General features: G+C 36.7%; 1 pseudogene; it reads right to left on the minus strand.

Moving 5' to 3' along the window:
- Positions 1 to 3,729: 3,729 nt before the first annotated feature.
- LOC138088719 (solute carrier family 25 member 36-like) lies at positions 3,730 to 101,617 on the minus strand (annotated as a pseudogene).
- Positions 101,618 to 144,179: the final 42,562 nt, after the last annotated feature.

Here is a 144,179-nt window from a genome sequence, read left to right on the forward strand (position 1 = left end):
AATTTTTTCTGTAAGATGGCTGTAATAGTGCTTAGTTGTCCTTAAAATAATTCCAAACACTTTTATTATATTGTATTATGACAGCAATCATATCAGCATGCATTGAAAAAATTATCAAAGTTGATGAATTTTTGTGTAGCTATTTTAATATTGAAGATGGAAGAAAAAAAGCAAAATTTCCAGGATATTATCTTTTATTATATAAGAGTAAAAACTCAACTGAGATACAAGAAAGATTTGTGCATGAGGAAGGTGCTGTGACTGATTGAACATGTTAAAAGTGGTTTGGGAAGTTTCCTGCCAGAGATTTTTCACAGGAAGTTGCCCCACAGTTGGGTACACCAGTTGAATTTGATAGTGATTCAACTGAGACATTATTTGAGAATAATCAGTGTTACACCATGGAGGAGAGAGCAGACATACTCAAAATATCCAAATCAAGTGCTGAAAATAATTCACCACCAGCTTAGTTATGCTAATTGCTTTGATGTTTGGGTTCCACATAAGTTAAACAAAAACAAATAAAAAATATTTTTGATCATATTTCTGCATGCAATTCTCTACTTAAATATAACAAAAATGTTCCAATAAAAAAATAACAGGCAATAAAAGGTGGATACTGTACAATTATGTGGAATGGAAGAGATCATGGAGAAAGGGAAATGAACCACCACCAGCCTCACCAAAGGCTGGTCTTCATCCAAAGGTGATATTGTGTATACAGTGGGATTGGAAGGGAATCCTCTATTATGAACTCCTTCTGGAGAACAAAACAATTAATTCCAAGTACTACTTCCAGTTAGACCAACTGAAGGCAGCGCTCAACAAAAATCATCTGAAGTTAGTCAACTTTATGCATAATCTTCCATAAGGATATCACAAGACCACATGTCTCTTTGATAATTGAGCAAAAACTATTACACTTTGGTTTGAAAGCTCTGATTCATTCCCTATATTCACCTCTTCAGATGTCTGTTCATTTTATTTTATTTTTATAGTATTTTTAAACTTATCTCTGTCGTACATAAACTGCAACAGACTGTACTTTTGGGAGGACAAAACAATTAAACATCATCACTCCTTTCCACTTGCACAAAGAAACAAATTCAGAGACTAAGATCCTTTTTCTTCCAACACAGAAATATACTCACTTTTAAAAGCTGAATACAATGCACTAAAAGGTCAGTACAAATACAAACAGGAACAGAATATGAGTTCAACCTTGAAGGACACTTGTTATGAATTTGCTGCAACTAATATGTTCCTTAGTTGCTGGTTTTCATATCATTCTTAGCCACTTGTGGGGTATTCAGATCACTAAAATTAGAGTCTCTTGCACATTCAAAACAGCTAATGTTTACAGATCTTCACAAGGTAAACGACACTGTATTAGGCAGTATAAGTGGCACCTGAAAATCAAAACACTATAGGTTGACACTTTCTCTACAGATTTAAGTTATAAACTCCATTACTGTTTTCTTTTTTTGGCATGTTCCTCACAATAAATGTCAAAGCTGAAATTCACCATAAAAGATATGAATAATGCCAAATGTAATGAAACTGAATTTGTCTTTGGTCTCCAAATAGATTGGAATAGTAATTCCAAGCACCTCAAAGACATCCAGTTACTGTTGATTACAAGGAAGTTAAGAAGGTGGAGGAATTCAACAGGGCACAGTGTTTCACTGGTGACAGCAGAGCAAGCTTGCAATGACATGCTATAAATATTATCTTGGGGCAGTACACATAAGAATACCTTGCAGTACACATACTACTTGAAACATTTGTATTAAAGATCCCTCAAAAAATACACCTAAATCCCAGAAAAGAATGTTATGAATACTGTTTCTGCCTAATACATTAACCAGTGTTTTTTAAAAATAATAATCTAACATGGGAATTCTCTCCTAGTCACAGCCCCCAAGCCCCCAAAAGGCCACAAAGTGTATTCACAAACAGTTCTTCAGATAAAGCCATTGCACACAATGTACAGTTCCTGTATACTGAAGTGAGTACCATACTGGAGTTTAATGATATAAGTTTAATGGTATAAGCTTAACATCCATAAGCAAAGGTCTTTAATATTATAGACTTACAGTGAATATCTTCATAAGGGCCATACATATAATACACTTACAGTATTAAAAGGTACAGTTGAACTCAACAGCAAAATGTAAAATCTATCTCCTGTTAACACACTTAATCTGAATTAACTTGCATCATGTTTTTATGATTTACCATTCAAGAAATTAGGATGGAATAAATTTCTCATCCAAAGTAGTTTGTTCACTTATAAAACTATAAGTCAATTAGGATCCCTACCCACTCAATCAGATAACAGAGGCCCTTCTTCTATGAATGTTTATGCTGCCTTGAATACTTAAAATGTTGCCTTAAAAAGAAAAGCAGCTTTTAAGGGCAAAGCTGAAAATTACCATTTTATCTACTTAATAAATGCAATGTTTGCGGACCTTCCAGAAATAATCCAAAGGTTCAATTTTTTTTTTTGGGGGGTGCGTCCTGATGAAGATATTTTTTTCTTCATTCTTTTTTTCAATAAATTTATTTATTTTAATTGAAGGTTAATTACTGTACAATATTGCATTGATTTTGCCATATATCAACATGAATTTGCCACAGGTATACACATGTTCCCTATCCTGAATCCCCCTCTCTCTTCCTTCCCCATACAATCCCTCTGGGTCATCCCAGTGCACCAGCCCCAAAATGGTAGATACCAGAGAAAGATTCAGAAGCAGAACATTTTTTTTCCACTTTAAGAAAAGAATACCTATGTATGATGGATGATCATTCAAGTTCATAATTAGTAAGTCACTGAAAAGACATTGCATTCATTCACATATCATTAGATTAGAAAATATAAGAGGATATGCTCAAGTTATCAAAATGGTCAAGAATCAACATTTTACAAGCTTATTCTGTCCCAAACTATTACCATTTGAGTTGATACATGAAACAATTTTAGTGTTCACATTGGGCCAAACATAAAGTACCCATGAGCAGTAGAAATAAAAACATTTTAAAGCTAAAAGTAGGCACAAGATTTGGGCACTGCTGCTGCTGCTGCCATTTCTTTCTCCAGTGCATGAAAATAAAAGTGAAAGTGAAGTCACTCAGTTGTGTCCCACTCTTAGCGACCTCATGGGCTGCAGCCTACCAGGCTCCTCCGTCCGTGGGATTTGCCAAGCAAGAGTACTGGAGTAGGTTGCCATTGCCCTCTCCAAATTTGGACACTATTCTTTTTTATCAAAAACAGTGGCTACTGGTACCAAACAATTAACTTTAAAATACAGTGCCAGATCCTCTCAAGGAAATGTAAATAGTTTGTAAATAGTATTGTTACTTTCCAATTTTATGGGAACTATACAGAAGCCAGAAATTAGAAATTTATGACTGTTAATACTTTTTGGATAGTTCTAGTATAGTATATAGTTACAGATGGCTTTGTCTAGAAGACTGGAAAAGTGTTCATGGAATAAACACTGTACTCTAGTTGCCATAAATCAACAAAATGCCAATAGTCTTCTGTGGACATGATAGAGAAAATGGCAATTTTGAGAAAAGAATGCTTCTAAAGGTTTTCTCTTGGAGGCAGCCATGTTTGTTTGTTTGTTTTTTCACATTACTAAAAAGGCTAAGTATTGTGGTTAGGATTACTATAATTCCTACAACTAAACTTCCAGTTAGGCATAGTTCTATGTTCCCACGCTATTTTCCTTCTGTCCACCATGCTGGCTTTGGAACTCCATGGTCAACTTTCTCTTTTGGTCTTCCTTTTTTATAGCACAGCAGTTTGGTGGTGCTGTCCATTAGCAGGTAGACCACCAACTCATAAGTGGCCATCATAATGGCTGTGTTTGGAATCTGTCTCACCAGATGAGTTGTCAGATCACGGTAAAGAGACCCAGAGCCTTCTTCTTGAGCAAGCAAAGATAATGTCTGAAAAAAGGATCTATATTTTGTTCCTTCTTCACACAGTCTTGTTCTCACAACTTCATGGGGATATGCTATACTTGTGGCACACGTTTCTGAGCTAGCATCATTCCCAGAAAATCTGACACTTCTTTATAGACTCTTCTTCATTTTCCATTGTAGAAGCAATCTTATATTCCAGTAGTTCTTGCTTAATATTTTCATAAATAGCAAAATGGATGACAGTCTCTGATATTCCAGCATATGAAGCAGACATTTTCCTATAAAATCCTCTAAGTCCATCTGTCTGATACACTTCAGGGACACACTGGAAAGCACCCATTCGCTTTTCCCCACGGTTCCTTGCATCAATCTATAATAGAGTTTTTATAAGCCAAATGGGGTTGGTCGCTGTAATTGCGGTAAAACGAGGTTTAAGTTAGTCCATCCAGGAAGTGACCTGCGGATGGGGAGCATGAGATGACATGATCTCACTCTTTTCTCAAAGATAAATGTACAGTAAATGCCTGGCATTGCAGCTAAAACCATGTGTACCTGGGAAGGATCAGGATCAAATAAACGATTCAACTTTTCCTTGTGGTTTGAACACTTTACTTTTTGATCAATTCAATACAATTGGCTCAATTTCTTAAGTTAAACACAGATAATCTTAAAATAACTTAGTTTCACTCTCTCATGTCCTATGCTCCCTAAATTTCTTCATATGTTAAAACATAATCATAGTATTGCAAATCCTGGCATAATGGAATAAATCTCTAAATGATATTTTGTTTTGTACTACTTTCTTTTCTTTTCAGTGGTATTTAGAAAAGATTTCAGACTTTAGAGAGAAGAGATTTGAGTTTAAATCCTACCTCTTCAAATAAACTTGTAATTTTAGTTAATAACCACACTGAGTTTCTTTAAACTTTAAAATTAAAATAATACCAAATGTGAACTAAAGACTGTCACTTGCTATCTGGCTCTGTAAGGATTAAGTCACCAGCCAGCGCAGTTACTGACCTTCAACACCCCCTGAAAGGAGTTCTGGGTGGAGGTCAAGAGTGAGATACTCTGTACTCTGGGGAAAATCGACAGAATAGACCTTCAGATACTTAGATATTTTCAGGAAGTTTTATGAGCCCAGTTTCTTGAATCTTCTCATGTCTAGAAAAGCACTAAAACTGTTAATGGACACATGTGTTCCCTGTAATTAGCAGCAACCTTCAACTAAAATGTGTGTTGACTGCATGTACCCTCCTTCACCAGTCATGTGTACCAATGACCTTCCCCTGCCTCATTGGAGCAGTCCCTCAAAGCTCTATAAGAGGTTGCCTCCCAGGTTATTGTCCTCAGTAAACTCCAAATACAACTTCACAACTCACACATTGCACATTTATTTTAGTCCATGCAATCTTCTACCAATGTTATGCCCTCTAGGAGTGGAAACATTTATGAAGCCTCTGATATATAGAAAGTCTTCAGGAAATGGTAGCCTACTGGATGCTTAGGGCTGGTGCACTGGGATGACCCAGAGGGATGGTACAGGGAGTGGGGAGGAAGGGGGATTCGGGATGGGGAACACGTGTATACCTGTGGTGGATTCATGTTGATGTATGGCAAAACCAGTACAATATTGTAAAGTAATCAACCTCCAATTAAAATGAATAGATTTATATTAAAAAAATAAAAAGAGATCTCTAATGTAGTAAATGCAATTGTTTATGTTTAGGAAATATAATAATGTAAATTCTTAGAACATTTTCTAATACAGGGTATTCTAAACTGTCTTTAAAAGTGGTTTTGTGGAATTGAGCTGCAGGAGTTGCTTGTGTCTAGGTTCGATGCAAGATACAGGATGCTTGGGGCTAGTGCACTGGGATGACCAAGAGAGATGGTATGGGGGTTCAGGATTGGGAATATGGCTACACCTGTGGTGGATTCATGTTGATGTATGGCAAAACCAATACAGTATTGTAAAGTAAAATAAAGTAAAAAAAAAAAAAAAAAAAAACTGGTTTTGTGAAGCAGGGTACTTGCCTAAATGCATCAATAATCCCTATATATATTTGGCTTAACTATAAATTATTTCAGGATATATACCTTCTAAATCATGAATTTTATATAGAATTTTGGCAACAGGATAGGCAAGAATAAAAACAAAGATGGAAATTTGAGGCCAAAACACCAGAAGCCCACATCTCTGAGACTGGAGGGTCCCCTGCCTTGTAGTAGTGAGGGGATGAAGAGTATGGAGAGTTCACCCCACACTTGACCCAGAAACGCTGGAAGAGGAGAGAAAGGCAGAGGCCAGAAAGAGCACATCATTCATCTCCACCCACATAGCCCTTGCTCCTCAAAGAGCTTGAGACAGAGGCAGACACAATATGGCAAAGACTTGAATACAACCACTCAAGTCTAGCTGTAGGATGGGCCTGAGATGCCAAGGAGATGCTCTAGTTCACAGGCAAATAGGACCTTTCATAAGAAAAGAAGTATTAATAGAAAAGTATTAAGAGATTAAGTATATTTGAAACACAATTTCTAAACAAAGCTATCAATGCCTAGGACAGGTAGAAGCCACTTGTGGTGTTAATTCATTTTTCATTTTTTGCTTCTAGATGTTAATTTGTTACTGCAATTCTGTATACTTGATCTTATAAATCTTTAAGTTTTAGTTTCCACTGACCAGATTGGAGAATCACACCTTTTATTCCCAGCATGACTCTGAATACTTCCTACTAAGTTCTAAACTTAGTAGACCATTACTATTGTTGTTCAGTCACAAAGTTGTGTCTGACTCTGCAGCCCCACAGACTGCAACATGCCAGGCTTCTCTGTCCTTCACCATCTCCTGGAATTTGCTCAACTTCATGTCCATTGAGTCAGTGATGCTATCTAAACATCTCATCCTCTGCTGCCCTCTTCTCCTTTGACCTTCAATATTTCCTAGTATCAGGATCTTTTCCTATGATTTGGCTGTTTGCACGAGGTTGCCACAGTATTATAACTTCATTATCAGTCTTTTCAATGACTATTTGAAGTTGAATTCCTGTAGGATGACTGATTTGAACTCTTTGCTATCAGGAGACTCTCAAGAGTCTTCTCCAGCACCACAATTTGAAAGCATCGATTCTTTGGTGCTCAACCTTCTTTATGGTCCAACTCTCACATCCATACATGACTACTGGAAAAACCATAGTTTTGAATATATGGACCATTATCAGCAAAGCAATGTCTTTTCTTTTTAATATATTTTCAATATTCGTCATAACTTTTCTTCCAAGGAGCAAGCATCTTTTAATTTCATGGCTGCAATCACCATCTGCAGTGATTTTGGAGCCCATGAAAATAAAATTTGTAACTGTTTCCATTTTTTCCATTTCTATTTGCCATGAAATGATAGGATCAGATGCAGTGATCTTAGTTTTTGAATTGTGAGCTTTAAGTCAGCTTTTTTGCTCTCCTCTTTCACCCTCATCAAGAGGCTCTTTAGTTCCTCTTCATTTTCTGACATTAAAGTGATGTCTTCTGAATATGTGAGGTTGTTGATATTTCTCCTGGCAAACGTGATTCCACCTTGTGAGTCACCCAGCCTTGCATTTTATGTGATGTACTCTGCATAGAAGTTAAATAAACAGGGTGACAATATACAGCCTTGCCATACTCTACCAATTTTGAACCAGTCATTTGTTTCATGTAAGGTTCTATCCATTGCTTCTTGACTTGCATAGAAGTTTCTCAAGAGACAGAAAATGTTGGATCATATTCCCATATCTTTAAGAATTTTCCAAAGTTTGTTGTGATCCACATAGTCAAAGGCTTTAGTGTTGTCAATGAAGCAGATGTAGTTTTTTTTTTTTTTTGGGGGGGGATTCCCTTGCTTTTTTATGATCCATTGATGGTTGGCAATTTGATCTCTGATTCTTCTCCCTTTTCTAAATCCAGCTTGTGCATTTAGAAGTTCTCATGTCACATACTGCTAAAGCCTAGCTTGAATGATTTTTTTTTAATTTTTATTTTTACTTTATTTTACTTTACAATACTGTATTGGGTTTGCCACGCATTGACATGAATCCGCCACGGGCGTACATGAGTTCCCAATCCTGAACCCCCCTCCCACCTCCCACCCCACACCATCTCCCTGGATCATCCCCGTGCACCAGCCCCAAGCATCCTGTATCCTGCATCGAACATAGACTGGTGATTCGTTTCTTACATGATAGTATACGTGTTTCAGTGCCATTCTCCCAAGTCATCCCACCCTCTCCCCAGAGTCCTTGATCATAACCTTATTATCATGGGAAATGAATATGATTGTAGGGTAGTTTGAACATTTTTTGGCACTGCCCTTTTTTGGAATTGGAATTAAAATTTATCTTTTCCAGTCCTGTGGTCACTTCTGACCACCACTGCATGCTGACAAATGCACGTGTTTTTGTCAATAAAATGTTCATTATTATAGTAATTTATCATTAACAACTTTACTGAATCACATTGTTTTTACTTTCAGAGCCCCACCCAGGGTACTTTTATGTTTCCAACATTCCTCTGTTTCAGGACTATGGATACTGGAAAAAATACAAGACAGATTTGTGATTCAAACTCTAGCTACCAGTCAGCCCATCTCTGATTTTCTGTTCACAACTGAGTTGTTTTTTGAGAACTCAAACATTAGGACTTGGCTTTGTTCTAATTTTGCACTTCTTTTTAGATATATCAAGAAAGAATTATTCTTTTTTTTTTTAACTGCTGTGTGTTTCATTTATCCTTGAATGTAAAATAAAAGTAAAATATTTTTTCAATGATTTCACCCTAGTTCTGGGTAATAGGTAAAGATTCTGTAGATACTTATTAATAGATTCCTTTTCTCTCACTGGTATTCATATTCGACAGTGGTGTGTCTATAAATATCTGGTGATACATTCTTGTCTCTTTTATTTCCTTCACTCTTTTCTTCTTTTAGAAAAAAAAAAAACTTACCTTTTTTTTTTTTCTATATAAGTTGTAAATAATCATATGGTGCAATAAGGTGAAATAAACATTGGAATTCAAAAAGAAAGCAATAATCAGTGGAAATTTATCTGTGCAACTTTCCTTTTGGGTACTAAATTCACGTAAAATTTGTTTTGCTGCTGTTGGTGAAGAAAAGAGAACATTACTATCTATTTACCATAGCGTCATGTATGGGAACCATGAATGATTCTAGAAGTCTGAAGTATTAGCAGTATATATGTATCATCTGTATTATAAGTATTATATAAATATAGACTATATATATATTGCCAACACAGGAGATATAAAAGACACAGATTTGATCCCTGGGTCAGAAGATCCTCTAGAGGAGAACATGACAAGCCACTCTAATATTTTTACTTGAAGAATACCATGGACAGAGTAGCCTGGCAGGCTCTGTAGGGTCTCATGAAGAGTCAGACACGACTAATGTGACTTAGCATGCATGAACTCTTTGCACACAGATAACTTTGAAGTTCTACAAGATGCATTCAATAGTATTTAAATGGGAAGATAGAGTCCAGTTAATATCTGGTTTTCAGCCACCTGAGACAAAACTGAATTTTACATGCAGAGAGGATTTTCAAGTTATATTCATTGCTGAAGATTTCAAATTTTACTTTTTACTATACACTAGTCATTTGTGCTCCATGAACTTCAAATAATAAAGAGAACTATTATATCTACATTTTCCCATTATGTTAATTATTAGTTGCACATATTACCAAATCAAATTTCTTGTCCTCAGACCCAGAGTTTTACTCTTTCTACAAAATCTGAACTAAAGATCATTTTTACAGAGCCTTTCCACAACTGGGTAGGGTAAAAAATATATATATATATATATTAACATTGTAGCAATGATGCTTACCCTTTCATTGCTCTTGTGGATTCTAAATTTTATTATATGAATTATCTGTTGCTGCAAAACAAAATAACACAAGATATGACCACTTAAAAAAAGCATTCATTATCTCTCAGTTTCTGTGGTGCAGGACTTAGTTTAAACCTCTATTTAAAGATTTTTCAGGATGTTGGATTCAAACTTTTAGCCAAGACTTTAGTCTCATCTGAAGAGTCAATTGGTAGAGAGGATGTTTTCCCAACATGCTAGCTGCCTTCTTTCAGAGTGAGCCAGTAAGAGGGTAAGAAAGTGCACCCAGGATAAAAGCTACATTAGTTTTATAACTTCATCTCTATCGTAAGTGACAATCCATCACTTTTATTTTTTTAGGAGTCACTATATTCAGGCTTTTTCATACTGTTCATGGGGTTCTCAAGGTAAGAATACTAAAGTGGTTTGCCATTCCCTTCTCCAGAAGCTGAGCACAAAAGAATTGATGTTTTTGAACTGTGGTGTTGGAGAAGACTTTTGAGAGTCCCTTGGACAGCAAGGAGACCCAATCAGTCCATCCTAAAGGAAATCAGTCCTGAATATTCATTGGAAGTACTGATGCTGAAGCTGAAACTCCAATACTTTGGCCACCTGATGTGAAGAACTGACTCATTGGAAAAGGTCCTGATGCTGGGAAAGATTGAAGGTTTGGGGGGGGGGTGCAAGGAGAAGGGGATGACAGAGAATGAGATGGTTGGATGGAATCACTGACTCAATGGACATGAGTTTGAGTATACTCTGGGAGTTGGTAATGAATGGGGAAACCTGGCGTGCTGCAGTCCATGGGGTTGCAAAGAGTCAGACATTACTGAGCAACTGAACTGAACTGAACTGATATTCAGGCCATATTGAATTAGAGAGAATTGTACAAAGTCATCAATACCAGGTAGGGACATGATTGAGAACCACATTAGAGGCTGTCAATGACATCCAGGAAAATGGGAAACATGCTTGTATTATATACAAGATGTTTCTAAAGCATAGAATTTAGTTTGAAATCTAAAATTATTAAAGTAAAATGTAACAGAATTGAATTTCATTAAGGATAATTCAAATATAATAAGATGAAACTAGGTAGTATCACATGGTTCAATAATTTGAAGTTATAAAATTTCTTAACTCATGCCTAAATTGCCGTTGTTATTCAGTCACTAAGTCATATCCAACTTGGGGATGCCATGGACTGCAGAACGCCAGGCTTCTCTGTACTTCATTATCTCCTGGAGTTTACTTAAACTCATGTACATTGAGTCAGTCATGCTTTATTACTAACCATCTTACCCTATCCCAACGTTTTCTCCATTTTGCCTTCAATTTTCACCAGTATCAGGTGAAATGATACTGGCTCTTCCAATAAACTGGCTCTCTGCATCAGATGGCCAAAATATTGGAGCTTAGCTTCAGTATCAGTCCTTACAATGAATATTCAGTGTTGATTTCCTTTAGGATGGACTGATTTGATCTCCTTGCTGTCCAAGGGACTCTCAAGAGTCTTCTCCAGAACCAGAATTCAAAAGCATCTTTTTTTTTTTTTTTTTTTTTTTTTTTTTTTTTTTTTTTTTTTAGCACTCACCCTTCTATATGATCCAAGTCTCACATCTGTACATGACTACTGGGAAAAAACTTAGCTTTGACTCAATGGACATTTGTCAGCAGGGTGATGTCTCTTCTTTTTAATATGTTTTCCTTTTAAGGAGCAAGCATCTTTTAATTTCATGGAAAGTATCAAATAGAACAGATATGACACGTCTTGGAGAAAGTATAGTAATACAACACAATCAAAACACTGCTAAAGGAAGTTAACACATTTTTAATATACCAGCTAAGTTACATATTGTTTTATACCTATTTTTTCTCCTTTACTTAATTTTCCCCCAAAGTTTAGTGATATTACCAAATGCATAAATGCTTGAAACAAATATTAAGCAAATTAATCAATCAACAGTTATTTAATAGGCAAATTTTATGGTTATCATAAAAATGATGATTTTCTCCCAAGTATTGGCTTTATATAACTGTGTGATTTGATAATTATATCTTCTTGCAGAATTGAATACTTTATCATTATGTGATATTCCTCCATCACATTTAATTTTCTTTGTTACAAAGCTAACTTTGTCTGAAGTTAATATACCAAATTTCATTTGGTTGGTAATTACATACGTTTCTCCATCTACTTTACTTATAAATTATCTGAGTCAATATTTACAGTGAGTTTCTTGTAGATCTTTCAGTATTACTTTTACTTTTAAAATCCAGCCTAAATTTCTCTACCTTCTAACTAGTGTGTTTAGATCATTTATATTTAAAGTAACTATTGATATAGTTGGGTAAAGATAGCTATATTTCTAACAGCTTTTTGTCATGCATTTGTACATTGTTTAATTTTTTCTATTTTTGTCACTTCTGATTTTAAGTGAGCATTTTTAATCATTCTATTTTATCTTTTATCATTATTTTTCATTTATGTTTTTTAAAGTTTTTCAGGTGACTTCCCTCAAATTTACAATATACATAATTTTTCTTTTTTAATTTATTTATTTTTAATTAAAGGCTGTATATTTTCACCCTGCTTATTTAAATTCTATGCACAGAACATCAGGTGAAATGCTGGGCTGGATGAAGCACAAGCTGGAATCAAGATTTCTGGAAGAAATATCAATAACCTCAGATATGAAGATGACACTACCCTTATGGTAGAAAGCAGAGAGGAACTAAAGAGCCCCTTGATACAGGTGAAAGAGGAGAGTGAAAAACCTGGCTTGAAATCACTTTCAAAAAATGAAGATCATGGCATCCTGTCCCATCACTTTATAGCAAATAGATGGGGAAACAATGGAAACAATGAGAGACTTTATTTTCTTGGGCTCCAAAATTACTGCAGATGGTGACTGCAGTCATGAAATTAAAAGATCCTTTCTCTTTGGAAGAAAAGCTTTGACCAACATAGACAGTGTATTAAAAGCAGAGATAGCACTTTGCTGACAAAGTCCATCTAGTTAAAGCTATGGCTTTTCCTGTAGTCATGTATGGATGTGAGAATTGGACCATAAAGAAGGCTGCGAGCTGAAGAACTGATGCTTTTGAACTGTGGTGTTGAAGAAGACTCTTGAGAGTCCTGTGGACTGCAAAGAGATCAAATCAGTCCATCCTAAAGGAAATCAGCCCATCCTAAAGGAAATCAGTCCTGAATGTTCATTGGAAGGACTGACGCTGAACCTTAAGCTCCAGTACTTTGGTCACCTGATACAAAGAACTGACTCACTGGAAAAGACCCTGATTCTGGGAAAGATTGAAGGCAGTAGGAGAAGGGGACAACAGAGGATGAGATGGTTGCATGGCATCTCCAACTATATGGAAGTGAGTATGAGCAAACTCCGGGAGTTGGTGATGGACAGGTAAGCCTGACATGCTGCAGTCCATGAAGTCCCAGAGTCTACTGAACCGAGTCAACTGAGTCCCGGCTGAGCAACTGAACTGAACGAAACTAAAAGACAGGGCCAATAATTAAAGATAGTGGAGGTCTATGAGCCTGTTACCAAAAATCTTGTTGCCAAGACATGCCTTAAATAAAATAGCTAGAATTTATTTCAAATGTTTATTTACAAGTAGACAGAATAATTGTTATGCAATCTCTTTTTGTGAATTCATTACATACAAAATGTGCTTCAGTCAGATATGATAAATTTAATATCAGTGTGAGCTAAAGGTCCATGTCCTATGATGAATCCCTAAATGAGAGACAGGACAAAGAAGCTGAGTCACAATCTAGAGAATCACTTTGGAAGGCATTTGTTCATGGGTTCATCTGATTATAATGGAACATTTAGGCAAACTTGGAAGTGTCTCTACCATCTAGCTAGATTACCCACACATATTGCCACATACTTCATCAATTTTCTTCTATCATTTTTAATTTAAAACTTTTAAAATTATTATGATATAACACATTTCAAGAGGATTGGAAAATACAGAACAAAGTTATATATAGTTCCACCATATATTACTATTATTATTTTTAAATTGATAAAGATTTTAGTTGGAGTTTCAATATTATACTCTTAAAAATTAATAGAATGAATAGACAGATACAATAGACCTGAAAAAGGCTACAAACCAATTCAGTGTAATTAAGATTTATACAATTTTCACACAACAGGAAAATATAAATTCAATTATATTTAAGTTCCCATAAACTGTAAAGCTATAGACACTGGAACATATCCAGGAACATAAAACAAGGTGCAAAGGAAAAAAAAAAAAAAAGGTGCAAAAAATTCAGTCCAAATATTTTGAAATTATATAAAATCTGCTCTCCTATCACCATGGAATTATGTTAGAAATCAATATCAAAATGTACTGAAAATAACTCACATATTTTAATTGCAATGTGACAATAACCAAGAGAGATCTTTGACTTAATCATTGAAAGCTTCAGTAAACTTAAAAGACTGAAAAAACTCAGAGAGTGATTACAGAGAAGAAAACATTTAAATGAGATTTTAGTATCAAAATGAGAAACTAATATCAAAATAAGAAATTAGTATCAAACATAATTTGGAGGACAAACAATACCTGGGCACTTATGTTTTTCAAAATATTCTAAGATAATTCTAATGTGCATCAAGATTTTAAAAAGTGATTACAAGTTTTTCTATTAAATGGTAATTTTCATGATACAAAATTCCATTATTTTCTGTTGGCCAATCATGATATAAGGTATTAAACAAATAGTTATATGATCACAATGGTAAAAGATGTTTATCAGTTTTCACAATCAATAGCGAGACATAAAATAAAAGATACGATTGAAAGTCATAACCTAAACATGATTGTCCTAACAAAAAAAGGAACTCACATAGAGTTTGAGGGATTAAGTAGAGTGATGTGGTAAGTGGGGGTGCCTATATATACAAGCTCTCATCTGTCCAGGCAATCTGTATTGGTGCACTTAACCCATTTACATTTAAGGTAATTATCAATATGCATGATCCTAATACCATTTTCTTAATTCTTTTTTATTTATTTTATGTGAGATTTTTCTTTCCTTTTCTTCTGTTTCCTGACTAGAAAAATCCCTTTAGCATTTCTTGTAAAGCTGATTTGATGGTGCTGACTTTTTGCTTGTCTGTATAGCATTTGATTTTTCCAACAAATCTGAATGAGAGTCTTGTTAGTTAGAACATTTTTGGTTGTAATTTCTTCCCTTTTATCATTTTAAACACATCATGCCATTACTTTCCAGTTTGTAGAGTACCTGTTGGGAAATCAGCTAATAACCTTATGGGAGTTCCCTTATATGTTATTTCCCACTTCTCCCCTGTTGCTTTGAATATTTTATCTTTGTCTTTAATTTTTGTCAGTTTGATTACTATGTGCCTTGGAGTGTTCCTCCTTGGGTTCATCCTGTCTGGGACTTTTAGAAGCTTCTCTGAGCTTCCTGGATGTTCTTGATTATTTCATCAACCTATTTCTTGTTAGGGAGGTTTTAAGCTACTATGTCTTCAAATATTTTCTCAGGTCCTTTCTCTCTCTCTTCTCCTTGTCAGTTCACTTCAGTTCAGTTCAGCTCAGTCGCGTCTGACTTCTCGCAACCTCATGGATAGCAGCATGACAGGCTTCCCTGTCAATCACCAATTCCGGAGTTTACTCAAACTCATGTCCATAGAGTTGGTGATGCCATCCAACCATCTCATCCTCTGTTGTCCCCTTTTCCTCCCACCTTCAATGTTTCCCAGCATCAGGGTCTTTTCCAATGAGTCAGTTCTTCACATCAGATGGCCAAAGTATTGCAGTTTCAGCTTCAGCATCAGTCCTTCCAATGAATATTCAAGACTGATTTCTTTACAATGGACTGGTTGGATCTCCTTGCAGTCCAAGGGATTCTCAAGAGTCTTCTCTAACACTGGAGTTCAAAACCATCAATTCTTCATCTCCCAGCTTTCTTTATAGTCCATCACTCACATCCATATATCACTACTGGAAAAACCATAGCTTTGACTACACAGACATTTGTTGCCAAAGTAATGTCTCTGCTTTTTAATATGCTGTCTAGGTTGGTCATAGATTTTCTTCCAAGGAGCAAGCATCTTTTATTTCATGACTGCAATCACCATCTGCAGTGATTTTGGAGCCCAAGAAAATAAAGTCTGTCACTGTTTCCATTGTTTCCCCATCTATTTGCGATGAAGTGATGGGACCGCTGGAGAAGGAAATGGTAACCCACTCCAGTATTCTTGCCTGGAGATTCCTGTGGACAGGGGAGCCTGGTGGGCTACAGCCCATGGGGTCGCACAGAGTCAGGTACCACTGAAACTACTTAGCAGCAGCAGCAGCAGACGGAACCGGAGGCCGTGATCTTAGTTTTCTGAATGTTGAATTTTAAGCCAACTTTTACACTCTCCTGTTTCAATTTCATCAAGAGGCTCTTTAGTTCTTCTTTGCTTTCTGCCATAAGGATGGTCTCATCTGCATATCTGAGGTTATTGATATTTCACCCAGCAATCTTGATTCCAGCTTGTGCTTCATCCAGCCCAGTGTTTCTCATGCTGTACTCTGCATATAAGTTAAATAAGCAGGGTGACCATATGCCACTTTGACGTACTCCTCTCCTGATTTGGAACCAGTCTGTTGTTCCAGGTCCAGTTCTAATTTTTCCTTCTTGACCTGCATACAGATTTCTTAGGAGGCAGGTCAGGTGGCCTGACATTCCCATCTCTTTAAGAATTTCCACAGTTTATTGTGATCCATGCCATCAAAGGCTTTGGTGTAGTCAATAAAGCAGAATTAAATATTTTTCTGGAACTCTCTTGCTTTTTCAATGATCCAACGGATTGTGGCAATTTGATCTCTGGTTCCTCTCCTTCTGGGACTCTCAAAATACAAGTGTTGGTGAATTTGATGTCCCAAAGATTTCTTTCTTTATTTTTTCCATTTATTTCTATATTTTGTTTCGCAGTAGTGATTTCCACAACCCTGTCTTCCAGATCACCTTTCCATTCTTTTTCTCAGTTATTTTGATATTGATTTCTTTTAGTATATCATTAATTTCTGTTTGTTTTTTCTTTATTTCTTCTAGGCTGTAAGTGAAGAAGTGAAGTGAAATTGCTCAGTCGTGTCCGATTCTTTGCAACACCATGGAGTGTAGCCTACAAGGCTGCTCTGTCCATGCAATTTTCCAGGCCAGAGTACCGGAGTGGGCTGTCATTTCCTTCTCCAGGGGATCTTCCTGACCCAGGGATCAAACCCGGGTCTTCCACATTGCAGGCAGACGATTTATCCTCTGAGCCACCAGGGAAGCAAACTTTTATTGCATCTTCTCCATTCTTTTTCAGAGATCTTGGATTATCTTCACTATCATTATTTTGAAATGTTTTCTGGAAGGTTGCCTATCTCCACTTCACTTGATTGTTTGTCTGAGATTTTTTATTGTCCCTTCACCTGGGACATAACCCTCTGCCTCTTAATTCTGGTTAACTTTCTGTGATGTGATTTTTCATTCTAGTGCTATGGGATTGTAGCTCTTGCTTCTTCTGTATGCCCTCAGTGGATGAAGTCAAGAGGTTTGTGTAAGCTTCTGGATAGGAGGAAGAAACTGGTGGTGGGAAAAACTGAGTCTTGCCCTAGTAGGCTGGACTGTGTTCAGTAAAATTTAATGCAATTGTCTGCAGATGGGTGGGGTTGTGCTCCCTCCCTCTTAGCTGATTGGCCTGAGGTCATCCAGCTCAATGGTAGGGCTAATGGCAATTCCAAGAGGGCCTATGCCTGAGTGCATCTACCAGTACTGATGCCACTAGTGTCCCTGTCCACAGAGCAAGCCACACTGCTAACCCATGCTTCTGGAGAGCCTCCAACATTAGCAGGTAAGTCTAGTTTAGTCTTCTGTGGGGTCACTGTCCCTTTCTCTGGGTCCTGGTACCAACAAGATTTTGTTTGTGCCCTCCACGAGTGGAGTCTGTGTTTCCCCCTGTCCTGATGAAGTCCTGTAATCAAATCTTTCTGGCCTTCAAAGTGAGGTTCCCTGAGGATTCTTAGTCCCTTTGCTGGGTCCCCAGGCTGGGAAGACTGATGGGCTCAGAACCTTCACAATAGTAGGGGAGCTTCTTTGGTATTATTCTCCAGCTAGTGGGTCACCCACACGGTGAGTATGGGATTTGATTTTATCATGATTGTGCCTCTCCTACCATCTCCATTGCAGTCTCTCTTTTGTCTTTGTCTTTTTTGGTGGGCTCAAGAATTCTCCTGTTAATGGTTGTTCAACAACTGGTTGTGATTTTGGTGTTCTCACAGGAGGGATGAATGCACTCCATCACTTTGAACCAGTCTCTGTGTGCATCTTTATATCTCTCTATCATTTTTAATTTTAACTAATAAAACTTTATGGAGAATCTCTGGATGTTAATATATGAAGGTCATGGAATTCTCCTTTCCATGGTAGTTGTTTTTATTAGGGTCACTAAAATGCTCCCTAATATTCCTGGAATGTGGATTTCTAATTGTGATAATTTAAGTATTAACAATTTGCTTCTTATATATAAATTCAAGTTAATTTATATACATCTGTTCATCTCAGCATTTATGTTGCAAGAGTTAAAAGTAAATTTATCAAAAAATCAGTCCTCATTGTAGATGGCAACTCTTGCAGAATCTTTCCAAGACTTCTCTAGTAAATTGTGGGACTGTTATGTTTGCATTAGGTGGAAACGGATAAGACCATGAGAATATAATCAATGATCCAGATGCTTTCACTGTAAGACATTTTTTTGTCCATAGAAATTCTGGAGATGATGATTTCTAATATGCCCATCCTGATGTCTATCTATCCTTAAATTCTTTCACAAATGGGATGGTGAGCTAAAAGATGGTTTTACCACTTATTCTGCTACATATAATGTTGGGATAAAATGTTATCAAAATGGTTGTTTGTATAGTGATCATATAATTCATTGTCTAATTCCCAACACTTAAGAATGAATGGAAAATGTTATAAGCATAATGCCAAGATAACAGATGTAAATGCAAATTCCAAGCAAAATTTTGATGTCACCTTCCCAAGAGTTTTAGGTATGTCACCTGCCAGTGCAGGAGATGCAGGAAACCTGGTTTGATCACTGGGTCAGTCTAATCCCCTGGAGAAGGGAATGGACCAATATTCTTGCCTGGAGAATTCCTTGGCAGACTACAGTCCATAGAATTGCAAAGAGTCAGACACAACTGAACAACTTTCACTTCACTTCACTTAATAGGGCCTATGTAAATTCTCTCCAAACTAAATAGATGTGCCATCATAAGAGACCTATTGTAAAGCGATAATCAATATTAAATCTATATAATAACATAAAAAAGGGCAGAGTTGTATGTGCAATAAAATGCTACACTGAATTCTGTTATAAATAGCCATTTTAATTTAAAATTGTTAGAATTAATTTCATATTTGAAAATATTTACCAATCTATGCTTCATAGTCTTGGAAAGACTTGTTCATGAAAGACAAAACTTGATGTAGGAAAACTTCATAAATCTTGGTGGCATTTTATAAGCTAATTCTTTTTTTCAGAGGATGAGTGTTTGTATATGAGAATGTACTAATGATAGTTGTTCTATCTATGCTGTTAATTTCCAAATATTTGTAATCTTAAGTATCCCTAAAATGTCTTTCAATTTTTTATTGAGTTATAATTAACTACTATTTTATATTAGCTTCAATATAACATAGTGATTTGACATCTTTATACATTACAACAGAATCACTGTGATAACATCAGTTACCATCCATCACAATATATAGTTGTTACAATATTACTAGCGATAGTCTCTATGTGTACAGTATATCCCCATGATTCTTTATTTTACAGTTGGAAAAATTTCTCACTTTTTCATCTATCCCCCCACACTCTTCTCTTCTGGCAGCCACCTGTTTGTTCTCTGTATCTGTGAGTCTGTTTCTGCTTTATTCATTTGTTTAGTTTTTAGTTTTTACATGTAAGTGAAATGTTGCATTATTTGTTTTATTTTATTTGATTTATCTCACTTATCATTATACACTATAGGTCCATTTATATTTCCATAAATGTATTTTATCATTTTTAATAGCTAAGTAATATCCCATACTGTTGTTAAAGTGCTGCACTCAATATGCCCACATATTTGGAAAACTCTGCAGTGGCCATAGGGATGGAAAAGTTTAGTTTTCCTTCCAATCCCAAAGAAAGGCGATGCCAAAGAATGTGCAAACTACCACAAATTTCACTCATTTCACACATTAGAAAAGTAATGCTCAAAATTCTCCAAGTGGCTTCAACACTAGTGAACTGAGAACTTCTAGATGTTCAAGAAAGATTGAGAAAAGGCAGAGGAACCAGAGAGCAAATTGCCAATATCTGTTGGATAATTGAAACAACAATATTCCAGAAAAACACCTACTTCTGCTTCATGGACTATGATAAAGTCTTTGACTATGTGGATCACAACAAACTATGGAAAATTCTTAAAGATATGGGAATATTAGACCACCTTACCTGCCTCCTGAGAAATCTGTAAGAAGATCGAAAAGCAACAGTTAGAAATGGGCATGGAATAACAGACTGGTTCCAAAATAAGGAAGGAGTACATCAAGATTATATACTGTCACTCTCCTTATTTAACAAATATGTGGAGTGCATCATGAGAAAAGCTGGGTTGGATGAAACACAAGCTCTGGAATCAAGATTGCCAGGAGAAGTATCAACAATATCAGATATGCATATGATACCATCCTTACGGCAGAAAGCGAAGAGGAAATAAACAGTCACTTGATGAAGACGAAAGAGGAGAGTGAAAAACCTGGCTTAAAATCAACTTTCAAAAAATGAAGATCATGGCATCCTGTTCCATCACTTCGTAGCAAATAGATAGAGAAACAATGGAAACAGTGATGGAATTTATTTTCTTGGGCTCCAAAATCACTACTGATGGTGACTGAAGCCATGAAATTAAAAGACACTTACTCCTTGGAAGAAAAACTATGTCAAACCTAGTCAGTGTATTAAAAAGCAGATACATTAATCTTTGCCAACAAAGGTTCATGTAGCCAAAGGTACATTTTTTCCAGTAACCATGTATGGTTGTGAGAGTTGGACCACATAGAAGCCTGAGCACTGATTCATGATCAATTTCAAAAGAACTGATGCTTTTGAACTGTGGAGTTGAAGAAGACTCTTGAAAGTCCTGTGGACTGCAAAATCAAATCAGTCAATCCTAAAGGAAATCAGTCCTAAATATTCATTGGTAGGACTGATGCTGAAGCTGAAGCTCCAATACTTTGGCCAACTGATGCAAACAGCTGACTCATTAGAAAAGACCCTGATGCTGGGAAAGATTGAGAGCAGGAAGAGAAGGGGATGATAGAGGATGAGATGGTTGGATAGCATCACTGACTCAATGGACATGAGTTTGAGAAAGCTCTGGGATATAGGGAAGCCTAGCATGCTGCAGTCCATGGGGTCGCAAAAAGTTGGATATGACTAAGCAGCTGAACAACAATAATATCCCATACATGTATATACAGATATACATATTCATATATATACATATTCATCTGTTTATGTCTCATTTGAGAAAAAAATCTATTCAGGCTCTTTGGCCACTTTTTAATCAGAATTTTTTTCATATTGAGATATATGATTTGTTTATATATTTTGGATATCACTTCCTTATCCAATATATAATTTGCTTATATCTTCCACTAGTAGGTTGTCCTTTCATTATACTAATATCTTTTTCATTGTGCAAAAGCTTTTTAGTTTGATGTAGTCCCATTTTTTAATCTTTGCTTTTGTTTTTCTTGTCTGAGAAGACATATCCAAAAATAATGATAAGACCAATATCAAAGAGTATATTCCATGTTTTCTTCTAAGTGTTTTCTTCTATTAAGTTTTAAGAACTTACAGGTCTTACATGTAAGTAAGATCTATGTTATTAATCTCTTTTGAATTTAGTTTTGTATCCGGTGAATCAAAGTGGTCCAGTTTGATTATTTTGCCTATAACTATCCAGTTTTCCCAGAACCATTTATTGAATAAACTCCCTTTCCCTATTGTATATTATTTTCTCTTGTAGATTGAATGACCACATGAGCATGGGTTTATTTCTGGACTCTTTATTCTGTTCCATTTATCTGTATGTCTGTGTTTGTTTGTTTGTCTTTTTCAGTGTCATACTGATTTGATTGCTTTCTATTTATAAAGTATACCTTTATATTCTGATAGCACGTTACCTCAGTGTTGTTCTTTTTCCTCAAGTTGCTTTGGCTACTTTAGGTCTTTGGTGTTCCCATACAAATTTTAGGATTATTGATACAAGTTCTATGAAAAATTTATATTTTGATGGAGATTGCATTGAATCTACAGATTGTTTGGGGACATATGTCCATTTTAATGATTTTGATTCTTCCAATCCATAAACACAATAACTTTCAAATTATTAGTGTCTTTTTCAATTTCTCTCTGATTAATTTTTTTTTTTTACAGTTTTCTGAGTTCAAGTCTCTTGTGGTCTTAAATTTATGTATTTTATTATATTTGATGTAATGGCAGATATTACTGTTTTATTTTATTTCTGATAGTTCTGTGTTACTGTCTAGAAATGCAACTAATTTCTGCATGTTAATTTTGAATCCTGACAATTTATTAAATTAACTTATTAGTTCTAATAGGTTTTTGGTGGAGACTTTAGTGTTTTATATCTATAGGGGGAGAAATATAATATTTTGGCATGTGAAATAGTGACAGTTTTATGTTTTCCCTTCCAATTGAGATGCATTTTATATACTTTTTTTTTTTTGTATAATTGCTCTAGTTAGAACTTTGAACAGTATGTTGAATAGAGTGGTGAGAGTGGGAGAATTTTTGTTGTGTTCCTACTCTTAGAGGAAAAGCTTTCAGCATTTCATCATTATTATCTTAATTGAGGGTTTGTCATATAAAGTCTTTAATATGTTGTAGTATTGGAGAAGGCAATGGCACCTCACTCCAGTACTCTTGCCTGGAAAATGCCATGGAGGGAGAAGCCTGGTAAGCTGCAGTCCATAGGGTCGCTAAAAGTCAGACATGACTGAGCGACTGCACTTTCACTTTTCACTTTCATACATTGGAGAAGGAAATGGAAACCCACTCCAGTGTTCTTGTCTGGAGAATCTCAGGGACGGGGGAGCCTGGTGGGCTGCCGTCTTTGGGGTTGCACAGAATCGGACACGACTGAAGTGACTTAGCAGCAGCAAGTATCTTTCCTCTATAGCCGCTTTGGTGACAGTTTTTTTATCATAAATGAATGTCTAATTTTGTCAAAAAAAAATTCCATGCCTCTATTGAGATGAGTATATGATGTTTATCCTTCAATTTCTTAATGTAGTGTATCACATCAATTGATTTATGGGGATTAACCTATTCTTGCATCCTTGGGGTGAAACCCAGTTGATAATATTGTATGATCCTTTTAATATATCAATGCAATCCCTATCAAGCTACCAGCAGTATTTTTCACAGAGCTAGAACAAATAATTTCACAATTTGTATGGAATACAAAAAAACCTCGAATAGCCAAAGCAATCTTGAGAAAGAAGAATGGAACTAGAGGAATCAACCTGCCTGACTGCAGGCTCTACTACAAAGCCACAGTCATGAAAACAGTATGGTACTGGCACAAAGACAGAAATATAGATCAGTGGAAAAAAATAGAAAGCCTAGAGATAAATCCACACATCTATGGACACCTTATTTTTGACAAAGGTGGCAAGAATATACAATGAATTAAAGACAATCTCTTTAACAAGGGGTGCTGGGAAAACTGGTTAACCACTTATAAAAGAATGCAACTAGAACACTCTAACACCATACACAAAAATAAACTCAAAATGGATTAAAGATCTAAATGTAAGACCAGAAACTGTAAAACTCCTAGAGGAGAACATAGGCAAAACACTCTCCGGCATACATCACAGCACTATCCTCTATGACCCACCTCCCAAAATACTGGAAATAAAAGCAAAAATAAAGAAATGAGATCTAGTTAAACTTAAAAGCTTCTGCACAACAAAGGAAACTATAAGCAAGGTGAAAAGACAGCCTTTGGAATGGAAGAAAATAATAACAAATGAATCAACTGACAAACAACTAATCTCAAAAATATACAAGCAACGCCTGCAGCTCAATTCCAGAAAAATAAACGACCCAATCAAAAAATGGGCCAAAGAACTAAATAGACATTTGTCCAAAGAAGACATACAGATGGCTAACAAACAGATGAAAAGATACTCAACATCACTCATTATCAGAGAAAAGCAAATCAAAACCACAATGAGGTACCACTTCACGCCTGTCAGAATTGCCACGATCAAGAAGTCTACAAGCAATAAATGCTGGAGAAGGTGTGGAGAAAAGGGAACCTTCTTAAACTGTTGGTGGGAATGCAAACTAGTATAGTCGGTAGGGAGAACAGTGTGGAGATTCCTTAAAAAACTGGAAATAGAACTGCCTTATGACTCAGCAATTCCACTGCTGGGCATACACACTGAGGAAACCAGAAATGAAGGAGACACGTGTACCCCAATGTTCATCACAGCACTGTTTATAATAGCCAGGACATGGAAGAAACCTAGATGTCCATCAGCAGATGAATGGATAAGAAAGCTCTGGTACATATACACAATGGAGTATTACTCAGCCATTAAAAATAATACATGTGAATCAGTTCTAATGAGATGGATGAAACTGGAGCCGATTATACAGAGTGAAGTAAGCCAGAAAGAAAAACACCAGTACAGTACACTAACACATATATATGGAATTTAGAAGGATGGTAACTATAACCCTGTATGCGAGACAGCAGAAGAGACACAGATGTATAGAACAGTCTTTTGGACTCTGTGGGAGAGGGCGAGGCTGGGATGATTTGGGAGAATGGCATTGAAACATGTATAATATCATATAAGAAATGAATTGGGCACTGGGATGGCCCAAAGAAATGGTATGGGGAGGGAGGTGGGAGGGGGATTCAGGATTGGGAACACGTGTACACCCATGGTGGATTCATGCTGATGTATGGCAAAACCAATACAGTATTGTAAAGTAAAATAAAGTAAAATTTAAAAAAAAGGAAAAAAATATGTCATTGAATTCAGTTCAGTAACATTTTCTCAAAGATTATTAGAACTATATTATTTAAGATATTGGCCTGTAACTTCCTTTTTTTTTTTTTTTTTATGATGTCCTTTCTTTTTCAATATCAAGGAAATGCTGACCTGATAAAATAAGTTCAGGAGTGTTTCTTTCTCTTCAAGTTTTTTGAAAACAATTGAGATAGAGAGATGCTGAAAGAATTTACCTTTGAAGCTATATGAACCTTTGCTTTTGTTTTGGAGAGATTTTAGATTACTGATTCAATTTAGTTACAAGTAACAGGTCTATTCAAGTTTTCTATTTCTTCATATTGTATGTTTATCAGAATTTGCCAATTATTTAGGTTTTCTAATATGTTGACATGTATTTTTTTTATAAAGTCCCTTATGATCATTTGTTTTTCTTTTGTGTTGGTTGTAATTTCTCCTCTTTCATAATTAATTTTATTTATTTGGACTCTATTTGTTTACTAATGAGTCGGTATAGTTTAATCAATTTTGTTTATCTTTTTAATGAATCAACTCTTAGTCTCACAGATTTTTCTATGAATTTTTAATTCCCTCTTTCATTTATTTCCACTCTGATATTTACTGTTTCCTCCCTTCTGGTAACTTTTGGCTTCTTTTTCTTGTAGGTTTTTTTTCTTTTTTTCCAAGTGTACATTTATATTGCTTATTTGAGAGTTTCCTTAAGTTTTGAGGTAAGCCTATGAGCTTCCCACTTAGCACTGTTTTTTTCTGGGTCCCATAGATCTTGGACAGCTGTATTGCATTTTCATTTGTCTCAGATTTTTTTAAATTTCCTCTATGATTTCTTTGTTAATAAATGTTTGTTTAGCAGCACACTGCTTAGCATCTCTATGTTTCAATATTTTTCTAGTTTTCTTCTTGTAGTTGAATTCTAATTTCATATCTTTGCAATGCTAAAAAATCTTGATATTATTTCAATCTTCTTATAAGTATTTAGATTTTTTTTGTGGCCCAACTTGTGGTCTACCCTGGAGAATTTTCCCTGTGCACTTGAAAAGAATGTGCATTCTGTTGCTTTAGGATGGAATATTCTGTATATATCCGAATATTGCAACCATCTAATATAGTGTTGTCATTTAAGGCATGATTTTCCTTATTTTTCTGTCAAGATAAATTTATCTAATTTTAATAGCAATTGCATGCTTAGTCCCTTACATTCTTTTTATTTTGAAAACTTGTTGTTGTTGTTTTTCTTATTTGGTGTTTTCCACTAGTCTATCGCATATTCATTACTCTGTATCATTTAATCTACTGGTGAATTCTTCTATTATATTTTTTATATCATATATTGTATTTTCTGACTTTAAAAAATAGTCTCTATGATGAAACTCTCTTAGTTTCTCCATTGTCTTCTCCAGTTTGTGAGCTTCCTTATGACTGTTTCTTTGAACTCTATCAGGTAAATTACTTGTCTCCACTTGACTGAAGTTTGTTTCCTGTAATTTTATTTTCCTTTTTCATTTGGATCATATTCCTCTCTTTCCTTATTTGTTTAACTTTTTGTTATGAATTAGGTAAAATATCTACTTGTAGTCTTGAAGGAGTAGTCATGTGTAGACTGCTTGCCCTTGGAAACTTTGGCAGACTGGGTGGAACTACAGCAAGCCCTGATTTGGGTCAGTTCCTGGCCCAAAGCCACCTTGATAATGTGGTTGGGGAGGGGTGCAGGCATGGCCAGGAGGTATCCCAGAGGATCTCAACAAATGGTGCCTCTGACTCTGGAGAAAACTTCAGCAATTTTCTACCTGTTTGGCAGAATTCCCAGAGTTCATAAATTACTTCCCATATAGCCAAGATGCCACTTAAACTACTGATTTTTCACTGTGTACCTGGGTGGGCAAGTCTGTGCTCAGGCCCCTCACAATACCCCTGTTACAGATTGCCACATAGAGGATGGAGTTACTATGAATAATGTTTCTCCATCGTTTCTGTCATTTCCTATTTGACCATCTTATGCGCACTCCCTGTACAATCAACATTTGGGTATTATTTGAGAGAAATTGCTATTTATAAAGGTATAGGTTCATTGTATCTATTGAAAGAGGTAGGTTCAGGGACTTCTAAATCATCATCTTCAACCACTCTTCAAAGTACAGTCCATTTCAAATTCATGCCATGTTCCCCTAATTCAGCTTGCTGGAGTTCTACTAGATGGAGACATTCAGGGACCAAGGATGCTGGAGGTTCCTCGTATCCTATACATAACATATGGCCCCCTTGGTCACAATAACATGGAAAAAGACAAATGGAGACTTTTCTCTATTTTCTTTGGGGTCACACATGTCATTATTAAGCCATACCAGTGGCTCAAGCTAGTAGTTCCCCAGCCTTCCTCCAGGTGTGCTCGGAAAGAAAAAAAAAAAAAAAGGAATGGGTGAAGCAACAAAGTGAAAAGAGCTGTAGGTTATTTATGGTTCTTTTTATATAAACGGCTGCTGAACTGGTCACTTAACTCCCCTAAACCTCATGTTCTTCATCTGCGAAATAGGAGAATAAAAATGAATGATCTTTATGATCCTCTCCAACACTAAAATTCACTGACAGCAAAATGCATACAAGCAAACAGCATGTAAATGCACATGACTCTGTTTTAATAAAACTTTGTTCACAAAAATGGGTAATAGGCCAGATTTAGCTCATTTGACATAGTTTGCCAGTCAGTGATCTAGTGCAATCCCTCTTGGATAGGTGACGCTTTTTTCTTCCTCCACTGTCTAATACTCATACAGGATTTAGTTTCACATTTTCAAATTCGATAGAAATGAATGAGGGAAAACTTTTCAATTTTAGAGGACTTGTACACTCTTCTGCACTTATATTTTCTGTCTAGAACTTTTAATGATGTCACTTCCAGCTTAAATGTACAGACATGCCTCATTTTATTGCATTCCACTTTATTACACTTTGCAGATATTGCATTTTTACATAGTGAAGATTTGTGTCAAACCTTACACAAGCTCTATCAATTTTTGAGTATTAGTGAAAACACATGTAGTATAATTTTATAAGTCTAGAATGCCTAAGAGTTTGGAAGAGAAGATGATTTAATTTAAAATTTGTAAGTGTGTGACTCAGAATTTATATGTACAGTAAAATATATGATTCTAAGAAAAATAATTGATCAAAGTAGGAAGCACAGATATGTAAGTTGATGGGTAGAAATTTCCATCTGAAGAGCTGGGGCCTACAGATATAGATGGTCATTGCTTCTTGTATCTCTGAAACTCAAGGGTATGCCCAAATGAGTAGATCAAAACATGAAGCAAGTCACACTAAAATATAGCAATGACCACTTCTACCACAGAAATCCATGTGTCATAGATAATCTGTGAAATATCTTTCTGAAGTCTCATAAATCTAATCCAAAGTTGCCTGCAGTCTTGGAGAAAGTAGCTTTTTCCTTCACAAGAGATAAAGTCAAGAATCAAAAACAGGTTGTATGCCTTCTTCCAAAAACATACTTTTCTTATTGCATTCTCCAGCTAAGAGGAATTTGAAGGCATATAAATATTTAACTAACTCTTAAGCTAAAATATTTATTCTCAATTAGGCTTTATATTATATATCCTTAGGACAAATGTTCTTCTTGCACTATATACTGTCTTTATTATCTAAGTATTTTGCAATTGTTTATTAACATGGATTTCAGTTCACGCAATACACAATGATATTTTAACATTTACTTTGTCTCATTGTCTACTGCATTCCTCTGGGAATTTAAATAAAAAATATAAAACAATAGTGCAATTAAGAAATTATTTTTCTTATCACACAAAACTTTCCTTTATTAAAAATGGTGTCAGCACGGTGAGGATGTAGTCTAATTTCTAATTTTTATATGGTTTGGAATGTGAGTCAGTTTGGTTAAAAACAAAATAAAACAAATAGTCAATCTTCTTTGGAAAGGGTCAGCCTCTTCTTTTAAGACGAGGTACATAATGTGTAACTCTAATCAGGACACAAACTACATAGTTATTTACAAGAGTGCAAATAATGATTATATTATGAAAGGGGATTAATTATTAAAATATAAAAATGTATATCTAAAATACACACTATGTCTGAGGGTACATTCCTGAGGGAGAAAAAAACTTAAATAAGGAAGATTTCCAAAGCTGGGCTAAGGACCTTATTGGAGAAGGTATGATACAGCCACTAGATGACAGATGTTTTTGCCAGATTGCAGCAGTCAGAGCTTGTCTACTACAGTCAGTCAAGTAGGAAATAACCCTCTAGGGTACAAGCAAGCCAATGTTGGTGTACAGTTACCTGGAATGAACTGGGACACAGTGTCACATGTGATGATTGGAGCTGGCAGTATCTGCTTTGGGAGGACTTGGGAAGGTGGTCACTGCATTCAGATTTGGGCATCTACAGTTGTCTCAGGATTGTGTGCTTTTGGGCATGTGCCTGGGGTAGGTCACCACTAGATGTCTACACATACTTGCACTACAGACTGTGTAGCAGGAGTAGAAAATTAATAATTAGTTTTAAAAAACCTACAACACACCTTGATGAGAAATAAAACACCCTTTTTTTCTATTGCATACTCTCAGTACACTTTTGATAATGCTTCCCAGGTGGCACAGTGGCAAAGATTCCACCTGCCAATGCAGGAAATGCAAGAGGTACAGTTTGATCCCTGGCCCAGGAAGATGCCCTAGAGTAAGAAATGGCAACCCACTCCAATATTCTTGCCTGGAAAATTCCAGGGACAAAGGAGCCTGGCGGACTACAGTCCATGAAATTACGAAGAGCCAGACAGGACTGAACACTCACACTCTCTCTGTAGATAAGTTTAACAGTGTGCTCGTTGTGAAAAAGTGCTTAGCAGTCCTGTTTATTTTTATAGGCCAGATGCTGAATTTTGACAGGAAATAAATCAATAATTGGTATATATGGAACAGGCCATCCATTGGTTTTCTCACTTCAAATCATTGTACATTTGGCCTTTATGGAATATGAAGGGTGGGGTTCTGACCCTCTACTACTGAAAACCTTCATACAACTTACATTCAGCTCTCCATATATGTGATTTCTTCATATGTGAGCTTTTACATCTATGATTCAACCAACAGCATATCAAGCAGTACTGTAGAATTAGCATTGGGAAAAATGATCTATAAAAATAGTCGATCTAAACAATTCAAACCCCTGTTGTTCAAGGCAAACTGTCACTAGCCAATATTCCACCAATATGAGGATGATTCTAGATTAATATCTTAATTTTAAACAATTATGGACTTAAAGCTGAAACTCCAGTACTTTAGCCACCTCATACGAAGAGTTGACTCATTGGAAAAGACTTTGATTCTGGGAGGGGTTGGGGGCAGGAGAAGAAGGGGACGACAGAGGATGAGATGGCTGGATGGCATCACCGACTTGATGGACATGAGTCTGAGTGAACTCTGGGAGTTGGTGATGGACAGGGAGGCCTGGCGTGCTGTGATTCATGGGGTCTCAAAGAGTCGGACACCACTGAGTGACTGAACTGAACTGAACTGAGTGCTCATCTTCTTTTAAAAACATCAATTTGAACAACTATCCATGTACAAATATATCTTGACACGACTTATACATTCCAGGTAAAGGACTTAGTGAATAGCCCAGAAATAAGAGAAGTGACATTGGAGAGGACAGGAAAGACAACTTCATATTAACCACTTGCTCCTGATGTTTTGCATGGAAAGAGCCAATTTCCCTGTGGAGGGAGAGTAAAGTAAGTGACAAAGCCAGCACAGAGCAGTCCGAGTGCCAGGTCACACTCTGCGGCCTCAGGCTCCTGGTGTGCTCTCATAAATCCAGATTCCTGGCCCACATCTGCATCAGGTTAGACTCCAGGCTCTAGACTGGACCAACATACTGCCATGCTAGCCTCTAAAGACTATAACCAGGTTTACCCCCAAGAATGTCTGGCACCTAGTAAGCTCCCAGTGATGTAGAATGCAGGCCTGCCCAAGCAGACTCAGGTGCCAGGCCCAGCACCTTGGACCCAAATGCCAGACCCACACACAGACCCAAAGCAAGGCCTTCTCCAGGGGATTAGATTCTAGTATTGCCTCCATGGACAAAAGCATCAAAAAATTCAACAAATAGAAGTTATAGTGCTGAAGAACAAAATGATCAAACTGGATAATTCAATAAAGAGCATCAACAACAGACTCAAACAAAACAAACAGAAACAGTGAACTAAAAGACAGGTCATTTAATATTATTCAGAGGATAAAAAAATAAAGAAAAAGAAAGGGGAAAAAAAGAAAAAAAATAATGAAGAAAGCTTATGTGAATTATGGATTCTCATTAAGAAAAAAATAATCAATACATTTGTTGGAACTCCAGAATGGAAAGAGTGAGAAAGAGTGTCTGAATGCTTATTTAAATAAATAATGGTTAAGAAATTCCCAAACATAAGAAGAGATTTAGAAGTTTAAGTTCATGAAGTTCATATATCTTCCAAAATATTCAATCTATAAAGATCCTTTTAATGATATATTAAAACTGCATAAAATCAAAGACCAAAAATAATATTTAAAAGCTGCAAGATAAAATAATTCCTCACATAAAAAGGAGCCCAGCAAGGTTATTAGCAGATTTCTTAATGAAAACGTTCCAGGCTAGGAAAGAAAATATATTCAATACTTTTAAAGTGCTGGTGGGGGTAGGGGGGAGATATGTGGAACCCTGCCAACCAATAGTAGTTTGCCCCATAAAGATGTTCCTCAGGAATGAAGAGTTTAGCACTCTTCTGAAGTAAAAAGAAAAAAAAAAAAGAAGTAATAGCAACCATTGTAACCATTAGACATTGTAACCATCGTGGAACGTGAAGTCAAGTGGGCCTTAGAAAGCATCACTAGGAACAAAGCTAGTGGAGGTGATGGAATTCCAGTTGAGCTGTTTCAAATCTTGAAAGGTGATGCTGTGAACGTGCTGCACTGAATATGCCAGCAAATTTGGAAAACTCAGCAGTGGCCACAGGACTGGAAAAGGTCAATTTTCATTCCAATTCCAAAGAAAGGCAATGCCAAAGAATGCTCAAACTACCGCACAATTGCACTCATCTCACATGCTAGTAAAGCAATGCTCAAAATTCTCCAAGCCAGGCTTCAGCAATACGTGAACTTCCAGGTGTGCAAGCTGGCTTAGAAAAGGCAGAGGAACCAGAGATCAAATTGCCAACATCCGCTGGATCATGGAAAAAGCAAGAGTTCTCCAGAGAAACATCTATTTCTGTTTTATTGACTATGCCAAAGCCTTTGACTGTGTGGATCACAATAAACTGTGGAAAATTCTGAAAGTGATGGGAATACCAGACCACCTGACCTGCCTCTTGAGAAACCTATATGCAGGTCAGGAAGCAACAGTTAGAACTGGACATGGAACAACAGACTGGTTCCAAATAGGAAAAGGCGTACATCAAGGCTGTATATTGTCACCCTGCTTATTTAACTTCTATGCAGAGTACATCATGAGAAACGCTGGACTGGAAGAAACACAAGCTGGAATCAAGAATGCCAGGAGAAATCTCAATAACCTCAGATATGCAGATGACACCACTCTTATGGCAGAAAGTGAAGAGGAGATAAAAAGCCTCTTGATGAAAGTGAAAGAGGAGAGTGAAAAACTTGGCTTGAAGCTCAACATTCAGAAAACAAAGATCATGGCATCTGGTCCCATCACTTCATGGGAAATAGATGGGGAAACAGTGGAAACAGTCTCAAACTTTATTGTTTTGGGCTCCAAAATCACTGCAGATGGTGACTGCAGGCATGCAATTAAAAGACACTTACTCCTTGGAAGAAAAGTTATGACCAACCCAGATAATATATTCAAAAGCAGAGACATTACTTTCCGACTAAGGTCTGTCTAGTCAAGGCTATGGTTTTTCCTGTGGTCATGTATGGATATCAGAGTTGGACTATGAAGAAGACTGAGCGCCGAAGAATTGATGCGTTTGAACTGTGGTGTTGGAGAAGACTCTTGAGAGTCCCTTGGACTGCAAGGAGATCCAACCAGTCCATTGTGAAGGAGATCAACCCTGGGATTTCTTTGGAAGGAATGATGCTAAAGCTGAAGCTCCAGTTCTTTGGCCATCTCATGCGAAGAGTTGACTCATTGGAAAAGACTTTGATGCTGAGAGGGATTGGGGGCAGGAGGAGAAGTGGACGACCCAGGATGAGAAGGCTGGATGGCATCACGGACTCGATGAATGTGAGTCTGAGTGAACTCCGGGTGATGGTGATGGACAGGGAGGCCTGGCATGCTGCGATTCATGGGGTCGCAAAGAGTCGGACACAACTGAGTGACTGAACTGAACTGAACAGAACAGAACCATTAGACATATAACCAGTAGGCATTGTAACCATTAGACATTGTAACCATTGACATGCCTTACAGAAAATACCAGAGTTTTTCAATTAGAAATAATTTGAAAACTTATAAAATACAAAAGTTATTGTAAATATTAAAAAAAAATATTAAATTCAGTACACTTTAATACTATACTTGTCCTTTGTATATCACTTTTAACTCCACTATGAAAGTTAAAAGGCAAAGTGTTAAAAACAACTATAGCTACAATGTGTTAATAGATACATTATATATGAAAATGTAAACTATGACAAATGCATATAATAAAAACGTGGAAAGAGGAGAAGTTAAAGTTTGGAGTCATTGTATGCAATTCAAATTCTGTTGTTTATCAGATGTTTTATGTAGGCCTTATAGCAACGAAAATAGAACATCTGTGCTGGAAAAAAAAAAAAAAAGCAACTGCTAATAAAGAATGGTATATCCAGTAAAACTGTCCTTCAAAAAACTAAGGAGAAGTACTTTCCTAGAATAACAAAAGTCGATTTTCATCACCACTATAACTACCTTAGAAGAAATGTTCAAGTGAGTCTTTCAAGTTGAAATAAAAGGTCACTAGTTAGCAAAACAAAATTATATGGAAGTATGAAGCTCACTGGTGCATATAAATATATAGATAAATATGGGTTGCCATTTCCTTCTCCAGGGGATCTTCCCAACCCAGGAATTGAACCCAGGTCTCCCACATTGCAGGCAGACGCTTTACCATCTGAGCCATCAGGGAAGCCCCCATATTATAATAGTGGTACATAAATAACTTTTCCTCTGAAACAGAATTTAAAACACAAAAATATTAAAAAATAGCTATAATATGTTATTATAATATAGATATAAATAATAAATATGGGAATACCAGATATAAATATAAAATGAGGTAAATTTCACATTAATAACAAAAAGTGTGTGAGCAAGGAGTAGGGGAATGATAGTATTTTAGTGTTCAAGTCAAATAAAATTATCAATTAAAGATAGAATGTTATAAATTAGAGTGATATAATAAACTTTAAGTAAGTTACATGGTCAAAATAAAGAAAATACATGTAGAAGATAAAGCATGAAAGAGAAATAACTTAAAGCATGTCACCACAAATACAAAAAAAATAAAATAAAATAAACACAATGGAAAGAAAAACAGCAAGAAAGTAAAAGGAAGACAAAAAAGCTATAAGCTGAGAAAAAACAAACAAGCAAGCAAACAAATTGACAGTAGTATGCATTTTATTGTTGTTCTGGCACCAAATTGTATCCATTTCTTTGCTACCCTATGTACTGCAGCAGACCAGGCTTCCCTGTCATTCCTTATCCTTTGAAATTTGATATCTCCTGAACTTTATCTCCTGAAATTCATGTTGATTGAGTTAATAATGCCACTCAATCATCTCATCTTCTGTTGCCCTCTTTGCCTGCTCTCAATCTTTCCCAGCATCAGGGTCTTTCCCAGTGAGCTGGATCTTCACATCAGGTAGCCAAAATACTGGAGCTTCAGCTTCAGCATCAGTCCTTCCAATGAATATTCTGGGTTGATTTCCCTTAGGATTGATTGGTTTGATCTCCTTGCTGTACAAGGGACTCTCAAGAGTCTTCTCCAGCACCACAGTTTGAAGGCATCAATCAGATCCTCAGAGTTCAGCACTCAGCCTAATGGTCCAACTCTCACATCCATACATAACTAGTGGAAAAACCATAGCTTTGACTGCATGGACCTTTGTCAGCAAAGTGATGTCTCTGACTTTTAATATATTGTCTATGTTTGTCATAGACTTTCTTCTAAGGAGACAGTGTTTTTTAATATCATGGCTGCAAGTCAATATCCTCAGTGATTTTGGAGCCCAAGAAAATAAAGTCTGTCACTGTTTCCATTTGTTCCCCATCTATTTGACATGAAGTAATGGAACTTTTCATTCCAATCCCAAACAAAAGCAATGCCAAAGAATCTCAGACTACTGCACAATTGGACTCATCTCCCATGCTAGTAAAGTAATGCTCAAAATTCTCCAAGTCAGGCTTCAGCAATACGTGAACTGTGAACTTTCAGATATTCAAGCTGATTTTAGAAAAGGCAGAGGAACCAGAGATCAAGTTGCCAACATCTGCTGGATCATGGAAAAAGCAAGAGTTCTCCAGAAAAACATCTATTTCCGCTTTATTGACTATGCCAAAGCCTTGGACTGTGTGGATCACAATAAACTGTGGAAAATTCTGAAAGAGATGGAAATACCAGACCACCTGACCTGCCTCTTGAGAAACCTATATGCAGGTCAGGAAGCAACAGTTAGAACTGGACATGGAACAACAGACTGGTTCCAAATAGGAAAAGGAGTACGTCAAGGCTGTATATTGTCACCCTGTTTATTTAACTTCTATGCAGAGTACATCATGAGAAAGCTTGGCTAGGTGAAGCACAAACTGGAATCAAGATTGTGGGGAGAAATCTCAATAACCTCAGATATGCAGATGACACCACCCTTATGGCAGAAAGTGAAGAGGAGCTAAAGAGCCTCTTGATGAAAGTGAAAGTGAAGACTGAAAAAGTTGGCTTAAAGCTCAACATTCAGAAAATGAAGATCATGGCATCTGGTCCCATCACTGCATGGAAATAGATGGGGAAACAGTGGAAACAGTGTCAGATTTTATTTTTTTTGGCTCCAAAATCCCTACACATGGTGATTGCAGCCATGAAATTCAAAGACACTTACCCCTTGGAAGGAAAGTTATGACCAACCTAGATAGCAGATTGAAAAGCAGAAACATTACTTTGCCAACAAATGTCCGTCTAGTCAAGGCTATGGTTTTTCCAGTGGTCATGTATGGATGTGAGAGTTGGATTGTGGAGAAAATTGAGCGCCGAAGAATTGATGTATTTGAACTGTGGTGTTGGAGAAGACTCTTGAGAGTCCCTTGGACTGCAAGGAGATCCAACCAGTCCATCCTAAAGGAAATCAGTCCTGGGTGTTCTTTGGAAGGACTGATGCTAAAGCTGAAATTCCAATACTTTGGCCACCTCATGGGAAGACTTGCCTCACTGGAAAGACCCTGATGCTGGGAGGGATTAGGGGTAGCATGAGAAGGGGATGACAGAGGATGAGATGGCTGGATGGCAACACAGACTCGATGGATGTGAGTCGGAGTGAGCTCCGGGAGATGGTGATGGACAGGGAGGCCTGGTGTGCTGCGATTCATGGCGTCACAAAGAGTCGGACATGACTGAGTGACTGAACTGAACTGAACTGAATGGAAGTCTATGACATGATCTAATTTTTTAAATGTTTATTTTTAAGCCAGCTTTTTCACTCTCCTCCTTCACCTTTCATCAGAAGGCTCTTTAGTTCCTCTTTACTTTTTTGCCATTAAAGTGGTACCATCTGTGTGGTGACACTAAAGGTAAAGAACTTGCCTGGCAATGTAAGATTTACAAAAGACTCAAGTTCAATCCCTAGGTAGGAAGGTCCCCTGGAGGAGGGCATGGAAATCCACTTCAGTATTTTTGCCTAGAAAATCTCATGGGTAGAGGAATCTTGTTTGCTACAGTCAATAGGGTTTCAAAGGTTTGGACATGACTGAAGCAACTTAGCATGCACACACATCTGAATGTCTGAGGTTGTTGACATTTCTCCTAGCAATCTTGATACCAGCTTGTGATTCATCCAGCTTTGCATTTTGTATGAGGTACTCTACATAGAAGTTAAATAAGCAGGGTAATATTAGACAGCCTCGACATGCTCCTTTTCCAATTTTGAACCAGTCCTTTTTTCCATGTCCTATTCTAATTGTTGCTTCTTAACCTGCATACTGGTTTCTCAGGAGGGAAGTAAGGTGCTCTGGTATTTCCATCTCTTTAAGAATTTTCTACAGTTTGTTATGATCTACACAATGAAAGATTTTAGCATAGTCAAAGAAACAGAAGTAAATGATTTTCTGGAATCCTCTTGCTTTATGTATGATCCAGAGGATGTTGGCAATTTGATCTTTGGGTTCCTCTGCCTTTTCTAAGTAGTACTTAAACATTTGGAAGCTTTTCATTCACACATTGTTGAATCCTAGCTTGAAGGATTTGGGGCATTACCTTGCTAGTATGTGAAGTGAGTGCAATTGTGTGGCAGTTTGAACATTATTTGGTGTTGTCCTTCTTTGGGATTGAAATGAAAACTGACTTTTTCCAGCTCTGTGGTCACTACTGAGTTTTCCAAATTTGCTGGCATATTGAATGCAGCACTTTCTTTCACAGCATCATCTTCTAGGACTTGAAATAGCTTAGCTTAAATTCCATCACCTCTGCTAGCTTTGGTCATGGTAATGCTTCCTAATGCCCACTTGTCTTCACATTGCAGGATGTCTGGTTCCTGGTTGAGTGATCACACCATCACGGTTGGGTCATGAAGACCTTTTTTGTACAGTCCTTATGTGTATTCTTGCCACCAATTCTTAATCTCTTCTGCTTCTCTTAGGTCCTTGCTGTTTCTGTCCTTTATTGTATCCGTCCTTGAATAAAATGTTCCTTTGGTGTCCAATTTTCTTGAAATCTCTAGCTTTTCCCATTCTGTTGTTTTTGCCTATTTTTTTTGCATTGGGCTTCTCTAACTCAGACAGTAATGTATGTCTTTACCTTTTGGCAATTATATTGAAGGTAAATGAATTAAACTCTCTACTTAAGGGCCACAGAATTACTCAGCAAATAAATAAACAACACCCAACTACATAAGGAGACTCACTCATAATAAAGTTCCTACATGAAAAGCCCACAGCTATCTGCACACTCAATGGTAAAAAAATGAAAAATTTTTAACTAAGACCTGAAACAAGGGATGAATTCATTTCTTATCACTTCTAGTCAACATGGTATTGGAAGTACTAGAAAAACAATTACACAAAAAAGAAAAAAAAATGTTGACACTCCAATTGGAAAGGAAGATGTAAAATTATTTCTGATTGTGGATGACATAACTATACATAGAAAACAAAATGCTGCACTACACACACTTTTTAGAACAAAAAAACAAATTTAATGAAGTTGTATATTGCAAAATCAACATAAATATATCAGTTGTCTTTGCGTACACTAAGAAAAAACAAACTGAAATGGACATAGGGAAATTATCCTAATTACAATGGCATCTAAAGAAAACAAAACAAAATACTAGGAGATAAATTTAACCAAGATAATGAACGACTTATTTACTGAAAACTGGAAAGCACTGCTGGAAGAAAAGAGATATCAATGAAAAGATATTCCATGTCCCAGGATTATAAAATTTAATATTATTAAGATGTCTGTACAACCCAAACCAACCTTCAGATTCCACTCAGTCCTTATCAAAATTCTAATATTTTTGTAGCAATGGGAAATATCAAATATTTATATAGAATAAACAAGTTCAGTTCAGTTCAGTTCAGTCACTCAGTCATGTCCGACTCTTTGCGACCCCATGAATCGCAGCACGCCAGGCCACCCTGTCCATCACCATCACCCGGAGTTCACTCAGACTCACATCCATCGAGTCCGTGATGCCATCCAGCCATCTCATCCTCTGTCGTCCCCTTCTCCTCCTGCCCCCAATCCCTCCCAGCATCAGAGATTTTTCCAATGAGTCAACTCTTCGAATGAGATGGCTAAAGCACTGGAGTTTCAGCTTTAGCATCATTCCTTCTGTTAGGTAGCTAGACCAGGGAAAAGAAGTCCAAAATGGTGGTGGCCACAGACAAGGAAGGGAAAAGCCTGTGAAAATGAAACAAAAGAAGGTCCGAGGACTGGAGTGAGGACCTCAGGTAAAACAAACAACACTCCTGGCTGGCCCAATTTACTTAGGACAGGCCCAACACTCGCTTGACACTTCCATAGAAATCCCAGGGTTGATCTCCTTCAGAATGGACTGGTTGGATCTCCTTGCAGTCCAAGGGACTCTCAAGAGTCTTCTCCAACACCATAGTTCAAAAGCATCAATTCTTTGGCGCTCAGCCTCCTTCACAGTCCAACTCTCACATCCATACATGACCACAGGAAAAGCCATAGCCTTGACTAGATGGACATTTGTCGGCAAAGTAATGTCTCTGCTTTTGAATATATTATCTAGGTTGGTCATAACTTTTCTTCCAAGGAGTAAGTGTCTTTTAATTTCATGGCTGCAGTCACCATCTGCAGTGATTTTGGAGCCCAAAACAATAAAGTCTGAGACTGTTTCCACTGTTTCCCCATCTATTTGCCATGAAGTGATGGGACCAGATGCCATGATCTTCGTTTTCTGAATGTTGAGCTTCAAGCCAAGTTTTTCACTCTCCTCTTTCACTTTCATCAAGAGGCTTTTTATCTCCTCTTCACTTTCTGCCCTAAGGGTGGTGCCATCTGCATATCTGAGGTTATTGAGATTTCTCCCAGCAATCTTGATTCCAGCTTGTGTTTCTTCCAGTCCAGCGTTTCTCATGATGTACTCTGCATAAAAGTTAAATAAGCAGGGTGACAATATACAGCCTTGACGTACTCCTTTTCCTATTTGGAACCAGTCTGTTGTTCCATGACCATGTTGTTCCATGTTGCTTCCTGACCTGCATGAAGATTTCTCAAGAGGCAGGTTAGGTGGTCTGGTATTCCCATCTCTTTCAGAATTTTCCACAGTTTATTGTGATTCCTTCTTGAAACTAATGTAAAGTTATATATCAATTACATCTCAATTAAAAATAATAATAATCCTGTTTGTTTAATGGTAATAGATGGACAATACCACCTGGACCAGTGTGTCCCATTTTGTTCTTTTGGGCATTTCTACCCACCAGGAAGAGCAGATCCCGCTCTGTCTCCTTTTTCTGCTCATGTATACCATCAACATTTAAAAAAAAAAAAAATTAAAAGGAGGTTTCTCTTAAAATTCTGTGTTGCCATAATGACACATGGTTTCACTTGAAGTGAACCATTGCCTTTTCTTATGGAAATGTTTATCTTAAGCTATGCTAATGTACTATGCATTTACCCCAAACTCTGGCTTCAATTCAGTTCCACCTTTTGGGCCTAGAGCTTACTTGATGAACCTTTATGTTATACTCAGATATTGTTTCTCTACTCTATGTAAATGAAACTATTTGTATCTGTCCTTCTTCAAGATTCAAGTTAATCCTTTTATGGCCCAAGATAAACCATTTGGTGCCAAGATTATCCCAAAATACATCTTATGGGCAAGGGGTCTGGTGCCATTCTAAGTTTTGAGACATTCCTTTCTTTCATTAACAGACTGCTGGTAACTATATAACATCCAGCTGAAGACTAACAGGGGTGTACTCTTTCTGCCCCCTTCTGATGCCTATGTCAGAAGGTTTCTCTATCTCCTTTATACTTTAATGAAACTTTATTACACAAAAGCTCTGAGCAATCAAGCCTCGTCTCTGGCCCTGGATTGAATTCATCTCCTCCGGGGGCTAAGAATCCCAGCGTCGTGATTCAACAACAACCTTTCAATATTATAATAAACAAGGCAATATATCCCAGAATAAAGACAGGCACATAGACCAAAGGAACAGTAATAAAACCCAGAAATAAACTCAGCCACATATGGGCAAATCCTCTTTGACAAGGGTGCCGATACCACACAAAGATAAAAGGATTGTACCTTCAACAATGTGTTAGTAAAACTAGATAAAATTCAAAGGCATTACACTGGATACTTATACCAAACAAACACAAACAAGGGCTCTGTATCAACCTAGAGGGGTGGGATGGAGAGGGAGGTGGGAGGAAAATTCTAAAGGGAGGGGATATATGTATACCTATGGCTGATTTATTTTGAGGATTGAAAGAAAACAACAAAATTCTGTAAAGCAATTAAAAAAAATAGATATTTGGGGGGGGGGGGGGAAGAGCTAAGGACTTAAGTAAACGTCTCTCCAAGGAAGATTTACAAATGTCATATGAACAATGGGCCTATCAAAAAATGCTCAGCATCACTATCCATCCCAAAATGCAAATGAAAGCCACAACAAAATATAAATTCACACTTGTTAGGATGGCTATCATAAAAAGACAAGTGATAAGTGTTGGTGAAGATGTAGAGAAATTGGAACACTTGTGCACTGTGGATAGGAATGTAAAATTGTAAAGCTATTATGGAAAATACTATGGATATATTAAAAAGCAGAGACATTATTTGCTGACAAAAGTCCATCTAGTCAAAGCTATGGTTTTTCCAGTAGTCATGTAAGGATGTGAGATTTGGAACATAAAGAAAACTGAGCACCGAAGAATTGATGCTTTTGAAATGTGATGTTGGAGAAGTCTCTTGAGATTCTCTTGGATTGCTAGGAGATCCAACCAGTCCATCCTAAAGAAAATCAGTCCTGAATAGTCATTGGAAAGACTCATGCTGAAGCTGAAGCTCCAATACTTTGCCACCTGATGCAAAGAACTGACTCATTAGAAAAGACCCTGATGATGGGAAAGATTGAAGGCAGGAGGAGAAGGGGACGACAGGGGATGAAATGGTTGGATGGCATCACTGACTCAATGGATGTGAGTTTGAGGAAGCTCTGGCAGTTGGTGACAGACAGGGAAGCCTGGCATGCTGCAGTCCATGGGGTTTCAGAATTGGACACGACTGAGCAACTGAACTGAACTGCTGGATATCCCCAACAAAATTAAAAATAGAACTATCAAACAGAGTCAGCAATCCCATTGCTGAGTATTTATCAAAAAGAATAAGATACATTTTGATCCCTATGTTTATTGCATCATTGTTCACAAGAACCGAGAGGTGGAAACAATCTATATGTACTTCAACATATGAATGAATAAAGAAAATATGTTATATAGATAAAATACACATAAAATGGAATATTATTTGGCTTTAAAAATGAGGGAGTCCTACCATATGGTACTACATGGGTGAATCTTGAGGACATTATGCTAAATGAATAAACTAGTTACAGAGGGACAAATATGATTCCACTTATATGAGATATCTAAATTAGTCAAAACTACAGACATAAAAGTAGAATGGTGGTCGCTAGGGCTTGTGGGGATAGGCTAACAGAAGTTGCTGTGCAAATAGACATAGGCTTTCACTCAGGCAAAATGGAAAAATTGCAGAGCTCTGCTGCACAACAACACAGGTATAGTTAAAATACTGCACTGTACACCTACAACTTAGTCAGTGAGCAGATTACATGACCTACAATTATTTACCACAAACTAAAAGTAAATAAATCATTGCGGTGGTTTAGTCGCTCAAGTGTGTCCTATTCTTGCGACCCCATGGGCAGGAGTGCATTGGGTTCCTCTGTCCATTGGATTTTCCAGGCAAGAAAACTGGAGTGGGTTGCCATTTCCTTCTCCAGGATATCTTTCAAAACCAGGAATTGAAAAGAGGCCTCCAGAATTGCAGGTGGATTTTTTACTGACTGAGCTCTGAGGGAAGCCCCAAATAAAGCATATAATTTTGTTAAAATAATAAATTTACTAGAAAAACTTTGAACAAAGATGTGGAAAACCTCCATAATGGAAATGATGAAAGATAACTAAGGGAAATTAAAATAAGATCTTCATAAGTGTATAAAGGTCTTGTATTTATATTTTGGAAATTTCAATACTATTACAGTGTCAGTTTTCCCCAACTTTATCTAGATAGTCAATATAATTCCAATTGAAGTTGTATAGCCATTTTGAAATTTTTTTCTATATATGCTGATAACTATAAAGTGCAATTAGCATATAAAATTTCCTCTGTGTATATTTAGATTTTAACATTTAAATCTCAAGAATGATACAAATAAAATTTATTTTGTTGAGCTGCACTAGTTGTATCAGACATAACAGTGGGAGTGAAACACTGTATGATCACTTATTTTTATAATATTTAATTTTGTGACAGAATATATTATTTAAAAATTTAGAATAGCAGTTATATTCTATCATTCTAGAAATATTAGTTGTATCTCTACAAGAATACTAGTTGCAGAGAAATATTCACCCATGTATTGCTCTATTTCATGGAATTAAGCCATGAATGTTATGAAAGATGCGGTTCTAATTTAGGGGGAAATTACTTAGGAGTTTGTTTAAGTAGTATAGGAACTTACATAAGAAGATAAGAATTGTGCACTCTTTCAAATCTAGTTGGAGAAAACAAAATTTGAGAACCACAATATCTCAGTCAGTTAAGCAGGAAGGGAACATAATTTCAAATTTTGTTAGAAAAATGAACTGGATAAAAAAGTTTCTTGTCTCTTAGGAATCATGCTGGAGGAGGGAGGGTGCTCTTTCAGAATCAGCTGAGGGAAACAGTCAATGTAGGAAAAACAAAGACACCACATTTGCACTATGCACACATATCAGAACAACCAAATAATTCAAGTCAGGGAGATTATTTAGTCTCTGTTCTGGACGTTAATTTGCAGTGAAACAAATTTTCTGTATTTTGTCTGTCTAGATAGTAGTACACCAGGGCAACTAGGTTCCTGGTTATTTTCAAATACTTCCCTTGGAAGGTAAATTGTGGCTAATTTATTGACTGACATTTTAAATCTGCATGGTGTGATATAATTACTAGCTATGCATGGCTATCTAAATCAATTAAAATGAAGTAAAATTAAAAATTAATTTCCTCACTTGCACTAGTCACATTTCAAGTGCTTAAGATCTTCATGTGGCTAGTGGCTATAGCACTGTAAAGCACAGATGTGGAAGACTTTCATCAATGCAGAAAGTTCCATGGGACTGTAGCAATTTTAAAGATCCAATCCTATATATGATATTGCAATGGGTAATAGGAGTCTCAAATCATGCTGAAACTATTAAAGAACTTCAGTGTATCTCTAGCCCTCTTTCCTCCAGCACATACTTACAGATGGTCCTTGTTCAATGACCAGTGCCATTCCACATGAAGTTTTCTTTACTATGAGAATTCACAATTTCTGGTTTTCAGAATAACATGGGAAGATTGAAAAAAACAAAAAATAAACTCTGGTTTATCTGGGGAGAAGAGTCTGACATAATGCCCAGACATTATTGTTCTTAAAATCTCCTCACCTAACTCTAGTAAACAGCTAGAATTGAAAGTCATTTTTAGAGTTGCACATCAGCCCATCCCTACCTTCTGAATCTGAAACCCTAGGAACAGGGACCAACAATTTGTAGTTTTAAAAATCATTGCTTTTCTACTTCCCTTGCTATCTAAAAACATCTGCTTTTTTTTTTTTTTAACTGTCTCTTCGACATGTACCCGTGATTTTGAGAAAACACTGTTCTCCTACTTGTCCACGCAAATCTCATTTAGCTGCCTTTTACATTACATCTTCTGCCCATATCCACAATTCATTTTTTTCAAAAAACCCTGATTAAGCCATTGATTTTTATCTTCTTTTCTCTTGCTTATTATGTTACTGAATATTAAAGATGTACATACTTTTAAAAATATACACTGCAGAAGCTTTTAAGTTTAATTAGGTCTCATTTGTTTATTTTTGTTTTATTTCCAATATTCTGGGAGGTGGGTCATATAGGATCCTGCTGTGATGTATATCAGAGAGTATTTTGCTTATGTTCTCCTCTAGGAGTTTTATAGTTTCTGGTCTTACATTTAGATCTGATAGATAGAGTGCCTGATGAGCTATAGATCTGATACGTTTAGATCTGACAGATAGAGTGCCTGACGAACTATAGATCTGATACGTTTAGATCTGATAGATAGAGTGCCTGATGAACTATGGACTGAGGTTCATGATATTGTACAGCAGACAGGGATCAAGAACATCCCCATGGAAAAAGAAATGCAAAAAAGCAAAATGGCTGTCTGAGGAAGCCTTACAAATAGCTGTGAAATGAAGAGAAGCAGGGGGAGCATAAAGATGGCGGAGGAATAGGACGGGAAGACCACTTTCTCCCTCACAAATTCCTCAAAAGAACATTTCAACGCTGAGCAAACTCCACAAAACAACTTCTGCAGGCTGGCACAGGACATCAGGCAACCAGAAAAGCAGACCATTGTCTTCAAAAACAGGTAGGAAAAAAATATAAAAGACGAAAAAGGAGACAAAGGAGGTGGGGAGGGAGCTCCGTCCCGGGAAGGCAAGCCCGTCCCGGGAAGGGAATTTTAAGAAGAGAGGTTTCCAAACATCAGGAAACACTCTCCCTGCCGAGTCTGTGGCGAGTCTTGGAAACACAGAGGGCAACATAACAGGAAGGAAAAATAAAGAAATAATTAAAACCAAGAGATTACAAGCCCAACAGTAACTCCCCCAGCGGAAAAGCAGCACAGACGCCTGCATCCGCCATTGGGAAGTGGGGGCAGGGCAGGGACGCGCGGGAGGCGCAGGCTGCAGTGCTTTGTAAGAATCGGGCAGGAACGCCCCACGCTCAACCAGAACGATCTAACTTGCGCTAGCAAACCAGACTGTGTGATAGCTACCGCACGAAAAGCTTGAACATAAGACACCGCCAGGACCAAGCACAGAACAAAGGACTGAATGGAAAAAGCTGGCTGCAGACCATCCCCCGCCGGGGACAGGCAGCCAGAGCTGTAAGGACTGGAAAGGGGCAATTGCAGACCCGGAGAGACTTTACTTACCTAACTGCAAGCAGGCTTCTTTGCTAAGACTTCTGGGGGTGCTGGACAGTCACAATCTGCCTCACGGGGAACGCCAGCGGTCCACCCAGAAAGCTGAGCAGCAGCAGCAGAAAAGGTGACAAGCCGCGGCGATCGCGCTCGCCAAACTCCTGAGCTACTTGGACCTGGGAAGGGCACAAAGCGCAGTCCTAGCCGAATCTGTGCCTCTGAGGGCTGCCTGAGCGCCAAACCTGAGCGGCTTGGACCTTGAAGTGCACGCAGCCTAGGGCCGGCCCCAGACGGTTCCCGGCTGTGCATCGTAGAGCCGGAGTGGTTTGTGCGCCGTGAGAAGGGACAGGTCAAGCGGGGCTGAGACACTGCGAGCACACGACAGTGCTATTTGTTTGCAGCATCCCCCCTCCCCACAGTGCGACTGAACTAGTGAGCCTGAAAAACCAGCAAATGGAAGAAGTTAAACAGAGGGAACCACCTTGGAAGTGATCCCACACGGCCCAAAACATCAGAGAAGGGCCAGATATATTTTTACTATTTTTAAAATCATTCCTTTTTTTTTTCTTTTTTTTCTAACTTTTTTTAAAATTGTTAAGTCTTCTATTTCTCCTCTAATTTTTATTACTATAACCTATCATTACTATTAAAAAAAAAAAAACTTTTTTTTTTTTTTTTTTTAAGGCAAACACCATATATAGCCTTTGGGTGGTTGTTGGTGGGTTTTTTTTTTGTTGTTTGTTTTGTTTTTTTGTTTGTTTGTTTGTTTTAATAATTCTTTTTTTTTTTCTTTCTTTCTTTCCTCCTTTTTCCTTCTGCTTCTTTTCTTTAATATTGTATTTTTGAAAATCCAACCTCTACTCTCGATTTTTAACCTTTGCTCTTAGGTTTTTGTTGTCAATTTTGTTCATTTAAAAACCCAAACTTCACTACCCAAGTTTACCTGAGAGCGAGACTACTGGCTTGACCACTCTCTTCTCCTATGGACTCTCCTTTTTCTCCACCAGGTGGCCTCTGTCTCTTTTCTCCCCCATCTCTTCTTTATCCAACTCTGTGAATCTCTGTGTGTTCCAGACGGTGGAGAACACCTAAGGAACTGGTTACTGGCAGGATTTGTCTCTCTCCTTCTCATTCCTCTGTCTTATCCTCCTGGTCACCTCTGTCTACTTCCTCCCTCTCCTCTTCTCTGTATAACTCCGTAAATACCTCTGAGCCGGCCAGACTATAGAGCGCACATAAGGAAGTGACCACTGGCTAGCTTGCTCTCTCCTCTTTTGATCTCACTGCATCTCATTCCAGTTACCTCTAACTACCCCCTCCATCTTCTCTTCTCCTTGTAACTCAGTGAACCTCTCTGAGTGTCCCTCAATGTGGAGAAACTTTTCATCTTTAACCTAGATGTTTTATCATCAGTGCTGTATAGATGGAGAAGTCTAGAGGCTATTGTAAAAACAAAACTGAAGACCAGAAGCAGGAGGCTTAAATCCAAAGCCTGAAAACATTAGAGAACTCTTGAATTCAGGGAACATTAAGCAATAGGAGCTCATCAAATGCCTTCATACCTACACTGAAACCAAGCTCCACCCAAGGGCCAACAAGTTCCAAAACAAGACATATCACTCAAATTCTCCAGCAACACAGGAACACTCCCATGAGCTTCAATATACAGGCAGCTCAAAATTATTCTAAAACCTTTGATGTCTCATAACCCATCACTGCACTCCAGAGAGAAGAAACCCAGCTCCACCCACCAGAACTCCAACACAAGCCTCCCTAACCAGGAAACCTTGACAAGCCACTGATAGAACCCCACCCACAGTGAGGAAGCTCCATAATAAAGAGAACTCCACAAATTACCAGAATATAAAAAGACCACCCCAAACACAGCAATATAACCAAGATGAAGAGACAGAGGAATACTCAGCAGGTAAAGGAACAGGAGAGTTGCCCACCAAACCAAACAAAAGAGGAAGAAGTAGGGAATCTACCTGAGAAGGAATTCCGAATATTGATAGTGAAAATGATCCAAAATCTTGAAATCAAAATGGAATCACAGATAAATAGCCTAGAGACAAGGATTGAGAAGATGCAAGAAAGGTTTAACAAGGACCTAGAAGAAATAAAAAAGAGTCAAAATATAATGAATAACACAATAAATGAGATCAGAAACACTCTGGAGGCAACAAATAGTAGAATAACGGAGGCAGAAGATAGGATTAGTGAAATAGAAGATAGAATGGTAGAAATTAATGAATCAGAGGGGAAACAAGAAAAACGAATTAAAAGAAACGAGGAAAATCTCAGAGACCTTCAGGACAATATGAAATGCTCCAACATTTGAATTATAGGAGTCCCAGAAGAAGAAGACAGAAAGAAAGATCATGAGAAAATCCTTGAGGAGATAATAGTTGAAAACTTCCCTAAAATGGGGAAGGAAATAATCAGCCAAGTCCAAGAAACATAGAGAGTTCCAAATAGGATAAACCCAAGGCGAAACACCCCAAGACACATATTAATTAAATTAACAAAGGTCAAACACAAAGAACAAATATTAAAAGCAGCAAGGGAAAAACAACAAATAACACACAAGGGGATTCCCATAAGGATAACAGCTGATCTTTCAATAGAAACTCTTCAGGCCAGGAGGGAATGGCAAGACATACTTAAAGTGACGAAAGACAATAACCTACAGCCCAGATTACTGTACCCAGCAAGGATCTCATTCAAATACGAAGGAGAAATCAAAAGCTTTACAGACAAGCAAAAGCTCAGAGAATTCAGCACCACCAAACCAGCTCTCCAACAAATTCTAGAGGATATTCTCTAGACAGGAAACACGAAAAGGGTGTATAAACCCGAACCCAAAACAATAAAGTAAATGGTAACTGGATCATACTTACCAATAATTACCTTAAACATAAATGGGTTGAACGCCCCAACCAAAAGGCAAAGACTGGCCGAATGGATACAAAAACAAGACCCCTCTATATGCTGCTTACAAGAGACCCACTTCAAAACAAGGGACACACACAGACTGAAAGTGAAGGGCTGGAAAAAGATATACCACGCAAATAGAGACCAAAAGAAAGCAGGAGTGGCAATACTCATATCTGATAAAATAGACTTTAAAACAAAGGCTGTGAAAAGAGACAAAGAAGGCCATTACATAATGATCAAAGGATCAATCCAAGAAGAAGATATAACAATTATGAATATATATGCATCCAATATAGGAGCACCACAATATGTAAGACAAATGCTAACAAGTATGAAAGGGGAAATCAACAATAACACAATAATAGTGGGAGACTTTAATACCCCACTCACACCTATGGACAGATCAACTAAACAGAAAATTAACAAAGAAACACGAACTTTAAATGATACTTTAGATCAATTAGACCTAATTCATATCTATAGGACATTTCACCCCAAAGCAATGAATTTCACCTTTTTTTCAAGTGCTCATGGAACCTTCTCCAGGATAGATCACATCCTGGGCCATAAATCTAAACTTGATAAATTCAAAAAAATCAAAATCATTCCAAGCATCTTTTCTGACCATAATGCATTAAGATTAGATCTCAATTACAGGAGAAAAACTACTAAAAATTCCAACATATGGAGGTTGAACAACACACTTCTGAATAACCAACAAATCACAGGAGAAATCAAAAAAGAAATCAAAATATGCATAGAAACTGATGAAAATGAAAACACAACAACCCAAAACCTGTGGGACACTATAAAAGCAGTGCTAAGAGGAAAGTTCATAGCAATACAGGCATGCCTCAAGAAGCAAGAAGAAAGTCAAATAAATAACCTAACTAACTCTACAACTAAAGCAACTAGAAAAGGAAGAATTGGAGAACCCCAGAGTTAGTAGAAGGAAAGAAATCTTAAAAATTAGGGCAGAAATAAATGCTAAAGAAACAAAAGAGACCATAGCAAAAATCAACAAGGCCAAAAGCTGGTTCTTTGAAAGGATAAATAAAATTGACAAACCACTAGCCAGACTCATCAAGAAGCAAAGGGAGAAAAATCGAATCAATAAAATTAGAAATGAAAATGGAGAGATCACAACAGACAACACAGAAATACAAAGGATCATAAGAGACTACTATCAGCAGTTGTATGCCAATAAAATGGACAACGTGGAAGAAATGGACAAATTCTTAGAAAAGTACAATTTTCCAAAACTGAACCAGGAAGAAATAGAAAATCTTAACAGACCCATCACAAGCACGGAAATTGAAACTGTAATCAGAAATCTTCTAGCAAACAAAAGCCCAGGTCCAGACGGCTTCACAGCTGAATTCTACCAAAAATTTAGAGAAGAGCTAACACCTATCCTACTCAAACTCTTCCAGAAAATTGCAGAGGAAGGTAACCTTCCAAACTCATTCTATGAGGCCACCATCACCCTAATACCAAAACCTGACAAAGATACTACAAAAAAAGAAAACTACAGGCCAATATCACTGATGAACATAGATGCAAAAATCCTCAACAAAATTCTAGCAATCAGAATCCAACAACACATTAAAAAGATCATACACCATGACCAAGTGGGCTTTATCCCAGGGATGCAAGGATTCTTCAATATCCGCAAATCAATCAATGTAATTCACCACATTAACAAATTGAAAAATAAAAACCATATGATTGTCTCAATAGATGCAGAGAAGGCCTTTGACAAAATTCAACATCCATTTATGATAAAAACTCTCCAGAAAGCAGGAATAGAAGGAATATACCTCAACATAATAAAAGCTATATATGACAAACCCACAGCAAACATTATCCTCAATGGTGAAAAATTGAAAGCATTTCCCCTAAAGTCAGGAACAAGACAAGGGTGTCCACTTTCACCGCTACTATTCAACATAGTTCTGGAAGTTTTGGCCACAGCAATCAGAGCAGAAAAAGAAATAAAAGGAATCCAAATTGGAAAAGAAGAAGTAAAACTCTCAGTGTTTGCAGATGACATGATCCTCTACATGGAAAACCCTAAAGACTCCACCAGAAAATTACTAGAGCTCATCAATGAATATAGTAAAGTTGCAGGATATAAAATCAACACACAGAAATCCCTTGCATTCCTATACACTAATAATGAGAAAGTAGAAAAAGAAATTAAGGAAACAATTCCATTCACCATTGCAACGAAAAGAATAAAATACTTAGGAATATATCTACCCAAAGAAACTAAAGAACTATATATAGAAAACTATAAAACACTGATGAAAGAAATCAAAGAGGACACTAATAGATGGAGAAATATACCATGTTCATGGGTCAGAAGAATCAATATAGTGAAAATGAGTAAACTACCCAAAGCAATTTACAAATTCAATGCAATCCCTATCAAGCTACCAGCCATATTTTTCACAGAACTAGAACAAATCATTTCAAGATTTGTATGGAAATACAAAAAACCTCGAATTGCCAAAGCAATCTTGAGAAATAAGAATGGAACTGGAGGAATCAACTTGCCTGACTTCAAGCTCTACTACAAAGCCACAGTCATCAAAACAGTATGGTACTGGCACAAAGACAGACATATAGATCAATGGAACAAAATAGAAAGCCCAGAGATAAATCCACACACATATGGACACCTTATCTTTGACAAAGGAGGCAAGAATATACAATGGAGTAAAGACAATCTCTTTAACAAGTGGTGCTGGGAAAACTGGTCAACCACTTGTAAAAGAATGAAACTAGATCACTTTCTAACACCGCACACAAAATTAAACTCAAAATGGATTAAAGATCTAAACGTAAAACCAGAAACTATAAAACTCCTAGAGGAGAACATAGGCAAAACACTCTCAGACATAAATCACAGCAGGATCCTCTATGATTCACCTCCCAGAATTCTGGAAATAAAAGCAAAAATAAACAAATGGGATCTAATTAAAATCAAAAGCTTCTGCACAACAAAGGAAAATATAAGCAAGGTGAAAAGACAGCCTTCTGAATGGGAGAAAATAATAGCAAATGAAGCAACTGACAAACAACTAATCTCAAAAATATACAAGCAACTTATGCAGCTCAATTCCAGAAAAATAAACGACCCAATCAAAAAATGGGCCAAAGAACTAAATAGACATTTCTCCAAAGAAGACATACGGATGGCTAACAAACATGAAAAGATGCTCAACATCACTCATTATCAGAGAAATGCAAATCAAAACCACAATGAGGTACCACTTCACACCAGTCAGAATGGCTGCGATCCAAAAATCTGCAAGCAATAAATGCTGGAGAGGGTGTGGAGAAAAGGGAACCCTCCTACACTGTTGGTGGGAATGCAAACTAGTACAGCCACTATGGAGAACAGTGTGGAGATTCCTTAAAAAATTGCAAATAGAACTACCTTATGACCCAGCAATCCCACTGCTGGGCATACACACCGAGGAAACCAGAATGGAAAGAGACACATGTACCCCAGTGTTCATCGCAGCACTGTTTATAATAGCCAGGACATGGAAACAACCTAGATGTCCATCAGCAGATGAATGGATAAGAAAGCTTTGGTACATGTACACAATGGAGTATTACTCAGCCGTTAAAAAGAATTCATTTGAATCAGTTCTGATGAGATGGATGAAACTGGAGCCGATTATACAGAGTGAAGTAAGCCAGAAAGAAAAACACCAATACAGTATACTAACACATATATATGGAATTTAGAAAGATAGCAATGACGACCCTTTATGCAAGACAGGAAAAAAGACACAGCAGTGTATAACAGACTTTTGGACTCAGAGGGAGAGGGAGAGGGTGGGATGATTTTGGAGAATGGCATTCTATCATGTATACTATCATGTAAGAATTGAATCGCCAGTCTATGTCTGACGCAGGATACAGCATGCTTGGGGCTGGTGCATGGGGATGACCCACAGAGATGTTATGGGGAGGGAGGTGGGAGGGGGTTTCATGTTTGGGAACACATGTAAGAATTAAAGATTTTAAAATTAAATAAAAAAAATTTAATTTAAATAAAAAAATGAAGAGAAGCAAATAGCAAAGGAGAAAAGGAAAGATAAACATCTGAGGACAGAGTTCCAAAAAATAGCAAGAAGAGAAAGGAAAGCCTTCCTCAGTGATCAGTGCAAAGAAATAGAGGAAAACAACAGAATGGGAAAGACTAGCCATCTCTTCAAGAAAATTAGAGATACCAAGGGAACATTTCATGCAAAGATGGGCTCGATAAAGGATAGAAATGGTATGTACCTAATAGAAGCAGAAGATATTAAGATGAGGTGGCAAGAATACATAGAAGAACTGGACGAGAAAGAGCTTCACGACTAAAAAAATCACGATGGCATGATCACTCACCTAGAGCCAGACATCCTGGTATGTGAAGTCAAGTGGGCCTTAGAAAGCATCACTACGAACAAAGCTAAGGAGGTGATGGAATTTCAGTTAAGCTATTTCAAATCCTGAAAGATGATGCTGTGAAAGTGCTGCATTCAATATGTCAGCAAATTTGGAAAACAGCAGTGGCCACAGGACTGGAAAATGTGTTTCATTACAATCCCAAAGATAGGTAAAGGTAAATAATCTCAAACTACCGCGCAAATGCACTCATCTCACATGCTAGTAAAGTAATGCTCAAAATTCTCCAAGCCAGGCTTCAGCAATACGTGAACTTCCAGGTGTGCAAGCTGGCTTAGAAAAGGCAGAGGAACCAGAGATCAAATTGCCAACATCCACTGGATCATGGAAAAAGCAAGAGAGTTCCAGAGAAACATCTATTTCTGTTTTATTGACTATGCCAAAGCCTTTGACTGTGTGGGTCACAATAAACTGTGGAAAATTCTGAGAGAGATGGGAATACCAGACCACCTGACCTGCCTCTTGAGAAACCTATATGCAGGTCTGGAAACAACTGTTAGAACTGGACATGGAACAACAGACTGGTTCCAAATAGGAAAAGGAGTACATCAAGGCTGTATATTGTCACCCTGCTTATTTAACTTATATGCAGAGTACATCATGAGAAACGCTGGGCTGGAGGAATCACAAGCTGGAATCAAGATTGCCGGGAGACATATCAATAACCTCAGATATGCAGATGACACCACCCTTATGGCAGAAAGTGAAGAAGAACTAAAGAGCCTCTTGATGAAAGTGAAAGAGGAGAGTGTAAAAGTTGGCTTAAAGCTCAACATTCAGAAAACAAAGATCATGGCATCCAGTCCCATCACTTCATGGGATATAGATGAGGAAACAGTGGAAACAGTGTCAGACTTTATTGTTTTGGGCTCCATATTCACTGCAGATGGTGACTGCAGCCATGAAAACAAAAGACGCTTAGTCCTTTCAAGAAAAGTTATAGCCAACCTAGATAGCATATTGAAAAGCAGAGACATTGCTTTGCCAACAAAGGTCCGTCTAGTCAAAGCTATGGTTTTTCCAGTAGTCATGTATGGATGAGAGAGTTGGACTGTGAAGAAGGCTGAGCACCAAAAAATCGATGCTTTTGAACTGTATTGTCAGAGAAGACTCTTGAGAGTCCCTTGGACTGCAAATAGATCCAAACAATGCATTCTAAAAGAGATCAGACCTGAGTGTTCATGGAAGGAATGATGCTGAAGCTGAAACTGCAGTACTTTGGCCACCTCATGCAAAGAGTTTAGTCACTGGAAGGGACTCTGATGCTGGAAGGGATTAGGGGCAGAAGGATAAGCAGACGACAAAGGATGAGATGGGTGGATGTAATCACTGACTCAATGAACATGAATTTGAGTGAACTCTGGGAATTGGTGATGGACAGGGAAGCCTGGCGTGCTGCAGTTCATTGGGTTGCAAAGTTTTAGACATGACTGAGCTACTGAACCTACCTGAATAATTATATCTTGTATGTAACTATATATGGTTTCTATTTTATCATATTTTTGAAGAAAGTTGAATGTGTTTTATTTTTTGATTTATTATATCAGTTCAGTTTTTTTTCAATTACTTAGTTGTGTCTGACTCTTTGTGACTCCATGGACTGCAGCACGCCATGCTTCCTTGTCCATCACCAGCTCCTGGAATATGCTCAAATTGATGTCCATCCAGTCAGTCATGCCATCCAACCATTTCATCCTCTGTCGTCCCCTTCTCTTGCCTTCACTCTTTCCCAGAATCAGGGTCTTTTCCAATGAGCCAGTCCTTTTCATCCAGTGGCCAAACAGTTGGAGCTGCAGCTTCAGCCTCAGTCCTTCCAATGAATATTCAAGACTGATTTCTTTTAAGAATGACTGGTTTGATCTCCTTGTAGTCGATGGGCTCTCAAGAGTCTTCTCCAACACTACAGTTCAACAGCATCAATTCTTTGGTGCTCAGCCTTCTCTATGGCCCAACTCTCACATCCATACATGACTACTGAAAACCATAGCTTTGACTAGAAGGACCTTTGTGGGCAAAATATATGGTATATAAGTTTGTCATAGTTTTACTTCCAAGGAGCAAGTGTCTTTTAATTTCATGGCCACAGTCACCATCTGCAGTGATTTTGGAGCCCAAGAAAATAGTCTGTCTCCCTTTCCATTGTTTCCCCATCTATTTGTCATGAAGTGATGGAACTGGATGCCATGATCTTAGTTTTTTGAATGTTGAGTTTTAAGTTAGGTTTTTCACTCTTCTCTTTCACTTTCATAAAAAGGCTGTTTAGTTCCTCTTTGCTTTCTTCCACTGGAGTGGTGTCATCTGCATAACTAAGGTTAATATTTCTCCCAGTAATCTTGATTCCAGCTTGTGCTTCATCCAGCCCATCATTTCTCATGAGGTACTCTGTATATAAGTTAAATAAGCAGGATGAAAATACACAATCTTGACATACTCCTTTCCCAATTTGGAACCAGTCTGTTGTTCCATATCCGGTTCTAACTGTTGCTTCTTGACAGTCATAAAGTTTTCTTAGGAGGCAGGTAAGGTGATCTGAAGAATTTTCCAGTTTGTTGTGATCCACACAATCAAAGGCTTTGACATATTTGATGAAACAGAAGTAGATGGTTTTTGAAATCCTCTTGCTTTTTCTATCATTCAACGGATGTTGGCAATTTGATCTCTGGTTCCTCTGCCTTTTAAAATGCAACTTGACATCTGGAAGTTCTTGGTTCATGTACTGTTGAAGCCTACTTTGAAGAATTTTTAACATTACTTCGCTGGAGTGTGAGATGAGAGCAACTGCACAATAGTTTGAATATCCTTTGACACTGCTTTTCTTTGGGATTGGAACAAAACCAGACCTTTTCCAGTCCTGTGGCCACTGCTGAATTATCCAAATTCACTGGCATATTGAGTGCAGCACTTTAGCAGCAGCATCTTTTAAAATTGAAATAGCTTAGCTCGAATTCCATCACCTCCACAGCTTTGTTCATAGTGATGCTTCCTGAAGCCCACTTGATTTCACACTCCAGGATGTCTGACTCCAGGTGAATGATCACACCATCATGGTTATCGGGGTCACTAAGATCTTTTTTTGAATAGTTCTTCTGTGTTTTTTTTTTTTTTTTGCTATCTCTTCTTAATATCTTCTTCTGTCAAGTCCATACCATTTTTGTCTGTTATTGTGCCCATATTTGTGTAAAATATTCCCTTGGTATCTCTAATTTGCTTGAAGAAATCTCCAGTCTTTCTCATTCTATTGTTTTCCTCTATGTCTTTGCATTGCTCATTTAGAAGGGCTTTCTTATCTCTCCTTTCTATATTTGGAACTCTGCATTCAGATGTATCTATATCTTTCCTTTTCTCCTTTGTCTTTTATTTCTCTTCTTTTTTCAGCTATTTTTAAGGCCTCCTCTGACAACCATTTTGCCTCTTCGCATTTCTTTTTCTTGGGGATGATTTTGATCACCACCTCCTGTACAGTGTTACAAACCTCCGTCCATAGTTCTTCAGGCACTCTGTCTATCAGATCTAATCCCTTGAATCTATGTGTCACTTCCACTGTACAGTCATAAGAGATTTAATTTAGGTCATATCTGAATGGTCTAGTCGTTTCCCCAGGAAGTTTTCATTTTTGAAAAGTCATCTATGACAATCTTCTCCATAATAGTGTCTTCAATTTCCCTTTACTAAAATTGAGGCATCTGAACCTTAAGAGTTTATCTATTGTTTTCCAAAATGATATTACACATTTTAAACTTATTTTTTATCAGATCTATCAGTCAGATTTAATACATATTATCAACAACAACAAGTATAATTAAACATTTAATCTACTTAAAATTTATTTTTATGTATAGTGAAGGTAAGTTTCTTGTCTTGTTATATCCCTAGTTGGTTAGTTATTTGTGCTGACATCATCTATTAAATTAAGCTTCCTTTTCCCTATTAAATGAATTGATTTCTGTGCTGTATAGTACATTTACATATACCTTGGAGAAGGAAATGGCAACCTACTCAAGTATTCTTCCCTGTAAAATCCCATGGACAGAGGAGCCCAGCATGCTACAGTCCATGGGGTCACAAAGAATCAGACATAACTAAGCTACTAACCGGAGAAGGCAATGGCACCCCACTCTAGTACACTTGCCTGGAAAATCCCATGGATGGGGGAGCCTGGTAGGCTGCAGTCCATGGGGTTTCGAACAGTCAGACACGACTGAGCGACTTCATTTTCACTTTCACTTTTCACTTTCATGCATTGGAGAAGGAAATGGCAACCCACTCCAGTGTTCTTGCCTGGAGAATCCCAGGGATGGGGGAGTCTGGTGGGCTGCCATCTCTGGGGTCTCACAGAGTCAGACATGACTGAAGTGACTTAGCAGCAGCAGCAGCAGCAAGCTACTAAAACACACATACTCACACACACATAAATATATAAGAAAACATTGTTTTGGAACTCAATATCCATTGATATATTTTCTCTTTCCAAGGTTGTGTTTTAATCATTTAAAGAGATTTCATTATATTTTATTATATATTTCATATTATATTACCTGACTCATAAATTCTCCTTCCATTTTTTTTTTAATGTTCCAAATTTATTGACTATTGTCAGTAGTTTGTCTATCCATATGGACTTTGCTATTATATTATCTTTATCACCATTGGAAAGCCAGTACAATTTAATCACATTTATATATTAGAGAGTGTTTCATTCCAATAATATGCCATTTTATTTATTTATTTATTTATATAAATTATTTATTTTAATTGGAGGTTAATTACTGTACAATATTGATTCCAGCAAAAGAAAATGTCATTAAAAAATTGTTCATATCTAATTTTATACCACTAAAAAATATTTTATTGTCACTTCAAGTGAATGACAATGGACTCAGTTTCAGATATGGCACCTATTTGCTTACTAGAGGCAGAACCTTTCTTCCTGATCCCCACAGTGACTCCAAAATGTTGACCTAAAACCAATACATGTTAGAAATTTCCCATTGAAAGATGGCCTTATGTGGGAGTTGGTATTTGAGGTCTGCCACCATGGTCAGCCATGTGCAAGTTCTCACATGACAAAGGAAGAAGATCACCTTCACTGAGAGAACAGGAAATTTGGAGGACATCAGTGAACAAGCAGTCCATGTTTGTTTGTTTGTTATTGTTTTTAATTGGCTGAGACCTTAGGAAAGGAGTCTTTCTTCTTCCTGTTGGGCTCTGATATCATCACAGTGCATGATAACTACCTCTCCTGGTTTCCCAACTCTAATTGAGGTTTCTTTTTACTAATTTTTATACACACTCTACCCTTCTGGATTCTTGACTGAGACACTCTTGGAATAAAAAAGTCAGATTACCAGGAGAAAAGCAAACAAAAGTTTAATAGCTTGTAAACCTCCAATATACATGGGAGAAGACCAGGAAAACTGAGTAACTCTGCCAAATGACCCAAGCTACTACCTAAGTAACATCTCCAGCTAAAGACAAAAGGTGTTAGGTGATGATGGGTAGGGGCTGAAGATTAACCCTATCTAAAACAATTAAGATGATACTGATCAGACCATTGAAGACCAGTTTCAAGATGAGTGTCAGAGCTGTTGTTCAGCTGCTAAGTAGTGTTCAACTCTTTGAGACTCTATGGACTGCATCCTGCCAGGTTTCCCTGTCCCTCACCATCTCCCAGAATTTGTTCAGACTTATGTCCATTGAGTAAATGATGCCATACAATGATATCCTCTCTTGCACCCTTCTCCTCCTGCCCTCAATCTTTTTTAGCATCAGGATCTTTTCCCAATCAGCTCTTTACATCAAGTGACCAGAGTACTGGAGCTTCAGCTTTTGCATCAGTCCTTCCTGTGAATTTTCAGGGCTGATCTCCTTTAGAATTGACTTATTTGGTCTCCTTGCAGTCCAAGGAACTTTCAATAGTTTGCTCCATCATCACAGTTTGAAAGCATTAATTCTTCATTACCTCAGCCTTCTTTATGGTCCAACTCTCAAACCCATATGTGACTACTGGAGAAACCATACCTTTGACTAGAAGGACCTTCGTTGGCAAAGTGATGTCTCTGCTTTTTAATACACTGTTTAGGTTTGTCAAAGCTTTTCTTCCAAGGAGCAAACGTCTTTTAATTTGATGGCTACAGTTACCATGCAAGATGATTTTGGAGCCCGAGAAATTAAAGTCTTTCACTGTTTCCATTTTCCCCCCATCTATTTGCCATGAAGTGATGGAACAAGATACCATGATCTCTGTTTTTTCAATGTTGAGCTTTAACCAGCTTTTTCACTCTCTTCTTTCACCTTCATCAAGAGGCTCTTTAGTTTCTCTTCACTTTCTGCCATTAGGGTGGTGTCATCTGCATATCCGAGGCTGTTGATATTTTTCCTGGCCATCTTGACTCCAGCTTGTAATTAAACCAGCTCAACATTTCACATGATGTACTCTGCATATAGATTAAATAAACAGTGGCAATATACAGCCTTGATATATTTCTTTCACAGTTTTGAGCCAGTCCATTGTTCCATGTCTGGTTGTAACTGTTGCTTCTTGACCTGCATACAAGTTTCTCAGGAGGCAGGTAAGCTCTTCTGGTATTCTCATCTCTTTAAAAATTTTACAGTTTGTTGTGATCTACACAGACAAATGATTTAGCATAGTCAATAAAGCAGAAGTAGATGATTTTCTGAAATTCAATTGCTTTTTCTAGGACCCAATGGATGTTGGCAATTTGATCTTTGGCTCTTCTGCCTTTTCTATATCCAATTTGTACATCTGGAAGTTCTCAGTTCATGTACTATTGAAGCCTAGCTGAAGGATTGTGAGCATTACCTTGCTTGCATGTGAAATGAATGTAATGTGCAGTAGTTTGAATATTCTTTGCCATTTCCCTTTTTTGGGATTGGAATAAAAACTGACTTTTTTCAGTCCTGTGGCCACTGTTGACTTTTCCAAATTTGCTGACATATTAAATGCAGCATGGTAATAGCATCACCTTTTAGGATTTGAAATAGCTCAGTTTCAATTCAGTCACTTCCACGAGCTTTGTTAATGGTAATGTTTCATAAGGCCCACTTGACTTCACATTCCAAGATGTCTGGCTCTAGGTGAGTGATCACACCATCATGTTTCTCTGGGTTATTGAGACCTTTTTTGAACAGTTCTTCTGTGTATTTTTGACACCTCTTCTTAATATCTTCTCTTTCTGTTAGAAACAGAGCTGAGTGTGTTGTTTCTGTGTGAGGTCTCCTCCCTCAACCTATAAATGCCAACTGATTATCAGTTGGGGGAGTTAGGTTTTGGATAGGTGTCTATCCACCACTGGTGCTCTCCTGCTCTCTGACGACCAGCTTCCCACCTCACCTCTTTAATGGTTTTCTAGCAAAGACCCCATTTTTTGTTACATTTTCATTGTTTTCTAAGTAGATTATACTTTTATTTTACATTTTATCCTTAATGTATAATTTTTAGCAATTTATTTCATAAGTCCCTCATATTTAAAAACTTCTTTTCATCTTTTTTATTTTTAATTTTATTGAATAAATTTAATTTTATTGTTTACAAGCATTCAACCTGCAAACATTCTTAAATTTTCTAATTGTTGAGGTTTTTTTTTTTTTTTTTTTGCTTTGTTTTGTTTTTGTTAACATTGTGAAAAAGGAAACATAATTTTTCTCCTATTTTTCTAGGTTCTTGGCTGAGACATCCTCCCCATAATAAAAAAGACATATTAAGAGTTGAATAGCAAACAGATGTTTTATTTGTTTGTTTGTTTTGTATTGATACTTTTTTATTTTGTATTGGAGTATAGCCAGTTAACAATATTGTGATAGTTTCAGGCAAACAGCAGACAGACTCAGTTATATATATATATATATGTATGTATGTATCCATTCTCCCCCAAACTACCCTCCTATCCAGGCTGTCACATAATATTGAGCAGAGGTCCTTGCTGTATATAGTAGGTCTTTGTTGGTTATTCATTTTAAATATAACAGTCAAGAAGAATTTTAATGGCATGTAAAACTTCTGTATATATATGAAATGTCCAGGAAACTGAGCAACTCCCAGACATGGCCCAAGCCATCACCTTAAATAATAACTCCAGATAAAGACAGAAGAATGTGTTTGGTATAGATGTGTCTATGGGGAAGGGGGCAGTTACTAGAGCCTACCAAGAAAAGCACTGTAAAGAGAATAATATTTTTATGCAGATTAAAGTACTTGCTTTCATTGACAAGAATTTCTAGACAGTTAAATTAATTCTTCTCTTCCTGGTACATAGAAGGAGACACCGTTATAAATGAAGATTTTCCTTAAAAATGTAAATGTTTCTCACAAAAAGGTAACTTCTACTTAGTTTAGAAAGCTTTTTCTGTATCTGTACTTTCTTTGAATAACTAGCTAAAAATAATATTTATGCCAGACTTATATTTTAAGGATGGCAATTTCTGCCTTCCCTTTAATACCCAGGCTTAATTTTCATAAAAGATGCAAACATTACCATCATTATTATAAGGAAATATTTTTTTTTTTAATTTTCAACAGATTTTTAAATACATGTACATATGCATATATGCATCAATACATTTATGTTTATGATGGTATAATTGTATTAACTTGCATATTAGCTTGAAATAATTTGCCATATACTTTCTAGATTTTCTTTTTTTTTTTTTTCTTTCTTTTTTTCTTTTTTTTTTTTTTTTTAATCATTTTAACAGGGTAGTATTGAAATCTTCCCGTAAGATTATGTTCAGGTTCATGTAATCTTCCTTGTTAACAATGACAACTGTTATTTTATTTGTTTATTAAAACTCAATGTATACTTTCTCAAAATTTATTTTACTTTTCTAATACTGTGATTTAAATATATATATATATGGATATATATATTCAGAAGAGGAGAGGGCTAAATACTGAATAAATCATCAATAGCCAATGATTTAATCAATCATGCCTAGGTAATAAAGTTTCCTTAAAAAATACAAAAGAAGGAAGTTCATGAGAACTTCTGGATGGGGAACCGGAACACTTCCATGGACAACATGCCAGGCTCCACGTTCCACCAGGAAAGAGCTCCTTTGTTCCTGATCTTACCTTTTCATCTGCTTACTGATTTGTATCCTGTAATATTCTTTGTAATACGTAGGTAATATACTGTGTGAATAGGCTTCCTGAGTTCTGTAGCTAATAGAGTAAATTAATTGAAACAAAGAAAAAAATTGTGGGACCTTCTGATTTTAACTAGATTGTCAGAAGTCTGGTTAAAGCGTATCCTGAACTTGTGGTTGGTATCTGAAGTGGAAGGTTGTTTTCAAGAGATGGGAATACCAGACCACCTAATCTGCCTCTTGAGAAATCTGTATGCAGGTCAGGAAGCAACAGTTAGAGCTGGACATGGAACAACAGACTGGTTCCAATAGGAAAAGGAGTGCATCAAGCTGTATATTGTCACCCTGCTTATTTAACTTATATGCAGAATACATCATGAGAAACGCTGGGCTGGAAGAAACACAAGCTGGAATCAAGATTACCAGGAGAAATATCAATAACCTCAGATATGCAGATGACACCATCCTTATGGCAGAAAGTGAAGAGGAACTAAAGAGCCTCTTGATGAAAGTGAAAGAGGAGAGTGAAAAATTTGGCTTAAAGCTCAACATTCAGAAAATGAAGATCATGGCATCTGGTCCCATCACTTCATGGCAAATAGATGGGGAAACAGTGGAAACAGTGTCAGACCTTATTTTTTGGGCTTCAAAATCACTGCAGATGGTGACTGCAGCCATGAAATTAAAAGACGCTTACTCCTTGGAAGAAAAGTTATGGCCAACCTAGATAGCATATTTACAAGCAGAGACATTACTTTGCCAACTAAGGTCCGTCTAGTCAGGCTATGGTTTTTCCAGTAGTCATGTATGGATGTGAGAGTTGGACTGTGAAGAAGGCTGAGCACCGAAGAATTGATGCTTTTGAACTGTGGTGTTGGAGAAGACTCTTGAGAGTCCCTTGGACTGCAAGGAGATCCAACCAGTCCATTCTGAAGGAGATCAGCTCTGGGACTTCTTTGGAAGGAATGATGCTAAAGCTGAAACTCCAGTACTTTGGCCACCTCATGTGAAGAGTTGACTCATTGGAAAAGACTTTGATTCTGGGAGGGATTGGGGGCAGGAGGAGAAAGGGACGACAGAGATGAGATGGCTGGATGGCATCACTGACTCGATGGACATGAATCTGGGTGAAGTCCGGGAGATGGTGATGGACAGGAAGGCCTGGCGTGCTGGGAATCATGGGTTCGCAAAGAGTCGGACACAACTGAGTGACTGAACTGAACTGAACTGAGTCCTTCACCTGTCTCTGATGCTATTTCCAATTAGTGTCAGAATAGAGTTGAATTCTCTGACACCTTACTGAGGTCCTTTAGTTACTTATTGGTGAAGGGAAGCTTCTACAGAACATGTTGGAATTGGGTTCAGGAACCCACAAGTACTGCTTTCTGACTTTCTTTCTTAAAAGTCATCTTTTAAAAGTTAACTTCCTGTTAAGAATATCTAGACATTGTTAATGTATCTATCTAATATCTCAACATTGTGGCTCAGTTGGTAAAGAATCCGCCTGCAATGCCAGAGACCTAGGTTTGATTCCTGGCTTGGGAAGATCCTCTGGAGAAGGGAAAGTTTACCCAATCCAGTATTCTGGATTGGAGAATTCCAAGGACTGATTTGTCCATGGGTTCAAAAAGAGATAGACACAACTGAATGGCTTTCAAACTTCACTTCAGCATTGAAAGTACTCCCAATTCTTGCCAGTCTTTGTTTGAACTTAATCTCCTACTAACACTTCAACAAATTAAGATGATTTTCTTCACCTCTACACCATTTAATCATGCATGTACTTTTCCCTGAAATACCCAGATTGGAGATTGCTTCTGCCAGTTACAATCCTTTGGCCAGTATCCTTTGAAGACTTCCTCCAGAGTCTATGTCTGGACATGCTCACTCATGTCCAACTCTTTATGGCCCCCATGGACAGTAACCCACTAGGTTCCTCCATCCATGCGGCTTTTCAGGCAAGAATACTGGAGTTGGTTGCCATTTCCTCCTCCAGGAGATCTTCCCAACCCAGGGATTGAACCCTGGCCGGCAGATTCTTTACCTCTGAACACCCTGGAAAGCCCAATGTATTACTTTAAATATTGCCTATGTCAAAGTGTGTGAGTTCTGAAGATTCCTCATAGTTTTTGTTTGTCTTTCCATTTTAATGACAATGAAAATACTATAAAGATATAATCATTTGCAATTTAATTTTGGTGTTTGTATTTGCCCATAATTTTAAAAAACATGACACTTTTTGGTTTCCCCAAAAATAAAATTATAATAGTGCTTTTCACCTCTGCTTTTAGACTAAATTTTGGTTATTTTATCAGACAAATATTGGATTTTTTTTTCAGTGATAACTCACAATTTAAATAAGCTTATGTTGAATATAATCTAGTGTCTCAGATTATTGTGTTAGTGAGACTTTGTAAAAAAAATAAATAAACAAGCAAACATGGGAAGGTGAGTTTACTCCAAGTGACAGTCATATAAGTTGATGCTAAGTGGAGACTGGCTTCACAGTTGTTGAAATAGATTATACTGATAGCATATTACATAGTAAATATGATCAACACTTTAGACACAACACACACACACATTCTGCAACATGAATGTCAAGTTCTCTGATATACTCTATGTATCCCTATTTTATTTCATATACTGTAGGAGATCTTCAGCAGCTAAATGCTTTAGAAAATAAGCAGTAATTTATTTTGCCCTTATAAATGGGAGAGGAGTATCCTTAAATTTCTCACCAGGTGCCTAAGTGCTACCTAGGAGTAAGAGTTTTCAGAGAATCTTCAAGATAGAAATCAAAATAAATTAGGAAATTTTGTTTGACTGGCTGGCTAGTGTTCAGGATATATTCACATCCTTCCAGGTGTAGGAACTGAGCTATGGAGTTTTGCTTCTTTTCAATATAGAGGTAGGAATGTAAGTACAGAGGAAGATAGGGGTCATAATTCCCCTCCTTCTCCAAAACTATGATAGCTCAGTCGCTTAGTCACAATTATATTGAACATATATTGAGTTATAGCAAGAGCAACAATTATATTTTAATAAATAAATAGTGAATATAATATTTCATCTTGAAGTTGAAAAATATCTAATTTAGAAGATGGATCTGTTCTAGAGGCTGAATATCAACAAACCAGAGATCTGACAGTCACAAAAAGATATAGTTTTCTCAATACAAGCCTCAAACTAGAAAAAACATATTCCTATATAGCTGCAGGAGGAGCTATACAACCAGGAGGAGAAAGTCCATGTCTACTCAAAACTGTGGCTCTGATCACTTAATTCTTAAGGAATCCAGACTAGACAGCAATTTAGTAACTGAAAAAAAATAACAATTCTTCCAAAGCATTATTCAGAGACAAACAACATTTGAGCACCAGTTGGCATATGTGTGTTCAACTCTCTCTATATACACACAAATAAACACATATGCATACATATGTATCTTGTACACTTGTAATGGTTGTGTGTGTGTATATATATAAACCAGTCAGAGCAGATTGCCCATCTTCCTAAGACTTTGAAGTTCTAAAAATTTTTTCTGTACATGATTTTTTGTATTTGCTTATCAAATTTTGGTAGTTTGTAGATCTTTACATATGCTTTGGAGAGGAGATTCTCAATATTATAAGCTACATAAATCGTTGTGGGGATTTTTAGCCCCATTCTTGCCTCTACCCAAAAATACTGGTTGTAGTCACCCTCTTAGATGTAAAAACTAAATATTTCTCCAGACATTGCCAAATATTCCATGGAGGATAAAATGCCCCAGTCAAGAGTCCCTGCTTAAAGAAAATAGTCAAATAAAAGAAACTTGCAAAAACTTTGATTCAGCATACATGGATATTTTATAAACATGCAATACAATTTCAATTCTATATTTTGCTGTATTGTTTAAATATATTTTTTTCTTCTATGGCCAGAGTCAAACTTGGGAAATACAATGCTTTATCTAAAAATCAATATGGAAGGATAAGATCAAAGTAATTACCATATTCTTCTATTTTGAAAATTCTACTTAAATTCATGGGAAGATTGTAATAATTCTGTGGTGATTAATTATCTTCAGTGAAGTGTTTAACCTATGTAACAATAAAGTTCATGTTCTGTATTAGAATTTTAAAAGCTAGGGACATCTGCACATTACATGATGTTACTTTTAAACACAAAGGAAGTATTAATAAAGAACATTAACTTAAAAATGTTTTAGAATGAATGTTTTTGTAATTTTGAAAACCTATTGGAATCTTGAAGTACTTTTTACTTCATGCGTTCAGTTCAGTTCAGTTCCTCAGTTGTGCCTGACTCTTTGCGACCCCATGGTCTCCCAGCATCAGGATCTTTTCAAATGTGTCAATTCTTCTCATCAGGTGGCCAGAGTATTGGAATTTCAGCTTCAGCATCAGTCCTTCCAATGTATATTCAAAACTGATTTCCTTTAGGATTGACTGGTTGGATCTTCTTGAGGTTGGATCTTCATGCATTAAATCATTCTAAAACATCGTATTGCTTTGTTACAAGTTTCAAGGACACATTGAAGGAGAATTAAATTATCAAGTAGTCACATTACAGCTTGTTCTTATATTTATATTTGTCTTGAAAGAAGATAATTTATTGGGGAGATTGGAAAGAACCATATCCTATTAATGCACACTCAGTTTAAAATTCACCCTTCATACTGTGACTGGATATCCTCAGGCTCAGTTTGTAGTCATTTCAACTGTTGGCGAGGAAAACTGAAATATATATTTGTCTCTTCTGAGAACATATTTTCTGTTTTACATTTATGTGGAAGCTTCAAAACAAAAAAAATATCTGCTAAAAAGAATAACCTCCATGATAATCACTTCCAAAATCCTCTAAACTGATCTTCATATGTCTCCCCAAATGGTGAAGTGCTGAAATGGAGCCAGGAAGACCCTGAGGCAGTTATTATTGTTACTCTCTGGAGGATTTCATTGTGGAAGTGTATCTGCCGTAAGCATAAATCAACTATGTAAGTCAAAAAGAGGCTTTCATAGATTGTCTGCAAAGGACGATAGTAAACTTTTGTGTATTTAGACTTCTGTTTAAACAAAGTCATATATTTTTACTGAGCAAAATAATATAAATATGCAACATGGCTTTGCTTCAGGACTAAATTATAAACAACATTCCTTGCAACTTTACCTTGAGCTTCTCACTTTTCAAATTTCTATAAATTATATTATGCATTTAAATATAAAATCTGGGCTGCAAAAGAGACATGCTGGAAAAGAATGGAACTTTACTGGATAATCAAAACAACAAACTGTATAGTAGTTGAAAGAATCGAGACTCCAAAAACATTTTGCTTTTTAAACACAAAAGGATGAGTGTCATTTTCATGCAGTTAATGGGATTTAGAAGTTAGTCCCTGGATAATTTTCTAACCAAAGCTACTATAGACCTTCCAACACAACAAACTAAAATGTAGTTGCATTTGAAGGAAGCAAAATAAATAGCTCTATCTTGTGAAAATAGTCAGTGGGAATTTTTATTTTAAAATAGGGCTTTTACATCTTAATTAAAATGAAGTCTTATTTAGGAAATCTGTTTTTATTTACTATTACTCTTATAATGTGAAACCACCCATTTAAGAGCATATTTGCACACACATGCATACACACACACACACACACACACATTACCATTAGGAGTTGATCAAAAGAATGGTAGATTAGAACTTTTCAAGAATATACATATATATATATATATATATATATATATATATATATATATATATATATATATACAGAATGCCATTGTCTAAGAGAGCTTTCTGTGATGATGGAAATATTCTATATCAGCCCTCTCTGATACAGTATCCAGTAGGCACATGTGATTATTGAGTGGTTTAGGTATGACTAGTGCTACTGAATAACTGAATTCTTAACTTAACATAATGTAAATTTATATAATATTATGACTAGTGGTTATCGTATATTGTTCACCATAATCTTAGAAGTTTTCTTCATATTATTAAGAAATTGTATTAGTTTATTGAAATAACACTTCATTGTTACCTCATAAATTGGAAAAGATTAAAAAATAAGGCTCAGTTTTGACCACGCTGTGGTAAGACTAACTTCCTAATAAAATATTAGGCCAAAGGATATTAATACTACATTAGAAAGAAAATTGTTAATATGAAACAAATGTCTTAAAAGGATCAAATGTTTTGACTTTACCATTTCCTTTGCAAAATAGCATTAAAAATAATTTTCAGACTTACACGTTTACACAATCTATTTTCATTTTAGAGGAAAGATTGTTCACTTGCGATCACTTCAGTTCAGTTCAATTCAGTCGCTCAGCCGTGTCTGACTCTTTGTGACCCCATGAATTGCAGAACGCCAGGCCTCACTGTCCATCACCAACTCCTGGAGTTCGCTCAAATTCATGTCGATCAAGTCAGTGATGCCATCCAGCCATCTCATCCTTTGTCGTCCCCTTCTCCTCCTGTCCCCAATCCCTCTCAGCATCAGAATCTTTTCCAATGAGTCAACTCTTTGCATGAGGTGGCCAAAATACTGGAGTTTCAGCATCAGCATCATTCCCTCCAAAGAAATCCAAGGGCTGATCTCCTTCAAAATGGACTGGTTGGATCTCCTTGCATTCCAAGGGACACTTTTGCACAATTTACTTTTACTTTAGAGGAAAGATTGATCACTTGCTATAAGACCTCATTATTGCACTATATGTGGAAAATATGCAATAATACGACTAACAATTAATAATTTAGTTAAGCACTTATAAGTATGCAAAGATCAATGTGAGTTGCTGTATAGTGAAAAACAACAACCAAAATAATTCACTAGTGCCAGAAGTAAAAAACATTCCTGTTCTGGTGTCTGCTAATGGTCTATCTTTGGAAAAATCAAAGGACTGTCTCATTTTTTGCTTTCTTAATACAAAAAAAAATTGTTGAATAATATATAAAAGGCATCAGTTCAGTACAGTCACTCAGTCGTGTCCGACTCTTTGTGACTCCATGAATCGCAGCACTCCAGGCCACCCTGTCCACACCAACTCCCAGAGTTCACTCAGATTCACGTCCATCAAGTCAGTGATGCCATCCAGCCATCTCATCCTCTGTTGTCCCCTTCTCCTCCTACCCCAATCCCTCCCAGCATCAGAGTCTTTTCCAATGAGTCAACACTTCACATGAGGTGGCCAAAGAACTGGAGCTTCAGCTTTAGCATCATTCCTTCCAAAGAAATCCCAGGGCTGATCTCCTTCAGAATGGACTGGTTGGATATCCTTGCAGTCCAAGGAACTCTCAAGAGTCTTCTCCAACAACACAGTTCAAAAGCATCAATTCTTCGGTGCTCAGCCTTCTTCACAGTCCAACTCTCACATCCATACATGACTACTGGAAAAACCATAGCCTTAACTAGATAGACCTTAGTCGGCAAAATAATGTCTCTGCTTTTTAATATACTATCTAGATTGGTCATAACTTTTCTTCCAAGGAGTAAGCGTCTTTTAATTTCATGGCTGCAGTCACCATCTGCAGTGATTTTGGAGACCAAAACAATAAAGTCTGACACTGTTTCCACTGTTTCCCCATCTATTTGCCATGAAGTGATGGGACCAGATGCCATGATCTTCATTTTCTGAATGTTGAGCTTTAAGCCAACTTTTTTGCTCTCCTCTTTGAATTACATCAAGAGGCTTTTTAGTTCCAATTCACTTTCTGCCCTAAGGGTGGTGTCATCTGCATATCTGAGGTTATTGATATTTCTCCTGGCAATCTTGATCCCAGCTTGTGTTTCTTCCAGTCCAGCGTTTCTCAAGATGTACTCTGCACATAAGTTGAATAAGCAGGGTGACAATGTACAGCCTTGACATACTCCTTTTCCTATTTGGAACCAGTCTGTTGTTCCATGTCCAGTTCCAACTGTTGCTTCCTGACCTGGATACAGATTTCTCAAGAGGCAGGTCAGGTGGTTGGTATTCCCCTCTCTCTCAGAATTTTCCACAGTATATTGTAATCCACACAGTCAAAGGCTTTCACATAGTCAATAAAACAGAAATAGATGTTTTTTACTGGAACTCTCTTGCTTTTATCATGATCCAGCAGATGTTGGCCATTTGACCTCTGGTTCCTCTACTTTTTATAAAACCAGCTGAAACAGCTGGAAGTTCATTGTTCATGTATTGCTAAAGCCTGGCTTGGAGACTTTTGAGCATTACTTTACTAGCATGTGAGATGAGTGCAATTGTGCAGTAGTTTGAGCATGCTATGGCATTGCCTTTCTTTGGGATTGGAATGAAAACTGACCTTTTCCAGTCCTGTGGCCCCTGCTGAGTTTTCCAAATTTGCTGGCATATTGAGTGCAGCACTTTGACAGCATCATCTTTCAGGATTTGAAACAGCTCAACTGGAATTCCATCACCTCCACTATCTTTGTTCATAGTGATGCTTGCTAAGGCCCACTTGACTTCACATTCCAGGATGTCTGGCTCTCAGTGATTGATCACACCATCGGGATTATCTGATCATGAAGATCTTTTTTTTACAGTTCTCCTGTGTATTCTTGCCACTTCTTCTTGATATCTTCTGCTTCTGTTAGGTCCAGACCATTTCTGTTCTTTATCGAGCCCATCTTTGCATGAAATGTTCCCTTGGTATCTCTAATTTTCTTGAAGAGATCTCTAGTCTTTCCCATTCTGTTGTTTTCCTCTATTTCTTTGCATTTATTGCTGAAGTAGGCTTTCTTATCTCATCTTGCTATTCTTGGAACGCTGCATTCAGATGCTTATATCTTTTCTTTTCTCCTGTGTTTTTTGCCTCTCTTCTTTTCACAGCTATGTGTAAGACCTCCCCAGACAGCCATTTTGCTCTTTGCATTTAGTTCCCATGGGGATGGTCTTGATCCCTGTCTCCTGTACAATGTCACTAACTTCATTCCATAGTTCACTAGGCACTCTATCTGTCAGATCTAGGCCCTTAAATCTATTTCTCACTTCCACTGTATAATCATAAGGGATTTGATTGAGGTCATACCTGAATGGTCTAGCGGTTTTCCCTACTTTCTTCAATTTAAGTCTGAATTTGGCAATAAGGAGTTCATGATCTGAGCCACAGTCAGCTCCTGGTCCTGTTTTTGTTGACTGTATAGAGCTTCTCCATCTTTGGGTGCAAAGAATATAATCAATCTGATTTCGGTGTTGAGCATCTGGTGATGTCCATATGTAGAGTCCTCTCTTGTTGGAAGAGGGTGTTTGCTATGACCAGTGCATTTTCTTCACAAAACTCTATTAGTCTTTGCCCTGCTTCATTCTGCATTCCAAGCCAAATTTGCCTGTTACTCCAGGTGTTTCTTGACTTCCTACTTTTGCATTCCAGTCCCCTATAATGAAAAGGACATCTTTTTATGTGTTAGTTCTAAAAGGTCTTGTATTCTTTTTAATGGCTAGGTAATACTCCCTTGTATATGTACCACAGCTTTCTTATCCATTCATATGCTGATGGAATACATTTGAATCAGTTCTAATGAGATGGATGAAACTGGAGCCAATTATACAGAGTGAAGTAAGCCAGAAAGAAAAACACCAATACACTATACTAACACATATATATGGAATTTAGAAAGATGGTAATGATGACCTTGTATGCGAGACAGAAAGGAGACACAGATGTGTAGAGTGGAGTTTTGAACTCTGAGGGAGAAGGAGAGGGTGGGATGATTTGGGAGAATGGCATTGAAACATGTATACTCTCATGTAAGAAATGAATCGCCAGTCTATGTTTGATGCAGGATACAGGATGCTTGGGGCTTGTGCACGGGGATGATCCAGAGGGATGGAGTGGGGTGGGAGGTGGGAAGGGGGTTCATGTTTGGGAACTCATGTACACCCCTGGTGGATTCGTGTCGATGTATGGCAAAACCAATACAGTATTGTAAAGTAAAATAAAGTAAAAATGAAAATTAAAAAATAATAAGAATGCAAAATCAATATAATATTGTAAAGTAATTAGCCTCTAATTAAAATAAATAAATTTAAATTAAAAAATTAAAAAAAAATAAAATAAAAAGTCTTGTAGGTCTTCAAGAACCTTTCAACTTCAGCTTCTTCAGCATTACTGGTTGGGGCATAGACTTGGATTACCGTGATATTGAATGGTTTGCCTTGGAGACGAACAGAGATCATTCTGTCATTTTTGAGATTGCATCCAAGTACTGCATTTTGGACTCTTTTGCTTACCATGATGGCTACTCCATTTCTTCTGAGGGATTCCTGCCCACAGTAGTAGATATAATGGTCATCTGAGTTAAATTCACCCATTCCAGTCCATTGTAGTTCGCTGATTCCTACAATGTCAATATTCACTCTTGCCATCTCTTGTTTGACCACTTCCAATTTGCCTTGATTCATGGACCTGACATTCCAGGTTCCTATGCAATATTGCTCTTTACAGCATTGGACCTTGCTTCTATCACCAGTCACATCCACAGCTGGGTATTGTTTTTACCTTGGCTCCATCCCTTCATTCTTTCTAGAGTTATTTCTCCACTGATCTCCAGTAGCATATTGGGCACCTACTGACCTGGGGAGTTCCTCTTTCAGTATCTTATCATTTTGCCTTTTCATACTTTTCATGGGGTTCTCAAGGCAAGAATACTGAAGTGGTTTGCCATTCCTTTCTCTAGTGAACCACATTCTGTCATAAAGGCATTCCATTCTATAAATCTGTTTCTTGATATTTTTCATACAAAAAGCCAAATACATGTTAAAGAATAGTCTTATTGCCTGTCAAATTGTGTTTAATGTGAACGTGGGCAAGAATTAATATCTATCCTAAGGCAAAAATATTTTTAAATAGATTAGTTTGTCAAATACTCTCTGAGAGTATGTTGTTGTACATAATCAAAGGGAGGGTAAGAGCTCAGGGCCTGTCTGGAGAAACATACAGCAGAGATTCCCCTGAGTAGAGCATATGATGTGTGAGCTCCAGGGCACACATGACAGTCAGAGGAAAAGAGTCTAGCAACAGAGTAGATAAAATATTTACTTTAGTGAGAACTTGACTACTTCTATAAAGTTTCGTGATTAAGACAAAGACTAAGAGCAAGACTGTCTGAATTACAATTACAAGCTGGAAAGAAAATCTCCAGATTACTTCTATAGTATGCTGGTGAAATGCACTTGCATGTAGAAAAATTTTCTGATTCAAACAATTATCTATATCCATATCTATCTATCTTATCTATCTATAACAAGCATTAGATTTAGATATGAACCCAAAGGTGACAAAAAATGTGAAAAAATAATGATATAGGATCTATGAATGTGAGAAAAAGAAGAAAATATCGTATTTTAGACTCTGGTTTAATAGAACTAATAGTATTATGAGATAACTAAGGGAAATGAAAATCTGAAGGGAAGAACACACAGAAGAAATATACAAAAAATATCTTCATGATCCAGATAACCATGATGGTGTGATCACTCACCTAGAGTTAGACTTCTGGAAGGCAAAGTCAAGTGGGCCTTAGCAAGTGTTGCTATGAATAAAGCTAGGGGAGGTGATGGAATTCCAGTTGAGCTATTTCAGATCCTAAAATATGATGCTGTTAAAATGCTGCACTCGATATGCCAGCAAATGTGGAAAACTCAACAGTGGCCACAGGACTGGAAAAGGACAGTTTTCATTCCAATCTCAAAGAAAGGCAATGCCAAAGAATGTCCCAAATATCAAACAATTGCACTCACCTCTCATGCTAGGAAGTTCAGTTCAGTCACTCAGTCGTGTCCAACTCTTTGAGACCCCATGAATCGCAGCACACCAGGCCTCCCTGTCCGTCACCATCTCCCGGAGTTCACTCAGACTCACATCCATCAAGTCTGTGATGCCATCCAGCCATCTCATCCTCAGTCGTCCCCTTCTCCTCCTGCCCCCAATCCCTCCCAGCATCAGAGTCTTTTCCAATGAGTCAGCTCTTCGCATGAGATGGCCAAAGTACTGGAGCTTCAGCTTTAGCATCATTCCTTCCAAAGAAATCCCAGGGTTGATCTCCTTCAGAATGGACTGGTTGGATATCCTTGCAGTCCAAGGGACTCTCAAGAGTCTTCTCCAACACCACAGTTCAAAAAGCATCAATTCTTCAGCTCTCAGCCTTCTTCGCAGTTCAACTCTCACATCCATACATGACCACAGGAAAAACCATAGCCTTGACTAGTCACCAAAGTAATGTCTCTGCTTTTGAATATACTATCTAGGTTGGTCATAAATTTCTTCCAAGGAGTAAGCATCTTTTAATTTCATGGCTGCAGTCACCATCTGCAGTGATTTTGGAGCACAGAAAAATAAAGTCTGACACTGTTTCCACTGTTTACCCATCTATTTGCCATGAAGTGATGGGACCAGATGCCATGATCTTCGTTTTCTGAAGGTTGAGCTTTAAGCCAAGTTTTTCACTCTCCTCTTTCACTTTCATCAAGAGGCTTTTTAGTTCCTCTTCACTTTCTGCCCTAAGGGTGGTGTCATCTGCATATCTAAGGTTATTGATATTACTCCTGGTAATCTTGATTCCAGCTTGTGTTTCTTCCAACCCAGCGTTTCTCATGATGTAGTCTGCATAAAAGTTAAATTAGCAGGGTGACAATGTACAGCCTTGACGTACTCGATTTCCTATTTGGAACCAGTCTGTTGTTCCATGTCCAGTTCTAACTGTTGCTTCCTGACCTGCGTACAGATTTCTCAAGAGGCAGGTTAGGTGGTCTGGTATTCCCATCTCTTTCAGAATTTCCCATAGTTTATTGTGATCCACACAGTCAAAGGCTTTGGCATAGTCAATAAAGCAGAAATAGATGTTTTTCTAGAAAACTCTTGCTCTTTCCATGATCCAGCAGATGTTGGCCATTTGATCTCTGGTTCCTCTGCCTTTTCTAAAACCAGCTTGAACATCAGGGAGTTCACAGTTCATGTATTGCTGAAGCCTGGCTTGGAGAATTTTGAGCATTACTTTACTAGCATGTGAGATGAGGGCAATTGTGCCATAGTTTGAGCATTCTTTGGCATTGCCGTTCTTTGGGATTGGAATGAAAACTGACCTTTTCCAGTCCTGTGGCCGCTGCTGAGTTTCCCAATTTTGCTGGCATATTGAGTGTCAGCACTTTCACAGCATCGTCTTTCAGGATTTGAAACAGCTCAACTGGAATTCCATCACCTCCACTAGCTTTGTTCGTAGTGATGCTTTCTAAGGCCCACTTCACTTCACATTCCAAGATGTCTGGCTCTAGATTAGTGATCACATCATCATGATTATGTGGGTCATGGAGATCTGTTTTGTACAGTTCTTCCGTGCATTCTTGCCACCTCTTCTTAATATCTTCTGCTTCTGTTAGGTCCATAACATTTCTGTCCTTTATCGAGCATGAAATAGTCCCTTGGTATCTCTAATTTTCTTGAAGAAATCTCTAGTTTTTCCCATTCTGTTGTTTTCCTCGATTTCTTTGCATTGATCTCTGAAGAAGGCTTTCTTATCTCTTCTTGCTATTCTTTGGAACTCTGCATTCAAATGAATATATCTTTCCTTTTCTCCTTTGCTTTTTGCCTCTCTTCTTTTCACACCTATTTGTAAGGCCTCCCCAGGCAGCCATTTTTCTTTTCGCATTTCTTTTCCATGGGGATGGTCTTGATCCCTGTTTCTGGTACAATGTCACGAACCTCATTCCATAGTTCATCAGGCACTCTATCTATCAGATCTAGGCCCTTAAATCTGTTTCTCACTTCCACTGTATAATCATAAGGGATTTGATTCAGGTCATATCAGAATGGTCTAGCAGTTATTCCTACTTTCTTCAATTTGAGTCTGAATTTGGCAATAAGGAGTTCATGATCTGAGCCACAGTCAGCTCCTGGTCTTGTATTTGTTGACTGTATAGAGCTTCTCCATCTTTGGGTGCAAAGAATATAATCAATCTGATTTCGGTGTTGACCATCTGGTGATGTCCATGTGTAGAGTCTTCTCTTGTGTTTTTGGAAGAGGGTGTTTGCTATGACCTGTGCATTTTCTTGGCAAAACTCTATTAGTCTTTGCCCTGTTTCATTCCGCATTCCAAGGCCAAATTTGCCTGTTACTCCAGGTGTTTACAAGCTAATCTTCAACAGTATGTGAACGATGAACTTCCAGATGTTTAAACTGGAATAGTAAAGGCAGAGGAACCAGAGATCAAATTACCAACATCTGTTGGATCATTGGAAAAGCAAGAGAATTCCAGAAAAACAAACAAACAAACAAACAAACATCTGTTTCTGTATTATAGACTACACCAAATTCTTTGACTGTGTAGATCACAATAAACTATGGAAAATTCTTTAAGAGATGGGAATACCAGACCACCTGACCTGCCTCCTGAGAGATCTGCATGCAGGTCAAGAAGCAACAGTTAGAACCAAACATGGAACAAGACTTGTTCCAAATTGGGAAAGGAGTACAAGATGTATATCATCACCCTACTTATTTAAATTCTATGCAGAGTAGATCATGGGAAATGCCAGACTGGATGAAGCACAAGCTGGAATCAAGAAAGCTGGGAGAAATATCAATAACCTCATATGTGCAGATGACACTACCCTATTGCAGAAAATGAAGAGGAACTGAAGAGCCTGTTTATGAAAGTGAAAGAAGAGAGAGGAAAAAATTGGCTTAAAACTCAATATTCAAAAAGCTAAGATCATGGCATCTGGTCTCATCACTTTGTGGCAAATAGATGGGGAAACAATGTAAACAGTGGCAGACTTTATTTTTTTGAGCTCCCAAATCACTGCAGATGGTGACTGCAGCCATGAAATTAAATGACTCTTGCTCCTTGAAAGAAAAGCTCTGACCAACCTAGACAGCATATTAAAAAGCAGAGACATCACTTTGCCAACAACAGTCCTTATAGTCAAAAGTTTGATGTTTCCAGTAGTCGTGTATGGTGGAGAGATGGTCCATAGAGAAGGTAGAGAGATGGAGAACTAATGCTTTTGAACTGTGCTGTTGGAGAAGACTTTTGCTTGTCCTTTGGACTGCAAAGAGATTCAACCAATAAATTCTAAAGGAAATCAGTCCTGAATATTCATTGGAAGGAGTAATGCTGAAGCTGAAGCTCTAATACTTTGGCTACTTGATACAAGGAACTGACTCATTGAAAAAGACCCTGATGCTGGGAAAGATAGAAAGTGGGAGGAGAAGGGGATGACAGAGGATGAGATGGTTTGATGGCACCACCAACTTTATTGACATGAGTTTGGTAATGGACAGGCAACCTTGCATGCTGCAATCCATGAGTTCATAAAGGGTTAGAGACAAGTGAGTGATTGAACTGCTAAATGTAGGAGGACAGCTCTGAATTATACACTTAATTTTAGAGATGCCCTACTTATAATGATACTTTAGATGTATAGAATGCATTCATACATTAATGTCACTGTTATCTCTGTTTTATTGACTGTGAATGATGTAAACACAATTAACATCCATGAGTCTTTCTTGACTCTCATTATTTGAACTGTATCTCAATGAAATTCTAAAATATTTTCCCTTCTTAAGTGTGAAAAAATATTAGAGACAATTCCTATATCAGGTTAAAAAGAAAAAAAAAAAAACATAGAAAGGATTCCTCCCTATCTGGAAGGAAGAGCCCTGGGAAGAAGGCTATTCTGTTCCTCATCAGTCTCCCTTTTATATCTCCTGCATCACCCATCCTTTCAGGGGCCACCAGGAGTATTTACCAGTCAATGAGGATTATCAGACTTTACAAAGTCCTTGCCCTCATTTTCTTACCTGCTTCTGTGAAACACCAAATGGAAGCAGATTTAGTCACTACAGGTTTGCACTGGATTTTAACTACTGACACAGAAGATGAATGTCAAGTTGCTCAGTCGTGTCTGACTCTTTGCGACCCCGTGGACTGTAGCCTACCAGGCTTCTCTGTCCATGGGATTCTCCAGGCAAGAACACTGGAGTAGGTTACCATTTCCTTCTCCAGGGATCTTCCCGACCCAGGGATCAAACCCGGTTCTCCCACATTGGAGACAGACGCTTTAACCTCTGAACCACCAGGGAAGCCCAACAGCTGACACAGAAGTGAGAGGTATACTCCTGAGTCATTCTGTCCCTCTAGATTATTTCCACTTTTAAATCTTTGTTACATAGGGCAAAATATCAGTTGTTGATACAGTAATTTCATGGAGTTTATAAAACTTTCCTCACTGCTTTCATTTTAATTAAGTTGTAAAGAACTTGAAGTTTCAACATGGTGATGAGTCAGACAGTGGTAAACATGGAGCTCAAGATAGAAATATTCTATCAGGGATTAAGATTAAAAACATGGCAATGAATAATTCCATTGAACTACATTTGTATTGCCCATGGAATAGAGGAGCAGTCATAAGTGTGAGGTTAGTATATTTTTGGTAAACCAATAATGCTAGCTTTCATGTTTGGGAATTTTACACATGAGAATGCATACCAAACAACAGTGAACTTTATTTTCCCTTTATTTTGATTTGCAATTATTTCCTTAGATTTCAAATTATACTTTTGCAGTTGTATTTAATGTTGTTCATTCTACCTCCCTCTCTTGTCATCTTTCTCTATCTCCTTCTTTGTCTGATAAAATTTATGAGAATTTCTCACTTATCTTCACAGAAATTTATCTTTTAAATTCTACTCTCTCATTTTAAAAGCTCTTTTTAATATTTGCTGAGTCAGTTGGTAAGTGTCTAGCTCCCTAATTTCTGAAGGGAGGCAAACTGAGGACTTGGACAGATGATCATAGTTAACTGTAAAATCAGCAGATGCTTGCTATAACCATGATGAGACTATCTTTAATATAAATGCTGATCCAAAAAAGAAGTAAATCAATTTACTTGATAGGTATTTATTCTAAATGGAGAATGAATCTAGGGTTACAGGAGTTTGACAAGTTGTCTTACTTTAATATTCAATTCTGTATTTTATGACAATTTCTGTATTAAAGTTATAGCAATCCCAATAGCAGCACAGCAGCATGGTTGCTTATGAGTTCAACTAGTGAAATAAAATCTTCAAAATTGGAAAAAAAGTTAAATATTGATGCAATACATTTAATTTTTAATTTAAACATGTTCAAAATATTTAAACATAAAATATATGTTTAATTTGATTGAGTAGACTATAAAAAGGAATCATATCTGTTTCGTTCCTTGCCCTATCTCCATTGTCTGGCTCATATTAAGTGTTTGATAAATATTTTTGATTGATTGAATGAATGAATCATATCTTACAATAGTCTTTTCCAGATGGCTGCTGATGTCTCTATTTTCCAGGTATCTTGTTGTATATTTTTATTTCTTTCATTTCCCAAGCCAAGTAATATTTACCAAGTTTTACATTAAAAAATAGGATTAACAGTAAGGAATAACAATGCACAAAGGGGAAAAATCATAATATGTATACAATATGACTACTCCAAAAGTACATAGCATGAGGTCCTTTATAGTAACCCGTTCTAATTAAGTCTGGAGACTTGCTTACCAAGGACAACTTGCTCACCTCTCCCTTGCTTTCATTCCCAGAAAGGGCTCAGCTAAAGTCTCCAGCTCCCGGCTGGAATTTTCCAATTCTTACTCCACCTACACATATTAGAAGAATATTGTCAGAAACAGAAGTCCTTTGCAGTCTAAACACTCTTAAGATTATGGACAGAACTAGTTCCCTCTTCTCTTCCTAACAGTTTGCATTATAGTACAGGACATCTGCTTTACATTTATATAACTAGAAATCCAGGGAAAAGGAAACATTGCTCTTAAACATTAATTCACATATTTATTTTTAATAAATTTATTAATTTTAATTGGAGGCTAATTACTTTACAGTTTTGTAGTCGTTTTGCCACACATTGACATGAATCAGCCATGGGTGTATATGTGTTCCCCATCCTGAACCCCCCTCCCACCTCCCTTCCCACCCCATCCCTCTGGGTCATCCCAGTGCAGTAGCCCCGAGCACCCTGTCCCAGTGCATTGTATTTCACACATTTACTTTAATGAAATGAAAAAAATACAAGTCTTAGAAATTTGAAAAAAAGTTCTACTCCCTCTACTCATTTGAGTTTCAATTGGAGCCAGCTCATACCTGATAATTTAGGGAGGATAAATATGATGGATGGCAATTTCTCTCTCTCTCTCTTTTTTTTTTTTTTTGGCCAATTTCTTGAATTCCAATTAAATTTAGCAAAAATGGACTGAGCACCTACCATATAGATGGTTTTCAATAATGAATAAAATGCTACCAAGTAAAATGCAGTTTAGAAAAGAGGTAAATATGTCCAAATGTAGCTAAAATATAATGATTACTATACTAACGTGATGAGCAAAGTTCTGGAAGAGCAAAGAGGGAGGAGTAGTGTTCTGTTTTGGAATTTCAGGGGCTCTGGCATTGAAAATGTGTCATTTAAAGAGCCTTGAAAGAAAGTATAAAGAACTTATGAAAGGAATTTTAGTAAGCATGGAAAATTGAATACATGTGTTAACATTTTTCGTACCGCATATATACTTGGTAAAATTATAGGAATGAATTAAATGTATACCACTCCAAACAATAAGGAGAAGTGGAGAATAAACAATAGCATACATATTTTTATACCATGAGAAACACCTAAAGGAAATAGTAGAAAAAGAAAGTTAAATGACAAGGAGTACATAAGATGAGAATAAGATGAGTATGTTGTTGTTTCTCAGTCACTAAGTCATGTCAGACTATTTTCAACACCACAGACAGCAGCACACTTGGTCTCCCTGTCCCTTACCATCTCCTAGAGTTCACCCAAGTTCATGTCCATTGAATCGGTGATGTCATCCAACCATCTCATCTCTGCCACTCTCTTCTCCTTTACATTCAATTTTTCCAATGAATCAGCTCTTTGCATCAGGTGATCTCAGTATTAGAGCTTCAGCACCACTCCTTCCAGTGAATATTTAGGGTTGGTTTCCTTTAAGATTGACTAATGTCCAAGGGACTCTCAAGAGTCTTCTCCAGCATCACAATTCAAAAGCATCAATTCTTTGGCACTAAGCCTTTCTTATGGTCCAACTCTCTTATCCATACATGTCTAATGAAAAAAACATAGCTTTGACTATATGGACTTTTGTCAGCAAAGTGATGTCTCTGCTTTTTAAAATGCTGTCTAGGTTTGGCATAGCTTTCCTTTCAAGGAGTAAGTGTTTTGGAATCTAATAAAATAAAATCTGCCATTGATTCCGTTTCCTGACACCACTGCACCCGCCCTCCACCCCCCGCCACCCCCGCTACTTTATTTGCCATGAAGTGATGGGACTGGATGAGATGATCTCAGCTTTTTATTGTTGAGTTTCAAGCCAGCTTTTTTTGCTTTCCTCTTTCACCTACAGCAAGAGACACTTCGGTTCCTCTTCAGCTTTCTATCATTAGAGTGGTATCATCTAAATATCTTCAGTGGTTGATATTTCTCCCAGGCATCTAGACAGCAGCTTGTGATTCTTCCAGCTCAGCATTTCACAATGTACTCTGAATATAAGTTAAATAAGCAGGGTGACAATATACAGCCTTCTCATACTCCTTTACTAATGTTGATTCAGGCATACAGGTTTCTCAGGAGATACCTAAGGTGATCTGGTATTCCCATCTCTCTTAGAATTTTCCACATTTTTTTTTTTTTTTGTGATCCATACACTTAAGAGCTTTAGTATAGTCAATGAAGCAGAAGTAGATGTTTTTCTAGTAGATGATGGCAGAAAAGTAGAGAGGAACTAAAGAATCTCTTGATGAGGCTGAAAAATGAATTTGAAAGATGTTGGCTTAAAACTGAACTTTCAAAAACTTAGGATCATGATATCTGGTCCCTCACTTCATGGCAAATGGAAGGGGAAACAGGTATAGATTTTAATTTCTTGCAGTCACTGTGCATGGTGACTGCAACCACAAAATTAAGAGATGCTTGATCCTTGGAAGTAAAGCTATGACAAACCTAGACAGTGTATTAAAAAGCATCTTGTAGTCATGTATGGATATGAGAGTTGGACCATAAAGAAGACTGAGTGCCAAATAATTGAGGTTTTCTTTTTTGTTTTGTTTTGTTTTGTTTTTTAATGGTGCTGGAAAAGACTCTTTAGAGTCCCTTGGACACCAAGGAGATCAAACCAGTCATTCCTAATAGAAATCAACCCTGAATATTCACTAGAAGGACTGATGCTGAAGCAGAAACTCCAAAACTTGACCACCTGATGCAAAGAGTTGACTCATTGTAAAAGACCTTGATTCTGGGGAAGTTTGAGCACTGGAAGATAAAGTGACAGAGGATGAGATGGTTTGATAGCATCACTACCTCAATGGATATGAGTTAGAGCAAGCTCAGAGAAATAGTGAAGGACAAGGAAGCCTGGTGTGATGCAATTCATGTGATTTCAGAATCAGAGATGATGTAGTGACTGAAAACAACAATGGTTTTCAGAGCATTTAATCATTATAGTTTCTTTTCATGATGGTCCTACACCTTTGTAAAAGTATGGCTAGATTATTTATGGAGTTTGGTCTGCTGTGAGTTTTTAAGTGTCTTCTGCTGAGGCATGGTCAGCAGTGGCCTGCTGCAGGGACAGGGTCATTGACCACAGCAAGCTCAGGAGGCACAGAGTGTTGGCATATGTCCTCTTGCACTAGGTAGCCATTAGCCTACAATAGAGCCTGTAGTCCTACTATAGAGACTGAAGACTGGAGAACTGAGCTATCTCAGGCCAAATAAATTAATGGGGAGTGAACAGAGTCCCATCCAACCACAGAAAATTGGATTAAAGGTTTACTGAGCATGACCCTGCCCACCAGAGCAAGTCTTGGTTTTCCCCACAGCCAATCCCTTTCATCAAGAAGCTTGCACAAGCCTCTTAACCTCATCCATTACAGGACAGGCAGAAGAAGCAGAACTACAATACCGTGAGCTCCAGAACAAAACACACAATCTCAGAGAACTAACCAAACTGATGACATGGATCACAGACTTGTGTAACTTGATGAACCTACGGGCATTGACATTCTGGGCCACCCAAGATGGATGGGTAATGGTGGAGAGTTCTCATAGAAGATGGTCCACTGGAGAAGGGAATTGTGGCCACTTCAGTTTTCTTGCCTTGAGAACTCCAAGAAACGTATAAAAAAGTAGAAACATATGATACTGGAAGATGACCCCTCCAGGTAGGTAGGTGTCCGATATGCTACTGGGGAAGAGCAGAGATATAACTTCATACAGAATTAAGAGGCTGAACCAAAGCAGAAACCACACCCAGTTGTGAATGTGTCTAGTATTTTCCCAGTGTTTCAGAGGGTAACAAATCCACTGCAATACAGGAGATACAGGAGATGTGCCTTTGATCCCTATGTGGGGAAGATCCCATTGAGGAGAAAATTGCAACCCACTTCAGAATTCTTGCCTGAAAAATTCCATGGGCAGGGGGTCCTGCTGGATCCTACAGTCCATGGAGTCACAGAAGTTGGACGTGACTGAGTGACTAAGCACTAGTGGTGAGAGTAAAGTGCTATACTGTAAAGAATAATATTGCATAGGAACATGGAATGTTTGGTCCATGAAACAAGGTAAGTTGTAAGTGATCAAACAGGAGATGGCAAGAGGAAACATTGATATTTTAGGAATCAGTGAACTAAAATTTACTGAATGGGAAAATTAAATTCAGATGGCCACTATATCTGCTACTATGGAAAAAATTCCCTTAGAAAAAATGGAGTAGCTCTCATAGTCAACAAAAGAGCCCAAAACACAGTACTTGGGTGCAGTCTTAAAAATGACAAGGTGATATTTTTTTCATTTCCAAGGCAAATCATTCAACATCACAGTAATCCAAGTCTATGCCCCATCAACTAATGTTGAAGAGGAGGAAGTTGAGTGATTCTATGAAGAATTACAAGACTTTTTAGAACTAACACACACACACACACACACACACACACACACACACACAGATGTCTTTTTTTTTTTTTTTAATCATATTTAAAAGTAAAACTAGGAAGTCAAAAGATACCTGGAGTAACAGGTGAGTTTGGCCTTGGAGTACAAAATGAAGCAGGGCAAAGGCTAACAGAGTTTTGTCAGAAGAACACACTGGTCATAGCAAACACTCTCTTCCAACAATGCAAGAGATGACCACATATGGGCATCTCCAGCTGGTCAATACCAAAATCAGATTGATTTCATTTTCTGCAGTTGAAGATGGAGAAGTTGTATACAGTCAGAACAAGATCCAGAGCTGACTGTGGCTAGGATCATCAGTTCCTTATTGCAAAATATAGACTGAAATTCAAGAAAGTGAGGAAAATCAATGACCTAAATCAAATCCCTTATGATTATACAGTCAAAGTGACAGATAGATTCAAGGGATTAAATCTGATACACAGAGTGCCTGAAGAACTATGGATGGAGGTTTGGGACATTGTACAGGATGTGGTGATCAAGACCATTCCCAAGAAAAATAAATGCAAAAGCAAAATGGTTCTCTGAGGAGGCCTTACAATAGGGGTGAAAAGAGGAGAAGCAAAAGGCAAAGGAGAAAAACAAAGATATATCCATTTGAATGCAGAGTTCCAAAGACAGCAAGGAGAAATAAGAAAGCCTTCCTCAGTGAGCAATGCAAAGAAATAGAGGAAAATAATAGAGTGGGAAAGACTAGAGATCTCGACCAGAAAATTAGAGATACCAAGGGAACATTTCATGTAAAGATGGACACAATAAAGGACAGAAATGGTATGGACCTAATAGAAGCAAAATATATTAAGATGTGGAAAGAATACACAGAACTGTACAAAAAAGATCTTCATGACACAGATAATCACGGTGGTATGATCACTCAACCTGGAGACAGATATTCTGGAATGTGAAGTCAAATGCACCTTAGGAAGCATCACTATGAAAAAATGTTAATGGAATTAACTTTTAAAAGGTGATGGAATTCCAGTTGAGCTATTTCAAATCCTGAAAGATGATGCTGTGAAAGTGCTGCACTCAATATGCCAGCAAATTTAGAAAACTCAGCAGTGGTCACATGAATGGGAAAGGTGAATTTTCATCCCAATCTCAAAGAAAGGCAATGCCAAAGAATGCTCAAACTACCACACAATTGCACTCACCTCATATTATAGCAAAGTAATGCACAAAATCCTCTAAGGCATGCTTCAACAGAACGTGAATCGTGAAATTCCAGATGTTCAAGCTGTATTTAGAAAAGGCAGAGGAACCAGAGATCAAATCACCACTATCCGCTGGGTCATCAAAACAGCAAGAGAGTTCCAGAAAAAAATATCTACTTCTGCTTCATTGAGTGTCATAGCCTTTAACTATATAGATCACAACAAACTGGAAAATTCTGAAAGAGATGGGGATACCAGACCACCTGACCTGCCTCCTGAGAAATCTGTATGCAGGTCAAGAAGCAACAGTTAGAACTGGACATGGAATAGCAGACTGGGTCCAAATCAGGAAAAGAATATGAAAAGGTTGTATATTGCCACCCTGCTTATTTAACTTATATGCAGAGCACATCATGAGAAATGCTGGACTGGATAAAGCATAAGTTGGAATCAACATTGCCTGGAGAAATATCAATAACTTCAGATATGCAGAAGACACCACCCTTATGGCAGAAAATGAAGATTGGGAATAGATTGGAAAAAGTATTAGACTTTATTTTTTGAGCACTCCAAATCACTGCAGCTGGTGACTGCAGCCATGAAATTAAAAGACACTTACTCCTTGTAAGAAAATTCATTACCAACCTAGATAGCATATTAAAAATACTATGGTTTTCTCAGTAGTCCTGTATGGATGTGAGAGTTGGATTATAAAGATAGCTTGGTGCTGAAGAATTGATGTTGGAAAAGACTCTTGAGATTCCCTTGGACAACAAGGAGAACCAACCAGTCCATCCTAAAGGAAATCAGTCCTGAATATTCATCGGAAGGACTGATACTGAAGTGAAACTCCAATACATTGGCCAGCTGATGTGAAAGTATGAGTCTGGGAGAGGGCTTATTTGAAGAGACCCTGATTCCAGGAAAGATTTAAGGTGTGAGGAGAAGGGGACAACAGAGGATGAGATGGTTGGATGGCATCACTGACTCAGTGGACATGAGTTTGAGTAAACTCTGGGAGTTGGTGATGGACATGGAGGCCTGGTGTGCTACAGTCCATGTTGTTGCAAAGTGTCAGACAGGACTGAATGACTGAACTGAACTGAAATTGCAGGAAGTGCCTAAAAACTAGCAAGCTTCTTGATGAAGATGAAAGAGCAGAGTAAAAAAGCTGGTTTAAAATAAACGTTCAAAATACTAAGATCATGGCTTTCAGTTCCATCATTTCATAGAAAATAGATGGGAAAAATGGTAACCACCATAGCCTTCTATTTTTGATGCCCCAGAATCACTCTGGACAGTGCTTGCAGACATGAACTTAAAAGACACTTGCTCCTTGGAAGGAAAGTTATGACAAACCTAGACAGCATATTAAAAAGTAGAGACAAAAAAAAAAAAAATGTAGAGACATCACCTTGCCTCAAAAGTCTGCATAGTTAAAATCGTGTGTTTCCTGTAATTATGTATGGATAAGAGAGTTGGACCTTAAGGCTGGGGGCCAAATAATTAATGTTTTCGAACTATGGTGCTGGGGGAGACTCATGAATGTCCCTTTGATAACAAGACAATCATACCAATCAATCCTAAGTGAAGTCAACACTGAATATTCATTGGAAGGACGGATGCAGAAGCTGAAGTTCCAGTACTTTGGCATCCTGATGAGAAGAGCTGAATTCTTGGAAAAGACTTGATGCTGGGAAGAGTGCAGGAGGAGAAATGATCAACAGAGGATTAGATGGTTGGATGGCATCACCGACTCAACGGACATGAGTTTGGTCGATTACTGGGGGATATTGAAATACAGGGAAGGCTCACATGCTGCAATTCTTGAGATGCAAGAGTCAGACATTACTGAAGAGCTGAAAAACAATAGCAATCTGTTGTGAACTGAATTATTTTCTCTGGTGTGTCTCTATTTGGTTATAATAGGAATGCTATGCATTCTTACTAAGTCTATTTTCTTTTTCACTTGATTGCTTTAATTTTTTTTGTTTTCAATAATGAATTACAATTGATTTTACTTTGCTTTTCAACTTTATCTTTAACATGCATATATTATATTCATGTTCATGAGATTCTCCAGGCAAGAATACTGGAATTATTTGTCATGCCCTCCTCCAGGGGATCTTCCTCACCTAGAGATTGAATCATCCTTTCTAACGTTCCTTGCATTGGCAGGCAGATTCTTGACCACTAGTGCTACCTGGGAAGCCCCTGATATCTATATCCAATAAAACAAAACCAAAAGTGCGTGGAGTTCTTTAATTAACTTTGCTATTTGATGAGTCAGTGGCTCTCCTTATTCTGACATTTTGTTAACCACAGGTCAGATAGGCCTTCTCCAAAAAGTGACAATAAATTTATAATTTACAACAATGATAAATTATATTTGACTGGAAAATACCTATTCCACTCAGAATTCCAGTTACATTTCTTTTCAGGTAGACACCCAGTAGTAAAGCAGGGCAATAAGAGTACTCTTAACCCAAGATATGAGAAAAAGTCATGTAGTATTTCTTTCTTTGGTATGAAAATAACTTTAAGACTGATAGATAGATATATAAGAAAAAGTTGTATGAAAGAGAAAAATCAAGTTAAAACTAACTAACAAACAAAATAGCAAGAACAGTGGGTCAGTAGGAAGCAAAATATTTATTGTAACTGTTCACAGGGAAAGTCAAGAAGATATTTCAACCACAAGAGAATAATAGATTTCTATAAAAGGAAAATAATATTAAAGGAGCTATGAATTAAAAACATAATGGTCAACATAATAATTCGAAATCAAGATAATATGAAGTGAAAATAGTTTTCATAATGAAGAGAAAAGGCTGTACAATATAGAAAAAATTAAAGAGAGAGTGGAGTGATATAGAGGTCATGTCTATCAATAGTAGTTCTTGGAAGGGATTATTGAGGAGACCAAAATCATTATGGAGAACATATCAGTACAGTAGAATGAAGTAGGCAAATGGTTATGAAGTAAACAATGTTCATACAATCATAAAAATGATAAACAATGTTTACATATATTCATTTTTATTTTATTTATTTTTTAGACATAATTTGTATATAGAATATATGTTCAGAACTTAAATGTAATCATATGAGTTTTGAAGAAAATGTATACAAGCAGGTACCCACAACCCTGTCACGTTGTAGAATATTCTCATTGTTGTAAATAATTTCCAGGTGCTTTTCCCTAGCAGTACATAATCCCAGTCAAAAACAAACTGTTTGGATTTCTGGTGTCATTTATATCATTACTTGAGGTGGACCTTTACATAAGAGCTATCACACAATATGTACCCTTCTGTGCCTTTACTCAACAAAATATTTTTGAGATTCTTAAATGTTGTTGTTAAGTTGTCAAGTTCTGTCTGACACTTCGTGGCCCCATGGACTGCAGGGCTCCAAGCCTCCCTGTCACTCGCTATCTCCTGGTGTTTGCCCAAGATCATGTCTACTGAATCAGGGATGCCATCCAACCATCTCATCCTCTGTTGCTCTCTTCTCCTTCTGGCTTGAAATTTTCCCCAACCATGGGAGATCTTCCAATGAGTCGGGTGACCAAAATATTAGAGCTTCAGCATCAGTCCTTCCAATGAATATTCAGGACTGATTTCTTTTAAGACTTACTGGTTTGATCTCTTTGCTGTCCAAGGGACTCTCAAGAGTCTTCTTCAGCATCATAGTTTGAAAGCATCAATTCTTCAGTGCTCAGCATTCCTTAAAGTCCAACTCTCACATTCATACATGACTACCGGAAATACTTGACTATACAGCGTATACATGACATACATCATGGTATTATTAGTTTCTTTTCTTTGTCATATAGTATTCCAGTGAATGATACACAAAAATCTGTTTGATAATCTACCTCTTGATGGAAATTTAGGATGCTTTAAGTTTTGTGTAACAGTGTATAAATCTTCCACAATTATTCATGATATATATTTTGCTGGCTTGTTCGACTCTTTTTTTCAGGATATAGGTTCTCAGGATTATTTCTCTTGATAAATAATTAAGATTAAAATTTAGGAAGTATTAATAGTATGAATGTGCTTAATTTACAGAAACCTCTAAAATTCTTTTTCAGTATGAAAGGCAAAATGATAAGTTACTGAAAGAGGAACTCCCCAGTTCAGTAGTGCCCAATATGCTACTGGAGATCAGTGGAGAAACAACTCCAGAAAGAATGAAGGGATGGGGCCAAAGCAAAAACAATACCCAGCTGTGGATGTGACTGGTGATAGAAGCAAGGTCCGATGCTGTAAAGAGGAATATTTCATAGGAACCTGGAATGTCAGGTCCACGAAGCAAGGCAAATTGGAAGTGGTCAGACAAGAGATTACAAGAGTGAACATCAACATTCTAGGAATCAGCGAAATAAAATGGACTGGAATGGGTGACTTTAACTCAGATGACCATTATATCTACTACTGTGGGCAGGAATCCCTCAGAAGAAATAGACTAGCGATCATGGTCAACAAAAGAGTCCGAAATGCACTACTTGGATGCAATCTCAAAAACGACAGAATGATCTCTGTTCGTTTCCAAGGCAAACCATTCAATATCACGATAATCCAAGTCTATGCCTTAACCAGTAATGCTGAAGAAGCTGAAGTTGAACAGTTCTATGAAACCCTACAAGACCTTTCAGAACTAACACCCAAAAAGGATGTCCTTTTCATTATAGGGGACTGGAATGCAAAAATAGGAAGTCAAGAAACACTTGGAGAAATAGGCAAATTTGGCCTTGGAATGCAGAATGAAGCAAGGCAAAGACTAATAGAGTTTTGCGAAGAAAATGCACTGGTCATGGCAAACACCTTCTTCCAAAAACACAAGAGAAGACTCTACAGATGGACTTCAGCACAGGGTCAACGCCGATATCAGATTGATTATATTCTTTGCACCCAAAGATGGAAGCTCTGTAGAGTCAACAAAAACAAGACCAGGAGCTGCCTGTGTCTCAGAACATGAACTCCTTATTACCAAATTCAGACTTAAACTGAAGAAAGTAGGGAAAACCGCCAGAAAATTCAGGTATGACCTAAATGAAATCCTTTAAGATTTTACAGTGGAAGTGAGAAGTAGATTTAAGAGCCTAGATCTGATAGATAGAGTGCCTGAAACTGTGGAATGAGGTTCGTGACATTGTACAGGAGACAGGGATGAAGACCATCCCCATGGAAAAGAAATGCAAAAAAGCAAAATGGCTGTCTGGGGAGGCCTTACAAATAGGTTTGAAAAGGAGAGAGGTAAAAAACAAATGAGAAAAGGGAAGATATAAGCATCTGAATGCAGATATCCAAAGAATATCAAGAAGAGATAAGAAAGCCTTCTTCAGCGATCAATGCAAATAAATAGAGGAAAAGAACAGAATGGGAAAGGCTAGAGATCTCTTCAAAAACATTAGAGATACAAAGGGAACATTTCATGCAAAGATGGGCTCGATAAAGGACAGAAATGGTCTGGACCTAACAGAAGCAGAAGATATTAAGAAGAGGTGGCAAGAATACACGGAAGAACTGTACAAAAAAGAGCTTAATCACCAGAGATAATCACCATGGTGTGATCACTCATCTAGAGCCAGGCATTCTGGAATGTGAACTCAAATGAGCTTTAGAAAGCATCACTACAAACAAAGCTAGTGGAAGTGATGGAATTCCAGTTGAGCTCTTTCAAATCCTGAAAGACGATGCTGTGAAAATGCTGCACTCAATATGCCAGCACATTTGGAAAACTCAGCAGTGGCCACAGGACTGGAAAAGGTCAGTTTTCATTCCAATCCCAAAGAAAGGCAATGCCAAAGAATCTCAAACTACCACACAATTGTACTCTTTTCACATGATAGTAGAGTTATGCTCAAAATTCTCCAAGCCATGCTTCAGCAATATGTGAACCATGAACTTCAAGATGTTCCAACTGGTTTTAGAAAAGGCAGAGGAACCAGAGATCAAATTGCCAACATCTGCTGGATCATGGAAAAAACAAGAAAGTTTCAGAAAAACACATATTTCTGCCAAAGTCTTTGACTATGTGGATCACAATAAACTGTGGAAAATTCTGAGAGAGATGGGAATAATAGACCGCCTGACCTGCCTCTTGAGAAACCTATATGCAGGTCAGGAAGCAACAGTTAGAACTGGACATGGAACAACAGACTGGTTCCAAATAGGAAAAGGAGTACGTAAAGGCTGTACATCGTCACCCTGCTTATTTAACTTATATGCAGAGTACATCATGAGAAACGCTGGACTGGAAGAAACATAAGCTTGAGGACTGCTTGGAGAAATATAAATAACCTCAGATATGCAGACAACACCATCCTTATGGCAGAAAGTGTAGAGGAACTAAAAAGCCTCTTGATGAAAGTGAAAGTGGAGAGTGAAAAAGTTGCCTTAAAACTCAACATTCAGAAGATGAAGATCTTGGCATCCGGTCCCATCATTTCATGGGAAATAGATGGGAACAGTGGATACAGTGTCAGACTTTATTTTTCTGGGCTCCAAAATCACTGCAGATGGTGATTGCAGCTATGAAATTAAAAGACACTTACTCCTTGGAAGAAAAGTTATTACCAATCTAGACAGCATATTGATAAGCAGAGACATTACTTTGCTAACAAAGGTCCATCTAGTCAAGGCTATGGTTTTTCCTGTGGTCATGTATGGATGTGAGTTGGACTGTGAAGAAGGCTGAGCGCCAAAGTATTGATCCTTTTGTACAGTGGTATTGGAGAAGACTCTTGAGAGTCCCTTGAATTGCAAGGAGATCCAACCAATCCATTCTGAAGGAGATCATGCGATGAGTTGACTCATTGGAAAAGACTCTGATGATGGGAGGGATTGGGGGCAGGGGGAGAAGGATACGACAGAGAATGAGATGGCTGGATGGCATCACTGACTCGATGGATGTGAGTCTGAGAGAACTCCGGAGTTGATGATGGACAGGGAGGCCTGGCGTGCTGCAATTCAGGGGATTGCAGAGTCGGACATGACTGAGCAACTGAACTCAACTGAAAAAATTTGTTGAGGTCTGTGTTATTCCTCAGCAACCTTGAATTGTCAGATTTTTAAAAACCTTTTTGAAGGAAAGAATGATATATCCTAGGGTTTATTTTCATTTTCATTATAGCAAATATAAATTAGTCATATAATCTTATATCAGTTCAGTTAGTTCGCTCAGTCATGTCTGACTCTTTGCGACCCCATGAATCGAAGCATGCCAGGCTTCCCTGTCCATCACCAGCTCCTAGAATACACCCAAACTCATGTGCATCGAGTCAGTGATGCCATCCAGCCATCTCATTCTCTGTCGTATCCTTCTCCCCCTGCCCCTAATACCTCCCATCATCAGAGTCTTTTCCAATGAGTCAACTCTTCACATGAGGTGGCCAAAGTATTGGAGTTTCACCCTCAGCATCAGTCCTTCCAATGAACACTTAGGACTGATCTCATTTAGGATGAACTGGTTGGATCTCTTTGCAGTCCAAGGGACTCTCAAGGCTCTTCTCCAGCACCACAGTTCAAAAGCATCAATTCTTTGGCGCTCAGCTTTCTTCACAGTCCAACTCTCACATCCATACATGCCTACTGGAAAAACCGTCGTCTTGACTAGATGGATCATTTTTGGCAAAAAGTAATATCTCTGCTTTTTAATATGCTATGAAGGTTGGTCATAACTTGCCTTCCAAAGAGTAAGAGTCTTTTAATTTCATGGCTGCAGTCACCATCTGCAGTGATTTTGGAACAACAACAAAAAAAAACAAAGTCTGACACTGTTTCCACTGTTTTCCCATCTATTTCCCATGAAGTGATGAGACCAGGTGCCATAATTTTAGTTTTCTGAATGTTGAGCTTTAAGCCAACTTTTTCACTCTCCACTTTCACTTTCATCAAGAGGCTCTTTAGTTCTTCTTCACTTTCTGACATAAGAGTGGTGTCATCTGCATTTCTGAGGTTATTGATATTTCTCCCGGCAATCTTGATTCCAGCTTGTGCTTCCTCTAGCCCAGCGTTTCGCATGATGTACTCCGCGTTTAAGTTAAATAAGCAGGGTGACAATTTACAGCCTTAACCTACTACTTTTCCTATTTGGAACCAGTCTGTTGTTCCATGTCCAGTTCTAACTGTTGCTTCCTGACCTGTATGTAGATTTCTCAAGAGGCAGGTCAGGTGGTCTGGTATTCCCATCTCTTTCAAAGTTTTCCACAGTTTATTGTGATGCACATAGTCAAAGGCTTTGGCATAGTCAATAAAGCAGAAATAAATGTTTTTCTGGAACTCTCTTGCCTTTTTGATGATCCAACAGATGGTGGCAATTTGATCTCTGGTTCTACTCCTTTGTCTAAAACCAGATTGAACATCTGAAATTCCACATTTCACCTATTGCTGAAGCCTGACTTGGAGAATATTGAGCATTACTTTACTAGCATGTGAAATGAGTACAATTGTGCGGTAGTTTGAGCATTCTTTGACATTGCCTTTCTTTGGGATTGGAATGAAAACTGATCTTTTCCAGTCCTGTGGCTACTGCTGAGTTTTCCAAATTTGCTGGCATATTGAATGCAGCACTTTCACAGCATCAAAATTCAGGATTTGAAGTAGCTCAACTGAAATTCGATCACCTCCACTAGCTTTGTTCACTAGCTTTGTTCGTAGTGATGCTTTCTAAGCCCACTTGACTTGATATTCCTGGATTTCTGGCTCTAAATGAGTGAACACACCATCGTGATTACCTACATCATGATGATCCATTTTGTACAGTTCTTCTTTGTATTTTTGCCACCTCATCTTAATATCTTCTGCTTCTGTTAGGTCCATACTATTTCTGTCCTTTATCGAGCCCATCTTTGCATGAAATAGTCCCTTGCTATTTCTGTGATTATGATTTCAGTGTCTCTGCCCTCTGATGCCCTCTCGCAATACCTACAGTCTTACTTGGGTTTCTCTTACCTTGGTCGTGGGATATCTCTTCACGGCTCTCCAGCAAAGCACAGCCACTGCTCCTTAGCTTGGATGAGGTCTTCCCTCCTGACCTTGAAAGTGGAGTAGCTCTTCTCAGCCCTCTTGCGCCCGCGTAGCCACCACTCCTTGGACGTGTTGTTACTCCTCTCGGCCGCCGCCCCTGATATATGATACGATTTAATATTATATAACCTCATCTGAAGAATGATCCTAGCAAAGGCAAATATAATTTTTTTCTCATTCCATTAGCTGACACAAAATAACAGATTTTTGTTTTTTCATGTTTTCATAGACTTATTGGTCACTTGAATGTCTTTTTCTGTGAATTGTCTGTGCAATATTTTGCCCATATTTTTGTATGCTTTTTTTGTAATTTATTATTGAAATGCCAAAGAAGATAAATAAATGGATAATACATAGATAAATTTAAACATTCAAATTTTGGGGCGTAAATTATCCTTGTCAACTCTACTATTGTAAATTTATTCTCCTAGACTATGGCTTCTCTATTCACTGTGTTTATAATAATGTTTAGCATAAATTGTGAATTTAGATGAAGTTTATTGTACTTGGTAAAAAAACATTATTTCTCTAATTTATCAATGAATTCAATTTGTAAATACTTCTAAATATTTTGCACTGATTTTTATAACCATATTAAATTTTCTTTTACATGAAAATGATGTGTTTTCTGGCTTGGTATCAAGATTTAACTGACTTCATAGAATTAGTTAGTAATTGTTTAATACAAATTTTTTTTTGAAAAAGATTGTGTAATACTGACATTTTTTCTTCAATAAATGATTGAAGTAATTAACAGTAAATTATCTGGGTATAGAGTGAATGAAAGTGTGTGTGTTTGAGTGTACCTATGTGCAGTATATGTATATGTGTGAGGAGTTAAGATTTTTAGTGAATTTTATCATATCTAATAGGTTTAGGTTTGTTTTTTTTTTTTAATTTTGTTGTCGTCTTTTAAATCCTGTGTCATAAATATTCTATTTCATCTAAGTTTCAAATTGGTTACCATATTTATCATATACTGCTATTATTAATGTAATAATTCTAGGTCATGTGGTGAAATCTCCTTTCCTATTCTTAATCAGGTAATTTATAATTCTCTTTTTCCTTGATTTTTTTCTTATGTGCTTATCAATTTCATCATAATTTTAAAAACTAGTTCTCAATTTTGTTGATATTCTCTGCTATTTGTTCATTTACTATTTCTAATAGTTTTTTTTTTAATTGAAAGAAAATTCCTTTATAGAATTTTGTGGTTTTCTGTCAAACCTCAACATGAATCAGTGATAGGTAATCATATATCTCATTTCTTAACCTCCCTCCCATCTCCCTCCCCATCCCACCCTTCCAGGTGGATACAGAGTCTTTTTGAGTTTCCTAAGACATACAGAAAATTCCCATTGGCTATCTATTTTACATATGGTAATGTAAGTTTCCACATTACTCTCTGCATACATCTCACCCACTCCTCCCTTCTCCCCAAGTCCAAAAGTCTATTCTCTATGTCTGTTTCTTCAGTGCTGCCCTGCAAATAATTTATTCAGTGCCATTTTTTCTAGATTTCACATATATGCATTAGTATACGTATTTGTTTTTCTCTTTCTGACTTACTTTACTCTGGATAATAGGCTCTAGGCTCACCACCTCATTAGAACTGACTCAAATATGTCCCTTTTTATGGCTGAGCAGTATTCCATTGTGTATATGCACCACACATTCCTTATTAATTCATCTGTCAATTGACATCTAGGTTGCTTCCATGTCTTAGCATTGCAAATAGTGCTGCAACGAACAATGGGATACAGATGTCTTTTTCAATTTTGGTTTCCTCAGGGTATATGCCTAGGAGTGGGACTGCTGGGTCATATGGTGGTTTTATTTCTAGTTTTTTAAACAATCTCCATACTATCTTCTATAATGGCTGTATCAATTTACATTGCCACCAACAGCGAAAGAGTGTTCCAGCACTTATTGTTTGTAGACTTTTTGATGATGGCCATTTTGACTGGTGTGAGGTGATATCTCATTGAGGTTTTGATTTGCATTTCTCTAATAATGAGTGATGTTGAATATCTTTTCATGTGTTTGTTAGCCATCTGTATGTATTTTTCAGAAATGTCTTTTTAGGTCTTTTTCCCCATATTTTGATTAGGTTGTTTGTTTTTCTGGTATTGAATTGTATGAGCTTCTTGTATGTTTTTAAAATTAATCTTATATCAGTTGTTTCATTTGCCACTACTTTCTCCCATTCTGAGGGTTGTCTTTTCACCTCACTTATAATTTCTTTTGCTGTGCAATAGCTTTTAAGTTTAATCAGGCTCCACATGTTTAATTATTTTTTCCCCCACTATTCTAGGAGGTGAGTCATAGAGGATCTTGCTTTGATTTATGTCGTCAAGTGTTCTGTCTATGTTTTCCTCTAAGAGCTTTATAGTTTCTGGTCTTATATTTAGGTCTTTAATTCATTTTAAATTTATCTTTGTGTATGGCGTTAAGAAGTGTTTCAAATTCATTCTTTTACACCCAGCTGTCCAGTTTTCCTAGTAAAATAAATTGAAGAGGCTGTCTTTGTCCCATTGTATTTTCTTGCCTCATTTGTAAAAATGAGCAACCCATAGGTACAAGGGTTTTCTTCTGGGCTTTCTATCTTTTCCCAATGGTCTATATTTCTGTGTGTTTTTTTATTTTTTTTATTTTTTTGGCCAGCAGAATACTCTCTTGATGACTGTAGCTTTGTAGTATAATCTGAGTCAGGAAGGTTGATTCCTCCAGCTCCATTTTTCTTTCTCAGGACTGTTTTGGCTATTTGGGTCTTTTGTGTTTCCATTTGAATTGCAAATATTATTTGTTCTCATTCTGTGAAAAATGCCATTGTAATTTGATAGGGATCACATTGAACCTGTAGAATTGCCTTTGGTAGTATAGTCATTCTCACGATATTGATTCTTCCTACCCAAGAACATGGAATATCTCTCTATCTGTTTATGCTATCTTTGATTTCTTTCATTAGTGTCTTATAATTTTCTGTGTACAGTTTTCTTTTTGTCTCCTTAGGTAATTTAATTCCTAGAAATTTTATTATTATTATTATTTTTTGTTGTTGAAAGATGATCTGATTAGTTTGTTAATTGCTCTTTCTGATATTTCAGTTAGTATATAGAAATGCAAGTTATTTCTGTGTATTGATTTTGTATTCTGAAACTTTCCTAAATTCACTGATTACCTCTAATAATTTTCTGATACTATCTTCAGGTTTTTCTATGTACAGAATCATGTCATCTGCAAGCAGTAAGAGCTTTACTTCTTTTTTAATCTAGATTCATTTTATTTCTTTGTCTTCTTTGATGGCAAAAGTGGTAAAAGTGGATACCCTTGTCTCATTCTTGATCTCAGAGGGAATGCTTTCTGTTTTTCACCAATAAAAATAATGTTTGCTGTAGGCTTACCATATATGGTCTTTACTATGTTGAGGTGCATCCTAAAGGAGTTCAGTCCTGAGTGCTGATTGGAAGGACTGATGTTGAAGCTGAAACTCCAATACTTTGGCCACCTGACATGGACTGCTGACTCATTTAAAAATACCCTGATTCTGGGAAAAGTTGAGGGTGGGAGGAGGAGGGGATGACAGAGGATGAGATGGTTGGATGGCATCACTGATCCAGTGGACATGAATATTGCTGAATTCTGCTTGCTAAAATTTTGTTGAGGATTTTTGCACCTATGTTCATCAGTGATATTCAGCTGTAGCTTTCTTTTTTGTGTTGTCTTTGTCTAGTTTTGGTTTCAGACTGATTGTGGCCTTGTAATGAGTTTGGAAGTGTTCCTTCCTTGGCAATTTGAAAAATGCAAGTCAAGACCACAATGAGGTACCATTTCACACCAGTCAGAATGGCTGTGACCCAAAAGTCTACAAGCAATAAATGCTGGAGAGGGTGTGGAGAAAAGGGAACCCTCTTACACTGTTGGTGGGAATGCAACTACTACAGCCACTATGGAGAACACTGTGGAGATTCCTTAAAAAACTGAAAATAGAACTGCCTTATGACTCAGCAATCCCACTACTGGGCATACACACTGAGGAAACCAGAACTGAAAGATACACGTGTACCCTAATGTTCATCGAAACACTGTTTATAATAGCCAGGACATGGAAGCAACCTAGATGTCCATCAGCAGATGAATGGATAAGAAAGGCGTGGTACATATACACAGCCTTTATAAAGAATACATTTGAATCAGTTCTAATGAGGTGGATGAAACTGGAGCCGATTATACAGAGTGAAGTAAGCCAGAAAGAAAAACGCCAATACAGTATACTAACACATATATATGGAATTTAGAAAGATGGTAACAATAACCCTGTATGTGAGACAGGAAAAGAGACACAGATGTGTAGAACAGACTTTTGGACTCTGTGGGAGAGGGAGAGGGTGGGATGATTTGAGAGAATGGCATTGAAACATGTATACTATCATGTAAGAAACAAATCACCAGTGTAGGTTTGATACAGGATACAGGATGCTTGGGGCTGGTGCACTGGGATGACCCAGAGAGATGGTATGGAGATAGAGGTGGGAGGGGGATTCAGGAGTGGGAACTCATGTACACCTGTAGCAGATTCAAGTTGATGTATGGCAAAACCAATACAGTATTGTAAAGTAAAATTAAATAAATAAATAATGTTATAAAAGAAAGAAAGAAAGAAAGACAGGCCTTAGCTCTTTTCTAAATGTTTGATAGAATTCTCCTTAGAAGCCATCTGGTCCTGGGCTTTTGTTTTTGGGGAGATTTTTGATCACAGCCTCAATTTCAGTGCTTGTAATTGGGTTGCTCATAATTTGTATGTCTTCATGTTTCAGTTTGGAAGATTGAACTTTTTAAGGATCTGTCCATTTCTTCCATTTTGTTTTGTTTTGTTTTGTTTCTTTTTCCGTTTTGTTGCCACATAGTTGTTCATAATGGTCTCTTATGATCCTTTGTATTTCAGCATTATCTTTTGTAACCTTTATCTTTGCACTTCTAATTTTGTGGTTTTGATTGTTCTCTTTTTTTCTTGATGAGTCTGGCTAAATGTTTGCCAATTTTGTTTATCTCGCAAAGATCAGCTTTTAGTTTTATTAATCTTTACTATTGTTTCTTTCATTTTTCACTTATTTCTGCTTTGATTTTTATGATTTTTTTTTTCCTCCTACTAATTTTTTTTTTCTTATTCTTCTTTTGCCAGTTGTTTAGGGCCAAGTTTAGGTTGTCTATTCAATGTTTTTCTTGTTTATTGAGGTAAGACTGCATTGCTATAAACTTCTCTCTTAGAACTGCTTTTGCTGCCTAAATCCCATAGGTTTTGAGTTATCACGTTTTCATTGTCATTTGTTTCTAGAAATTTTTGATTTCTCCTTTGATTTATTCAGTACCTGTTGGTTGTTTAGAAACACGTTATTTAATCTCCATGTGTTTGTCTTTTTTACTTTTTTTTTTTTTTTTTTGCTTTTTCTTGTAATTGATATCTAATTGCATAGAGTTGTGTTTGGAGAAGATGCTTGATATGATTTTAATTTTCTTAAATTTACTGAGGCTTGATTTGTGACCCAAGATGTGGTCTATTCTGGAGAATGTCCCATGAGCATTGAGAAGAAGATGTAGTCTTCTGTATTAGGATGGAATGTCCTGAAGACATCAATGAGATTCTTCTTATCTAATGTATCATTTAAGGCTTGTGTTTCCTGATTAATTTTCTGTTTTGATGATTGGTGTGAGTGGGGTTTTAAAGTCTACTACTCTTATTGTGTTACTGTCAATTTCTCCTTTTATGTCTGTTAGTGTTTGTCTTATGATTGAGGTGCTCCTATGTTGGATGCATAGATATTTGTAATTATTATGTCTTCCTCTTGGATTGATCCTTTGATCATTATGTAGTGTCCTTTCATATCTCTTTTAATCTTCTTTATTTGAAGTCTATTTTGCCTGATATGAAGATTTCTACTCCAGCTTTCTTTTGCTTCCCATTTGTATGGAATATATTTTTCCATCCTCTCACTTTCAGTCTATAACTGTGTTTAGGTTTGAAGTAGGTTTCTTGTAGACAACATACATATATGTCTTGTTTTTGTATCCGTTCAGCCTGCTTGTGTCTTTTGATTGAAGCATTTAATCTGTTTACATTTAAAGCAATTTTTGATATATATATTCATATTGCCATATTTTAAATTCTTTGGGGTTGTTTTTGTAGATTGCTTTCTTCTCTTGTATTTCTTAACTAGATAAGTCCCTTTAACATTTGTTCTAAATCTCCTTTGGTGGTATTGAATTATCTTTAATTTTGTTTGTCTGAAAATTTTTTTATTTATCCATCAAATTTGAATGAGTTCCTTGCTGGGTACAGTAATTTTAGTTGCAGATTTTTCCTTTTCAGTACTTTAAATATATCCCACCAATCCCTTCTGGCCTGCAGGGTTTCTCTTGAAAGATCAGTTGTTAAACACATGGCATTTCCCTTGTATGTTACTTGTTGGTTTTCCCTTGCTGCTTTTAATATTCTTTCCTTTTGTTTAGTCTTTGTTAGTTTGATTAATATGTGTCTTGGTGTGTTTTCCCTTGGATTTATCCTGTATGGGAATCTTTGCACCTCTTGAACTTGATTGACTATTTCCTTTTCCACGTTGGAGACGTTTTCAACTATAGTCTTTTCAGAATTTTTCTCATTCCCTTTATTTTCCTCTTCTTCTGGGACTCCAATAATTCGAATGTTGGTGCATTTGATGTTGTCCCAGAGATATGAGACTATCCTCAGTTCTTTTCATTCTTTTTACTTTTTTCTGCTCTTCAGAAGTTATTTTCACCATTTTGTCTTCAAGCTCACTGATATATTCTTCTGCTTCCAATATTCTGCTATTAATTTCCTCTAGAGTATTTTTAATTTCAGTAATTGTGTTGCTTGTCTCTGTAAGTTTATTATTTAATTCTTCAAGGTCTTTGCTAATTGATTCTTGCATTTTCTCAATTCTGTTTTCAAGGTTTCTGATCATCTTTACTATCATTATTCTGTAGTATTTTTCAGGTAGTTTGCCTATTTCCTCTTAATTTATTTCAACTTTTATGTTTCTTGTCTTTCCTTCATTTGTGTAGTATTTCTCTGTCTTTTCATCATTTTTCTTTCTAACTTATTGTGTTTGAAGTCTCCTTTTCCCAGGAGGAAAATAATAATTTATTTTAATAATAATTAAAATAATGGAATATACATATACACCCATGAGCAAAGTGAAAACAGTCCAACAAAAAAAAAGTACAGTAGATTGACCAGCAAACAAAGGAAATCAAAAATTATATTTACCAGTTAAGAAAAAAAAAAACTAACTTAAAGCACAAACTGGAAAACAACCAGAAAACAAAAAAACTAAAGTAAGGTGCCATGTGGGGAATAAACCAATGAAAACAAAACTAACAAATATGTTGAGAGGAAAGTAAAGAAAGCAAAGAAAGAAAAAATAGATATGCAAAGTTAAAGAGAGGTAGATGAAGAAGATTTATATACAGTAAAGATTAACTGCAAGAGGAGAAGACCAGTAGGAAATGCAAAGGAATAAATATAGAAAAAATATAATAGGCTAAAAACAAAAATAATAAGAAAAAATATAACAGGAAAACTTCATAGAGTTGCAGAAGCCCAACAGACAGGATTATAGCACCAATAAAAAGCATGACTGAATATATATACACACACACATATACACCCATAAACAAAATGAAATCAGTACAACAAAAATAAAATACAACAGATTTATGTGGCAAACGAAGGAGACCAAATATTATATCTACCAGTTAAGACAAAAACTAACTAAAGCACAAAATGGAAAACAAAATGAAAGCAAGGTGCCAAGTGGGGAATTAAGCAATGGAAACCAAGCTAAAAAAAAAAAAATGCTGAGGAAAGGAAAGAAAGAAAAGAAAGAAAAAATAGATACACGAAGTTAAATAGAGCTAGATTAAGGTTTATATACTTAAAAATTAACTGCAAGGGGAAAATACCAGTAGGAAAAGCAAACAACGGAATAAGTGTAGAAAAATATAATAAGTTTAAAAAATTAAAATTTAATGTGAAAAAAAGAGAAATGGAAAAAATACAGAACAAAAACAAAGAAGAAATATTAAAAAAAAAGAGAAAGAAATAAAAGAAAGCTCCACAGAACTGCAAAAGAATAACGTAGGAACAGAGGTTTATAATACCAATAAAAAGTGTGACTGAATATACACATATACATATACACGAAATTAAAATAGTCCAACAAAAATAAAGTATAATAGATTGACCTAGTGAACAAAGGAAACAAAAAATTATATTCACAAATTAAGAACAAAACTAACTAAAGCACAAACTGGAAAACAAAACAAAAACAAGGTGCCAAGTGAGAATAAAGCAGTGAAACAAAACTAACAAATATCCTGAGAGAAAAGGAAAGAAAGAAAAGAACAAGAAAGAGAATATATATGAAAAATTAAACAGAGGTAGGTAAAAAAAAGATTTATATACATTAAAGATTTACTGCAAGGGGAAAAGAACAGTAAGAAAAGCAAGCAAAGAATAAATGTAGGAAAAATAATAATAGGTTTACCAAATTAAAAATTAAACTTAAAAAAGAGAAAATAAAAACAGAAGAAAGAAAGGAAAAAAAAAAAAAAAAAAAAAAAAACAACTCCACAGAACTGCAAAAGCCCAACATAGAGGCAGAGATTTATAACCACAATAAAAAAAATGTGAGTGAGAAAATAATAGAAATTAAAAAACTCAAAAGCTTAATTAGATTTCTTAGTGCCAACAAACTCAACAACTACAACAGAAGGGGGAAAATAGGAGGAAAAAAAAGGAAAAATAAATCCAAAAGAATCTATAGAAAAAGTCAAAACATAAGAATAATAAATTTTTTTCTTGAGTCACTGCTGTCAGAGTCCTTTCCCTCGAGGGTAGTCACAGTCCACCTCACCTCCCCAACATTGCGCTTGTCTCTGGGCCTTCCATGGGAGCACCTCAGATTCTAATCCGGTCCTACTCCTCAGTGATCTTGCCTCCAATGTCCACAACTATCAGAACTAGTGCATTCCACCCCCTCCCCCCACCCAACCCTGGGAGCTCTCAATGTCCTTTTATATATTCCATAGACACAGGGTCTGTATAGTTGATCATATGGATATAACGTGCAGCTTGCACAGTTGGTGGGGTTTTGGGTCTTCTTCCTTAGCCACATTGCCACTGGGTTTCAACTGAGGTTTTATTTCCACCTCTATGTGTGGGTCATCTACTGGGGTTTGCTCCTGAGTCTGCCCTGGAGGACTTGGGTTTGCCCCTGTGAGGTCCAGGCCTGGAGGTAATGCAGCTGCTTGGGTCACAAGGGTTCTGGTAGCACCAGGTACTCAGGGGAGTTGGTGGCTAAGGCAGCAGGAAATATAGTGCTCTAGAAGGGTATGACAACCAGTATGGGCCAATAGGCTCCAGTATTCTTGCCTGGAGAATCCCCCTCATAGAGAAGGCCACAGTCCACAGGTTGCAAAGAGTCAGACACCGCCAAAGTGACCCTGTGTGCATAGACACAAGAGTTTTTTGCTTGCAGCAGCTCTGCCCCTTTGAGGGTTGAGTGTGAAGGTGGCACAGCTGCTTGGCTTCTGGGGACCCTTGTGACATCAAGTATGCAGGGACTGCCTCTGATGCAGGAGTTATGGCCCTATCAGAGTTTTTTGTTTGTTTGTTTGTTTTTGCTCCTCTTGTAGCTGATGATAATAAGGCCTCTTCGGCCAGTCTTTCTCTATATCTCTGTCCATTCAGGCACTTAGAGAGCCGGCATCTGGAGAAAGAGGCTATCGTGATGGCTCCAGCCCCTACACATGACTCACCAGTATTGACTTGCTTCCATGGCTACCTGGCTTTCCTCCACAGGCATTTCCCACCACAATCTCCTCCCTCACATCCCCTCAGCCCATCTCTCCACAGTCAACAGCATCCCTTACCCTGGGTTTACTCCACAACCCCCAAACTCCAGCTCCCAGCTGCTGCACTTTCTAGGTGACACGCGCCATTCTTGGGGTTATGCATGGCTGCGGCAAGGACTGTTTGACTGTCATTTTATTTAGGCTTCCACAGATCACCTGTTTCACTCTCAGCCTTAAATGGTTCTCCTCTGACAATTGCCCTGATGTGGGGATCAGACCACTGCTTCAGTTTCCCCACCTGTCCAGGGCAGGTCTAGTCCTACTAGCACTCCTGTTTCTCCTCCTAATTCCTTCTTCCTATTGAGTTTCGTATGGTTCTAAATATTCTTTTCCACCAGTCAGGCTCTCCTGTCTGCTCTCAGCTGGTGTTTTGCATGCACTTCTCTGTCTGAAGGTGTATTCCTGATGCATACATGGAGAGAGATGTTCTCCACGTCCACCTATTCCTCTGCCATCTTGGTCTCCAAATAGTTTAGTTTTTATTTTTAAATTTTCTGTCGTCTTATTTTGGTTTTAAATTTCTTTTGGGTTTTCTAACATTTTCATACAGAAAAATGTCATGGCCTTTACACCTTTACTTGTTCTAATATAACCTAAAGATAGAATAAATTTCCATTTTTTAAAAATATAAATTTATTTATTTTAATTGGAGGTTAATTACTTTAAAATATTGTATTGGTTTTGCCATAAATTTCCATTTTATAACTTCTTTAATTGTAACTTCTTGATAAACTATTATATAATTATGAAATGTCCTTTTTATTTTTGGTATTACTCTTTTTGTGATGTCTAATTTGTCTGATATGCATATAAAAATAAGTTTTCTTATATATATACTTCATGTGTTACATTTTTTAAACATTTTTTTAAATACATAGGTATATTTTTAATATATGATGTTTGTCTTATAAATAAAAAATAGTTAAATTTTTCTTTTTTTATCCAGCCTGAAAAATCTTCACTTCATTTTTTAATACAATTATTGTCATGTTTTAGGTGAAAACTAACGTTAGTGGCACTTTTCTCTTTGGTTGATTTACACTTTCTTTTGTGCCCACTTTTCAGTGAATCATATATAATCAGCTTTATTTCCTCTTAGATGATTTATTATGCCTCAACATTATTTTTGTGAATTTTTTAAGGAATTACAGTGTTCACCTTTGTCTTATTAGACTCTGTGTTGAAAAGCCTGCTTACTACTACATCAGTGATGTAGGATCTCTACAACATGCTTTCCTTACTCTCTCTGACTTTTGTTTTAAAACCATGTAATTTATATCTGGATATAATTTTCAGAATATATTTAGTTTTCTTTACAGAATCAACAGTTTTTTCATGAAAGTTTTAGTAGGTTTAATTATTTCTTTTTAAATGTTTGGTTTTTAAATGTCTTTTTAAATGTATGGTTTCTTCCTTCATCCCTGAAGATGAAGTTTTATTATTATATCTTTTTTTTTTTTTTCTTCTGTTTTGGTTGATAATATACTTTGATTTAAAAAAAAAAGAAAAAAGAAAAGAAAACATACGTTGAAGTTTAAGTTTGATTAAAAGATTGGAGTTTAAGATAGACAAAAATTATCACACCTTTTGTTTATCTGAAAATGCCTTTGATTTTGATTAGAATTCCCTGGTGGCACAGATGGTAAAGCGTCTGCCTACAATGCGGGAGGCCCAGGTTCAATCCCTGGGTCGGGAAGATCTCCTGGAAAAGGAAATGGTAACCTACTTCAGTATTCTTGCCTGGAAAATCCCATGGGAACCTGGTAGGCTACAGCCCATAGGGTCGCAAACAGTCCAGACATGACTTCACTTTCACTTTCTTTCTTCCATGGTGGCTTTTTAAGATTTGTTCTTTAACCTTGTTTTTCAACAATTTTCTCATGTGTCTGAGTATATGTATATTTTTCCTTTTTTTCATTATAAGGGTTTGATGAGGTTCTTGTTTCTGGTGATCTATTTATTTCATTTTGAAAAAAATTTAAGCATTACTTGTTTATTTTTTATTTTTTTTCTTTTCCTTCTGGGATTTCAACATATTAAACCACATATTATATCACTTGATATTGCCCTTCAGATTACCATGTGTTTATATTTTAAATAAAGTTGGGATAATTTCTCTTATGCATTCTTCAAATTAGTTCTTATCTTTGTAGTGGCAATTATTAGATGACTTTACCTCTGTTTTGCTTTTTTTTTCAGGTATGACATTTTCAATTAACTCTTTAAAAATTTTTCCATTTCTCTGTTTAAAATATTGAACACATATTCTTTGGCCTTTTCCATCAGATACTTCAGCATACACAAGCCTAACAATGCTAGCATTTGGGCCATCTCTGGTTCTCCTTCTGTTTCACATTTTTTTTTTCTGTTTACCATGTATTATATTCTTTTGTTTCTTTATATTTCTTATATTAAGAAAATCATATGCCAATATTCATATATAAAAACATTATGTAAACTATATTAAATGATAATTGCACCCAAGAAATTTCTTTTGTCAGGCATTTATTATTGGGTAAGTGTTGTTGAGTCAATGTTATATGTAGTACATGGCATTTTCACTGCTTTATTTAAATTTAGTTCACCATTCTCTTCAAATTAATTCAGAGTAGAATCAGAACATTTCTTTAATCAAGTTTGAAATATAATAACCATATATTCTAGATAGATGTTTTTGTTTTAAAGTTCAAGCACCTGTTTACAAAGAGTGAGATTCTCACATGCTTTAGAAGATGGTTATCAGATTTTCTGGACATCTTGCTTTCCTGTTTTGGCCTGACATTTGCATTCTCCCCATATGTTTATTTCTCTCTCTCTCTTCCTTCTTTTCTTTTCTTTTTTTTTCTGTCTCTGCACTTTTTAAATTATTATTTTCTCTTTGCCCTGTTTTTCTTTTTCTAGTTCTCTGCTTGTTTATTTCTCTTCGCTCTGCTTTCTTTCATTGATTACAGGTTTGGAGGGTGGTGAGAGAATAGCCCACGAATGTCAAAATGTTTGTGACTGTTGTTCTCTCAGCTCTTTTTCTCCTCTGATCTTTAGCAAGTCCTACACATCATTAAAGAAGTGTTCTATGTTAAAAATTGCAACTTGAAACTTGACTCAGGAAACATGGAGGAAGGGTAGCAGTATATGAGCTCTGTTGTACACAGAGAACATTTACAAACACTGTGAAAAAGAAGAAACAGTGATAGAGATTACATATATTTAAAGTTCCAAAGCTAACTGAAAAAAGAAATGAAAAGAATGTAACTATAACAATTTGTGAAAAGTACTGAAAAACAGGTATTATGTAAAAAAAAAAAAAAAAAGTAAACTCATGATGTTTTGCAAAGGAGACTCAGTTGGCAGTGTCCACAGTTCATTAATCCAGAAAAATGTATAATATTTGAACTTTTCAAGGTTAGAAAAGAGGAGAAATGACTAAAATTGTCATCCTTCAGGAGAGGCACTGGTGACAGATCAGGAAAGAGTCATTTCCCTTCATCAGTCAGTTCAGTTCAGTTGCTCAGTCGTGTTTGACTCTTTGTGACCCCATGGACTGCAGCATGCCAGGCCTCCCTGTCCATCACCAGCTACCAGAGCTTTCTCGAATTCATGTCCATCTAGTCGATGATGTCATCCAACCATCTCATCCTCTGTCATCCCCTCTCCAGCTTTCAATTTTTCTCAGCATCAGGGTCTTTTCAAATGGTCAGTTCTTCTCATCAAGTGGCCAGAGTATTGAAGTTTCAGCTTCAGCATCAGTCCTTTCAATGAATATTCAGTACCGATATCCTTTAAGATGGACGTTGGATCTCCTTGAAGTCCAAGGGACTCTCCAGAATCTTCTCCAACACCACAGTTCAAAATCATCAATTCTTTGGTGCTCAGCTTTTTATATAGTCCAACTCTCACAGCCATACATGACTGCTGGAAAAACCATAGCCTTGACTGCTGCTGCTGTTGCTGCTGCTAAGTCGCTTAACCATGTCCAACTCTGTGTGACCCCATAGATGACAGCCAACCAGGCTCCCCCATCCCTGGATTCACCAGGCAAGAACCTAGACAGATATTTATTGGCAAAATAATGTCTCTGCTTTTTAATATGGTGTCTAGGTTGGTCATAACTTTACACTTTATAATCGGGTCTTTATATTACTTTATTTATAAACAGTGCATTCCATGGGCACTCAGGCTTTTTATTATGGATTATGAAAAAGCAAGAGTACTGAGGGTTAAAGGTAGAATGTGGAACAAGTTAAAAGCATATTCCCCTCCCCCCACCCAGGCCAAAAAAGGTTGTTGAACATGAATATATGTTTGTACTCAGAAATCTGTCGAGTGATATGGCTGAAATTTTAAGCCCAAGTAAAATGAGATCAGAGATATAGAAAATAATGCTTATTCCAGCAATGAATGTGCAGCATATCTTTAAATTCAGGGAAATAAAGTTTTGTTTTGTAAACTTCTTTTTTTTTTTTCTTGAGAATCCCCAGGCTGTAAGATAAGGAAAATAAGGGAAAAAAATTGTGATAGATCAATGATTTTTTATATCTTTATTTGGTGTGTTCCTAGAAGAATAATAATAATTTTCTGCATTAAAATATGTGTTTACAGCAAATGTACGAATGGGATATCCTTTAGATAAGTGATGCTTCTCTTTCACAATCTCCAGCCAGGATTTAATGGAAATAGTCATATGTTCTACTTGAATTCTTTAATATAGAAATGCTATGAATTTAATTAGAATGCAAATATCAATGAATTGAGGTCAGTATGAATAAATGTACCCAGATAGGATAGTTAATATTGATGGTCACATGTATGAGGAATGAATATCAAGAAAAAGTTCATATAAACATGTTTCCATGAGAGAATAGGATATTTAGAAAACAAGTTATGGTCGAGTGGTAATTTATTTAAATCAATGCAAATTAACTTTCACCTCTTCACATGGATATAATGAAAAGTTAAGAATGGTAGTAGTACAAAGCTTATCATATTTGGAGTTTTACTTTACCCCGGACAAATCTTTATTATCTCATCTTATCTTTGAAACAACGGAAGCAATAGACTAGATCAGTGCTACTGAGTGACCCTTGACTATTTCATAGTGAATTTGAGCTCTTTTCCCTTATGTTCACTGCCTGAAGAAAACTGTTATTTTAATTTTCTCTGATTTTATGAGTAATAGGGAAGATAATTACAATGCGTTTTTAGGATGGTATTAACACCCTAATGTCTTTTATCACAAAGTTTCCCGTTATAAGGCATAAAGTTTATCAACTCATAGAAGTTACACTATGAAGTATGTGAAATCAAAATGCTGTGAAAATGCCTTTGTATTAAGTTGTAGTAGTGATAGTCGTAGAGAAGTGACAATCTGGGGTGAAAATGTTTACAATAATTACTTTTTTAGAACACAGTTGAAATGTTTAAAATGCACATAAATGGTACATAAAAAAATCCAACAAGGTCATAGATGAGGCCAAGGAAGACTTTAGCTTTAATACTTACTCAACACATTTTAATGACTTCAGTGACCTAAGAATATGTTTAGAGAGGCACACTTATTTCTCTGTTAACAGGTTATACAATTTGGTATTCTACCATGTATAAATGCAAAATCATTTTTAGTGCAATATTAATCTTGATAATTTTAGCCTTTGAAAGTTAGGAAATGAAAATTTCAGGTTCTCATAGTCAATTCTGTCTTCTAGGATGTGTTTTGCAACTTGTTTTGAATATGTGAACTCGAATTACTTTGATTTTGTTAATTAGCTATCTAAACACTGAACTTTAGAAATCTGGTAAGGTGTTTATATAACGTTCCTATGATGTTCTCTTAACCTGGAAATAGGATGTGAAGCTGTCATGAAGCTTTAGGTTATTGAGCAGCAACAGATTCAAGGCTCTGTGCTTCCCTGGCTTCCTTCTAGTATTTCCCTGAAAAATGCCTGTTGTAGTCATGGGTGAAAATATGGATGCACTTACAGTGAGTTGCCCCCTAACACAGTATCTTTCACAAAGTTCCGTGTGGGAATGCAAGGTAGTGATATGTGTGCTGATAGAGTGGGCAGAAGAACATAGGAATGGCGATGGGAATAGTGAAGAAGGAATGGAAGAGAACAATGGAGAGGAGTAGATCATACGAGAGATCATGTGCAAATGTTTGTGGCCATGGTATTTTTGATTTCTCAGGTCCAGAAAGGTTACCCTATTTACATCATTTCTTGATGCAATGCTTAATATAATTTAACCAAGTAGTAGATATTGAAAGTTACATAGCTCATTTCAAAAACATTTAAAAATTTCTAGATAGAATATAGAATAAACAGTGTAAATCCCTAAAACATGTGAGAAAGATAGATGCTGTTCAATGAAAGTTGCCTCATTTTGTCTATATCTATCTATCTTCTATGCAACAATTTAATTGAAATCAACATTCAATTATTAACAGTATAAGCTGTTATCCAGCATAATTCCTGAGTATTATCAAGCAATATTGTTTCCATAAGATTGTTCTAAAAATCTGCTAAACACAAAACTTCAGATAAGCAAAATTAGTAGAGAGACATCAGCATAAAAACTAGAGTTGAGAATTAAATGCAATATGTAAATGAAATGCCACATTAAAAAAGGAGATAATATTATGAAATTGAGAAAAATATATGATCCAAAATATAAAGTCTTTATTACAATCTGTACATAGATACATAAAAATTAAGCAGTTAGAATAAATGCAGCCCAAGCAATAAAAAAATTACTATCTTTTTTAAGTGGTGGTGGTGGTATTAGTATTTTATTTTTATTCCAAAATATGATATTAAAAATTCTGATTAAGCAAGTGAGTAATCAATATATTCTCTTTTTTGTAATATATTCTACCACTGGAAATTCTGGGAGATTTTCTGTGGAAATCTTTGTGGAAAGAGATAGAGATATATTATAGAAATGGTTAAGTAAAACCTACATGTTCCTATATTTGACTATCAACCTGAAACTCATTGAAAAATACACACACACACATACATATATTTTATATGTTATAATATAATTACATATTTTACATGTATATAATATCAGATTGGGCTTCCCTGGTGGTTCAATCAGTAAAGAATCTAACTGCAATGCAGGAGACATGAGTTCAATCCCTGGCTCCAGAAAATCCCCTGGAGAAGGAAATGGCAACTCATTCTAGTATTCTTCTCTGGAGAATTCCATGGACAGAGGAGCCTGGTGGGCTACAGCTCATGGAATAGCCAAGAGTTGGACATGACTGAGCAGGTAACACACACACACAGTCTTAAATTCACCTACTGAAAAATTTTAGAACTATGCACAACAGGACAATGAACATTCATAGAGCCCAAATTGTGGTTCTACAATTTCATTTTCTATGAAATATATTATTAAATCTTCTTGGAAAAATTGTTGATTAATATCTGTTGCAGAAATGTTCAAGATAAGCCTGAAACATCTTGACATAGTACATAGAATAATAAAGCTATTAAGTTAACAAGGGTCTTGAGAAAAGGAAACAAGAGATAATTTGAAGGGATTCCCACTTGCCAACGATGTGACATTGTAAGCTTCAAAATGGATAAAAATTGCAGTAGTAAAGATTAAAGTCAAAATAACTATCTAAATCTATGTGCTCTTAATTATTAATTGATTATTTTGAATAATGAGCTGGAGCTAATTCATCACAATGGAGTTTGGAAAATCAAAGAACAGAATTAAACATTTATCCTACCTTTCCTGTATTTACTAAACTTTATAGAAGTATAGATAAAAAGAAGCAAGCCATAAAATATCCCAATCAATAAATGAAACCAAAAAGATACAATTAAAATATTACCACTTTGCCTCTCTTCCTCACAATAATAGACATACATTCAGTGTCTTTTGCTGTTCTCCCAAAATAATAAAGCCAGTTATTATCAATGTTGCCTGTAAATGAGCATACAACCACTCAAAATCTTGCAAAAGGGATTGAACCTGACTTCCTTCAAGCCTCTCTATCAAGCTGTCAAATACACAGAACAGAGAAGCAAGTGTAACTCCTCCATGAATGTGCAATCAGAAAGCCCTCAATAATGTGACACACCAAGATCCCCCAACGCTCATGAGTTGGATATACTTTCCTCTTTGGAGTTTCATGATGGTTTGTTTTAGCTGATAATTTTTTAACTGACTGTACTCTAACTGAATGTTTAGTGTCTTGTCCCTCCTATTATTTTTTCAGAATTATCTTGACTCACCTTCACTCTTATACTTTCTTGTAAATAGAGGATTAATTTTTCAAATTATTGATTATTGAGGTGAGGAATTTTGGTTGTAATGTCATTGAATTCATGTGTAAATTGAGATATTTTCAAATAAATCATAATGTTTACTTTGTTTTTTATTTGTGTCACTAATTTTGTTCAAGATTTATATTTTTTCATAACAATCATATCTTTCTTATATTGGACTTAATTTCTGCTACTTTGATGGCATGAGAATAAAATAATCTAAAATTTTGTTTTCAAGTGTATTGTTCCTGTTGTATAAGGATTCTATTGACCACTGAACACAAATATATATCAACAATCTTGCTATTTAATTAATTCATTCTAAATATTGACCATTGACTCTCATTTTTACTTTGTCTTTCTTTCCAATCTACATCATTTTTGTTTCTTTCCCCCCTCTCTCAGTTCTTTCCTTCCTCCCTCCATTTTTCCTGTCTCATTTCTTTATTTCATTTATTTCTTAATAAAGTTTTAATGCAAAAATTATAGAAGTTGACTTGGTGTGCATAGTAGTCGTAGTAACAGCAGTGGCAGTATTTATGTTGTTTTTGTTGTTCAGTTGCTAATTTGTGTACAACTCTTTGTGACCCCTTGGACACAGCACTCCAGGCTTCCCTGTCCTTCACCAATTCCCTGAGTTTGCTCAAACTTATGTCCATTGAATCAGCGATGCCACCCAACCATCTCATCTTTTGTCACCCCCTTATCCTCTTGCTATCAATCTTTCCAACATCAGGGTCTTTTCCAATTAGTTGGCTGTTCAAATCAGGTGAACAAAAGCCTCTGATGAATATTCAAACCTCTAATGTATATTCAGAATTGATTTCATTGAGGATTGACTGGCTTGATGTCCTTGCTGCCCAAGGGACTTTCAAGAGTCTTCTCAAGCTCCACAGTTTGAAAACACCAGTTATTTGGTGCTCAGTCATTTTATGGTCCAAATCTCACATCCAAATCTGACTACTGGAAAAACCATAGCATTGACTATACAGACCATTGTCACCAAAGTGATACCTCTGCTTTTTAATAAACTGTCTAGGTTTGTCATAGATAATCTTTCAAGGAGCAAGCAAGTTTTAATATCATGGCTGCAGTCACACATTCATTTTGGACCCCAATAAAATGAAATCTGGTACTGTTTCCACATTTTCCTCATCTATTTGCCATGCACTGATAGGACCAGATGTCATAATCTTACTTTTTCAAATGTGAGCTTTAAGCCAACTTTTTCACTCTCCTCTTTCATCTTCATCACAAAGCTCTTTAGTTTCTTTTCACTTTCTGCCATTAACGTGGTATCATCTGCATATCTGAGGTCGCTGATATTTCTCCTGACAATTTGATTTCATCTTGTGATCTATCCAGGCTGGCATTTGCATCCTGGGATGATGTGTTCTGCATATAAGTTAAATAAGCAGGGTGACAGTATACAGCTTTAATGTACTCCTTTATTAATGTTGAATCAGTCCATTGTTCCATGTCCAGTTCTAACTGTTGCATACAGCTTTGTATGTCTTGTCCTGCATACAGGTTTCTCAGGAGACAGGTAATGTGACCTGGTATTCCCATCTCTTTAAGACTATACCACAGTTTGTTGTGATCCACACAGTGAAATGCTTTACCATAGTAAATGAACCAGAAGTAGATGTTTTCCTGGAATTCCCTTGCTTTTTCTATGATCCAGCATATGTTGGTAAGTTGATTTCTGGTTCCTCTGCCATTTCTAAAACCAGTTTGTATATCTGGAAGTTCTTGGTTCAAGTACTGCTAAAACCTAGCTTGAAAGATTATATGCATAATCTTGGTGGCAGGTGAAATGAGTGCAATTGTATGGTCATGTGATCATCCTTTGGCATTGTCTTTCTTTAGGATGGGAATGAAAATGGACCTTTTCCAGTTCTATGGCCACTGGTGAGTTTTCCAAATTTCCTGCCATAATGAGTGCAACGTTTTAATGGCATCATCTTTTAAGATTTGAAGTAACTCAGATGATCACCACAAGATGGTCAGTACCAAAATCAGATTGATTATATTCTTTGCAGCTGAAGATGTAGAAGCTCTATACAGTCAAAAAAAAAAAAAAAAAAAAAAAAAACAACACAAGACCTGAAGCTGACTGTAACTCAGACCATCAGCTCCTTATTGCAAAATTCAGGCTTACATTGAAGGAAGTAGGGAAAAGCACTTGGTCATTCAGTAGTACCTAATTCAAATCCCTTTTGATTATATAGTGGAAGTGATTAATAAATTAAATTCAAGGGACTAGATTTAGTAGGCCGAGTTCCTGAAGAACTATGGATGGAAGTTCATAACATTGTACAGGAGGTGGTACCACATCCCCAAGAAAAATAAATGAAAGAAGGCAAAGTGGTTGTCTGAGAGGTCTTACAAATAGCTGAGAAAAGAAGAGATGTGAAAGGAAAGGGAAATGTATAACTAACTGAATGCAGATTTCCAGAAAACAGCAGTGAGATATAAGAAAGTCTTCTTAAGGGAACAATTCAAAGAAATATAGGAATACAATAGAATGGGAAAGACTAGAGATCTCTTTAAGAAAATTGGAGCTATCAAGGGAACATTTCATGTAGAGACAGGTACAATAACGAACAAAAACATCAAGGAGCTAATAGAAGCAGAAGAGATTAAGAAAAGGTGGCAAGAATACACAGAAGAACTGTACAAAAAAGTTCTTAATGACCCAGTTAAACACTAGAGTGTGGTCACTCAACTAGAACCAGACATCCTGTAGTGAGCCTCAGGAAGCATTACTATGAACAAAGTTTGTGGAAGTGATGGAATTCCAGCTGAGCAGTTTTCTCAAATATTATATATGTTACATTTCATATATATATAATGTCTTTATATTTAGCATTATATAATTCTTCATGGATTTCCACATCCCTTTATTGACTCTGCTCTAAAGTAAACAAAACCTCTGCATTTTCTTATTCTCTCATCTTCCTACTATTTATGGATTCTCTCTTCTTTACTCTTTCACTAGATTGGCAACTAGTAACAATTATTACAATTTGCATGCACACAGCAGTTATTAAAAGTTTAAATCTGCCTATTTGATCAGGTTGTGGTATTTTTAAAAAATAGAGTTTGAAGCACTATTTACAATAAGTAGGACATGGAAGAAACTTAGATGTCCATCAACAGATGAATGGATAAAGAAGCAGCCACACACATATACAATGGAATATTACTGAGCCATCAAAAGGAACACATTTGAATCAGTGCTCATGAGGTAGATGAACCTAGAGCCTATTATACACAGTGATGCAAGCCAGAAAGAGAAAAAAAAAATCATAACACATATATATGGGATTGAGAAAGATGGACACAGAGAATAAGCTGATGGACACAGGTGGGAGGAAGAAGAGGGTGGGATGAATGGAAAGAGTAACATGGAAACATATATACTATCATATGTTTAAAAAAAATAGCCAATGGGAATTTGCTGGAAGACAGAGAAGTCAAACTGAGGCTCTGTGACAACCTAGAGGGGTGAGATGCGGTGGGAGATGGAAGGGAGGTTCAAAAGGATGGGGACATATGTATACCTCTGACTGATTCATGTTCATGTAGCACAGAAAGCAACACAATATTGTAAAGCAGTTATCCTTCCACTAAAAATTTTTTTTGTTGTTCAGTCACTAAATCACTTCCAAGTCTTTGTGACCCCATGGATTGCAGCACCCCAGGCTCCCCTGTCCTTCAGTATCTCCCAGAGTTTGCTTAAACTCACATCAATTGAGTTGATGATGACATCCAAACATTTTGTCCTCTGTTGCCCCTTTCTCCTCTTGTCTTCCATCTTGTCCAGCATCACAGTCTTTTCCAATGAGTTGGCTCCTCGCATCAGGTGGCCAAAGTATTGGAGCTTCAGCATGAGCCCTTCCAATGAATATTCAGAGTTGATTTCCTTTAGGATTGACTGGTTTGACCTCCCTGCAGTCCAAGGGACTCTCAAGAGTCTTCTCCAGCACAAGAGTTCGAAAGCATGAATTCTTCCGTGCTCAGCCTTCTTTATAGTTCAACTCTCACATTGGTATATGACTACTGGGAAAAACCATAGCTTTGACTAGATGGACCATTGTTGTCAAAGTGATATCTTTGTTTTTTTAATATGCTGTTTAGGTTTCTCATAGCTTTCCTATCAAAGAGGAAGTGTCTTTGATTTCTTGCCTTCAGTCACTGTCCACAGTGATTTTGAAGCCCCCCAAAATAAAATGTCACTATTTCCACTTTTTCCACATCTCTTTGCCAAGAAGTGATGAGACAGGATGCCATGATCTTAGTGTTTTGAATGTTGCATTTTAAACCAGCTTTTTCACTTTCCTCTTTCATCTTCATCAAGAGGCTCTTTAGTTCCTCTTCACTTTCTGCCATTAGGGTATTATAATCAGCATGTCTAAGACTGCTGATATTTCTCCTGAAAATCTTGATTCTAGCTTGTGAGTCTTCCAGCCCAGCAAAATAAATAAATTTTAAAAAATAGGGCTGTTTCAGATTACTTGTGTTAGTTTTCAGCTTTTGTCACAAAGGAAAATAGCCTATAACATTTTTTTCTCCATTTTCAATGATTTATTTTAATCAAAGTAAAATAGCCCTAATAGAATACTTGGTTAAATAAGTCAATCAACAAGTAATAAGTGATTTGTTTTTTATTATTTATGGAAAAATAATAAAACACAAATTATGTGTTTTTTTGAAATTTTGGTATAACTTGCTACTGAAATCATCTGTGTCTTTATTTGTCCATTTAACATTTTACATGTGTGAATAGATTTACTGCCTTAGAAATATCCATTTTTGCCAGTTTCTTTTGCATTCCAGAGGTAAGGATCCTGATGGGGAAAATCCGAGACCTGTCCTTCCTCTTCTGTCATCCTCCTGTCATCCCACTCCTGCTTCCTTCTCATACCAGAGAGTGCTCTCTTGTGTGTGGTTGTTGATTCTCACCTGTGGCTGCAACGATGAGGCCTGTTCATCACCTTTTATCCCAAACAGCTGTTCCTTGGCCACCTCTCAAAACAATAGCAATATAACCCATATATGAGAGAAAGGATCCTAAGCAGAAGTCCCTGAAATCCTTTGGCTTAGCTAAGAGTCTTTATGGGGATGTGTTTAAGAAGGCTGTGGCCTCTTCTAGATGGTGTTGTTGATTTCTTCATTCTCCCTCTCCACCCTCGCTCATTCCTTGTGTTAAGGGGTGCAACTCTAGGCTGTCAACTTGTGAACATTTAACACACAACCACATGATGCTCTCCAAGATATTAGGTAGAATAAGGGAAGCCACTAACTTAGGTTGTGAGGGGGCAAAGAGAAATGTAAAGGGAGGCAGTGTTGTGTGAAAGCTAAAGTATGTTTCAAGTTACATAAACTGGTAAACACATCATATGCTGAGGAGATCTGACACCATAAGAAAATAAGACTATGCATTACCTTTAATAACACAAATTACAAAAGCTATTTCAGTGACATCATTAGGGCATAATGGAATACATTTTATTGCTTTTGTTACAATTATAGTATCTGTTAACACAAGGTATGTTCAAAACTTTTTGTTTAGTTGTATCTGAACTCAACCGTATAAATCAATGGGTCCTCCCCATGAGACATGAATAAAGAATTCTATACATGCTGAAGAGAATGGAGTTCAGCTACTATATCAAGAGTGCTTGTATTGCTATTACCTGCCTACCTTAGCTTGGCCCTATTTTATTCAATAAATATCCTTTGAGATAGTATGATAGAATAAAGGTGTTTTGTCTATTGTCCAGTTTATTGTCTGCCACTGATGAAGCAATCATTTTTTTTTTTTCCCTGTATTAACTTGAAAAAAAATCTGGTTGTTGTATTATCTTTCAGCTCAGGCATTTTTAAGCCAATTCATTTCAAATAGAAGCCTCCAGAAAGTCAAATTATCAGTTGTCTGGAGAAAAAAGCTTATTGATATAATTGAAAACAATTTCAAAAACTACTTGAGGTAAATCTTACTCATTTTCATGGCAAAAAATTGAGAAAGAAGTCTAAGTTTACTCTGGCATAAAGAAAACAAATAGAGTGTGTGAATGCAGCAATTTTCGTTCTTGTCACTACGTTTTAACAAGAGAATACAATGGTGACTATTAAGTGCCTGTTTGAGTCACTATTGTCAAAAAAATGGCATTATTTCCCCAAACAGAGCACAAAATGGTTAATTTATACAATTTGTGCTTGATATTCTTATTGTAGACAATATAAGTTACATAATACTTTTTAAAATCCTTTCACCTCTTTTTATTATTTAGTGCAGAATAACATATTCAACAGAGGTAAAAAGGGGTAAAAGACATTTTTCTGATTTCTTTAATTCATTTTTTTACAGTTTGTCATAGTCACCTAACAAAAAAAGTTGCTTAATGTTATAAAATTCCTGGAGTGAGTTTGGAGAATGTAGAAGGAACAGAATCTAAGAGACAGAAGAGATTTTATATATTTTGTCTCATTACTGAAACAACTTGGTTTGGAATTTTAACTTTGTATTTCTTACATAAAAAACATGGCAACAAGAAATGGCTCTGAATTTCACTGGACTTGAACTCCTTGTATCTGTACAGAATAGAGCTTGGGCCTGACCTCAGTAATTGCTGAATAATGGGCTCTATATACAAAGAGTTGTAGCCAAGAATCTGAAATTGCTTTGAGTACATAGAATCTTGTCCCAGATCTGATTTCTCATTCTAACAGCTATTTTCATTTAGAAATTCATGTGCTCCTTTCTTATTTTGCTCCACAAAGTCAGCAAATCAAAAACAACGTTATGATTTGTTTCATGCCCTTAATCACTGATGAAAAGAGGAGTTAGTTTTATGTCTTAAGAATGAAACTAGATCACTTTCTAACACCACACACAAAAATAAACTCCAAATGGATTAAAGATCTAAATGTAAGACCAGAAACTATAAAACTCCTAGAGGAGAATATAGGCAAAACACTCTCCGACATAAATCACAGCAGGATCCTCTATGATCCACCTCCCAGAATTCTGGAAATAAAAGCAAAAATAAACAAATGGGATCTAATTAAAATTAAAAGCTTCTGCACAACAAAGGAAAATATACGCAAGGTGAAAAGACAGCCTTCTGAATGGGAGAAAATAATAGCAAATGAAGCAACTGACAAACAACTAATCTCAAAAATATACAAGCAACTTATGCAGCTCAATTCCAGAAAAATAAACGACCCAATCAAAAAATGGGCCAAAGAACTAAATAGACATTTCTCCAAAGAAGACATACGGATGGCTAACAAACACATGAAAAGATGCTCAACATCACTCATTATCAGAGAAATGCAAATCAAAACCACAATGAGGTACCACTTCACACCAGTCAGAATGGCTGCAATCCAAAAATCTGCAAGCAATAAATGCTGGAGAGGGTGTGGAGAAAAGGGAACCCTCCTACACTGTTGGTGGGAATGCAAACTAGTACAGCCACTATGGAGAACAGTGTGGAGATTCCTTAAAAAATTGCAAATAGAACTACCTTATGACCCAGCAATCCCACTGCTGGGTATACACACCGAGGAAACCAGAATTGAAAGAGACACATGTACCCCAATGTTCATCGCAGCACTGTTTATAATAGCCAGGACATGGAAACAACCTAGATGTCCATCAGCAGATGAATGGATAAGAAAGCTTTGGTACATGTACACAATGGAGTATTACTCAGCCGTTAAAAAGAATTCATTTGAATCAGTTCTGATGAGATGGATGAAACTGGAGCCGATTATACAGAGTGAAGTAAGCCAGAAAGAAAAACACCAATACAGTATACTAACACATATATATGGAATTTAGAAAGATGGCAATGACGACCCTGTATGCAAGACAGGAAAAAAGACACAGCGGTGTATAACGGACTTTTGGACTCAGAGGGAGAGGGAGAGGGTGGGATGATTTGGGAGAATGGCATTCTATCATGTATACTATCATGTAAGAATTGAATTGCCAGTCTATGTCTGACGCAGGATACAGCATGCTTGGGGCTGGTGCATGGGGATGACCCACAGAGATGTTATGGGGAGGGAGGTGGGAGGGGGTTTCATGTTTGGGAACACATGTAAGAATTAAAGATTTTAAAATTTAAAAAAAAAAAAAAAGAATGCTGGTAGCTTGATAGGGATTGCATTGAATCTGTAGATTGCTTTGGGTAGTATACTTATTTTCACTATATTGATTCTTCTGTTCCATGAACACAGTATATTTCTCCATCTATTAGTGTCCTCTTTGATTTCTTGCACCAATGTTTTATAGTTTTCTATATATAGATCTTTTGTTTCTTTAGGTAGATATATTCCTAAGATTTTATTATTTTCATTGCAATGGTGAATGGAATTTTTTTCCTTAATTTCTCTTTCTGTTTTTTCATTGTTAGTGTATAGGAATGCAAGGGATTTCTATGTTCATTTTATATCCTGAAACTTTACTATATTCACTGATTAGCTCTAGTAATTTTCTGGTGGAGTCTTTAGGGTTTTCTATGTAGAGGATCATGCCATCTGCAAACAGTGAGAGTTGTACTTCCTCTTCAAATCTGGATTCCTTTTATTTCTTTTTATGCTCTAATTTCTGTGGCCAAAACTTCAAAAACTCTGTTGAATAGTAGTAGTGAGAGTGGGCACCCTTGTCTTGTTCCTGACTTTAGGAGAAATGCTTTCAATTTTTCACCATTGAGGATAATGTTAGCTGTGGGTTTGTCATATATAGCTTTAATTATGTTGAGGTATGTTCTTTCTATTCCTGCTTTCTGGAGAGTTTTTATCATAAATGGATGTTGAATTTTGTCAAAGGCTTTCTCTGCATCTATTGAGATAATCATATGGCTTTTATTTTTAAATTTGTTAATGTGATGTATTACATTGACTGATTTGTGGACACTGAAGAATCCTTGCATCCTTGGGATAAAGCCTGCTTGGTCATGATGTATGATCTTTTTAGTGTGTTGTTGGATTCTAATTGCTAGAATTTTTTAAGGATTCTTGTATCTATGTTCATCAGTGATATTGGCCTGTAGTTTTCTTTTCTTTTCTTTTTTTTTTTTTTTGGCATGTTTGTCAAGTTTTGGTATTAGGATGATGGTGGCCTCATAGAATGAGCTTGGAAGTTTACCTTCTTATGCACTTTTCTGAAAGAGTTTAAGTAGGGTAGGTGTTAGCTCTTGAGGTACCATTTCACACCAGTCAGAATGACTGTTATCCAAAAGTCTACAAGCAATAAATGCTGGAGAGGGTTTGGAGAAAAGGGAACCCTCTTATACTGTTGGTGGGAATGCAAACTAGTACAGCCACTATGGAGAACAGTGTGGAGATTCCTTAAAAAACTGGAAATAGAACTGCCTTATGACCCAGCAATCCCACTGCTGGGCATACACACTGAAGAAACCAGAATTGAAAGAGACACATGTAACCCACTGTTCATTGCAGCACTGTTTATAATAGCCAGGATATGGAAGCAACCTAGATGTCCATCAGCAGATGAATGGATAAGAAAGCTGTGGTACATATACACAATGAAGTATTATTCAGCCATTAAAGAGAATCCATTTGAATCAGTTCTAATGAGGTGGATGAAACGGGAGCCTATTATACAGAATGAAGTAAGCCAGAAAGAAAAACACCGATACAGTATAATAACACATATATATGGATTTTAGAAAGATGGTAACGATAACCCTGTATGCGAGACAGCAAAAGAGATGCAGATATATAGAACAGTCTTTTGGACTCTGTGGGAGAGGGCGACGGTGGGATGATTTGGGAGAATCACACTGAAACATGTATATTATCATATGTGAAACAATTTGCCAGTCCAGGTTTGATGCATGATACAGGGTGCTCAGGGCTGGTGCACTGGGATGACCCAGAGGGATGGTATGGGGAGGGAGGTGGGAGGGGGGTTCAGGATGGGGAACACATGTACAGCTGTGGCAGATTCATGTCAATGTATGGCAAAAACAATACAATAAAAAGAAAAAAAATCACAATAATCAGGGGGAAAAAAAGGAATGTTGGAGTTTCTCCAGTATAAGTAGAAACAGTTTTTTATGAGAAGAATATTTTTAAAATATAAACAAAATGTTTATTCTTTATGACTATCATTCTTTTAATTTGTGGATCCCAAGCTTCTTAAAAAATAATGATTTTCCTATAAATAATGAAATAGATACTTAGTCTTAAAATTTTATTACAGCTAGTAAAGATGTGTACTTCTCTCTAACATATGGAAATATACCATTTATATCAATATTTACTAATATTAAAATTTATAACAAACATTTGCAGTTTATTTTTCTGGAGGAGCATTTTTCCTGGCATATTTCCAAGACTATATTAGAGGCTAAATACTTACCTGAGTTGTTCTTCTAGGATACTCACATAAGTCTTTCTAAACATCCTCCTACTGAAGCATTAGTAAAATAATAATAATAATAATAATAACCTTGATAATGTAATTTATTTGGTCAGTGAGGCAAAGGGAGAAAGGCATTGACATTAGGAATTTCCAAGGTCCAGAAGGAACGAATATTCCAGAAGGAGAGTAGAAGGATGCTGAGAGATAAGAGCAGCCGGCACTATTGAAATAGAGATCTTTAATAAAGCAATACCTACGTATTCCTGAGTAATATTATTGCTAAAAATTCATATTATGGAATCCTAGGTAAATTAAGTTGCATTTGTTACACTTCCAACAAAGGTCCATATAGTCAAAGCTATAGTTTTTCCAATAGTTATGTATGGACATGAGAGTTGGACCACAAAGAAGGCTGAGCACTAAACAACTGATGCTTTTGAATGGTGGTGATAGAGAAGACTCTTGAGAGTCCCTTGGACTGCAAGGAGACCGAGCCAGTCAATCCTAAAGGAAATCAACCCTGAATGCTCATTGAAAAGACTGTTGCTGAACTGAAGCTCCAATACTTTGGTCGCATCATGTGAAGAGCAGAATTTTTGGAAAAGACCCTGATGCTGGGAAAGACTGAAGGCAAAATGAGAATGAGGCAACATGAGATGGTTAGATAGCCTCACAAACTCAATGGACATGAGTTTAAGCAATTTCTGGGAGATAGTGGAAGACAGAAGAGCCTGGTGTGCTACAGTCTACAGAGTCACAAAGAGTTGGAACCAACTTAGTGATTGAACAACAAGCTACATTTTAGTTAGTAAGCTGTGGTACTTTAGGTTTTAGAAGATATACTTTGGTAGTTTCATTCAGTTGAGTTCAACAAATGTTGATTAGTGTCTACTGTACAACCGTCTTTTTTTTTTTTTTTTTCTAGACAGAAATAAGGAATTGAGGCCAATTGGTAGATATCTTTGGTTTATATGTATGCATGTAACTATGTGGGGGTAGTTGGAAACATGACCCTGGAATCCTAGATTTACACGCAGGATTGAGGAAAAAGATCTTCAAGGATTGGTATACAGATGGCAGCTGTGGCCTAGGAGCTGAATAATTTCACTTAGGTAAGATCTTCAGAGCAAAAATAAGACCATATCTGGAGTCCCATATAAAACTTCCATTGAGAATACCTTCACTAATTCCCTCTACCCTAGTAAATTGAAAAATAAAATTATGCACTTCAATAAGTTACAAGGGTTTATTAGAAGAGTTTTTCAAGATGTGTGAACTTGTGTGAAATTCTATGTGTGTATACTACAAACAAGGATGTATTACCTCTCTTTGTGGTATGATGTCTGTACTAAACAGAGAAAAATTGAGAGTCTTACTCAGTGTTTCTAATATGGATATGGATTTTCCATGCTAAGTGTTGTTAATTAAAGAGTGAAGGAAAAGGATGCTACAAACAAGAAAACCAAAACCAAACACACACATGGACACGCACGTGTGCGAGCACACACACACACACAGACACACACACACAGACACACACACTAAGAAGAAATCTCTGGATTGCTTGGGGTGTTTTTCCTCAAAAAGGAAGAGAGAATTACTCCCAGCTTGGAGTTTTATTTGTAGGCTCGCTTGTCATATGTCAAGATCAGAGATTTGATGTAGAGATCCTGCAGCAACCATTTAACATTTAACTTGAGATTGGTAGGGTCCCCTCAAAATAGCAAGTGAAGAGTGACCACCAGTGTCTCTAGTCACTGGTTTCCCAAAGAAACCAATAAACAGAGAAATAATTAGGGCAACTAGATATGAGGTATTTCCCTTTGACTGATATTTAGAAAACAGGAATTGTTTCTCTGTGAGTTTAAGTCAGAGATTTGTAAAATTCAATCCTTATAACTCAAAGATTTCTCTTATTATTTGCCATCCCGAACTCTTAAGGAAATTTCAATTTAAAAACCACACAACCCAGATAGGAACAGGTTCTGGAATGAAAACCATAGACTTGATGCATGTAGGATCTGTATAGGGAGGTGACTCTGATATTTTGTTCTGGCATATTTGATCACTCTATTCCCCTGAAACTCTTGCAAGGTACTCTCTAGGATTATTTCATGTTTACATCTGCCTTCACTTTGAGCATGGAAATAGACATGAGCTTACTCTGATGAGTTTTGAGAAAAGCATAAAGAATCGCTCCTTTTACGATTTACCATAGTTTGAATAGTTTTCTCAGCTCTATAAAACTTAGACTGGAATAACTCTCCCCAATTACAATTCATCTACATGCACCCTAGACCTTCAAGAATCACAGCATTTATACTTAGAGCCCCATTTTCTGTGCTATCATGGTATCATATCCTTAATAGCAGGTTCTTAAATCTCTACAGAATACTACTATTTATTGTACTTTTGAAACATCTTGTTGTAAAGTTTTTCTATTTTTTCATTAATTTTAATTTATATTCATTTATATTAGCTAGAAGAACTATTGCAGGCATAGCCTCCCCATCCTGGTTATAATTCTCTACTCTCTCAAAGTGTTCTTGCTTTCTTTCCAAATGCTCTTTAATTTATTTTTTAATAAATAAAAGTAGTTGGGGAAAATCATACTCTGGATTAAACTTTAAATGGAGTGTTCCACTTAAAAAAGCTCAGCCTTATCCAAGTTGTATTTGAGCACATTTTCTGAAGTTTGATGACTCTGCCTATGTGTGCCCTAGGGAAGTCTTCCCTTCAGTGTATAAGACTATTCTTCCTCTCCAGGCTTCAGTAAGTGCCTAATAATTTACAAGCAGCTTTCTGGCTCTTTTATCAAGGTTACTGTAGCAGATGCTACTTTAACAAAGTTTCAGTCACATATCTTAGCTTTTTCCCAAGACTAAGTAATATCCTTAAAAAAAAAAAATCAGTTTGATGACTGTGTCCAATAAGTATAGGAATGATATTCTCTAAGACACAGCCTTGTGATGATATGATCTCATCACATTGGCTAGAAAGGGTTACTGACCATAACAGGGTCTTTGTACCATATTTGCCAGGTCAGTCATGATATGTCTTCTACCTAAAGTAATACATTCATCCTCTTTAAGATGTTTTTAAATAAATTTTAAGTATCTCTCTTCTTAATATCAGTTCAGTTCAGTTCAGTCACTCAGTCGTGTTCGACTCTTTGAGACCCCATAGACTGCAGCACGCCAGGCTTTCCTGTCCTTCACCAACACCTGGAGCCTGCTCAAACTCTTGTCCACTGAGTCAGTGATGCCATCCAATTATCTCATCCTCTGTTGTCCCGTTCTCCTCCTGCCTTCAATCTTTCCCTGCTCTAGGATCTTATCTAATGAGTCTTCTCAATATTCTTTTGAGAAATAGTTTTGGTTAATTAATTATAACTTTTCCCATAAAAATTAACCAAATCCCTTCCAGTAATCCCAGACATGAAATGCAGATGCCCTAGACATTCTATTTAATAGAATTTGCCTTTCCAATCCTTCTTAGAGTTAGCAGGTTTTAGTACAATTGACATAGGGATTGGTTATTTTTATTCATATGTCGCACCACAACTGGCAGGCACAATACTGCTAAATTTGCTTAGGTGACTTATCAAAATGGTTAATATTTCAAAAGCTGTTTCAAGTATAAGCAGCTATTTAAATTATTGTTATGCAATAGGTAAGATGATCTCCAGTTCATATATGGAAAAAAAAATAAAGTTCAAAGAAACTAAAGTTATTGAATTTTTGTGACTTGTTTCTAGTTCAAAATGCATAGCATGATCTGGAGCTAAAATTGCCTTTGAATTCTGTGTGATTCAATAGAATAATCATCATTAGCATTAAAACATACCTAAAATAATTTCATCTCAATCTATAAAGTATTACATAAATTGTCTATTGGGAGACTGGCAATGAGGTATTAAGACTCTTCTTGTGATTGAAATGGCAGTACCTGGATAGAGAAATGTTCTTTGAACAGGCATTGCACTTTTAAATTGTTAGTCTTCTTATTTTCAATTTTTACAAGAACATATCTAGGATGGTCTTTCAATCCCCAGAGTATCACTCAATAAATATTTATTATTGAATGAATAACAGATTTCTTGTATTATGTAACTGAGGTGGATTCATTCGTTTTTGCTTATTTTGTCTGCCAATAAGAATGGGGTAGGGTTAGAATTCCTAAAAATATGAGGAAACCTTAAAGAGACTTTATTTATTTACTTTTTTTATCATCAGGAATGCTTTATTTCTTATTTATTTATTTATTTATTCATTTTAATTTTAAAATCTTTAATTCTTATATGTGGAACACATGTAAGAGACTTTTTTTTTTAAAAGAGACTAGCCAGTTCTCCCATATCTACTGTCTGCTGCGGGGGAATGGGGGTGGGTGGGTGGGAATGCACCATGTGAGAGTTGTGAATTATTTGGAGCAAAATGAGGACTATAGCACAGGAGACAGACTCTCAGGTAGGTCTGAAGAACTGCTCAGAAAATGTAGGAGGAAGGTCAATATTACATATGATTTTAGTGAAGGAGGCACTTGCAGTCAAGCACACATTTTGGCAAAGGCTTGCTGCTAGTCATACGGAGCATGTGTCATCATTAATGATTTTACCATTTTTCTAGATACAAAGAGATGCGAAAATTTGGCTCATAAAATCTCTTCTGGAAAATATTTAGCTATCTGAAAGTCTGTTCTCCCTGTTTATCCCAGAACACAGAGGGCTTCACTCCTGATCACCAACCTGAATTTCTTTCAGGATGTATTGAAGGTCAGTGACTAGAGTGGCCAGTGATTTCATTCTTGTGGAAGCAGATAACAAGTGCCAAATTTTAGTTGGCACTAAATATTTTGGCCACCTGATACACAGAGCCAACTCAATGGAAAAGATCCTGATGCTGTGAAAGATTGAGGGCAGGAGGAGAAAGGGATGGCAGAGGATGAGATGGCTTGATGGCATCATCGACTCAATGGACTTGAGTTTGAACAAACTAAGAGATAATGAAGGACTGGGATACCTGGCATGTTGTAGTCCATGGTTCAAAAAGAGTTGGATATGACTGAGCAACTGAACAACAACAACAACAAAAATACAAACAATATAACACTTGGTATGGCTGTCTTCCTTTTATATCTTTCTGGTGTAGGCATGGGTATTGATTCCATGTTGTTTTTATATCCCTGCTTGAAGACAGGCAAATGTGAGGCATCAAGAGAACAAAACATTGACTTACTCCTGGAACTGTAGGCAGCTCAGATTGGTGGACTCAGTGAGACTGTGAGTCTGATATTTTGGCTGGGAACCCAGAAGGTGGGAGAAGTCACAGGATCACAGAGCCTTGATTGCTTTGAAGTGTTTAGGGAGTTTTTAATAGTTATTATTGTTATGAAAGATGATGCTGTGAAAGTGCTGCACTCTATATGTCAGCAAGTTAGGAAAACTCAGCAGTGGCCACAGGACTGGAAAAGGTCAGTTTTCATTCCAATTCCAAAGAAAGGCAATGCCAAAGAATGCTCAAAGTACTGCACAATTGCACTCATCTCACATGCTAGTAAAGTAATGCTCAAAATTATTCAAGCCAGGCTTCAGCAGTATGTGAACTGTGAACTCCCTGATGTTCAAGCTGGTTTTAGAAAAGGCAGAGGAACCAGAGATCAAATTGCCAACATCCGCTGGATCATGGAAAAAGTAAGAGAGTTCCAGAAAAATATCTATTTCTGCTTTACTGACTATGCCAAAGCCTTTGACTGTGTGGATCACAATAAACTGTGGGAAATTCTGAAAGAGATGGGAATACCAGACCACCTAACCTGCCTCTTGAGGAATCTGTATGCAGGGCAGGAAGCAACAGTTAGAACTGGACATGGAACAACAGACTGGTTCCAAATAGGAAAAGGAGTACGTCAAGGCTGTATATTGTCACCCTGCTTATTTAACTTCTATGCAGAGTATACCATGAGAAACGCTGGACTGGAAGAAACACAAGCTGGAATCAAGATTGCCAGGAGAAATATCAATAAACTCAGATATGTAGATGACACCACCCTTATGGCAGAAAGTGAAGAGGAGCTAAAAGGCCTCTTGATGAAAGTGAAAGAGGAGAGTGAAAAAGTTGGCTTAAATCTCAACATTCAGAAAACGAAGATCATGGCATCTGGTCCCATCACTTCATGGGAAATAGATGGGGAAACAATAGAAACAGTGTCAGACTTTATTTTTTGGGGCTCCAAAATCACTGCAGATGGTGACTGAAGCCATGAAATTAAAAGACGCTTATTCCTTGGAAGAAAAGCTATGACCAACATAGATAGTATATTCAAAAGCAGAGACATTACTTTACCGACTAAGGTCTGTCTAGTCAAGGCTATGATTTTTCCTGTGGTCATGTATAGATGTGAGAGTTTGACTGTGATGAAGGCTGAGTACCGAAGGATTGATGCATTTGAACTGTGGTGTTGGAGAAGACTCTTGAGGGCCCCTGGACTGCAAGGGGATCCAACCAGTCCATTCTGAAGGAGATCAAACCTGGGATTTTTTGGAAGGAATGATGCTAAAGCTGAAGCTCCAGTACTTTGAACACCTCATGTGAAGAATTGACTCATTGAAAAAGACTCTGATGCTGGGAGAGATTGGGGGCAGGAAGAGAAGGGGATGACCCAGGATGATATGGCTGGATGGCATCACAGACTTGATGGACGTGAGTCTGAGTGAACTGTGGGAGATGGTGATGGACAGGGAGTCCTGGCGTGCTGCAATTCATGGGGTCACAAAGAGTCGGACACGACTGAGCGACTGAACTGAACTGACCTGAACTGATTTTTTTTTTTTTTTTCCTGTAGGCCTGGTGAAACCTACAATAGACTTTGGTAGTGAATCGGCCTCAAATCATTACCTTTAAGAAACATACTATGCTAACAGTGCCATGATGAGTGATGGCTGTGAGAAAGGATGACACAAAAGGAATTGGATGATCCCAGGAGTGTAGCTGGTATGACATGGTGAACAAACCAGTGGACACTAGTGCTTAATGTCTCAACATTAGGAAGAAAATTTATGGTTCTTTACCATATAGGTAGCAATTCCAATAAAAAGAATGGAAAATCTATATATAGAAGACACATTAAGTGAGATCAGAAAAAGCAAAAAAAAAATGAACCATCAAAGGTTTATCTAATTAATGCTCAAGGTGATAATGCTGAGATTAGCTGAATGATGTTTGTATAACTATTCACATCTATTTAAATTAGAATTGCATGTGATTATGGATATATTATTTTCTTAATAGCAAAACAATAAATTCATAAAATAATCATGAATCATTTTAAATACCTCAAATGCCTTAAAGAATGATATGATTCTTGCTGGCTACAAATCCTGCTTTTGTGAAGGGACAGATATATCCTAGGCTGACACCACTAAACACTTCTATAAAAACAGAACTTTGTCTTATTTTTATAATCCTTCTTGATGTGGACTATCTCCAGTATGCTCTGCCCAGATTTCATTCACAGCATGTTCTGAAAACAGTACTCACGTCTCCTTTGACATTTCTGCACTCAAAATGTATCATAACCCATGATTTCATATCTATTTACTTATCTTTCAATTCAGTTCAGTCACTCAGCTTTGGCAGTCAGCTTTCTTCACAGCCCAACTCTCACATCCATACATGACCACTGGAAAAACCATAGCCTTGACTAGAGGGACCTTTGTTGGCAAAGTAATGTTTCTTCTTTTCAATATGCTATCTAGGTTGGTCATAAGCTTCCTTCCAAGGAGCAAGTGTCTTTTAATTTCATGCCTGCAATCGCCATCTGCTGTGATTTTGGAGCCCCCCAAAATAAAGTCTAGCACTGTTTCCCCATCTATATCCTTAGGGAAGGTCTTCTCAGTCACAAAGATGACCACTCTCCCTCTGCAGAAAGAAGGAAATTTAGGGACTCAAAAGTGGTTTGCCCTTTTCCAGATGACTAGAGAGATTTCCTAGCATAGAGTTAAACAAAAATAAACAAAGCCAAAATAACCACTGCATATGTTAACTCTGGAAAACTCTTAAGAAACTCATCCGGTGTACAATGTCTTAGATTTTGCTCATCAGCCTTGAAACTCAATGTAATTTTGTATTGAAACAATTTTCTTAAATTCTCTGAGCCACAGTTTACTCCTCTGTAAATAGACAAGTTACTAACAACTCATCTTACTATTTGAGTAGCTTATGACACTTTTCTATGAAAGTTATTGCTGAGAAAACACACATAATTATTAAAATGTTATATAATTGCTACTAAACTAAACAATATTTTATATTTTACCTCAGACAACCCCATCAGCGTTTAGCATACACTTCATTTTCTCATTAAAAAAAAAAAAATTCCATAGAAGAATACTGTCTTTTATCAAACTAAGAATCCTATGGAAAGTGAGACACCTTTAATTTATTCTACAGAACTTGAGTCTTTATAATAAAATCCTATTTTTAATTTTATGATGTTATGACAGTATCTGTAACTTCAAACTATTCATATTCATAAGCAATTTGCATAACTATTTAATATTCTCCTGCTTTGCTGTACCTGTTATGATATGCTATCTAAATTTCCAGCTCAATTTTCAGAGTGTTGTAAGTGTGTAGTTAGAGGCAATGATATGCAGTAGCACTTACATAAAGAAATCAAAATATTTTTCAGAAACACAATTGAAGCATCTCATGCTAAGGGATTTGTAGTGTTTTCATAACTAAGTCAGCTTCCTTCTGCTGTAGGTGTTATGCAAAATCACACTGCCTATTAATTTGGAAATAATTCTTAGTACTTGCTCTTTCACAGTATCTGACTCTTTTTATTCAGTCCCCTCTAACTTTTGCTTTCATTAGCTTGGTCTAAGCTGCTTTTAAAATCTTTCCTCACTCCACTCTAAAACTGACTTACAGAGTATAGATTAGTGAAGAAAGAAAGTCTATTCGAAAAATACAGCATCTCCAAAGTTTTAACATGAGAGTGTCTTTAATTTTTAAATTTTCAGTCATATTATTTTTATAGGAAAACTCCTTTATCATTTGCCAGTCATTAAAACTCAAGAAGTTAAAGATGAAATGAAAACTTCATCTGGACAATAACCCATTCTTCTTTACAATGATTAACATCCCCCAGTCATCCAAGTCAAAATTGTGAAAGTTACCCTATATTCTTCCCTTTCCCATACTTTCCCCAAAACCTATGATCCAGTCTAACCCTAAGTAACGTTGACTCCAGATTTAAAATCTCCCGAGTCATTTCCCCCTTTTCCATTTTTTTTTTTACCTGTATCCTAGTCTGAACATTATTTAATATTTACATTAGTGTTCCCAACTGTTGTCACGTCCTTCAATCTTGACAAAGTTCTTGCTTTTGTCAACAAATAAGCTTTGTTTTGGGGTGGGGGGAAGTAGATGCACAAAAGAAAATGAGCAAAATGTACAGAGCTCCCATATAGTCCTCCAGGTCTAATTTTCCTCTTTTGGTTACAGCTTGCTTTGTTGTGGCACATTTGGCACAATTGATAAATCAATGCTATCATGTAATTATTAACTAAACACCATAGTTTACATTACTTCACATTCTTTGTGTTGAAAAGTTTCCTGGGTTTTGACAAATGAAAAATGTCATGTATTACATAATGCATCCATTACAGTGTCCTAATGAGTATTTTCAATGCCCTAAAAAATCCTGTGTGCTATCTATTTATCCCTTCCTCTGTACCCTCCCAGCTTCTGGCAAACACTGATTTTTTTTTTTTTTTGCTATCTTTATTTTTTTATCTTTCCTAGAATGATATAGAGCTGAAATCATACAGTATGTAGCTTTCTAAGATGGGCTTCTTTGACTCATCAATTTGCATTTTAAGCCTCCTGCATAGATTTTTGTAACTTGATAACTGCATTATTTTTTTTTAACACTGAATAATATTCCACTTTACAGATGTACCACTATTTGTTTGTCCATCCACAAATGAAGGATGTACTGGTTGCTTCCAAGTTTTGGCAATTATGAGTGAAGCTGCTATAAATGTTTGAGTGCAAGCTTTAAATGAATTCAAGTTTTCAACTAGTTTGAGCAAACACTTAGAGTTATTTTTAGATCCTATGGCAATAGTAAGTTTAGTTTGTTAAGAAACTGCCAAGCTCTCTTCTGAAGTAGTTGTCCCATTTTGAATGTCCACCAGCAATGAATATACTACATCCTTATCAGCATTTGGTGTTGTCAGCGTTTTGCATATTAATCATTTCAATAGGTTAGTATCTCCTTGTTGCTTTTATTTGCAATTCCCTAACAAGATATGATATTGAGCATCATATCATATGTTCATTGACTATCTGTATACATTCTTTGGTAAGATTTGTTCACTTTTTGTTTATTTCCTTATTGTTGAGGTTTAATTGTTCTTTGAATATTTTGGATACAATATCTTTATCAGATAAATCAAATGTTTCAAATATTTACTTGCAGTTTGTGACTAATCTTTTCATTCTGTTAACAGTGTCTTCTATTGGGTATAATTTTTTTTTGTTTGTTTGTTTGTTTTAGTGAAGTTTCATTTATCACACATTTCTTTTATGGATCTTGCTACTGGTGTGTTAAAAAAAAAATGCCAAAGCCATTGTTGCAATTCTTCTATAAGTTTATAGTTTCACATTTTACAGGAGATTGTATTATACATTTGGAGTTATCATGAAAGACATACGGTCAGTGTCTTGATATATTGCATGTGGATGCCCAATTATTCCAGCAACAGTTGTGGAAACGATTATCATTCCCTATTTCATTGCTTTTGTTTGTCAAAAATCAGTTGGCCGCATTTGTGTGGGTCTATTTCTGGGGTCTCTATTCGGTTCCATAGGTCTCCTTGCTTGTTCTTTCATCAGTAACCACACTGATTGTCTGCATTACTGTAGCTTTATATTGTCTTGGAATCTGGTAGTATCAGATTTGTCCTTTAGTATCATGTTGGCTATTTTGGATCTTCTGCCTTTCCATATTAACTTCAGAATTAATTTTTCAGGATTTTGATTTAGATAGTACTGAATTTCTAAATCAAGTTGGGAAGAATTGATGTCTTAATGATATTGTGAAGTCTTCCTATCCATGAGCATAGAATAGCTCTCCATTATTTAAAGTATCTACGAGTTTGCTGACTTTTCACTCTTCATGCTAGTACCTCAGTATTTATATCAGTTCAGTTCAGTCACTTAGTTGTGTGTGACTCTTTGCAACCCCATGGACTGCAGCACACTGGGCTTCCCTGTCCATTGCCAACTCCCAGAGCCTAGTCAAACTCATATCCATTGAGTTGGTGATGCCACCCAACCATCTTATTCTCTGTCATCCCCTTCCTATCCTGCCTTCAATCTTTCTCAGCATCAGGATCTTTTCTAATGAGTCAGTTCTTTGCATCAGATGGCAAAAGTATTGGAGTGCCAGCTTCAGCATCAGTCCTTCTAATCAATATTCAGGACTGATTTCCTTTAGGATGGACTGGTTAAATCTCCTTGCAGTCCAAGGGACTCTCAAGAGTCTTATCCAACACCACAGTTCAAAAGCATCAATTCTTTGGCACTCAGCTTTCTTTAGAGACCATCTCTCACATCTGTACATGACTACTGGAAAAACCGTAGATTTAGCTAGAGTAACCCTTGTTGTCAAAGTAATGTCTCTGCTTTTTAATATGCTGTCTAGTTTGGTCACAGATTTTCTTCCAAGGAGCAAGCGTCTTTTAATTCCATGGCAGCAGTCACCGTCTGCAGTGATTTTGGAGCTCCCCAAATAAAGTCTGTCACTGTTTCCATTATTTCCCCATCTATTTGCCATGAAATGATAGGACTGGATGTCATGATCTTTGTTTTCTGAATGTTGAGTTTTAAGCCAACTTTTTCACTCTCCTCTTTCACTTTCATCAAGAGACTCTTTAGTTCTTCTTCACTTTCTGCCATACGGATGATGTCATCTGTGTATCTGAGGTTATTGATATTTCTCCCAGCAATCTTGGTTCCAGCTTGCGCTTCAGCCAGCCTGGCATTTCGCATGGTGTACTCTGCATTTAAGTTAAAATAAGCAGGGTGACCATATACAGCCTTGACATACTCCTTTCCTGATTTGGAACCAGTCTGTTGTTCCATGTCCAGTTCTAACTGTTGCTTCATGACCTCCATACAGATATCTCAGGAGGCAGGATGAATTTTAAGTTCCTTCTGTGTTATACCTGGGTAGTCTAGCAAATCCCAGACTTTTCTCAAACACTGAAATTTTTTGAACTCTCCAACATCAGCCTCTGAAAGTTTCCTCTTTATAGTTCATTTCCCAGCAATACTGATTTATTTAGTTTTCCTTAATGCACTGTTGGGAGATTATCTGAAATGATATGGATTGTTTTCTCCTTTCTCTTATCATTACTTAGATGTTGAAAAGGAACATTTATTCCTGTATTCCTTTTGTACCTAAAAATAACAATATCTACCTTATTCATCTTATACTTAATTGGAACTTTACTGAGACTTATAAGAAAGATGTTTTCTTCCAGTTTTGAGATGAAGGTTCACAGGAAGAACTGAGTATGATGTCTGAGGCTAGAATCACTGTCTTATAACCATGAGAGGAACATGAGAACCATAGGAAGTATACCAATTAAACCCTCTAAATTTGTGGGGTTGCTGAATCAACTGTAAAACTGCTTATATTTCTTTATATAAACAATGAGTGACTGCATGATTTAAATTTCCTTTAGTCAAGCTTTCAGTTATTGTAGCTGAAAGAATTCCTAAATGACTTATACTTGATTTTGTCTGTAAACTTGTGGATGTAATCCTTTCTGCCTAGAATGCAATTATATTTGTCTTTCCTAGGAACTTTCATCTGTACTCAGTTGTCATAGTCTGTATGAAATTATCTCCGATTACCCAACAGCATTGAGAATATGAACCATTTCCTACTACCACTTACTTAATTTATAATTTTTCATTTACATGCAAATATGTTTTATTAGAGTTCTTTGTAAGTGGGGATACATTTTATTCATTTTTGAGTAATTCATTTTAGAAGAATGTGTAGTATAAAAATGTTATTGTTTATCAGTGTTTGATTCAAAACATATTGTTATTATTAAGAAAAATATTTACTTTCAAATTTTAGAGCAAAATCAACTATATAACTTTATATTAATATTAAAATAACATGAATCTTGATATTTTTCTATTTCTTAGATCTCAATGAACACCAAATCTTGTGTCTGCTTTAGACATCCATATGTTTTTAAATTTTTCATCATTTTAAGAAATTATTCTATTTTAAAAAGTAAAACGTGAGTTGAAGTAAAATTACAAAGCTCTATTCAATAGATTTTAGTATTAGCTCTTAATAATATGCATATAAACAAATGTGCTCTGGATGCAACAGAGTTGAAAGCAAATGATTATACTAAATTCATGAATGGGATATTTCACTAATTAAAATAATTACTTTTCAGTCACAATTTTACTTATTAAAAAGAAAAATTATTGTAGAAAACTTTAAAAATATAGACAAAGGTAGGAATTAAACAATTACACTCCCATTCCAGCAAGAGTTACATTGTGAACTTATTGATTTGTGTATTTCTAGATTTGTAACATGCATATTTGCTTATTTAAGCATATACAGCTATCACCTATACATATAAATATGTATATATTCTGTAATCTGTATAATTCACTTAAAATTTATATCATGAGCATATTAACATATTATTATATATTTTTCTATAACATTTGAAAGCTTTTTATTTTTAACTAAAATCTGTCTTACTGTAAAGTTGCAAAACTAGCACAGAAAATTCCCATATATTCTCTCCTGATGGCTGGATGAAACATAAGCTGGAATCAAGACTTCCAGAAGAAATATCAATAACCTCAGATATGCAAATGACACCATCCTTATAGAAGAAAGTGAAGAAGAACTAAAGAGTCTCTTGATGAAAGTGAAAGAGGAGAGTGAAAAAGTTGGCTTAAAATTCATCATTTAGAAAACAAAGATCATGGCATGTAGTCCCATCACTTCATGGCAGATAGATGGGGAAACAATGGAAACTGTGATAGACTTTTATTTGAGGGGGCTCCAAAATCACTGCAGAGGGTAACTGCAGCCATGAAATTAAAAGACGCTTGCTCCTTGGAAGAAAATCTATGACCAATCTATATAGCATATTAAAAAGCAGAGACGTTATTTTGCCAACAAAAGTCTGTCTAGCCAAATCTATGGTTTTTCCAGTAGTCGTGGATGGATGTGAGAGCTGGACTCTGAAGAAAGCTGAGTGCCAAAGAATTGATGCTTTTGAACTGTGGTGTTGGATAAGACTCTTGAGAGTCCCTTGGACTGCAAGGAGATCCAACCTGTCAATCTTAAAAGAAATCAGTCCTGAATATTCGTTGGAAGGACTGATGCTGAAACTGAAACCCCAATACTTTGGCCACATGATGCGAAGAACTGACTCATTTGAAAAGACCCTGATGCTGGGAAAGATTGAAGGCAGTAGGAGAAGCAGAGGACAGATGGTGAGACGGTTGGATGGCATCACCGATGAGATGGACATGAGTTTGAGTAGGCTCTGGGAATTGGTGATGGACAGGGAAGCCTGGTGTGCTGCAATCCATGGGCTTGCAGACAGTTGAACACCACTGAATGAACTGAACTGAACTGATGTCAACATCATGGATTGCTCCAATAAAATTCTTAGTAATAACATAATGAATTAATATTGACCAATGCCATTAACTAAAGCATAGGCTCTCTTTAGATTTTACCAGTTCTCCTCACTAGCATTCATTTTGGCTTTGGAGTAAAATCTGAGGTTCCACCTTGCATTTGGTTGTCATGCACAGGCTTATTTTTAATGCCTTCATTATTACATATTACAACCCTATGCAGTAAGGAATGATAATGAGAGACTTTCTTTACTAAATACTTTCTACAATTTAAGCACTTTTCAAATACTCACAACAATCCTATGATAAAAAGAACACACTTTCCATTTTATGAGGATTCTGAGGCAGGAAAGATCACATATATTGCCAAAAATAATGTAGCAATTGTCAGAACCAAGATTTGAACCCAAGAAGAGTCATCTTCAAATCTGTGTTCCTTATTAATTACTGATAATAGATATTTACATGTTTGCATATTTCCCCCAATATACAGCCATTCACTATCTTGCACCTAAATGTTTTATATGCTGTGCTTAATAGCTCAGTAGTGTCCAACTCTTTGTGACTCCATGGACTGAAGCCTGCAGGTTTCTCTATCTATGGGGATTCTTTGGAAAAGAATACTGGAGTGGGTTACCATGCCCTCCTCCAGGAGATCTTCTCAACCCAGGGAACCTAGGGTCTGCATTGCAGGTGGATTCTTTACCATATGAGCCAACAGGTAAGTCCAAATGTTTGTATAGAAATGATGATTTGCCTATAAAAAATTCCTAGAAATAGAATTTTTGTCAATTTCTTCAGTGTGGCAAAATTTCAGAAATTAAAATTTTGTTCTCTGTTTATGTAAAATAAATATCTCTCAAAGTGCTTATTTATATTTTTCAAACTCAGTAGAGTTATCATAAATTTAAAAGCAGGAATTGCTTAATAGTCTGACCTAGGTTCTTTGAATGCATACAGACCTACATATTCACATAATTTCCCTGAACAATACTCTGACCATTTTTAGTCCAGCTTTAAGAAAATGAATCATTTCATCTATGTTCATCAATAAAATGATGGCTAAAATTCATTTGCACAATATGTTATGTCAGGGCATTTCATAAGCAGCAATAAACTGAGAATGCTAATGTACTACTGTGCATCTATAGTTTAATACTATCTTGAAAGTGAAACTGTTAGTTATTCAGTTATGTCCAACTCTTTGTGACTCCATGGACTGTAGCCTGCAGGCTCCTGTGTCCACAGAATTTTCCAGGCAAGGATACTGAAGTGGGTTGCCATTTCCTTCACCAAGGTACCTTCACATCCCAGGATATGAACCTGGGTCTCCTGCATTGCAGGCAGATTCCTTACTGTCTGAGCTACTATAGAAGTCTCAATACAATCTTAGCAAGCTGTTATAGAGAACAAATGGAAATATCTGCATAAAGTGACCTAATATTTTACCTATTATTAGGTTTATTATTATTCTTATTGCTCTTACCTGTTTCATAAGGTAGGATCCATAATGCAGTCATGAAGTTTAGATGTTATGGTTACTTTATATACTTACTGTATTTCAGAGAAATTTCTGTACAACTGACAAAACATCTTTATTTATATCTTCTCTTTACTACCAGATCATTTTATAAATAAAAGTGATCACTACTCAAAGAGATTCTTTTGCCTAAGTTCTCTGAATTGATTTAAAACTAAGATTTTCATCATTCATATCCTGGTGCTTCCAAGGCATATATGTATCTCTGTTGTATGAAAATCATGATAAAGGATTTACTGGAGGGATAAATAAATTTTCTCAAAATATTTATAACATAGATATATAATGTATATAGAATCATAAATATATTATATGTATATAGAGGTTAGTATATAGAGATTTCTATTTTTTTTTTTTTTATAAATACAGGTTAGTGTATAGAGATTTCTTGCATTGTCCTTCTGGTGAATATGGCAAAGAAATAGAGAAAAACAGTAGAATGGGAAAGACTAGATATCTCTTCAAAACAATTAGCGATATCAAGGAAACATTTCATGTAAAGATGGACACAGTAAAGGACAGAAATGGTATTGACCTAACATAAGCAGAAGATATGAAGAAGAGGTAGCAAGAATACACAGAAAAACTATACAAAAAAAAAAAAAAAAAGTCTTTATGACCCAGATAACCACGGTGGTGTGATCATTCTCCCAGAACCAGACATCTTGGAATGTGAAGTCAAGTGGGCCTTAGAAAGCATCACTAAGAACAAAGCTAGTAGAGATGATATAATTCCAGTTGAGCTATTTCAAATCCTAAAAGATGATGCTTTGAAAGTGCTGCATTCAATATACTAGCAAATATGGAAAACTCAGCAGTGGCCACAGGACTAGAAAAGGCCAGTTTTCATTCTAATCCCAAAGAAGGGCAATGCCAAAAAATGTTCAAACTACCAACCAATTGCACTCATTTCACATGCAATTAAAGTAATTCTCAAAATTCTCCAAGCCAGGCTTCAACAGTATGTGAACTGTGAACTTACAAATGTTCAAGCCAGATTTAGAAAAGGCAGAGGAACCAGAAATCAAATTGCCAACATCCATCGGGATCATAGAAAAATCAAGAGTCCAGAAAAACTTCTACTTCTGCTTCATTGACTATGCTAAATCCTTTGATTGTGTGGATCACAAGAAGCTGTGGACAATTCTTAAAGGGATGGAAATACCTGACCTGCCTCCTGAGAAATTGGTATGCAGGACAGGAATTAGAACTGAATGTGGAACAACAGACTGGTTAGAAATGGGGAAAGGAGTGTGTCAAGACTGTATGTTGTCACCATGCTTATTTAACTTATGTGCAGAGAATATCATGCAAAAGCTGGGCTGGATGAAGCACAAAACTGGAATCAAGATTGCCAGGAGAAACATCAATAACCTCAGATATGCATATGATATTACTTTTGTGGCAGAAAGCCAAGAGGAAATAAAGAGCCTCTTGATGAAGGTGAAACAGAGTGAAAAAGTTGGCTTAAAACTCAACATTCAAAAAACTAAGATCATGGCATCTCATCCCATCACTTAATCGCAAATAGATTGGGGATACAATAACAGACTTTAAACTCTTGTGTTCCAAACTGAAGCCATGAAATTAAAATTGCTCCCTGGAAGAAAATCTATACCTTACCTAGAAAGTAAAGTGGCTCAGTCATGTCTGACTCTTTGTAACTCCATGGACTGTAGCCTACCAGGCTCTTCAGTCCATGGAATTTTCCAAGCAAGAATATTGGAGTGGGTTGCCATTTCCTTCTCCAGGGGATCTTCCTGACCCAGCAATTGAACCTAGGTCTCCTGCATTGCAGGCAGACGCCTTACTGTCTGAGCCATCAGGGAAGCATGACTTACCTAGACAGCATATTAAAAGGCAGAGACATCACTTGGTTGACAAAAGTCTGTATAGTCAAAGCTTGCTCTTGTCAGTAGTCATGTATGGATGTGAGAGTTGGACCATAAAGAAGACTGAACACTGAAGAATGATGCTTTCAGACTGTGATGTTGAAGAAGACTCTTGAGAGTCCTTTGGATTTCAAGGAGATCAAACAAGTCATTCCTAAAGAAAATCAGTCCTGAATATTCATTTGAAGTACTGATGCTGTAGCTGAAGGTCTAATACTTTGGCCACCTGATGCGAAGAGCTGATTCATTAGAAAAGACCCTGATGCTGGGAAAGACTGAAGGCAGGAGGAGAAGGGCATAACAGAGGCTAATATAGTTGGATGGCAACACTGACTCAACGACATGACTTTTAGCAAGCTTTGGGAGATGGTGAAGGACAGGGAAGCCTGGTGTACTGCAGTCCATGGGGTTGCCAAAGAGTCGGATATGATCTAGCAATATATATATATATATGTATACACACACACACACACACACACATACACACACACAAATAGCATAGATATATGGGCTTTCTAGGTGGCCCAGTAGTAAAGAATCTGCCTGCAAATGCAGTAGACTCCAGAGATGCATGTTCAATACCTGGCTTGTTTGGGAAGATCCCCTGGAGTAGGAAATGGGATCCAACTCCAGTATTCTTGCCTGAAAAATTGCATGGGCAGAGGAGCATGGCAGCCTACAGTTCATGGGGCCACAAAGAGTTAGGCACACACACATACTAACACACAACACACATATAGATATATAAAACAGATGCTTTATGGCATATTTAATATAAATTATATATTTAGCATATTTTTTAAAGAATTTATGGCTATCCTGATAGTTCAATTGGAAAAGAATCCGCCTGCAATACAGGAGAACCAGGTTTGATTCCTGGGTCGGGGAGATCCACTGGAGAAGAGATGGACTACCCACTCCAGTATTCTTGGGCTTCCATTGTGGGTCAGTTGGTAATTAGTCTGTATGCAATGAAGGAGACCTGGGTTCAATCCTTGTGTTGAGAAAATTGCCTGGAGAAGGGAAAGACTATCCACTCCAGTGTTCTGGCCTGGAGAATTCCATGGACTGTATAGTCCACAGGTCATAAACAGTCGGATATGACTGAGTGACTTTCACTTTCACTACAGTCTTCAATGTTCTATATACTATGAAGTGGTTATTATTATCATGTTTTTAACATTTAAAAATATTTATTTTAATTGGAAGCTAATTACTTTACAATATTGTGGTGGTTTTTGCTATACATTGACTTAAATCAGCCATGGGTGTACATGTGTCCCCCATCCCGAACCCCCCTTCCACATCCCTCCACATCCTATCCTTCTCGGTTGTCCCAGTGCACCAGCTTTGAGAGCCCTGTCTCATGCATTGAACTTGGACTTGTGATCTATTTCACATATGGTAATATACATGTTTCAATGATATTTTGTTCTTTTTTTTCTCACTCTGGCTACCAACCTACCTATTGCATTCTCACTCTAATACAAAACTCACTTTATAAATCACTTTTCTTTGTTGAAGTATTTTGAAACCTTTCTAAGACACAGTACTTATACTTCATTTATTTCATAATATATCTTTGAGACATATGGACATTTCAACGTCTTAAAAGCCTATGACTATTTTCTTGTATAACCACAATGCTGGTAATCTACTAAACAATGTCTAGATCTTACTCAAATTTCTTCTCTGCTGTGGTTTGAATGTTTTTATGCCCACAAATTTCATGAGTTAAATACTAACCCCCAAAGGCAATGGTAGCAGGTGCGGCCTTTGGGAGGTCACTAGGTCATGAGGGTGGAGCTTCATGATGTCATTAGTGCTCTTCTAACCGGTGACCCCACAGGGCTCCCACCATCTTCCTTCACATGAGGATGCAATGAGATCTGAGACCAGAAAGGAAACCTCACCCGATCATACTGTCATCATGATTGTGGGCTCCCAGCTTCAGGCTGTGGGGATAAATTTCTCTTGTTTAGAAGTCATCCAATTTGTGGTGTTTTGCTATAGCAACCCAGACAGACTAGAGCAAACACTGATCACATCATCTCAATATACCAAAAACCCTCCAGTGACTCCCACTTAGTTCAAATACAGTCTACAATCCCTGTCACTGTCTAGAAAGCACTGTTTGATCTATATATTGTCTCTCCCTCCAATTCACCTTGATCTGTTCTTTTCCTCAGATGCCTTCAGAGACAGTGGTCTCCCTTCAGTCACTAGACCTGAATTACCCAGTATGACAGATACTAGTTACATGTGACTATTGATTACTTAAAATGGGATACCATATTTTCCATATTCTAATCTATGTGTATTTGTTCTGTAACTGTAAAATACATAGCACATTTCAAAAGTGGTTTAAAAATGAATGTAAAAGATCTCAATTTTGTCATTGTTAATATTCATAATGCTATCATTTTGGATATATTAAATGAACTGAAAAAGAAATAAATAAAGTAATTAACAACTTCATTTTTACTTTTTAAATGTAGTTTTTCGAAAAATTAAAATTATGCATCATATTATTTCTGTTATTGGAATATTCTATTATTTCCAGTGGACAGCACAGTTCTAGAAAAGACTAAACTTAATTCTATTTCATAAACTTTCCTTTTTCTTTTTAATTGATGTCTCTTGAATATTTTCTCACAAAATTGTCTCTTGACTGTCTTATCACTTCCAAGATCTCATTCAACCTAAGCTTCCTTATAGTGATCAAGCCTGGATGAAATCTACTAGCTTCCTACACCATGTTATTTGCTCTTTCTAATATTTA

The sequence above is a fragment of the Capricornis sumatraensis genome, chromosome 11 (assembly GCF_032405125.1).
Source record: "Capricornis sumatraensis isolate serow.1 chromosome 11, serow.2, whole genome shotgun sequence".
NCBI classification, from domain to species: Eukaryota; Metazoa; Chordata; class Mammalia; order Artiodactyla; family Bovidae; genus Capricornis; species Capricornis sumatraensis.